The 144,179-nt window shown below is 41.3% G+C and overlaps 1 protein-coding gene across 4 annotated transcripts; it reads right to left on the reverse strand.

Annotated features, from left to right (window-relative positions):
• Nucleotides 1-13,267: 13,267 nt before the first annotated feature.
• ZNF608 (zinc finger protein 608) lies at nt 13,268-119,266 on the reverse strand. 4 transcript variants are annotated; one of them, XM_028526325.2, is made up of 10 exons: nt 118,998-119,266; nt 114,573-115,662; nt 70,713-70,968; nt 24,003-24,090; nt 21,015-23,469; nt 18,693-19,110; nt 17,957-18,129; nt 16,747-16,900; nt 14,815-14,896; nt 13,268-14,244 (listed from the first exon to the last, which is right to left on the reverse strand). In XM_028526325.2, the coding sequence occupies exons 2-10, from the start codon at nt 115,479-115,481 to the stop codon at nt 14,238-14,240; spliced, it is 4,542 nt and encodes a 1,513-aa protein (XP_028382126.1). In that variant the 5' UTR covers nt 115,482-115,662; nt 118,998-119,266; the 3' UTR covers nt 13,268-14,237. The 4 variants fall into 4 exon arrangements, with proteins under 4 accessions (XP_028382126.1, XP_028382123.1, XP_035876595.1 ...); XM_028526322.2 differs by lacking the exon at nt 118,998-119,266 and adding an exon at nt 116,676-117,340; XM_036020702.1 differs by lacking the exon at nt 114,573-115,662 and having other exon boundaries at nt 118,998-119,264.
• Nucleotides 119,267-144,179: the final 24,913 nt, after the last annotated feature.

The following is a 144,179-nucleotide window of genomic DNA, read 5'->3' on the forward strand; positions in this document are numbered from 1 at the left end:
TTCTAACAGTGCCGTACCTTAACCCAAAACCTCATCCTCACTTAACCTTTGTCGCACCGATAGGTAAAAAAACCCCATTGTCATATGACCATCTTTTCATATTTCTATCATTGTGGTTTTTTCCTGTTAACTAGTTCTTCACATTCTTTGTCTTTTCTGAGGGTGCTGGCTCAATGCTTTTAAAAAAAAATTTGAGTATAACAATTGGCCTTTGGCCTGAGGTGCCTTTTGAAAATATACACTCCAGTTTCTTGTTGTTTGACTTCATTTATGATGTTACTCCTCAGATGCAACTTTCAAATTTCTAGTGTAATCAAACTATTTATCTTTTTCCTTATGGCTTCTGAATTTGGTGCCATGGATCAATGCACCAGTTCCACTCTAAGAATATAAATAAATTATCAACATTTTCTTTCATTCTTCTAGAAATTACTTTGTTTTTAAGGATTTATGTAGGATTCCAGGTCATTTTTTTTCCATGTGGCTAACCAATGTGTCAAGGTATATTTACGACAATAAAATACTACATCTGCTGGTTAAGCAAAGTTTTATTACAAATAAAGATGAAATTACTTTTATGTCTTCATGTATTAATTTTACTTTTCAGAAATATGAATAATAAATTAATTTCATTTGTTATATATATATTGTAAGAACATACTCTATAGTTTAAAAGTAAACAAGCAATTGTGAGTTCTGCATTATAGGAACATGAGAAAGAAGTAATCCCCAGATTCTTTTTAACAAGAGAGACTCCTCAAAAAGTGAAACCAATTATATTCCACTGGATTGTTTTTAAATTATTTTCCCAGTGGAACCTAAATTAACTTTTGAGGATGATATACAATTGAAATTGCTATACCCTTTTGCTTTATAAACAAATACTACAACACTTTTATCAAAGTAGCAAATATGTTAGTATTCTGCCCCAGTTAACCCAAATTTCAGAAATGGGGTAATTAAGTATATAATACTGTATCACTTGAAATCTATTCTAATGGGCAAAAGGAAATACGTAAAGAATGACTGGAATAAGGTATTTTGGGAAGGCAAATCAAGCTGATCACAAAGACTGATTGATTAGTTAAAAGCAGGGGTGCCTCTCAATTTAAAGATAATGCTATGTCTCCCACCTTGCAAACTTCTATTAAACACCCTTGCAGAGTGGGCTACATCTATTCTCTAGACAGACTCCTGTGCATCGTCCCTTCTTCTCCTGGGGTGGCTGCCTCGTCCTGCCTGTCATTGTCCCCTTGCCACCATGATAAAAGCAAAATAGCCAGTAGGCAAACAAGTGAAATTAATATCTGTTATTCCCCTGAATAACCCACATTCCATATTCTCAGCACCTTTTAAATTATATGTCTCTACAAAGAATCTGTTGGCACCCGCTTTTATAATTTTTCTTACCTCCTGCCTTTCCTAAAATCTTTCATACGTGTGATGGAGTTTTAGGCTCATCTAAACAGACAGCTTCTTGTTCCCCTTCAGAGAAAAATAAAGTCCTAACAACAGCTTATAAGACCCTAATAATAAACCACCTCTCTATCCCAAAACACATATTCATCTCTTGAACTTCATGCAATGTGCATTTGACACATTGAGCTTATTCCATTCTAGCACAGAAGATAAGAAAATAAACAAGAGTGATGCAAATCATTAGATGTGTTAAGCACAAATAATTAAATTATTTACCTGGGAGATATGGTAGACAGATAAAGCAAGTAGAGCGTACATGTGTGAACCTAGATAGAAAGGAACGGGAGAACCAACTAAATACTAAATATTCATGATCACTAAATATACATAAGACACATGAAGCACTGAATATTCATTATCTACTAAATTTACATTAGGACATGAAGTACTCAATATCCATGAGGTCTTACTGCAGCCACTCACTGGTGATAATTATGCAAAGCCCCAACAGCCTCTGTCCTGGCCATGCAAATAAAGCCCACAGCTGCTCATCAAGCCAACACCACAGCTCTCGCTCAGGCTCTCCAACAGAGTGAGCACGAGCTGACACCAGGCACCTTCCATCTTCCTCACCCTCATCTCTGGCCCTCATAACCTCACCATCAGTAGGAAAGGCTGATGTACCACAGAGACATACAAGATGAATGAACATGTGTAACAGAGTTCAAGTAGTGTGGCCCTTCCATTTGCCTGTACCCCAGCCTAAGTGTATTAATCCACTCCATGTCTTTCCACCGGCTTCTAACTCTATGCTTTAGTTTAAATTGCTTCAGTAAACCGTGTGATTTGTGCACCTGAAATCTGTGAGCTTTCTGTCTTCACTTTGGGATAGCTTGCCTGGCTGTGAGCTTGGAGGCTACCATTGCCAGGCTGTGTTCACACTCACCTTATCTACCATTCTGCTCCTTACTTGTGTTCCAGCCACATTGTCCCCCTTGATCTCCCTTAAATACTCAAGCACATTAATACCTCAGGACCTTTGCACTGTTCTTCCCTCTGTCTGAAGTGTTATTCCTCCAGACATCTACATGATTTGTGCCTCCATTTCATTTAGGTGACTCTTCCCTGAGCCTCCTGTAAAAAATTATGTAATTTTCCATCAACAATTCTCCAATACCCACTGGGTGTCGCACAATTCAATTCAAATCTGATACTACCTGGAGTTAGCGCAGACCCCATAGGTTAAGGGTTCAGTCCCACAAAACTGCCCCAAATTCAGATGCCAGCCACATGTGGGGCCCTCAGGCTGCCTGAGGCTGCCTGTACTTCTTTCAGTCAACTACAGATCTGGAGGGGCCCACAATCCCCCTCAGATTTGATAATGTGCTAGAATGATTCATAGAAATTAGGGAAGTATTATACATGTGATTGTATTTTGATCCTAAGGATACAACTCAGGAACAACCAAATGGAAGAGATGCACAGGACATGCTATGGGGGAGGCCTGGTCCAGGGCACTCATGCCCTCTCCAGGCACGCCATCTTCCCAGCACACTGATGTGCTCACCAACCTGGAAGCCACCTGTTGTTGAAAAGTTATCAAAGTTTCATTCATATTCATGATTTGTTAAATCATTGGCCACTGGCAATTGAACTTCATCTCCAGTCCTTCTTCCCAAGTTCTAACCCTCTAATCCCATGGTTGGCTTCTATGGAGAGTGGCCTCATCCTGAAGTTACCTAGGAGCCTTTCAAGAGTCTCTTCGTCAGTATAATTCAGGTTTGGGCAAAGGGGACTCGTTAGGAATAACCAAAGACACTGCTATCACTTAGACAATTCCAAGGTTTAGGGGCTTTATGGCAGAAACCTAGACAAAAAACAAATACATATATTCATATATTTCTGTATTTATTTATTTACCACAGAAATGGAAATTTCCCTTTCTCCCTAGCTATATCCTCTTTGCTGTACTTTAATTTGTCTCTAGAACTTGATGTTATACATTTGTGGGTGTATCTGTTTATGGTCATTTCCAACCAGTAGAATATAAACTCCACGAGGGCAGGATTTGATCTCTTTTCTTTACTCTTCTATCCCTGGCATCTAGAACAGCTTTTAGTCTAAAACAGGCACTCGATATTTGTCCAACGAGTGAGTGAATGTCATGTCAGGACACAGTAGGGATACCATTGACTCACCTCCTGTCTTTGAGAATCTGTCTCTAGAGGGGACAGTCCTGGGTTCTAGCTATCTGACTCTACCCCACCTCTCCCAAGTCCGGCCAGCCACATTCCATTGTAGAGACAGAAATCCATGGCACTTAGCATAGATATTTGGAATGGAAATCAAAATGTCAATTAAATGATGGTGGAAAATGAAACAGTGACCTCCATAGTAATCCCAAACCATCTTTAATGAAAGGAGCAGGGGAACCATTAAGATGTAGAAACAGTCTGTCAACAGAAGCAAGAGAATGGGGCACTTGCACCAAAAGAAACAGGAGTAAGAGATTATGTGACACTCAGAAGAGATTTAGGGGTTTTCCAGATACCATCGCCATGATCTGCCAATGCCCTTCCTCTCCTTGGATGTTATAAGACTGACTCATAAGCTATCAATAAATCCTCTTTGTAACTAAGTTGATTTCACTGCACTTCTGTTCCTGTTAGATGGCAGTGATGTAGGGCTGGCCAAAAAGAGCCAAACCTAGGACGTAATTTAGCAGTCTGTTCCCATTCCTCAGCTCCAAGCTCATTCTAAACTGCAGTACGCTACTGGCTCACCAGACCCAAGCTAAGCCAATTTGATCTTTTCTCTCGGGAATTTGGAATTAGAAATGCCAGACAGTACTGCCAGTCAAGGCTATCCATGTGCTTCTAGAATCAGAGAGAGCCAGCGGAAAGAGAAGAGAAAGATGAGGCAGAAGAGGAGAAAGCAGAGAGAAGAGGCTGCGATGAGGGGCAGAGAGAGAGAGAGAGAGAGAGAGAGAGAGAGAGAGAGAGAGAGGGAGAGAGAGCGCGCACCTGAAAACCTCACAGGTCCCAAAGCCAGCTGTCCTGAAGCTTGTATGCACTTCCCACCCTTGCTCCCTTAAGTTCTCTCTGCCTTGCATTAAATCTTCCTATTTTGCTGAGGTTAGTTTGAACAGGTTTCTAAGTTATTTACAACTTAGAACTCCTTGATTAAGGCCTGGTGACATTTGCTAGCAGGAAGCATACAGCTGAGCTTGCTAAGTATCCAGAGGAAGCCTCAGAGGTCCGTGGAATTGCTTACATGGAGCAGGACAAAGTTAGAGATACTTGACCTTCCAGGAGGATATCACATTCATATTTAAGCACCAATTCTTCAGTTTCCAACACCAGATGTGAAAAGGAAGTCTCTTTATCTGATCTTGGGGACGCTGCTTGGCCACCTCCGTGCCCTCAGCATGCTTCACATGCCAGAGTCAGTCACAAGAATGTATCTGGGCCCCCTAGACTGTCACATGGGGTTTCCAGAAGCTGCACTGCTCAGCGTGAGGGCTCTCAGGATAGAAATCACGTACAGGCTGGCCATGAAGAGGCCCCGGGGCTTCTTTTCTCTGCTACGTGGCAATTTCTGCCTCTGACTCTGCTGCTTACTGAGACGCTTGACAGAATCCAAGCAGGGGGCTGAAATGAGTCACCAAAGCTTTCTGTCTCTGGGCACAACTGCCACTCCCCAGTGGCCTGAGCTCACAGTGCTGCGGTCAGAGGGCCTCCTGGAGCTGCCACTGGGGGCCTCTCCATGACTCATCCCTCTTCGGCCCCTGCTTGGAGGCAGCCCTGATGGGAGACAGTCTAGTCACCAACCTGTTGTCATAAAACACATCTTTTATTGTCTGACTTTGCATATCTTGTCACCAAAAGGAAGGGTAGGGGTTTAGAGGAGGCCGACACACAGGCACCTGGGGATTTCGGAGGCTGAGAACCTCAGGCCTGGAGGTTTATGAGCTGTGGTCACAGAGTCCCCAAAGTGAGTGCTTGTCTGTACATCAGATCTTTCCCATCAACACAGGTCTGCAGGGCTCGGCTTTGCCCAGCTCTGCAGAGACACGCAGCTGAGCCACAGAGGGCAGGGCCACCCACTCTGTCTAGAAGGGCTGTGAGTGCATGGTCTAAGCACTCTGACCCCAGAAACACCTGGCCCTTAGTAGGCACTCAGGGAGTTTTTGCTGAGTGAATTCAGAATCCCTTCTTTCAAAGGAGTTTAATCCCACCGGAAGTGTTTTTCACTAGACCAGGTAGGTGGGGCACTAGCCCACCCCTCTCCAAGCAGGGACCATTACACAGGGCCACCGAATTTTCCATCCTCCCCTGGCGTACTAGTCCTGTGCAGGAACCTAGGAAAGGTTGATGGGGAGGCAGGACATGGGGCCACTCCTTTATCTTCTTCCCTACCCACTGCTCTGCCCCCACTGCCCTGCCCCCACTGCCCCGCACTGCCCCGAACGCCATGGGAATCACCTCTTCTCTCCCCCACCCACTTAAGTAGTCTGGTCAATGCCCTTCCTCAACTTAAAGCTTTCTTTTCTTTTCAAAGATTTTATTTATTTTTAGAGAGAGGGGGGAGGGAAATAGAGAAGGAGAGAAACATCAGAGTAAGAAACATCAATTGGTTGCCTCTTGCATGTCCCCAACCAGGGACCTGGCCTACAACCCAGGCATGTGATCAGGAATCGAACCAGGCAACCCCTTGGTTTGCAGGCCAGGGCTCAATCCACTGAGCCATAGCAGCCTGGGGTCAACTTAAAGAAAGCTCTCTGTAACTTTAAGTCAATGACCCTGGGCTAAAGTGTGGTTTCTCTGTCTTCTCAAGGAGAGTACCTTCCCACCCTAATTCTGCCAATCACCATATTCTCTAGGGGAGAGTCAGTTACTGTGGAGGGGCTCTCTGAGTTTTAAGAGCAAACAACTGCCTGCTTCCCACACCCCAGCCGATATGCAGACTTATACCTCAGGAGAAGTTGAGAGTACACTGAGAGAATTTCCCAAGTCTCATTGACCTCAAGGTTTATTCTCAAGCCATCAAAACATCATCCTACCCCTTCTTTCTCCCTAACAGAATGCATGATCCACCACCCCTCTCATGTGTGGCCCAGGGACAGTCTCATCTCTGTTAGCAGGGGCAGTCCCAGCCATCTCCTCCTCTTGCCCATGATGGTTCAGGAGTGTCCTGGTTCTGGCCTAGGAGATAGGAGGGGGTGTCTGTTGAGGTGTTCAAGAAAGGTTTCTTCCCTCCTGAGAGAGAGACATGAAAACACTCAGCCCTGTCCCGTGGACATCTGTGTCTCTGGATGGGGCTCCTGGAACTCCTGTGGCCATAACATGAGGGAACAGGAGGAGGACAAAGCCAAGAGTGTCACCTTTTAGAGAAGCAGAACCAGCAACATAGAAGGACTGTCCCTGGAAGTCACACTGTTCTTGGCTTCATGTAATGGAATACATTTCCTTGTGGTTAAAGGCAGTTTAAGTCATGGTGTCTGTTATATGCAGCTGAAAACACCTAACTTTGCAACAACCCTGCTAGAGAGGCTGCCCCTCTCCACGATCATCACACCGAGAGGCCATCCCTGTGATGCTGGGAATTGTGCCCCTCTTCCCCCCACCTGCTGATCACCTCCCGAGACAGAGAGACAGACCCTGGAAGATGGGAATCTGACCCAGGAGGTTGGGGTGGGCAGCTGAACCACCTTCTCTGGAGAGTGACAGGGAGATGGGACCACCTTCTGTTTTCAACCTAGGTTCTTTAATGGATTGCACAAGGCTCAGGGGGCCTTGAGCCACTGCCCGCTGAAGCCTGTATTAGGAAGAATTTTTTAATCAAATAGCATACCTTGTTGCTAGCACATATTATCTGGAATAAAGTCCTCTCAGAGGCAAAATAAACAAACAAACAAATCTAGGTTACTTTTTTTGGCTTTCTTTATATTAAAATAAAAATGTAATTCTAACACAAAGTCACAGGAATTGGAGTATAGTTTAAATGTTTACATTTTGCAAATAAATGTTTCACACATCTTTCCCCACCCCCTTCAGTGCACATAAAATGAACTAGAAAAGGATCTGGTCATAAAAAGTGAATTTAACGTCGTGGCTTGAACGTCATCTTCTGGTACTGTAACACCATGCAGAGATAACCCAATCCAAACTTGAGACCCTGTCACAGAACACAAGAACGATGCTTCGTTGGACTCCGTGGTAGTCTCTTCCAGAATCACAAGAGCACCCAGTTTCCTTGTTAGTCCCTGACACCCACGCACCAGTTCCCATCAAGCCCAGCTCTTGTGCTCTAAGCTTCTAGTTGTCAGATGTATGCGGTAGAGGTGGCAATGACTACTATGACAACCTCTTACAAGTAAATCTTCCAGCAACTTCTGCCAGCAATATGCTGAGGACCCTCCAGGCTGTTTCCTGGGTCTGGATTGATGTCCAATTCCAGGAGAGGCTACATGGGGGTTTTGTTTCATAAAACCTAGGGATATAAACTATATTTCCCTCATTTGCCCCTCCTCAGTAATAAATACTTTAGCAAAGGAAAGCCGGCTAGGTCTTGTTACCCAGGCAGTTTACAGTCTCTTTCTGAAGCAGGGTAGCACCGGGCTTATGCAGCCTGCCCGTCACCTAGAGCGGGGTAAGTGCAGGAACACAGGTCATTTTCCTAACTACTTCACTGCTTCAGCTTTGTCAGTTCTAAAATAGGAATAGTAATCCCGTTGTTATGAGAATTAAATGAGTTGTTATATGCAGTGTTTAGTAACAGTGTCTAGTGCATAATAAATACCATATAAATGCTAGCTGCTATTACTATTATTGTGTGATTACTACTGCCCAGGCGGAAAGGAAATTGAATCAGGTGGTGTGCTAGGTAGAATAACAACCCCCCAAAGATGTCCATTTCCTAATCCCTAGAACCTGTGAATATGCTAGGGTACCTGGCAAAGGGAAATTGAGGTTGCAGATGGAACTGATTGCTAGTCAGCTGACCCTGAAATGAGGAGATTATCCTGGTTTATGTGGGTGGGGCCGATTCTATCCAGGATCCCCATAAGAGGGAGGCAGAATGTAAAAGGGGCTGTAATCAAAGAAGTGAAAAAAGAAGGAAGTAAACACCTCCATAAATTAATAGAAAGATGAGTCAATAAATAATGATTCTGGTTCCCCAATTTTCTTGACTAAAGGAATAACTGTTGTTTGTGAAACGCTGAAGGTAAGTAAAATAACATCTAAATTTTCTAACAGTGGGAAGAATGGTGCCATGTTAAGTCTCCTGACTTGAAGGTGAAGGGATTCTGATACCCTTGAAAAAGAAATATAAGGTTGTGATTCCATTCCTCAAGAAGTGTTTCCTTCAAGGCTGTCGAACAGGCTTCATTTTGCATGTCAACTTTGATCTATTTTTAGTACCCACCTGGAGAGCTGGGCTTAGCTGGAGAGAGCTGCAGTGATTAGCCATTTCTGTTACACACTCAGGTGTGGACTGCAAAAAGGGAAAGTAACTTCACAGGGTGATCTGATCATAAATTCCTAACGGGACAGGTCAGTGGTGGGTAGTCACTGCCCCAGGCATATAACTTTTTAGTAAAAGGTTTATCTTTGCCTTAAGCCCTGTCTGTGGTTTCTGTGCATTTAGGTTACCACACTTTTGAAATGCCTCTTTTCGGAAGTAACAACCCTCAGGAGAGCACACAGTCTTAACTATCCTGTAATCCAGTCCCTACCTTGCTTTCTCCCACCTCCATGTAATACTCCTTATGTTCCCTTTTTAATCTCAAATGCATAAAAGAAGCTGCAAACTTCTCCAGAGCATGAGATCTGGCATGCCAGCACATGCCATCGGTGTGGTTTAAACAAACTCCTACATTCTCTACAGGTTTGGATGTTTCTTAAGTTTACACAGGTAGGTTTTGTTCCGCCTCCACCTACTTACCAATTCCAGGTAGAGGATGACAAGAGGCAGGCCAGGGCCTGGCCAGTCTGACCAGACCATGAACCTGGACTCTGAACCTGCTCATGCCCATGAGCTTTGTCAGTGCCTTGTGTTCATGACGGCCCCAGAAATCTACGTGCTGTGAGTCTCCAAGTTTGTTGTGCTTCCTGTCATTTTATTTTCAAATGTCTAATGGAAATACAGAGTGCATCTGAGAAGCTCCCAAGTTTACTCCTGTACATGAATCAAATGGCACACCCTGCTAGAAGAAAGTCTAAATTCAATCCCAGTGGCTCACTTATTCTAAGGAATGACCTTGTTCCAGGTTTTCCAACTTGAAAGCCTTCATTCCAAAGAAAAATAAAATGCATTTTCAAGAGCTAGTGTGAGGATTTTTAACAAAACATACAAAGCATATTGTACTAATTGACACATTGTGAGGTAAATTTGCCCCACAACATGGTTTTTAGATTCGAATTTTCTTTTAAGATTTTATTTATTTATTTCCAGAGAAAGGCCAGGGAGGGAGAGAGGGAAACATCAATGTGTGGTTCCTCTCGAGCACCCCCCACTGAGGACTCGCCGGCAACCCCTCAGTTTGCAGGCTGGCACTCGATCCACTGAGCCACACCAGCCAGGGCAGATTGAATTCATTTTCAATCTGCAAAAACTACTAATTATTATGTTAAAATCTGGTCCATCCAATTCTTTTTAAAAAGCTAGATTCTGTTCAACTTTATCCATGTTGGTCAAATGAGCATCTCCATTATATTTTATTTCCATGGGGTTACCAGGAGCCATTGCTGGCCTACTTATCTTCTGAAGCAACAAAAAGAACAAGGGAAATCAGCCATTCCTTGTGGGACACAGGCCAGGCAGGAGATCTGAATTTCATGACCAGTTGGCGGGCGCCACTTGGAGTGGGGGCTGTGGTCAGAAGCTGTTATTGGCGTCTGCTGGGTGGAGACTGGCTATAACATCCCACAGTGCACAGGACAGGCCTCCTCCTCACCCCAGCCAGGAATTTACTGCTCCAATATGTCAATAGAGCAGAGGTCGGGAACCTCTGCTTTAGATAGGGATTTTGTTAAGAAATAAAAAAAAAAAAATCCATCACAAAAGCAGTGCTGATGAAGGGCCACACTGTTTTCTCTCCGAAAGTTAACTGAAAGCAAACAACACTCGTGACCCAGTCTTCTGCAGGGAGCAGGGAATGGGTGACTGTGGTTAGTGACCAAACAATAATAAATGGCTTTGCCTGTCTCCTCTTTTTTCAGAGTCAGGGAGGGAATGAAATGATCAGTAGTGATCATTTAGACTGCCGTTTTATCCTGTATCAATCAGAGCTATTCATTCTAGTTACTCCCAGACTCTTGAGCTGAAACCACACTGAATCAGGGTCATAGCCAGTGAATACATAAGGCCTGCATTTTCACCCTGCAGTTGTTAATGACCTGGGCAGACCAGCAACGGCAAGTTTCCATGAAGAAGCCATCAGAGATCCTAATCTAGGAACAAATGGTTCTATATGGCACCTATTACCTTGTTTTAATGTTCTGTATTCAATGGGACTACAGCTGTAAACAACTCTTCAGTCTCGGGTCTCCATGAAGTTAATTTGCACTGTATCATCACTACAGGCTCTTTGCATATGTTCAGGATACGCTGATAGGAGCAGGCCTGGAATGAATAATGTTTAGTAAAATCAATAAACCCTATTATTAGTCGCTAAGGGGACTGATTTTATGTCTATAAAAGTAAAACAATTAGAACTGTATTAATGACAGATTCATCATAGTAATATAATGGAGGCAAGCATGCTTGTCTTTTGGGAATCCTTAATTTACTATTCAGTACTATGTACTCAGCTACAGAAATGGCACACATAACATAAACACACTATGGCCTTTGGCAATTCATGTTGTCATCAGCAAAAACACCGTAACAGTAAGGGGGAGAAAAAAAACTTCCTTTAGTGATTAATGTAAACCAGTCGGGAATAATGTTCCAGTAAAGCCTTGGGGAAGCCAGTATTTAAACTGCATCGTCCTTTTGGTCATATATCTCTCTATATTTATCAGCACTCTTGTTTATTATAGTAGCAGGGTTAAGCATGGTTTAATGCCCTTGTTCATACCCTATCTATTTAGGCACACACTGGAAGTGATTACAAGTCTGGTATGTAATAAGCATACAAGCAGTCATTTTGCAGCTGAAAGGCAAGATTGGCTCCTACATGATTTTTCAAAATACTTATTACTAAAAGTAGGAAAGGCATCAAGAATCCACAGTATTGCCGAGCCACCAACAGAAACACAGTAACTCAGTTGGTGGAGATGGAAATTGACCTTAGTTCTTTCTGCTCCTGTGTTTCAACAATTGAATTGTTGGGTCAGCATGTAGGACACCGACAGACACACTTGAAACCGTATTCTGAACAGAAGAAACATACTTGTTTAACTGGTATATGAGCAATTAGATCAAGTCTTCAAGGACACATCTGGATATGATGTAAGAACTGAAAAAATCTGATAACAAAAAAATGATGAAAGTATGTGAAATACTCTTATGTGTAACAAGAACTACCATAAGCAATATTTTTATAAATGACAACATGGATGAAATTCAAAAGAAAACACACTGAGAACTGGGAGAAAGATCACCCTGCTGAAATGCATTAAGAACACGGACTGGACCCACAAGGCAGGCCGCAAAAGCAAACACTTCACGGTGGTTTTCCAAAACCAGAGGAAGCATTTCTTTCTGATTGCAGAGATCTATTCCTTTGTAAGGCATAGTCCTCTCAGTAGGGGAGCTAAGCAAATTATACCAAGGTAAATTTTGTCAACTTAAAGAACTTTTTAGAAAGCCAAGCGGTAAGGCTGTCATTAGCAATTATAGTAAACTCCTAAAAACTTACAGCTGGAATGAAGCACTGAAATCAATCAGTCCAAACACAGGAAGCACACTCCTTTAAGGCTTGGGCTCTTGCTTTCCATCTCACTAACATGCTTTGCCCCTAGACGTGTACACCTACGGCTTCCTCGTCTCCTTCAGTGAGGCCTCCCACACCACTCCGTTCAGTTACAAACTCCCACCGGTTACCAGGGCCCACACCCATGCTTTGTTCTTCCCCATGGCATTTACCAACCATCTAATGTGCAATTAAGAAGTGCTCACTTAACATCCACAATAGGTTCTGTGACTTTAAGTGAAACAATGTATAGGAAAATCAATTTTGCCACAGGCTAATTAAGTAAGAGTTTATCTAATCAACATTATAACGAAAAGAAGTTCAACAAAACGTTATTCAGGGACCTGCTGTACTCTGCTTATTACTAATATATTTCATGTCGACCCCACCTACTAGAAAATGAAAACTCTGAGAAAGGAAATTTTGTCTGCTTTGCTCACCGCTATACCCTGGCATCTTACAAGGCCTGAGATAAAGGAGGTGTTCAAGAAGTATTTATTAGAAGGAAAGGTTGGAGGAAGAAAGCAAGTGAGGAATCAGTTAATTCTGTACATTTTGTATAAAATACTCTAGTAAAACAATTTAATGACATGTCAAATAAATGGCTAGCTGACACTTTTTACACATCTTATCTACTGCCCATGTGGCACAAGACTTACACCCGTGGAATATCATTCCATACCATAGAAACCTGTATCTACCTATTTCAGGTAACATTATATTCCATGTTTGAGTAAATGCTCAGCAAATATGCATATATCTGCTTAATTAAATATACTATTTGGTTGTCATACCTGTGTACCATATAAGAAAAGTTATCTGTGTACTGTATTTTATGCACTGAAAATGCGTAATATTAGGAAATCCTTCTTGGAAGATTAGAATCGCTATCAGACAGCTGGCAATAACATGAGACAGACAAGAAGCCATTATAAAAAAAACTTTTTAATTCTGATTGCCAAATTATTTAAGGCAGGTATAAAAAAGGAAAGCATTCAATATACATTTTACATAAAATAAACTAGATTACAGCATAAAACAAGTAACCAGGCAATGGCATTAAAGTCTCTCTCTTCTAAAACTGGATAATTGTAAACATTAAAAAAAAAAAAAAAAGGACTGCAGGACTATTCAAGTAATAGAACAATCACAGATGTCTCTGGTATGCAGGCTATTGGGTTATTTGCCATTCAAGATTATCAAAAAATGACACCTCATTATTCACAGATGCTCACTATTTCCCCATTTTAATCTTTACATTATGTACAACACAGTTTTTTTTGTGGTACTGGCAACCCCATGCCTTCCAAAAGTATTTTTCCACAATACACAAGTACAAACAGTGACTACAGAAACATTTTTACACTGATGCGTCTTTAACAGGAGCCACCAAATAGACATCTAAATTGTACCAAGTGTCATCATCACAGTTAGCCTTTCTGAGGGGCTTACGGGAAATATATGAAGGATATGCAAGGTTCAGGCACACTGATACATAACATTATTTATTTACAATTTAAAAGGAAAAGGAAAAGAAAGTAAGCAGCCTTTTGCGGCTAACACTTTTCAACATGACAAATACATTTTTTATTTCCTTTACTGAGTGGTTTGCAACTTGGCAGCAGACCCTGTGTGTGCGAGCCTGGTTACTGATACAAAAAGTAAAGAATATATATATGTATATATACATATATGTATACGTATATATATATATAAAACAGAAGTTTAATTACAGCAACATTTGTTACTCTGTGATAAAATCTGTAATTTACAAAAATGAAATGACTGGTTTTTGCCTGCCATTAAGGCATTTCAAATTAACACCATGGAACTGATGTCTGTATAAAGCGCTTCCTCATGTGATCCAGTCACATGACAACGTACATTTCCAATCTTGTTATTCTCTGCAAAAGAAAAGACAACCTTAGCATAGGGTTCCATCCACATTTGACACTGCAAATCTGAAAACCATAAGACCAATAGACTTATTTTAGTTCTACTCAATTCATGTAATTGAATTCCATAAGAAAGTGAATGAACACAAGGGTAATGATATACATTGTGAAAATATATTATTTTCCTTTTCAAAAATACTTGAGGGATAATTAAAATGAAGAACCAATATTACCTTTAGCATTATGAAAATAAACTTCCCTATTTGCAAGTTTATTTTTAAACATAATAACACAAAGGGAGCCTTAGTGAATTATTTTAACAGAGCTATGAGGAAAACCTAAGAAACTTTCCAACTGTTTAAAAATCTTATCAATTAAATACTAATCTACAGTACAGCTACAGAATGTGGTTTATGGAATAGAAGTCGCATGTAAAGCATAGTGTGGAATAAAAGCGTATTCATAACACTAATATAAAATCCTAAGTTTTTGGTCTAAAATGCCTGTACTTGCCTCCTCCCACCCACTTTGAGATGTCTTTATCTAAAAAAACTGATTCAAAATGTAAAGAATGTTTACCTTCTTTGTGCAGGAAACATTCCTGATGCAGATGCCTGGGCAGCCACCTGCTGAGAGGCAACGAGGGCAGCAGAGGTCAAGCCTAATGGGGGAAAAAAAAGCAGGGTTTCTGTGACACTCGGGAAGATAAGAGTAGAGACAGGCCCAGTGGTGAAAGGCTGCGGACCTGATAGTGATATGTCCTTTCCTGAACACACACAAAATATTTCATGCAGCAAGGGCAGAGTACAAAACCCCTTGGCCCAACCAATATCTATCCCTGTATCAAATACTCTGTGGTCTTCTTAACGGCTATTCAAAGAGAATACAGCATTCCATCTGTCTAGCTCTGCATGGTGCTAAATGGTTTCCATGCATTCCTGAATAGGAAGCTCAGGAGAAATAATAGGTACCAGGTAACAACAGGAATCAAAAGTCACAGTGAATTATAGAAGCAACATGCTATTTGCTTAGAATACAATACTTTGGTAATAACTTTGATCACTTTAACACTTTCCCCAGGGATGGAACACAATCCCAAACTCAGAAATAGCCTTAACCTTTACCATGCAAGAGAAAGGTAACAGTCAGAGAATGTGGCAGCTCCAAATGTTATGAGGTTGCCAATAGAAAATTCTTTTTAATTCTATGGAAAACAATTCTGGAAAAAATAGAGGAAACAAACCTAGGAAAGATCATTCCCTCCCACTATGTCCTTTATGTTCTCTCTTTAACACTCTAGTTGACACCAAGTTAGGTGAGTTGAATAAATGAAAATGACCTTTTCCCATCTGGATAGCATTTCCCACTTCTGCAAGCACCTTCGAACATATCGTCTTGTATTCATGCAAGCGGAGTAAGAGGAAACTTGGCAAGCACTACGGACTGAACTGTGTCCTTTCAATATTCCTGGTTGGAAGCCATAACCCCCAATGTGACTGTATTTGGAGATAGGACTAATATGGAAGTAATTAAGATTAAATGAGGTCATAAAGGTGGGTCCCTGATCCAACAGAGTTTGTGTCCTTATAAGAGGAGACATCAAAGAGTAACTCCCCCCTCCTCACTCGGCCCAGATGTAGAGAAGAGGTCAGATGAGCGCCCAGCACGGTGGCTGCTGCCTACAAGCCAGGAAGAGCTTCCACCAGAAACCGACCCTGCTGGCACCTTGACCGAGACTCCCAGCCTCCAGAACGATGAGAAGGTACATTCCTGTTGTTTATAGCTATAGAGACAGACTGTGGCACTTCATTATGACAGCCTGAGCTAAGACAGCAAGATCCCAGCAGGTGATCCCTTGGTAGAGGTGGTACTATGGCCCACTTGTGGTGAGGTGACAGTGTTATGACAGAATGGTACATGGTCAACTGAAACACCATGAACTGAAGGCCCCTGCATGTCAATTGTATTGAATTTTAAAAGATGTTCCTCCATCTTTCCTGAAAGAGTCAAAGCAGCAAAGGGCTGTGAAGAGTCCCTGAATGGGGTTATAAAAAGTGTTGAGCCTGATCACAGTTTCTTCTGTTACCTCCATAGGAAAACAGCAACTTAAAAGGCCTACAGAAATTCAGGACAAGGAGTTTCACCAAGACCTCCCACCCAGCCTCCCTCCTCCTCACAATTTCCCTCAAGTAGTTATCTGATCTTCTGATTGTTACAGTTAGTGCCCCAGACACCAGCAGCCACCCTCAGTCTCTGAGATAACAGTAAGCCACTGATAACATCAACAAGTGACAATTATTAAGTGGTAGCAATTTTGTGTCTCAATAGAATACAAAGATGTAGGATAGCCTTAGTTTTGCCACTAGGAAATACTAGGAAGTACGAGTTAAAAGTCCTGCCCAGGGCTAATGTTAACTAAAGCTCAGTTATCTTTTAAGACATGAGAGGCAATTTGGGCAACTGTTTTCCAAAGCAGAATGAAGAAAGGCACCATAACGATAGACTGCTGACCTTGGAAAGGGTCATATTGACCAGGGATTAGTGGGTAACCCATGCCAACATGGGTGTGGTGATGCGTGTGCAGGTGCCGCTGGCCGAACGGGGAGTGGCGATCCCTCTCCCTTTCTGCTTCCCGTTCCCGCTCAGCCGTAGCCTTCTCCACCGGCTGGAATAGAAAACAGCGATTTCCCCATTAATTCTCTGAAAAAAAGTAGTAAGAGTACCACCTTTGCCCCTTCCCCAATATGTGTTAATGATTAAAAAGTAAACACTGATGCTTCAAATTATTTGGCAGTTGAAGATCAACTCAAAAAATGCTTCAGTTTCCGCTGGAATTAAGTCAACACTAAAGAACTGGTCCACCCAAAAGCAGCATCAGTATTTTCCTCAAGTGACTGAAAAGGACTTCTCTCTCTATTCACTCATAATTGTAGGGTTAGAACCTACCCCAACTTCTCCCCAGAAACAACCTTAAAATATGGATCAAGGAAGAGAAGTAGTTGTAGAAATTTCTTCAAGTCTTCTGATTACTCTTCTATTTCACGCACATTTTGGGAGGAGAATCTATCCCATAAGTTAAACCATCTTTGTCTGTTTTGTTCCATTGAAAACATATACGATTCTTATCACAGACCCTATATTTTATTTTAGTCCAAACTTCTCTTTCTTGCCAAGAACCACAGCCTTTCTTTTGTCTCTCTTCACAACAGTCCTTCTGGTGGCCAGGGATGAAAGGTGGGCAGTGGTGTCACTAGAGCATGTTTCACAAAGACACACATTTGCGTTACTTAGCGGAGGTACAGGGACAGGATGGCGAGCCAAGGCAGAAAGAGAGCAGGTGCAGCCACCACTCCTTAGCCACGTGACTCACTGTGCCATGCCAGTGCATCAAAATGTCTTGCATCAGAAATATTTTGCACCAAAAGCTGCTTCCTATGAATTTAAATATCAACGTAAGTGAGCATCCTCCTGGGAAGGCAAGATACGGATTTTGCAACAGAAAAAAACCTTGTGATACTATACATGCTTTAACAATTTTATTTCCTCACGTGTGAAACCATCTTACTTGTGAACATTCCACTCTTTATGTATTAGGATAAACCAGCATCCAGAAACCACAGCTGGGTTCCAAAACCATTTATATTTTAAGACTGTTCTCTAGTGTGCCCCCAGGCCCCCCCCAAAACATAGTACTTTTAAATGACAACAAAAGGAGGCTTACAGCAGGAGACTTGCTGCGATACTGGTTGGCGTGCTGCTGGAGCAAATCCAGTGCTTTAGATTCAGTGGTGGTTTTCGTGTTGATGCTAGGGCTGGTATTGACTTTCTCTGCCTCTTCTCTCCCTGACATCTTCCCATAAACAGGATAATGAAATCCTGGAGAGAGATAGGCCCCTGCAGATAAACAACAAATGCCACATCAAGTTATGAGCTACATCTTCAAAAAAAAATCATTTGTATTACAGGAATTTGGGATAAGAATCATAGATCTTAACAGAGGGGATTACATTAAGAATGGGCTCCATCATCGTTAAACTGTATCTAGGTTCCCCAATTTCTTCCCCCAGTTAATTCATCCTGATGAAGGGAGGTTATAAACAGAGATGAGCTTATAGCCATTTCATACATTTATGTGCCTGCTTAAGTTAAAGGAATAGTAACTATAATGATTATGACAGTAAGTACTTAGAATGTTTTCATAGGCAATAAAGTATCCGTCAGTCTAACAGTACAGTGGCCTATCAGAGGCCATGGAGACACCAGCTGAGGACTCTTGACATTTCATCTTAAAGAACTCTTACATTAAATCAGTTTCGTTTTAGGGACTTTAAGCAGCATAAAAACAAGCAAAACAAATGGCACTCTTGAAGTGTCTAATCATGTATTCTGAGTTTTTAATAGCTAAGATTCGAACACAGCCTCTTCCCTCCAATACAGTTAAAACCCACAACACGTACCAGGGTAACTGTGCATTAGGACCGGAGAAACAGCCCGGTAGGCAGGGTGGCTGGGGTCATACATCTGTGGGTAAGGATAAGCATGCAAGTACTGAATGTAGGACTGATGCTGACTCATGGGTGAGGACACAGCCACTCTTGTTCCCCGAGAGTCCTTCCAGTTCACAGGAGTCTTTCGATCATCATTTTTTAGCTTGCTCTCCTCCATGGATTGAGAGTCAGGACGCTTGGCCTCTTTGGGCTCCTCTTTAATGCTGGTTAACGACACAGGAAGGCCGGGCACACCACTCTCTTTATTGGGAGTTTTCCTGGGACTATCCTCTTTTAATTTCTTTTCTCTGTCAAGGTCTTCTGACTTTTGCTGATCCAGGTATTTGGGCTGGTAAACGTAATGATGCCATGTTCTTGAATCTGGATCCTGTTTTTTTTTTAGAAAAATACTTGTTTTAAAATTTTGATTTTTAAGAAAAACCCATCAATCACTATGACAGCACTACTACTATTACTCTCATACTAAGTTAACATCTATCCACATGCTAGCACTGCACAGCGCTTTACCTCCCACACAGAACACTGCATTTTGCCATGTATAATGTGCACCCACGTGTTGGGCCCAAACTTTCAGGAAAAAATCTTGTTTTAATATTTCAATTCAATTTTGTATTTCTTTACATTTAGACATTTGTTTTTGTATTATAAAGGAATTTTAGCATTTATTTTTGAACATATTATGGTACAAGAAATTTTATGTAACAATAATTACAAAGCACTAGAACAGATACAAGGTATATCAGGTACTACCCTTGTATACTGCATGTCCTTATTTTTCCCTCAAAAATTTGGGCAAAAAAGTATGCATTATACACAGCAAAATACAGCAATAGATAGGCATTATTATCAATCACTTTTAATAAGGCAAAACCAAATCTTTTATTAAAGTTCCAAATAACCCCACGGTCATACTGCTGCCCATGTGTGGGGGTGGGCTTCACACTTAGGTCCATGGGAATTCAGAGGTGGGCCCTTAATGTCACTTCTCCACATTATGTAACATCCTCAGATGTATTTAATCTGACTCTCATTTCCCTTTTAGTAACTTACACAGGTAAAAAGAGTTTTGAAAACTACAACTCAGGTTAGTAATAGTAAATTTTAGAAATTACTACAGCAATTAATATCACTTAGGGGGAAAAGTCTTGATTTTCTAATACATTTTCTTGGTTTCATCTGTAGCTGAGGCTCAGTGTATCCGCTCACGTCTCATTGCATGCTAATATCTCAATCAAAACAAAGTTTCAAATTAATAGCACACCTTATGCCTTTTCTATTAGAAAACATAGCCATCTATAAACCCCCTTCTCAAACTTGTGCAGTTCTAACACAGCCCCGTGAAGCCACAGCCTGAGTCAGGCCACAAGGAGGCCCTTTGTGACCCCCATCCCATTCATGATCGGAACCCCTGGGCATTCAGATCTTAAGTGAACATTTAAAATTGGGCCTAAGGTCTGAGTTTTGGCCAGAAATGACATGAAAAAAAGGATTTTGTTGCTCTGCTTCACCGAGGACATCTAAGCCTGGGAGTGGGGTGGGAGCTCTGGGAAATTCCAGAATTGACGCTCACAGGACCGCAGTGAGTCAGGACGCTGGAACTGTGACAGAAAGCGCTAGCACATGTGTGATTTCATGGGGACCGAGTTCCAGGTGTGTGCACGTGTAAGCTCAGGTTGGTGGGGCTCTGGGATGACTGCCCGAGGCCCATCTACCCGGCATTGAGCTCTGCTTGGGGCACTTTACACAGGTGTACAACCGAAATCCAGGCATCTCAGACGTCATGGGCAAGACATCTGGATCCCAAATTTTACTGCAAAGTTCAGTGGGAAATGTGAATGTAGGAACCCAGTTTTAATATTCCTAAAAAATGCCTGTAGAAATTTGTAAATGCAGAACAAATATTTTAGAGATCAACTCAGACTCTCAGCGTTAATTAAGTCAGAAGGAAACTCCGGGGCCATGTTGCAGGACTCCCTTGCTCTGGACTCAATAACAAATCGAGGGCCCATGTCAGATTCAGTTAGAGAACAGCATCACGGAACACAAAAAGCACCTGTCCACAGTTCTTTTTAGGAAACTGTGAGTAATGTACATTTCAGAGGTACACAGTAACTCCTGAGACAGTCTTTTAAACTATTTTTCAAGAGAAGAGGAATAAACCCTAATGAACCCTTGGCTTATTTCCTGTGAAGACGTGCTAACCGCCAAGCCCAGACATGTACAAGTCTCAGACGGCTCTCTCCCTGTGGGGGCCATGCTCCACAATCTTACTTGTTTAAATCTCGAGGTTGGGTCTACACCTGTCTGCTTCATAGAGTCCATGACAGATTTCATTTCTACAGCCTCCTTAATAAGCTGGTGGTTTTCCATCTGCTTAGCTTTGAAGCTGTCGGCCTGAAGCTGCTGCTGGTGATTGGAGAGAAGCTGTGATTTACCTGTCTCCTCAGTTTTACTAGGCACTGAGGGCCCTAGTTTAGAATGGTTTTTGCTAGGCTCTGGAGTAGAGGGAGCTTTTGAGATTGTGGCCGATGGCATGTTTTTCTGTTTACTGTCCTCCTTGCCCAGCTCTTTCAAGGGCAGCTCATTTTTCCTTTCACAGTCTCCTCTCCCAGTTTGGGCCATTTTCTGCTCTGCCAGCCTCTGGTCCTCATAGTATTTCTCATACTGCTGTCTGTAGGCAGGGCTGGTGGCCATCAGAGACTTCTGGTCCATATAGAGTCCATAGGCATACTGGCCATAATAAAGTGACTGAGCCAGAGCAGGGTGTCTCTGTGTGATCACCGACTGGTGCTGAGGCTGCAGGGATGCCGAAGTATGGTCCACTCTCTTGGCATCCAACTGCTCTGTCTTGTCTTTCTTTTCTGCATCTTCTTCGGACTCCTTCTTGATTTTCATGCTCTGTGTGCTCCCGCCATTCCCAGCTGCAGGGACACCGACCTGCCCAGGGTGCAAGTAACTTGGAGAATAATAAGGATCATAGCCATGGTAATAGGGAGAGTGGGACTCTTTCATTTGAGATGATTGTGCTGTAGCTGCAGAATGCCCTTTCACAACACCATCCTTACTAGAAATGATATCTGATGGGGAACTGGCTTTTGACCTCATGCCTTCTGACCTGCTGTCAGAACCACCATCGTCGGCAGCATCGGATATGTCCGAATACGCAGGACTGCTCGTCTTGGCTGCAGAACTTTCGGACCCATTTTGTGTCAGCACGTGCAGTGGGGCCATCGGCACCTGCCCGTTCACCAAAGTGTTGCACTCCATTCTCGAGGCGCTCCCTATGGAAGGGCTGGGAGCGTTGTCTGTGAATGTGTAAACCTTATCAGCCTCGGCTTTGATACTGGCCATTCGGCTCTCTTGAGACTCCGACAGTCCATTAGCCAGCCCTTCATTCTTGTTGAGATGGTCCTTTAAAAAATGCCCAGATAAATCTTTCCCAGCTCCCTTGGCGTCCTCTAGTTTACCCAGCTTTGCATCCATTTTGGGGCTTCCTGTCTCTTTCCCTTCTTTGTCCTTGAGCTTTCGCTTTTCTTTTTTCTTTTTGTCTTTTAGGGACACAAGAGCTGGGTTCACGGTGATGGGCTCCCCCATAATTGTGGGCTTTGGTTGAATGGGTTTTAACGGAGGACTCTTTGGTGTGGCCTGAACGACAGTCGTGGTGAGGGAGGGCAGTCCGGGTATTGTCCCCGTGGTGGTGCTTGTAAAGGCCGCAGTGGGAATAGCAATTAGTTGTGGGGGAGTGGGGGCCGGGGCTGGGGCAATGGGCCGTGCAGTCTTCAGTTTGGAGAGGTTTTTGTCCATTTTGCAATTGTTGGCTTTTTTGCCCTTTTCTTTATCTCCCAAATTTTTCTTGTCGATTAATCCTTCTGCTTCCAGTTTGGGCATTTCAGCAGCCAAACTTCCGTCTGCTGCTGAGCAACTGTCTAATGTGGCCGTCATGTTGGAGATGACCGGGAGGTTGTTCAATTCATTGTTAAGGCCCTTCTTTTTGCCAGAATTCTTCCCAGCTTTAGATCCAATAACAGAACCTGGGCCATTGCTCATCAGCTCCCTCTTCCCCTTGGGGGTCCCAGGGGCGTTCCCCGAGCCAGGGGAAGCTGGCGCCTTCACCTGGTCATAAGCTGCTACGCTTGTGCTTTGCTCACCACACTCCAGTGCCACGTTACTCAGGGCCTCCTCGCAGTCTGAGATCTTGTCCTCACTGTCAGGTTCAAACTCCAGCTTGTTTTCCGGGTCTAAATGTGCGTGAGCCTGGTGGTATCTCAGGCCATTAATGTGCTTGTATTTTTTGTTGCAGTTTGGGTGGGGACAATCGATTAGCACTGGAGAGGAGCAGCCTTGGTCCAAAAAAGTAGTATCTGGTTTCCCTTGAGGGGTGGTGGGAGTACTTCTAGAATTTGTGCGGACACGCTTCCCAGGCTTATTATCCTCAGAGCTGGAGTTCAGGTCTAGCTCCATTGGAGGCTTGTTTTTCCTTTTGTTGGTGGAGGAGGGGCTGGCTTTGATGTCCTCAGTGGCACAATTTGGGGGCGTCCTTCGCCCACTCGCATTGAGGCTGCCCCGCCTCCCTTTCCCATTGGCCCCTCCTCTGTTCTTGTTCTGCAACCCTCTGGACTCAGTGAAGCTGGCCTCTGAGCCTGGGGCAGCTGCAGCAGACCTGGCTCTCTTCCCTCGGCCCCGGCCCCCTCTCATCTCCAGGTCGCTTGTCGGTGACTCACAGAACCTAGGGAAGCAAGTAACAGACATCAAAATGAGCAGCCTCCAAAGAGCCATGTGAAAACACAAGACACACACTGCCACAAAGAGCAGTCACCACCCCAACAGCTTGAGCGCTGGGCCCAGATAAGGAAAAGACACCCTATTCTTCCACTGACAATTTCAACACCTGCAAAAGAACAGGCTACCAAAGGCTTATAGTCTTCCTCAGAAAAACCAAAGAAAAACAGCTCAGGTAGCCAGGTTCAAATCTAGTTCAAATTCCCATTTTGAGAAAGGAAGAAAACAAAGAAGAGAGAAGGGGGCAGGGAGCAACGATCTCCTGACAGAAAAGAAATCCAGCATCTGCATTTTACTGTGTTCAATCCTGAATTGCTCATTTCCCTTATGCTTGGTTTCAATTACAGGCAGACTTTTATGTATTATTCATCTCTCTATATAGTTTCCTTGCAAAGAGAGGATAGAGGAGAGGGGAAGGAGAGGGGGAGGAGAGGAAGGAGGAGGAAAAACAGAGCCTGAAATAAAAGGCCTTGTGCATACCTGGGAGGGGCCCAGTCGTGCTTGGTGCAGTCCAGGAGGGTCCCTACGTAAGTTTTGTTCCTCCACGTGACATTGACCACTAGGACACCTGTAGGTGTGGGGAATGAAGGAGGAGCATCGTTAGCACCCATTACTCTTTTTGCAGTTTGCTATTTATTAATTATTATTATTATTATTTTACCAGCAAAGTTTTATTCTCATTTGCTTTCAAAAGCTGTGGTTTGCATTCTTCCTCTTTCTGGTTTCAGTGACCTCAAATGAAAACCCACAGGAAACGTGTGTGAGTACTCATGTGCACACAGTACAAAGGGGTAAGGCTGTGTGTGAGAGTGTAATCAAGATACTGCTGACAGGAGGAAATGGTTTTTGCCATGTCCTGCTGTAAAATAGCAACACTCACCTCTTAATTTTTCTATTATTACACATAATTGCTTTCGCTTGGCAAGCAGCCAACAAAAACTAAATGCCAGTTACCGGTGCTTAAACCAGAAGGTGACTGAAAGGAATTAGTTTTGTTTCTAATTCAACAATATAAAATAATGGTGATTTTTACTTAGAAAAAATGATGTTGGTGCACAAATACACATATAGCGTAGGGAAGCGAGGGCTTGGAGTCCAGGCAGTAGACAATTAGCTTTGATTTCTCATTTCTAATCCTTCCCTCTCTGGCTTCGTGAGACAAGAATCAGCCTTGGTACAGTATCTGGTTTGCTGTTTGGTTTTGCTTCATTTTAACGACTCCTAAAATAGCCCTCTTAAGAAAATGAATGTGCACAATAGGTTCGCTCTGGGGGTTATCTTTAGAATCAACTTTAGTAAGCATTTGCCATAGAAGATTAGAAAAAAAACCCTCAAACCAGCACACTTGTTTCCTGAAAGCCATTCTGCTTTTCCTTACTGCTTTGCAGACAGACAATTTAATTTAGCACTGCATCTGTGAATTACGAAACTTAAGTGCACTTAGTATACCAAATGTCACAGGGAAATAAAATATAACATCCTCTTTATTTCACTAGAGGACAAGAGCCATATTTTTTAAAATCACTCCTTTAAAGCATATTTTTACAATGACCTAGATTTTGAGGCATACATAAAATATTAAAGAAATGCAATATTTAAGTGAGCCTGTTTTCTTTTCTGCACCTATCCCCTCTCCTCCCATTCTTTCTTGGAAACACCAAGAGACAGCACCTCAAAGTCTATTTCCAGCTGGTTTCCTCACTTGCTCACTGCCATTTTGAGTCTTCCAGAAAACCCATATTGGATTCCTTTACGGTGAGGGACACCTCACAAGGTAAGACTCATTTCCTTGGGAGCATTTTAAGAGCAGGTAAAATGTTTGAAGGGTTGGGACTTAAGTAGTGGGAAAGGATTTCTTTCAGAGGTCTCAAAAAGAGATTTAAAAATTGTTTCCCATATGGTCTATGTTGCTATTACTTAGGTGACAGCTGAATTTACTCACTAGTAATAGTGTAGCAGGAGAGGGAAAAGCTAGCACGAGCAAAGCAAGCATTTCCTGATAGCTGGTGATTTCATTCTAATTCTCTCAGAAAATTTTAAAAAACCCACTGAGTATAAAAATTCACATTGGGATGAAAATCAATGGTAATTAGGCATTTGGTCAAAATTTGCACATGACAACAATTGGAGGAAAGGATTCTTTATGAGCACATCCCTTCAGGAAAAGGGAGGGGGTGGGAGAGGAGACAAAGGGGAAGACAAAGCTGGTTTTCTCATCATCTGCTCTCTGGGGCACTGTGTGTGGTGTCAAAGACCTTTGCAGCTGCTTAAAATTCTTTAGCATGTCAGCTATATTTACAGTGCAGGAATATATCTGTATTGCCAGAAGGTTACTGCATTTCAGCTTTCGATGCAATAGGCTGAATCACTGCGTTCCAGAGTCCCTGATGTAGCACAAATGTATAATTAAAATTGCTTGAAAGGAAACATGAAAGAAACAACAAACCCTCCATTCTTGCAGTAATAAAATTAAAAACAGGAAAAGTCTGCACAGACACTTAACATTTGTCTGCAGTGAAAGGCTTTTGTTATTGCTTTTCCCCTAAGGGTTTCGCGGTTCCAGCAAACGCTGGCCACCGATTGGCCAGCGCCTGCTGGGAATGCTCGCGTCTGATTGGCTGGGCCCAGGGCTCCTTCAGGGAGCGGCAAGGCAGCGGCAGAGGATAAAGGAGACTGGCAAAGGGAGGAGACTGCGGCCAGCAGTGGCGGGCTGGCCGGCCAGGCGGGACCTGCGTGCCAAGTGAGCTTCCCAGAGCTGGCTGCCCACACGGCCACGCTGGGTACATCACCGCAGCCTGGTCTGTGTGATGAAAGCTACGTCTTTGTGATTGTGCTAACTTACCACTACGACCCACACCGCGCAGTTCCATGCAGCCCACCAGCCCGCTCCAAACCCGCAGAACCCAATTCCTGGTCTCCAAAACGGACAAAGGGAAACTGGGGGCCAGGGAGAAGGCAGGGACCCCAAACAAGCGAATCCTTGGTTATCACAGGCTTCTATTTAAAGCTGTCACAAAGACTTAACTCCAGTTGCAACTTCCACTATAAAACCGTAAAACTATTCACATCGCCTGACACTATTTCTAGAAGCCACACAAGCAGACCTCTAAGTACAAGCAATATTATTAGTAGTGGTAGTACTCGATGGAAAAATCCTTAAAGTACTTTTTCAATTTCAAAGGGCCTCAATAGGTCAAGCTTTATTTTTCTAGAAGTTCTCTGTATTTAAAATGCTCAAGGTAAATGCTCTACTCCCGGGGAGATTCTGAACTGTCTCTTCTCCATGGTGCAGGGCTAGTTAAATATGTGTGTTTGTGTCTATTTTTCTTTAGATGTACAAGCCACATCACAATGCCACAGAGTATTTACATCCACCTAGAATTCACATGAGACCATACACATGCCCATGTTCACACAGCCAAATCTGCTGCTCCAGGTTGGAATGCAGGCTTCCTAAATGCTTCTCACAATCTACACAGTGTATCGTTTCTTTGTAAGGAAGTCTATGAGTTGTTTAGACAACATCCTATTGTGAGAGGCCAAGTATAAAGGTGGTGTTTCAGCTCTAAAAGATGTACATGGTTTATTATTTTGCTGAACATCTTGAACACTTTGTAACCTATGGTCAGAGAAAACAAACTCTACTTTTTTTAAAGGCATAAATGCCCCAAGTGAAAACCAGTCCTTTAAAAGTACAAATGTGAATTTTGTAAACCTGGGCATAGTTATATTTCTGCCTTAATTTTTATGTACATTGCAAATATGTGTACATTTATTCCAAAGGATTTAATATTTCTTTTAATGCACACTTATTCTTTCAAATATCCATCCTATGGGCCAGCTAGCTGCTGGGGACAACCTACACAAGTCCTTATCATCTTCATGTTCTCAAGTGTCCCAACAGTTTATTATCCTCCCTTTCCACTCATGGACTGGGCATGGTCTTTCCCAAATTCTAATAATGCCTGCCCTGTAACATTTTATATCTGAAAAATATGTGAAGATTACTACCAATAAAGAAAGGATATAGCTGAAGAGAACAATGGATGGTTTGTGAGTGTGCTCAACAAATACGATTTTCTTCTTTGTATTAAGGCTTTGTCTTAGATACTGCTATAGACTCTCAGCTGCTGCCCCCATAAGTGATAGGACACTTAATAAGAATGTGGTCTGTTTTCTATAACCCAAGCCCCTTCCCTCTACAAGGCAAAAGAGCCCAGAGCTCTCATAAGGATTCCATAGTCACAGTGTTCTGTTATTTCCTCTTGTCAATACTTAGCAGTTAAGTGGTCCCAGAGAGATGGCCCATTAAGTGTTTATTATGCATCTACAGGGTATATGGTAGATACTTATTTGGTGTTGTGGAATCAAATTATGTTCTGGCTGGAACTCCATCCAAATTCTGTACTTCAAGAGTCTGCAAACTTGTAACAACCAACACAGGAATACCGTGTCATCCAGAAGTGGAAGGATAGTTTGCATATTACCCATACTTAGGGAGTAGACTCCTTAATCCATCACAGCAACTAGATCCTGGATGTGATTTTCACAGTGCCTGCCCTGCCCACAGTCCACACTCAGACGGCAATCTCAGGGGAGCAGGCTCCTAGACCAGTAATGCTAACCCTCACCTGCCTGCTCTGGTGGTGGGTACCAGAGGCAGAGGCAACTAAACAGGGATTTACTTTGGGAATCTGAAAATAGTAACATGGAAGGCAAAATTAATGATAAGAGTAGAAACCTAAAGGTCACCAGGGACTGAAGGCTGAGAGGACTGTCGCGGGTCAAAGTTCCGACGATGCAACAGCTGTGAGATGAGAAAGCCAACACCTGTGTGTGTGTGTCCCCTTTCTCCACCACTAATGGCACCCAGGATTGCCCTTGTGTTTCCAGCTGTCTTGTTTAAAAGTTGTTCCTGGTCCTGAACTAAAATCTGTCTGACCACTGTGGTCCTCACTGTGCCTTCTCCATCTCACAGTCCACCATCATCCACTGGACAGCCTTTGACCCAGAAAGGATAATGGCCATGTTGACACTTTCTTACCTCCAGTTCACACTTTTTCCCATCTAGCTTAAACAAGTTTCCTCAACCATTCTTCACGTCACTTTGCATTCCCATGATGACAACTTTAAAGCTATCCTAGTCCAAATTCCCAAGAAAAGTTCAGGTTCCTATTGAATTAGGACCAAACAAAGATAAAATCATCTCTAGTCACACACAGACCATGCACACCACCCATAAACAGCCTTCCTGGGTCCTCACTGCACTCCGTACAGTCCTCCCACCAATGAATGCCCACCAGAATCCATGTTTGCCCTCAGCTGGCCACTTCTCAGCCTCCCTACCAGTTATATGTGGCCCTGTGCCTCAGTTCCAAGAAAGGAAAATGAGTCAACTAACAGTGCCACTTCCAGGCCTGGCCTGGCCGGTGAGAATTTCCCATGCGTGTTCTTTTAATCTCTTCCCCTTTCTGGATGACTGGGGCGGAGACTATGGCAACCCCAGGGGGCATAGAAGATGGCAGGGTCTCCTTCACCTGGAACCTGAATGACAACGAGGGTCCTCCAGACAGGAACACTGACTTAGTTTATTAGGTGAGCAGCAAATAAACTCTTCCCCATTTAAGCAATATTGAGGCTGTCTTACCTAGTACAAGGTCCCTTTAACATTTTCACCACTTACACACAGTATATCTCTTGTCAACTAAACTCCTGTTCCCTGAAACAGGAGCAATGTCTACACCCACTGCCCCTGTGAGCACACTGCCCAGCACCCAAGGAGAGTTCATTCAACACTTAGGACCCACCAGGCAGTGGCTGAAGAGAATCCAGATTTGAACCTTACTCAGTCACTTCTTTTCACTGTTCCCATACTTTTTCAATAAGCATAATCTTCCACTAGCATATAGATGACAGAAATTCTCTGCAGGGAGATTTGGCTCCAAATGTCATAAATATGGTTTATGAATTACTCTTTCTGGTATTTGTGACGATGTTTCTTCAAGAACTGGGCAAATGGCTGATTTCCCAGTGGATCAGCATTCTGTTTGTATTACAGTTTAAAGACCGTTTCAGAGTCTTTCAAGTACCTCATCCCTGGGACAGAAATTCTCTGCCAGGCACTGCAGATGCTGAACGTGGAGTCAGACACAGTTGATTTTGAACTCTCATTCAGACCACCACATCTGGATGGACTTGGCGTGAGCTCATGCAGAAAACAGAAACCCCGTTCTAATGACGATGAAATAAAACCCACTTAGGCCACAGCCCTTTTTTTTAAAGTTTACACGTTTCTTTCCTTTTATACATTTTCTAGTAGAAACATTAGTAACAATAAAAATGCCACAATATGGTGGTTTCGTGAGTACAACATAAAGTTCATATATTTAAGGTATCACATTACCTTATATTTTTATACAATGTGACTATTGTACAACATGTGATTTATCACTGCTCCTTTGTACTGAACTCCCTCCAACGGTCTGTTCTGCGGTTCTGTTGTGTCCAATGCCGGCGCTGTTTAAAAAGCTGAGTCTTGTGTAGTGCACTTGTTCATTTTTCTGGCTTCAGACCTTCCAGTCTTCAGATTGGTCTCTCTTCATAGGACAAGGCTGAGTTTATAATTATTTGGGGAAATTCTAAATTTACAACTAAGGCTGCCAGTGAAATAACAGACAGTCAAAAAACGGAGGGACTTTCCTAGTACCTATGCCAAGTACACATGGAGCACCAGGACAAGAAAAGTGCTGTCACGTGACTAGAACAACGCAGTACTTTTTTAAAGAGCCCTACTGCTGGGCCGAATGTTTGAGGAGTCACTTTAACCACATCCTGTAATCAAACCATCTGGAACACAGCGCTGCGATTAGTCACCCTGAACACTGGGCTTCATCTGAACAAACAGTGCACGGCAATGGAGCTTGGGAGATAGGGCAGCACTAACAAAGGGAAGTGTAATGAAACACTTTATGCCCTAGTGTGCCGCCACCCCAGCCATTAACCCCAGAGACACACTGCTCTGGTGTTAATGTACTACTTTATGAAAGCACAGTGAGCTTAAAGATTAAAGGACTGAAGGGCTAAAAATTGCTGGTTTGGATAGATGTTCTCTGTCGGCGGCTGGAATATGTTGGCACCACTCTATCTGCGTTAATTATAACCTTTCAGATGACAGTTCAGCATTCCTATTAGGGTTTGGTGTTATTTTTCAGGACATTAGGAACACGGTCCGTTTATGGGAGGAGAGTTATGATTCTTTATTTTCCAGGGGTTAATCTGGACACCGAGGCATTTCTTTTTGGTTCATCTAATTCCTACCCAAAAATAACAAGAAAAAAATTAAAGCAAGGCAAAATGCTGTTCTAATCTACGTGTTAAAAGATGGTATTCTTTCTTACTTGACTGGGCTTATTTCTTTGAAAAGTACATCTGATATCAGATACAATCTCTGGAAATGGTTTTTTAAAACTCTGAAAGGATTTCCCCCTCTAAATATACCAAATAAGCCCTAAAGGAAAAAAAAAGGGGGGAAAAAACCCATGGCTAAAGAAACCTTGTTTCCCCATGGGCCTTACGGTTTAATACACAAAAGAACACAGAGCCACTTCCATCACTGTCACCTCCCCTGCAGCCTTTGTTCTGAGGCCTGATGAGCTGTATTGATTTGGGAAAATCATTGAGCTTCTTGGAAAACTAGACTCTCGCTTATTCACTGCCATCTATTTCTTTCCCATGAAGACAGGTGGTCAATATCCAGTTGACTGGTCAGCGAAAAGAAGCTCTTGCTGCTTTTCTTTTCTTGCTTCCCTAGTAACATTATCCTTTCCCACTTCTAGCAAATACAATAGCCTGTTAAGAAGTCTTGTGGGTAAGAAGAGGGGACAGAAATCAGGCTTTTGTAAGGCACCCCTGGGAACACTACGATGCTGTCCAATACATTTGCATGGGAGCCTGTGCCACGTATGTGCCTGGTGACAGCATTTTCACAGCCAACTATTACACAAGTTCAAACATGAACAAGAATATTGATAGCTTAAGACATAACTTTTTAAAAAATCAAATCAAAACAAATCATTAGAGCTCAATGTTTACTGCAAAAAGAGATGCTTTACTTCTTTTAGATAATCAGTACATATGTTTTAGTAAGTTTCATAGTTATAAGATGTCACAGATGTCAGTATAGACATTTTAGGGAACAAAGAGCATAATGACAAAACATCACACAGATCTTCAGAAAGTAATTTTAAACATGATCAATAACAAAAAACATATGCTTTTAAGTTAAGCAGATATATACACTAAAGCAACATTGTCCTTGATGGCTTGAAACTAGTTTTGAAAAAAATATATACCACAATCTCGGAGCCCTTAGTGCTTCACCAGTTCCTCTGATAGTTCCTGCTAAGGTGCCCAGGGTGCCCCCTTGGTGATAAGGAGGACAGGTTTAAGGTGCTAGTGTTGGGAGGGTGGGCACAGGGAAGAAGACAAGGCTCCTGAGTTGGATTCAACAAGAGCAGCAAGTCACAAACACTTAGCCCAGGCTGCAGCAAAGCCACTGCCAGCACCTCCAAGGGGATGCGTTTCAGGCTGTGGTCCATCAATGCTCAGCCAACACACAGCATGAGGAGGCAATATAAAAGGTGAAGGAGGAGAAAAAGTAGAAGGGAGACAGAGGGACAAGCGGAGACAAAACAGAAAAAACATACGTCTTCTGAGACAGACATCTGGAGTGAATTAAATGCATGAACTAAATGGGTATATGTATAGAATACATGTATATATGTTTATGTTTGTATACAGAGGTTTCATTTCTTGCCTTTGATTAAACTTTCCTTGAGGCTTGGTGGCACAGAGACAAGCAACAGCACCCACTGATTCCTGGTGCAGAGCTGTAAACCTGAATTTTCTCTGCTCCTTTGCAGGCACCTAGTAGTTTATTTGAAATATGATGCGTTGGATGATTGATTTCTAGTGCCAACAGGTTCCTCAAGCCCTCTCTTTTTTAAGGTTCAATTTCCTCATTAGAGTAGCAGAATGATTTCTCCTTCCCCTTCTTTTCCCTTTCTTCATGGGCAAACCAGAGTTCAATGCCAACGATAACAGAATTGACTCAGCTCCCCCAGTCCGGTCTTATGAGCTTTAATTATTAGCTCATTAGAGGTCATTTCTTTGCCCTTTAAATAAAAACATTAAAAAGTTTGGGGAAGGTATTGGGTAAGTATTCACTCAACTAGGACTCCTATGGAGCCATGATAACGACATAGTTATTATATCCTACCACATCATTCCTTTAAGAGTGTCATTTTTTTTAAAGATTTTATTTATTTATATTTAGAGAAGGAAGGGAGGGAGAAAGAGAGAGAGAAACATCAATGTGCAGTTGCTGGGGGCCGTGGCCTGCAACCCAGGCATGTGCCCTGACTGGGAATCGAACCTGCGACACTTTGGTTCACAGCCCACGCTCAATCCACTGAGCTATGCCAGCCAGGGCAAGAGTGTCATTTTTGGAGAAACCTCAGTACATGAGGCCCAGGCACGAAGCACACAGCCAGGATCCCCCAGAAGAGGGGGAAATAGCCTCTGTGCACTTTCAGACTCGTATGCCGCTAAGGATGCAGCTGAGAGAATGCAGCCTTCACATCATCAGACCCTGTCATGTCCTGCACTTGATATTAATAACGAGAGCTAACAACTTCTATAGTCAGTATCTCCATAAGGCTGTCACTTTCAACTTGAGAAGTGGGTGAAGAGAACAGCAAAACCCTGGGGGGGGCAATTATCCTTAGGTCAAAATCTCCTCCTCTATACCACTCCTCCTACATGAGAGTACTCTAGGGCTAAAAGGGGGAGGAAGGGTGTAAGATACTGTACATTTGCAAAGTCATTTAACCACTACCTGCCCCCTCCCTACTTCCTGGTTCAGGCAGCAATCTGCTGCTTGCCCAACACTCCCCCCATGGCAGGACTAAGGGAGGAGGAAGCAGGCAGGAAGCAAAGTAATTACTGAGATGAATGAAAATAAAAGATGCAAAGGAAGCCTGGACCACGTGGCTCAGTTCGTAGCAGTGTCATCCCTAAACAAAAGAGCACAGGTTCTATTCCCTGTCAGGGCACATATCCCGGTTGTGGGTTTGATTGTCGGTTACTCAAAAAGGTAACCAGTCAATGTTTCTTTCCTGCATCAATGTGTGTGTGTGTGTGTGTGTGTGTGTGTGTGTCTGTCTGTCTGTCTCTCTTCGCCCCCTTCCTCTCTCCCTCCTTCCCTGTCTATCTAAAAGCAGTGAAAAATGTCCAGGCAAGGTGGGCAGGCTCTGAAAACATCGAGGAGGCATCAGTCCTCCCTACACCTCCATCACTAGTCTTCCTCACAGACCTAGAGCAATCTAGATGGGAGACCAGCAGAGTTTCAGGTTTCAATGCTAGCAAATTGCTTGTCAAAACATGTGTAGTGTAACTCTAGATTATAGGACTGTGTTTTAAAGTAATTTCTCATCATCCCCAGTCCTTGAGATACAAGGGGACAGTGGGAATGAATTGACAATTAAGCTCACATCAAAAAGCTGCTACTGATGCATGTATCTCGCTGGGACCGAAGAATCGGGATTCATATAAATTATGATGATTTATTTAAAGCGAGAGCGCTTATTTGCTTTTGTGCCAGCTCTGGGCCCTTTTCATCTCTAGCTCTACCGGGCCCAGGAGAACACACGTTCACTCCTACAGCTCTGCTGGCCACCAGCTGTGTCCCTGTAAATCATAAAGCCTCTGAACAAGCCATTCTTTACAAAGGCCAACAGCATTTACTAGAGATGATCACTCTGCTATTATTCCACTTGCTGAAATTTAAAATAGCAATTTATGACAGCACCTGAAAAACATGGAACAGCCTCTCTCAACTCTGTGTGTGTGGGCGCATGGGAAGGCTCTGCATGTATATGGCACACACAGAGGGGTGTATTTTGTGTGCCACCTAAAAGCCTCAATCTCTGCAAATCTAAAGAGGCAAGAAGGAAGGTAGGAGTCAGAGAAACCGGAGTCAGTGCCCTTGCAATAAAAAGCAATGGGGCGAGTGAGGTTTCTGCCCTTGGTAAAGCTCTGTTCTCACCTGGAGTGGCCCAGCCCTGCAGCAGTGTGAGAGGTAGTTCACACACTCTGGCAGTGAAGCCACATAATTACGGCTCTGGTTCAGAACGTAATAAGGAAAGCTGCAGGAATTAACTCTAATCAAGCTCAGTCTGCAGTCAATTTTACTTTCAGGACTAGGGAGGAAGAAATAATAAAAGAGTGATTGGTAATCAAAAGGAGCCCCCCAAGTGCCTGAAAAGATGGCTCTGGAGATACACTCACCTGGCTCACAGCCGGCTTTACTGCTGCTTCACCTTGAACTAAACCTCTCTTAGCCCCAGTTTCCTCATCGATAAACAGGGACAGTATCACTATCTAATAAGGTGTGATTTGTGTAAGACATTTAACACAGGCACTGGCACAAGAGAGTCACTCAGCAAATAAACTTCAGCTTCCTCATCTTTGAGAGGCCCCTCGCATAGAGGTCACAAGCTGAGGAATGGAGGGAGGTGCCAAAATACCAAGAATTCCCCACTCCCAAATACAGCCAGCAGCGAGCCCCTGCATTCCTTCTAGATAGAGCGCCCACAGGTATGGGCACCTACACTAATCGTCCTGTATTCCTGGTCACCAGGCTCACTGTGTATTTGGCATATCTATCTTTGAGTGTCTTCAGGGCTGGAAATTCCAACAGTAGGGACTTTTATCATTTCTACACCCAACACCAATTTCAGCCAATATAAAGCTGTCCTTCCCAACCCACCCATTGTTTAAAGCAAACATTCCCTCATGCCACCACTCAATAACAAAGCCACCTGAGAGATACAATTCCAAATCACTGAAGCCTCCTCTCTGGAGACTTGGGCTAAGGAAAACTCCAGTCAAGATTTCAGGAACAGTAAACTGACCTGAACACCTGACATCTGTCTAAAAAGCAATATGAAAGGCCCCCAGTACCTGGGCAACAGAAATGAGACCCTGAAGCAAGGCTCTGGGGTCGCAGATGAGGTTAAATGCAAACTCATCTTTGCAATTCCCATCTGAACAGACCAGTTTTCTTAACAATGGTCAGAGGCTGCCTTCCCACCCTCCCCCACCCCACATTCCAAAGTTCTTATCTTTCAGGGAAGAAAAAAAGCCCAACAGAGTTACAAGTATTTCAATAACTGCTTAGAAACCAGCTCTTTTCTGTAAACAAGCCTAATGAAGCATGACTAATAGTGCTCTCCAGAGCAGGGCAGAGGGAAAAGAGGCTTTGTTAGCACTTACTGGAGCAAGTCCTGGTTTTGCTGGAGCAGAACAAAACTTCACTAGTTATTGATTGACCAGCCTTGCTGGGTGCAACTGCTCTGCTGTCTATTTCTGTACACTATGTGTATAAATACATGTGCTTATTTAGACACAGAGATGTTCTATATACACACTCCCACATACGGTGGCACATAGCCACCTAAGCTGACTTTGGTTGCATTTCTCTGCAAACCTGACGATGAAGGGTTGTTCCAAGTATCTAAGTGAAACCTACCTCCTCCTCTCTGATACCTGTATCCCTTCCAGTCCTTCATATTACCTAACATCTCTCTCCATGTTGTCAGTGGAGCAAACCTCCATTTCAGAACTTGTAACGGGACGCACCCCATGGACACTTCATAGTTTCCAAAGTCACTATGATTTAACCTGATCTGGTTCTTACATTCCAGAGGAGATTTACTTTGTTTTTTAATAAATTCAAAATCGCTGATGTTTCCTTTCCCCATTTCACCTATCAATTCTGAAACTCCTCAAATTTGTTTCCACATGATAACCGCTACATAAATATTCCATGATGATTTCAAAGTTTGTCTTAAGTGCTACTAACATACACCACAACGTAAGAGGGAAGATCTGAGGTTGACCCAGATCTCTTTTTTGGACAGACTGAAATTCAAGTCAAAACTTGCTTTTCTTGTGACTCTAAGCACAAATTTCTGTATAAATTATTGACTACACTTTGGCCTTGTCCAAAACATCAGCCCCACAGGCTGATACGTCCTGACCCCAGGTGGCACGGCAACTCTCTCAGAAGAGGCTGGAACATTAGTGCTTTGCACTGGGGACTAAGGCGTGAGAGCCAATCAATCAAGCTCTCTGACAGCTTTTACGGCCTCTGAGCATTAGGCCCAAGTCAACCTCCAAGACTCCTATTGTTCGCTTTATTCTCTTCGTCTCTAGTCTGATGAAGTTAGGGTTAAGTCCAAGGCTTCAGCCAGAGAGAAAGGCTATTGTTAGTAACTCAGTCTTTATTGACTCTGACCTGCAGGGCAGCCAGCTTGAAGTCTTTTCCAGAAAGTAATGCACTGTTAATTGCAGCTCGTCATCAGGGTGTGTTTTATACACCGGCTTTTCATTGAGGGAAGAGCTAACTCAACATTTCAACATCTTTCCAGGTTGCCTTGTAACACTCTCAAGAGTTCACACACACGCACAAACATTGTGGATAAAAATCTGATTTGTACCAATCAGTCTCTGAATTGCTAAATCTAATACTAATGCAAACACAGAATGTTTAGCTGGCCAATGCTAACACTTTGGCAGTTGGCAAATACCTGTGGGGGTTAGTACATAGGGCAGGAAAACGTCTGATAGAGAAATGAGGTAGGAACCTATTATTTCCTTCTGCTGTCCTTTGCTTAAAATAACTGAAGATTTTCTCAGCGGAAACTAGTAGCTGTGTTTGTGAGCAGCCAACAACCAATGAGACGGCCCCAGGGTGAAGAGTACAAAGTTCCACTTGGGCTCTGTTTGAAGAATTCTGCACTCTAAAAATGTTGCAAAATTATTGGCCCAAAGACTTTCTGGTTCCTTTGAAAGAAAAACTGGGCAAACCATTGTCTATTCTTACCCAAACAGGTCTCTCAAAAAAAAAAAAAAAGAAAGAAAGGGAGGGGCCAGGAAGTGGCCTGGTACACCAGAGCACCCAGGGGTGTCCAGACCTGCCAGCCACTGAGCCCACCCTTACCTCCAAGTACACTTGTTCAAAGTGTGGAGCAACAGGCTAGGATCAGAATGATTCAAAGCAGAAATCACATGCTGCATTTCAGAAACTGAATTACTTGTGGGGGTGGGAGGGTATGGGGTTGGCTCAAAAAATAAATGGCTTTTTTTTTTTACTTAAGATTTTGATTTGAAAATTTTGAGCCACAAAATCCTTCACCATTTAGCCAAGAGATTATGCTATTTTATTTAGTGCATCCAAGTATATGAATTAGTATACTTCTCCAAATGCATAAATAGAAAGCCATTTTTCAATTAAATCCTGTTCCGTGTGTGTGTGTGTGTTTGATAGGGTACTGACCCCAAGATATGTGAACCTAGATGGATAAGCTTCCCATCAGGGTGGTGATCCTGAGAACAAACTGTGCTGTCAACCCAGGGAAATAAAGCCTCTTGGTACAGCACATGACATTTTCTGATGCCACTCAATACAACTCACCTTTAATATGAGAGAAAATTAGAACTTTCTAATTTAACCAAGAATGCATGGTCAAAGCACATTAAACTCATAAATATCATGGGCTTCCAGGGCCCAGATTTTTTTGTAAATTAGTTTTAAAAAAACTGAATGTGTAGCCTGTTCTTATATAAAAGGATTTCCTTGGGTAGGCCTATTTCTTGCAGTGCAGAAATAAGTTAGTAAAAGATTCAAAGAAAATCAACTAAAATATTTAAGTAGTTGTTTTATACAGAGACTACAAATTGTAAGACTTGAGCCAAAAAGACGGAAGCTGTAAGGGGCCAAAATAGGTATCACTAAAATGTTTATGACTGTGGACAAAGTGAACTCAAGATTTGCTCACTGAATCTTGGTATAATTGTTAAATTTGGGTTCTCCTCTTACTCTTCAAAGGCGGCAATTCAAAACGAATAAAATAAGCATTTCTTTACACAACAGGCAGCTAACCTGTGTTACTGTCCCCAGGGGGTGTAGACAGAAAATAAAAATAAGGATCATTAACTGAGTGCTTTACTTACTATGTGCAGGTGACAAGAAAAAGTGTGTTTACAAAGATGATTTCATTTCTCAGCACCTACATGCCAGGTTCTTTCATTATTTCTGTTTTACTGATGAGCAAATTAACTTGAAGAAAGCTTAACAGTGTGACTGACTTGCCCCAGGTTACAAAGTCAGAGATTTGAACACTGGCGGTCTGATTTCTGATGCCAGGCTCCTAAACGCATTATGTAAGTTTCCGTAGATTTAAGTTTATAAATAGCACAGTTTCGTGAAGAAGCTACACATACAGGGATGGGGGTCCACGAGCGTACGTAACGCTATTTAAGTGACGACCCAGATGGGCCTGGAGGCACGTGCTATAGATGTGCACATCTCTTCCCAACATCACGTCCAAGGACATCACATTGGAAGGTTGAAATTGACCATGGCGAGCATACTGTGTACACCTCAGAAAACAGCAAACACTAGGATTCAGGGTTCCCCTCCTCCCTGACCCCACAGCTCCACCTCAGAGCCGGTTGTTAACTATTTACCAGCATACCAATGGCTACACACCTAAATTTGTTGAATTAGTAGTCTCTCCTGTAACGTACCTTGTAGGAGAAAACAGTGGTCTGGAAAAAGCATGAAACCTGGAAATCTATATTTATATTTAATTGCTTAGAAGGTATCCACGGTATAAAACTGAGGGATGACGCTGGAATTCACTAGCCTACAGTCCCAACTTCCTATGACTTTAGTTGTTGTTTCAAAGAAGACACAATTCACAATTCCAGACCTCTTTTGTTTAAGCACTAACACCTAACCAGGCACAAAAAAATGCCCCTTTTGACTCCTTACTAAATTCCCAATCCCATTCCCCTGGTCTCCAAAAGTCAGGGCTTGATTATGCTTCTACTGTCATGGCTTAACTTTCACTTGCCTCACTCCTCAAGGTGCCTTTAAATGTCCAAGTTCAGGTGTGCTGAACCCCAGGAAGCCCTGAGAGTGCCTGAACTGCCCCTGTGGATATTTCTACCACAGGACTTACCATAACTTTCAGGACACCTGGATGCCTGATCTTACCTGCCAGTCTCTCACAGCAGACTAAGCACCATGCCTTTCGAAGTGTGTGGCAAAGAGCAGGTACTCAATAAATGCCTTTTTAGAGGCAAATGAAATATTAAAATGAATAAATAAGACTATAAAATAACTTCAGTATTACAATTATGTATACAGATCAAACTATACAAAGTAAAAACTGTGGAGCTGAGGGTTGTCACTTGATTTTGATACCTCCTAAGTAAAAGGTGACCATCTCAGTTGTTCTCTCCATTTTAAAAACAACTTGATAACAATATAGATGTAAGCAATTTGGTTTTCTGTATCTTCTATTTTTTATTAGAATTTTTACAAAATAAGTACTCTCACAAGTTACAAAAACCATGAATCTCCCTCTGGGATTGCAAAAGCCATCCACTTTTATGGGACTCTTACAAGAGCAATTGGGGAGGGACATTTGTCACTCACCTGATGCAGAAGCTCTAAACACAGACCATAACCTGCCCAGCCATAGCAGATCCGGACTGTTGGCCTCTCCTACCACTCTTTGCAATTTAATGAACAGTCATATCCAACAAATCTCCTCCCGACTGCCTGCCCATGGTTATTCTCCCAGACTCTGGGCCCCAAAGAGAGATTTGTCATTGCTTAAATAAATTTTACAGATGTAATAGATAAAAGCAATAAAGAAAACAGAGCTTTTATAAAACAAAGCTGACAGAGCAGAAAGCCATCTCTCCATAATGGCCACGTCCATTTGTGCATCCTAGGCTGCCTATGTGTACCAAAGGGAAATAGACGATGAAGGTTAGGAAGCATGAAATGACAGCCTTCTTTGCCTTTCAGGAAACATAAATTTTATTTGCTCAATGTCAATTTTAAAGCCATGGTTTTCAATCTGCATGTGTGATGACCAGAAATTGATTTCAGGGAGATATAAAATTATTCAACAGCGCTCAGCAATGCAAATCCTAGGTGACACATTTGTGAGTATTAACAGCGAAAAACTCAGCTGAAGTTTTGAGTGATGTTTTCCTGTGACCTTTGTTGGCACAGATTATTCCACCTGCCCTTTGGTTAATGTGCCCCTGGATGTGTGCTAAGGATGGAACTGGTACTGGTTAGTGGCACACTGACTGGAAGTCAGCGTTACTGGAAGTACGAATATTCATTGCTTGCCCTCAACAAGTAGCCTGTGACTTCTAATAGGCCTTTCTTGTTGCCAACTAAAATGCAGAAAGGTTTTTTTTCCTAGGGGGCTTTAGAATAGCTCATGCTCTCCCAATAATACAAATAGATTAGTTTTTGAAAAAATGTCAGGTCTTTAGGCTATGAAGGGCCATGTACCCTCCTAATTCAAGGGAAGGACACCATCTCAACATCCTGCCTTCGTCACGCAGTACAGGCACTGTTTTCCCCACGAGACTGGTAACTCACTTTGACTGGTCTCTTTACAACTTCGCTGATCAAAATATAGACTGTGTTGGCGGTGCGTGAGTGTTTTAATCTGTTTAACAAATTGTGGCATTTAATGTTTAATTCTGATGAATTAAGTTCATCTAATTTTATGTTATAGCATATTTTTAAATAGGAACATGGTAAATATGCATAAATCACACAGTGCAGGCAAATAGCCTAAAATGTATAAGAAAGAAATAGTAAACAGATTTTATAAAAATTCCCATTCTAAAAAAACATAGCCATAACAGCAACAAGGTAAATGCCAGTAATCAACATGTAAGGAAATATGGTTAATATAGATGCCAGGCGACTGCAGAGATGTCAACGTCCGTTTACTTAATATAAGTTAGCATTTCAGCTGAAAGTAAAAATGAGTTGCCTGAGTGCATGAGGAATTTAGGATCAATCATTCAAGAGTACTTCTACTTAGAACGCATTCCCAACCCCAGTCATTACATAAAAGAAATACTGGGTTGGCCAAAAAGTTTGTTTGTTTTTTCCCTAAAATGGCTCTAACTGCGCTTAGTTATCTTTAACTTCAGTCAAAACAATTTTGTTGGACTGTATTTTGGCAGCGGTCATATCAGTGTGCATTAAAAAAAACTTATCACAATTGGCAAATTTTTCTGTAGCCATTTTAACATTGAAGATCAAAGAAAATAAGTGACATTTTCAGCATATCATGCTTTATTAATTAAAGAAAGGTAAAAGTGCAACTGAAATGCCAAAAGAAAGATTTGTGCAGGGTATGGAGAAGGTGCTGTGACAGGTCAAACATGTCAAAAGTGGTTTTGTGAAGTTGTGTGCTGGAGATTTTCTCACTGGATGATGCTCCATGGGTGGGTAGACCAGCTGAGGTTGATAGCGATCAAACTGAGACATGAAGTGAAAACAATCATGTGGGGGATAGCATATGTTATATCATGTGGGGGATAGCACAGTATAACCAACATACTCAAAATATCCAAATCAACGAAGTTACTGGTTAAAAATGAAAAATGTGTCTTTTATTTTATGGAAAAAATTATATAGACCTTTTGGCCAACCCAATAAAAGAAAGAAATTTACCGGTATGGGTTTGGGGATCGTAGAGGGACCAATAAATACTTTTTACAAAGCATTTACACATGACACACTGTTCACAACTACACCTCTTCCTCCCATTTACTGTCCCTGTGACCTCAGAGGAAAGCTGCTTCTGACAAGCACTGCACTGGGCTCCTAGGACAGCATGTTCATTCATTGCAGATCCTGCGATGCATCCATTCCCCCTCCTCTCATGGGCACCTCGGTGGGAAGAACGTGCAGTCAGGACAGCCTAATGTGGCTTTCCGAAAGGACACAAACACAACTCGTAACTCTACAAGTATGAGCGTCTTCCTATCTGCTAGGCCGGTCTCCTGAATTATAGAGAACAGCCTGGCAAGCTAATGAAAAGCACTCCTGCTTTGCCTAGAACAAGTATTACAACACTGAGAATGGTGCTTCCATCACGTGTTAATGTAACAAGCACATTTAGTACTGACTATGTCTCAGGCAGTATTCAAAATGTCTTACAAACATTAACTAATTTAATCCTCCTAACAATCCAATCAATAGAGGGGTGGTACTATATTATCTCCATTTTACAAACAATGGGTTGAGGCATAAAAGCAGGCTGTAAGTTACTGCAGAAGGTCACATAGGCCATAGGCCACTGGGAATTGGAGCTTGGGGGTCCATGCCGGTTTGTGACAATCTCCCAGGATTCCCATGTAGACCAGACTAAGAGGGGAAGACACACATCTGGCCATCCATGCAAGGTGTTTGCCCTCTGCCCTAACATGTTAGGGTACTAAATCTAGACAACAAGGTCCATGATTTACACAATAAGCTTCATCATATCATATCCAGAATTCCTACAAAAAAGCACATAAAAAGGTCATGTAATTTTCAAGCACAAAAGGATTGTGGGGATCAGTTATTCTAAATTTGTTCTCTTTATCGAGAAGGATATCGAGGCCCAGAGAGATGAAATGACTCATCCCAGGCTCCGGGACTTCCAATTATCCTTTGTCCACACAGCAACATCCAGAAAGGGTGGTGACAAGGACAGCAGTCAACAGTCTCTCAGTGCTTCTCCAACGAGCAAGAAGTTCCTTACAGCCCACCACACAGCTGGGAGGCCTGGCCTACAGCCAGAAGCTGTGTGGCATTTTGCCCCAGTGAGACTCACACACGCCCAAGTGACCCAAGTTGCTATGGAGAAGAGGACCAAGAAAAGGCTTCTTTGCCATCTGGGTAAAACAAAAGCTCAGCACTGACAATAACCAAAGTCCTGTGGCAGATAACACAGGAACCAGGGCCTCCCCTTTCCTTCCTGCACTGAGAAGAACAAGAACAAAACAGTAACAACAAAAAAGTAGAATGAATCAGTACCTCTGATGGCCTTCAGTGTGAATGACCACAGACTCCCCAGGACAGCACCTTGGTAAGAGAGGTCCAGGTGATAAGAAAAAGAATTTGATGACTCCCCTTCTTCCCACCCCCAAGACATACCACCCGCATCTCTGCACTGTAAGAAATTGCATTACAAAATAGAGCTTATCTGATCTGGCACTGTAAACCTCTTGGTCTGCTAGCTTCATTTTATCACGAGGCTCAAAAAGTAGCTACCGCTGGCTGAAAAGCCAGGGCTGCATCCCCAGGCACTCACTGCATTTGCTTTGGAAAAGGCAATCAGCTATCGGGTCCTCCTGGCCGAACGGGATGGTACATGGCCAAGGGACCCGGCAGGAAGGTGTGAAAACGCACACTACCCAAGCCAAATGCAGTGACACTGACAGCAAATCCACAGGCCCTGAGGCTTCTGCTAAATGTTAAGAATTGGGGTTCCAATTGTGAAGGAAACAGAGGGCAGATTTTTGACCCTTGGTTCCTGGACGAACTACAGAGAAATCTGAAGCTCTTCTCTCAAACACATACATGTCCCTAAGAAGATGGTATATGTGGTTTTCAAACCAGGCCTATCCAACTCTTAGTGTTTCCCCACATTCGCTGGGAGATAAAAATCCCCTTGGTTGCTTATTAAGAATACTTACTGACTTTTAGCTCTACTCCAAGCACCTAAATGATTCTTAGAGCAACAAGGCTAACAGACTTTAAAGAAAAACACACATCTTATGAAATAAGACATACATGAACCATGTTGACTTTTTTCCAGGAAAGAAGTGGGGAATAAAGACTTTGATTAATTACTTTCCAACATTCTGGGGGACGGGACTGAGGGGGGTGGGTAGGAGGTATTATGTGATTCCTTTCGGAAGAATCACCACGGAGCCTGGAATGAGGCTGGGAACTTTTCATCTACCTGAGCCGTTTGACAGGAGTATTAATACAGCAGCTTAGCTTGGTTTAAAGAGAGAATTATTTCACCATCTGCACTAATCTCTTCTGGTAAGAGGCAGAATTCTGCTACGGCTACTCACAGAAGTAGAGGGGAATTAGGGGATTCTCCCAATATTAATATAAGCTCTCTTATTAAGATAAAATGATGGCTAAAGCACTGGAGATTCTCACACTGGAGTAGCTATTTTCTTTTTTCTTTTTAACAGAAAGGATCTAAAAATAAATGTATCCTTTTTTATGTCATGGCTTAAAATATTAACATCTTGATATATACATAATTGTGTGTACTTTCATCAAAAGTCAAATCATTGAACAGGTCACTCACAAGACAACATAAATTGTGGCTCTGAGACCAGATGAACAGCAAGGCCAGCTTCTGCAACGGGACAGGCAGGATTCCTCTGCCTGGGACACCAGCAAGTCGGGGAGAATGCCTACAGGTAGCTTCCAGCTCTACCTAATCACCGGGGCAGGGTTAACCAGTACCCTTTTCCTTAGTTTATCAAAGAGCTTTTCTTTCTTTTTTCTTTTTTGGGGGAGGAAAAGAAAAAGGAGATGGAGAAGGGGGAGGGGGTGGGCACAGGGAGGAGGGAGGGAGGGAGGAGGGAAAGAAGAAGGAAGAAAGGAAGAGAGAGAAGCAAATAAGCTTGCCTTTTCGACTCTGCTCCACCACAAAACCTCTGGTGAGGTCGTCAAAAAACAGTTCAGCAAAAAGTGGCAGCAGAGCGACCACTGAGTCAGCCCTGGTAAGTCGTTTTCAAAAAGCTGCTTTCAGTGAATCAATTTGCAGTGTTGTTTCAGTTATTCTTAGATAGAAAACTTTCTATCCCCTCCCCTTCTCCTTTGGAAATTCGGTAACCATAGTTTCTGTATCCTGCTGAGACTTGATATGCAGAGCCGTATTCTACCTGCTATTAAGCTGCTGATAGCAGTGTTTCTGTTGCAATTTATGAGCAATGTCAGTTGAAGGCAGAGAGTATTGTACACACTATATTTTCCCAGCTGGAGACCTCCGTGAATGGAAAGCAAAAACATGAATACACATGCACTGTGGGCTTGAGGGAATAAAAAGGCAGGAAAAAAGTCAGCAGGCTAAAATCAGGTGGGTGGTCTTGATTATAAACCAAGTAGATACAATAAAATATTCAAAGGAGGCTCTAACTAAATGGTCAGGAAATAGAGATACACAATATGAAGAGAAGCCCAGAAAAGTCTTTTTCAGGTTGTATGTCTCCCGCTCAATTATTAGGTCGGTGATATGCCAAGACACACCTTGCCACCTGGGGTTTTAAATAACTTGCGGTAACCAAAAGGTCATTTGAAACCACAAAAACAAATCCCATTCCACATTAAGCTTCTAATAACGACTACAGAACAGGTGAGGCCCACACATCCAATTCCCATCCTTCTCTCCCAATTGCCTCCACTCACACAGGACATAAATAGTCAAATTTATCTCTTTGCCCTTAACTGAAAGTATACGAAAATAGAAATTATGGATAAGAAACAGACACATTATATTGTCCTTTGGCTCTTTAATCAGAGTGCACAGAAAGGTAACAGTCCTTACATTGTAGAAGCCCAATTTTATAGGGAAAGGATCAAATAATGAATTAAGAAATTACTGAGCAAAATTATAAAAAAGCCAAAAGATTTTCTTTCTGTAAAAACTCCGAGAAATACAACATATTAACAGGCACCTAGTTAAATAAACTCGATGCAATTCTTCCTTGAAAAAATGAAATGCGGAATTGGTTTGACTGTAGCAGCGGCTGCCAGCGCTGTTACACATTAGAATTAAGGGAGGGGTTTATTTGAGGAGCCGTACAATGCTCTAGCCCCTAAATATTGTGACTTGGTTGATCTGCCTTCCAGGCCTCGCATTCTTTTCAAAACATGACTCTAATACTCTTCATGAAAATAATGAATCTCCAAAAAAATTAATCAAACCATACCCTCAATAATATCCATAGGCTATGTTAACTGGGAAAACCAAAACTATCTTCAATATCTCCAGACACTAAAGGAAAAATGTGTGCAAAATGGAAAAACAGAAATTGTGGCTAAGAAACTGACACATTGTATTCACTCTCCTCACTGGAACAGAGGCTAACTAAGATTTTAACTAACACTGGAACAGATCTCTCACCTAGGAGTTCAACTGTCTTCCTAACCAGAACTTTGTGGTTTTGATTCAAACTTCCACATCACAGTACCAGCAAGTGTAATGCAGTAATACTGAGCCTGTTAAATTTACCAAGCCCAGAGCTAAACCAGAAGAAAAGTAATTACCATTTAAATGGCAACATGAAGTTCTTTGAAGGAGCAGCCTTTTGATGTTAGCATCTCAAATGCTAAAAGGCAAATATCTCAGATGTTGACATTGTTCAGAGGAAACCCAGAGAAAACAAATATGTCTCCTAAAAGTTCTTTCATCAGAAAGAAGCAGGAACCCAAGTCGTTTATCATAGGCTCGTATTTAGTCCATGGTGACAACAGAAAGGTCCTACTAAATTAAGGTGACTATGAATACACCAGGACGAAAGGACGGATGCAGTGGACTGGCTTTTCAAATGGCAGAAGAAAAATACGACATGACAGACTGGCCACAGGCAGCTGATAACGTTCATGCAGCCCCTAATACCCAGTGAAGGTGGCCTGACTGTACTCTCCCAGACCACACGACTCCCCATCCTCTACCAGGACTGTGAGCACAGTCAGTGCATCCTTTCAAATGGATGCAGCACAAAGTTGGGAATGCTTGTCATTATTAAACATAGTCTCTTAACTGAGGTGGGGGTGGGGAAGATCTTTCTCCTGCAAATGATTGGGAGCCTCTTACAAATGATTAGAAACACCAGGCAGTATAATGTTATATATATCCCATTGCTTAATTACCGTGCAATTGACTAACCAATTAGCAGATAAAACTTCTACATTATTCAGACACTGCAAAACATTCACATCCATCCTCCAACCACGAAATGGATACTTTTCACTTCTAGTGGCTGACACAATGCTAGGCACATAATAGAATGTGGTCAATTCTATTGAATGCCTCAGCTTTTTACCTTTGCTTGTTCATTTCTTTATTTTTAATGTATTACTATATTTGATTATCTCCACAAGATCAAAATCATGAAAACAAAATAAAGTGAAACACAAACCAGAAATAGCTCCCCCCCCCCAAACACTTATTTTAAAAAGACTACATGGGGGTGGGACAGGGAGGAGAGAAAGAGACCTTCAAATACAACGAGACTTTTTCATAGGTTTTAGCTTTTAATTACAGGTGATATCCCTGCTCGTTATAATAAACAGCTGAGAATTTGTTTGAATGAACACATTTCTTGAATGAATGTTTATCTCTGAATAGGTTTTTTATGTCAAGATTAGTTCAGCATGTAGTTTATGATGATTTAACTACAGAAAGAGAGCAATTGTAACAGTTCTCTGAAAGGACATAATTGAGACCTTTTGCTGCTCATATACATTTTCCTAAATGTGAAAGACTTTTGTTTAAATTATTCATAAGACAGTGAGTGCCTACAAAGCAATTTTCTCTGCTCAGAGGCAGACCAGGTAAATTATGAGAAAATTCACCCACAGACATAATACAGAAAGAAGTGAGTATTTACTGGCCTAGGGCCGTGTCCCCCAAACTTGCCTGGTCACGAAAACAACCTACGGAGCTCCGGGTTCCTCTGGAGATTCTGGAGCGGGGTGTGCGTTTCAGTGAGCGTGCCAGGTAAACAGCAGCACCAGGCCGCACTGCACAGACATTTCTCTGTGTCCTGCTCTGTGTCCAAGGAGCCCACAGTTGTTCAAAACTGCTCCACATTAGAATCCCCTGAATGGTCTTTTAAAACCCCCGATGCCCAGTTTAAACTAGAACCCCTGAGAGTGGCACGGTACCATCAGGACGTTCTAGTTCCCCCAGATGATCCCAATGGACATTTGCGAACTATTCTCATGCACTGGTGCCTCAACCCTAACTGCTGAGCAGAATAACCTGTACGAAGTTATAAACGCTAACAAACAAACAAAATGTCTAGACTCCATCTTAAAACAGCTGAGTCAGAATATTTGGAAATACCAAGGCATTTCCCCAAAGTTCCTACCATTATTTTAACCTGCAGTCTGGCTTGAGAAAAACAGGTCTAGGAGATTCTAAGGTTAACAAAAATATTTATGCAATAAGATTTTATCCAAACAATCTTTCTCTGTCAAGCACATGGCTACGCTTGTCTAAAAGAATAACAAGTTAAAAACAAAAGTCTCTCCTTTGAAGAGTACAACCCAGCTGATCAGATATATAATAAAAGAGCAGGAGAATATTATTATAAGGTACCAGCAAGGGTAAATTTATAGATTCTGAATGTTTAACGGTTGAGCAGAAAATAAAAATGCTCTCAGGAAGTTCCCAGTTCATGTCAGCCAGGTGCAAACGTCATTCAAATGTGTACGGACCCTTCTGAAAATCACTGCGGCAAACTCGGAGTCCCGGGTGTGAGAGAGGAAGTCTTCTGGAGCCCCTTAATCCGGCTGGCACGTTTATGTTCGAAGGCAGGAAAACTCTAAGACACTTTCAATCCAAGTTCCCTTCAACAACATTAAGGGCAGTTTATATAATGTCAACAACACTTAAAAGCAATTTTATATCTATTAATGTTTTTATATTTACTACATCCATAATGCCATTTCCCAGATGAGAAAAATAAGGTCTATGGTGTTTGACGACTTGCTTGAAAGTCTGTCTCTACTAGGATACATACACAGGATTACAGCCATGCTTTACTTAGAAATATCCTTAATCTATCTGTTGTTTAAGGAAAATTCACTTACTCAACATATTTTTATGCCCCCCCCCATGTGTTAGGCACTACTTGGCATACAGCTGTGAACATGATGGACTCCACGATCACACACCGAGTGAGACGAGGCAGATAACGACCAAGCAAGCAACTACAATTTCAGATACTAAGTCCCTGAAGAAAATAAAGTAGTGTAAGGGTTTAGGAGGTGACAGGAAAGAAACTAGTGTGGGGGAATCAAGGAATTCTGGGGAGGTGATATTTGAGCCAAAGCCTGAAAGGTGTGACACTGCTGGCCATGCAGAAAATCTGGGGGGCACCGGGCAGAGGGGAAAAAGGAAGGTTCAGGGTGTGGGCAGCAAGATGAGGCTGCAGGAGACAGGTAGAGTTCTACTTATTCAACACGCATTCTCTTAGAAGACAGACTTCAAGAATGGTCCATATTTATGGAGAGTCTAGTGTGTTTTCAACTTACATGAAGTTAAAGAGGTGCCATCAAAGGCCTTCAGTGAACGCCACTGGAGAAACACAACCAGCACACCTCGTGGCGCGTGCACACAGTGAACAGTAAATGCTCTGTGCGCTCAGAAAGGGGAGGTGAATGAGCGCATATAAAGGAGGCAGGCATTTCAGGTTGGAGGTTTCCTTTTCTTAATATTTACCTTTTTGATCTTAAAATCCCATGTGACTCTTCAAGCTGTCGTTTTAACAAACATTAATGAAGTGCATTTTGCAGAAGCGATGACTTTTATCTGCACCACTATTAAGAGCAGAGAAACTAGGCTACTGTTCCTTCATATTGCTGTGTAAATACGGGCCTTTCTTTGAAGTGTGTAATAAGTGGTCATTTTATAATCTATAATTCCTGACATATTTTGTGGCATACCCTTTAGCAAAACAAATGTTAGAAAAAAAAAAGCAGCATACTGTTTAAAGTGGATTGGTTTGTTTGAGAACGGGCCTGGATACCAGGAGACATGTACAAGAATGTTCACAGGAACAAGGTTTAAAATAGCCAGGACTGGCCACAATCCAAAAGACCATAGGCACAAGGATGGATAAATAATAATGGTGATTCAAACAACCTGATACAGCAGTGAAAATGAACCAGAGCTTAATGCTGAGTGAAAATAGCAAGCTGAGAAAATATACTGTATATGATTCCATTTATAAGACGTTCAAAAACAGGCAAAACAAACAATGACTTATTTAAGAATTCAGAGAGATCCCATGTAGTAGAATATGGGGCTAAAACCTCCAAAATCCAGGATACTGGTTTCACAGAGGAGACTACAAAGCAGTGTGGGACGAAGAAAGGGTCCCCAGGGGTTTTCAAAGGTCTTGGTGTTTCTTCATTTGGGTGGTGGGGAATCTATGTCCACTTTCATGTTGTTCTTCACACCTTACATGTACATTTAACATAGCACTTTGCGCATACTTAATAAAACAAACCTTTAAAACTGACTTAGGGGGAATGTAGATCTTCACCCAAAAGCTGGTCTGTCTTATGTCACATTTGTATCTAAATGCTTTATTAAAAGCATAAATTTAACACCCTTTCTTCCATTTATCCAATATGTTGGTGAACACAGCCTGAAGAGAAGGAAACGACCTGAAAACACAAGGCACATTGTGAATGGAAACCGTTTTCCCTGCGAAGCCATGGGAGCCTGGAGCCGGTCCTCCAAGCTGACAGGCTGTGCATCTGTGGGACCCTCCCGCTCTCACCAGCACCAGGTAGGGTCTCAGAGGCATGCTACAGCTACCTGTGCTCACCAGGGTGCATTTTACGGATAACCAAGGATCCATCCTCCCAAGGTTCCTAGGCAAGAACTTCTCAAAGAGGGAAAAATAAAACCATTACATATCTGTGCAAATCAAAATTCATGTAACAGTGGCAGGCAGCCAACCCAACTATTTTAGGTCTGCTCTCCCATCTGCTTGGCCTGCTAACTGCCGGAAAATACAAGCAAATCACTTCTTCTGCAACTAATTCTCAATAGGGCTCCTAAAAACCAGACTCCATGATGCAACTTTAATAAGACCGAACAGCTTATTATGATCAATAAAGCAAAGCCTTCCAGCAGTTACTGAGCCAAAAGCTGGCTCAAATGCCTCTTCGATGGACATGGAGCGTGAACACCATCCTTCTCTAGCACTGCCGAAGGCCTGCGGCCAGGAAACCATCACATACCAGGAAGCAGCTCTGTCCTGGTTCCCCTCTGCAGAGGGACCCAAAGGCATTCTCATCCTGCTAGATTTTATTAGCCCCAATATATAGTAATTAATTTACTGCAGGCTCTTAATTCATAAATGGATCAAATAAAGCCTTGCCTGGCTTTTGGCAGCTAACCCTTACTAAATTATGGTGACTAGAAGTTTGTTCAAATGTTGCCCATAAGTCAGCCCCTTCAGCTTGTAAAGTTCAATTAGAGTTCTTAGCTTATTGTGTGCCTTAGAGCTTCAAAGAAGGCATTATTCATGCAGTTTCCATTGCCAAAAGGAGAAAAGCTGGCAATGAAGCAATTCCTAGAATGTAGATCCAGGCATTACCAGGAAATGTGAAAACTTCAACTCTCAGTACCTAAACGCCTCCACTTTGGGACAAAACTTATTGAACTATAAAAGACCAAAATGAATCTAATGAACTATGGAAATCTACATAATAATGAAAGTTCTGACCAAGAATGCACAAACATAACACCTACCAGAGTTTCTTTTTCTGCATTCCCCTTACACATGCCACTGGCAGGTTCCTGTAAATGCAGTCTAAACAGGCTGGGGGCTTAACCAGAGACCAGAAAGGATGCCTTGGAACTGCCACCCCCACCACAATGGGCTGTCGTTTCAGTTCTCATGCTCACATCTTGAACTGGCAGGACGGCCGTGAGTGCGGACCGGCCACAGGTTTGAATCTGACTGGCACTTTCTGAGGCTGCGCTTTCGCTGCCACATGCGTTTTCCTTGTATGCCGATTACTTCAGGCAGGGTCAGTGACAGCTCTGCCCGGGCAAGCAGGGCAGGAACTTTCACTCTGACGCTTCCCTTCCCGGCAGGTAGGTGAATGGACTCTGGTTTGCCTTCCCAAGGGAGGTTCTGTGGTTGCCCTCAGATATGAAAAAGAATTGGTGTGTTTTCCCAAGAGTGCACCATTAAGTCAGAAAAAGTCCCTGGCAAGAAAACTCCATGTGTGTCTGCAAAAGAACCTGGTGCTGCCAGTTCTGTAAACATCCAGCCTTTCCTATGCCGGGCAGGAGGCTTAGATGTAGGAGCAGGAAAACAATTCCACCGTGAGCTACTGCCAAGGAGGCCAAGGCTCTAAATCTCCTTGAAGCTGAAAACAAATTAGCAGCTTTTCCTGCATCAAGTTGGCCATCTGAAAGGAGGCTTCTTTTCATTCCAGCATTACTAACTGTGCTCCTCACAGGTAACGCTTTTAAGGATATAAGTCCCCTTCAACTTACTGCATGTCACCTTACTGATTTTATCAACAAAATTGCGTGAAACCCATACAACAAGCTCTCCCTGGGCACCGACATGGCCTTGAGCAACTTGGGGAGGCAGACAGGAGGGACAGTAGTTTTTAAAGTCATGGGCTAACAAACTTGATCTCCGTTCCCCTCACCATCCATCCATCTACCCCTCCATTCACCCATTCAGACAACACTTCTTTACTGGTAGCTGCCCAAGGGCTAGGCATGGGGGATACATGCATAAACCAAACAGGCAAGAATGCTTTAGAATAAGATATCAGTGTTATTATTTATAATTATCTCTTACAATCTTTATATTCAATAAGGAAGGTAAATATCCTCTATTAAGCTAAAGTATGTGGTCTAAAGTAAAAAGTACCCTTCTAGGCTGAGAAGAAAACCTTGAAAATAAAAGTATAGTAGACCCTCGAACAATACAGATTTGAACTGCGCAGGTCCACTTACATGCTGATTGTTATCAAGAAAAATACAGTTGGCCCTCTGTACCGCCTGGGTTTTGCATCCAAGGGTTCAACCAACTAAGGATCAAAAATAGATCCCCAGTTGTTAAACCCTGAGAGCAGCGTGCTTAGGGCCTTCATAAATTATGTGTCAGTGGCCAGCTTCCCTAACCCTGGTGTTGTTCAAGGGTCAACTGTAATTGCATGTACTTTGGTGAAGTGAGCCGAGTACTTCCAGATACACCCTGCCCTAGGGCCTGATTCTACCACAGAACAAGGTGAGGGGACCTTGGATTTAATGAAGTGTTGTCAATGCTTCTGTCCGTCCTTCCGTATTGTAGAAGAAAGTGTTTGTGAGACTTGTCTCAACTAACTTCTTAGAGATGCAGGCGTTAAAAGATGTGTCATCAACCAAGTGGATGAGCATTTTGCTTCAAACATTGAAAGGAATTTGTGAAAAACCAGCTTGGTGAACAACTCATGTTGCTAAGTAAAGATAAAAAGAAACAGAGTTCAAACCCAAAATAACGATCAGGCCAGGACCTATGAGGGAGGCAGGTAGAGCTGGAGGTATGGGAGTCTGTCCATTCCAAAAGCTACTAAATTTCTTCTGTTCAGATAACCAATATCCAAACAAAAAAAGGCAGTCTGTTGTTTCATTTATATGCCACTGTTTTAAATTCCCAAACTGACAGTATATCTGAAGACCAAGCATAACTAAAGCCAAATTTGGAAAGACAGAGGCTAAATAAGCTATGATAATAATAAATTAATGACTTGGTTTCTCTGTAGAAGTAAAGTGCCTATTCAAAATGAACTGAATTCATCTCAAATTCAGGTCATGAAATAAATGGTAGCTACCAAGAAAACTCAACAATGGAAATTAAGGCTCTCTAGGAGTTTTCTCATGTTGGAGATACTGTGGTTAACACACACACACAAAAAAGATTAAGTGTCTTTATAATACAATGGAGAGTGACACCTTTACCTATTTTTCCCTTAGTATTAAAATAAAAATGTTAGTGACCAGGAAATCAGAGAATGCTTTTCTGGGGAAACTAATTAAAGAAAGAGAAAAGGCATATGGAAATGCCCAGCTGGGGGACCCCCTAGAGAAATAATCCACTCAGATGGCCCTATACCATTAAAATGGTCCACCCAAGCATGTGGAACTTCAAACCAACATATTATCACTCTGATGCAGACAGCCAAGGATCATCAGGCATTTGAGGACAGTCTCCAACATCAAAGACAGGTGCCAAAACAAACACACAATAAAAAAAAAAGTAACTTAGAAACAATGCTGAGAGAAAAAGAAAGACAATGATAGAAAGTAAAGAGGGAGGCAGAGAGGAGGCAAGAGGAAATTAACGTTGTTGTGGAAATGAGACACTGTACTCATGAAACTAGTTTTTAAATTTGTTTATTTTTTAAGGTTTTCAATTTTACTTATTTTTCATCATGCCATTACAGTTATCCCAAATTTTTCCACTCTGCCCCCTCTACCTAGCACTCCCTACTCCCTCAAGTGATCATCCCCCTTTGTTCATGTCCGTGGGTCACGCATATTGGTTCTGTGGCTATTCCATTTCCTATACTGTCCTTAACATGCCCCTGCCTATCCTGTGACTACAAATTTGTATTTGTATTTGTGAATACAAATTTGTATTTCCCCTCATTCCCCCAGGCCCTGCTCCCCACTGGCCACCATCCCAATGGTACCTATGATTCTCTCTCTATTCTGCTTGTTTGCTTAGTTTGTTTTTAAGAAAACAATTCCAAAAACAAAAAGAGCTTTCAAAAATGAAAACTGTATGAGAACAGATGTTCTTCAATGAAAAAAACTGAATGATAAAAGTTGAGAAACTCTCTCCATATCAGAAAATGTATAAAAACTTGTAAGCCAGAGATTTAACAAGGGAAGGTGGGGGGGGCGCATAAGAAAAGTAGAAGATTAATATATGAGATTCAACTTCTAAAAATAAAAGGAACTCCAGAAAGAAAAACGATGGAAACAGAAATTACATCCTTCCAAAGAAATACATCTACAAACTTTCAACACCACAAGGCCTGAGTTTCCAACGGGAGGACCAAGCTCAGCACGAATGATTAAAGAAGACTACACCGAAGGGCGTCCCTGAGAAATAAATGTCCGAACGCTGGGGACAAGGAAAAGGTGAGGGCCTGGGAGACGGGGGAAGCACATAAGTAATGAACACAAGATCTCAAATCACGGTGGCGTTGGACTCATCAAAGCAATGGACACATCTTCAAAAGCCTGAGAGAATGCAATTTTAACCAGTTCTTGCATCTAGCCATTCTGTCAATCAAGTGTGAAGGTAGAAGGAAAACATGTTCAAACATCCAAGATTTCAAAATTTTTACTTCCCACACACCCTTTCTGAGGAAGCTACTGGAAGATACACCTCACCAAAATGAAGGGACAGAGAGAAACAAGAGACAGACCCAGGAAATAGGGTGTGTAACATAAGAGGCAAATGGAGGCTTTAGGGTGCCACAGAAGTGAGAGCTCAGATTTTTACAGCTCAGCATACAGCCTGAGCTATCAGTCCAGACGGGAGCAGATCGGAAGACCCCACAGAGACTACTTCGAAATATACAATCCATAGATTGCTTGATGCATTTCAACAAAATTTGTATTTCTGGCATGATAGTTTATGATCAACTAGTGATGAGTATATAGAACACTAAGCAAACCAGAAATAAAGGCCACTACTCACTCAGGGAGAAAGCTGAATGAGAAAGGAAAGGTATATGGATGAGCTGTGAGTAATACAGGGTGGGGCAAATGTGGGTATATAATTGTGCAAGACGGAGTTCATTTAGTTTTGTACTATGATTAATTCTTGTATTATTTTCCATACAAACAACAGAGTCATAATGTAAACACTGAATATTGATCAAACTAAAAATTACTTAGGGCCCTGACCCTAAGTAATACTCAGGTGGTCGGGCATTGTTCTGCAAAGAGAAAGGTCGCCAGTTCCATTCCAAGTCAGGGCACATGCCTGGGTTGCAGGTTTGGTCCCAGCTGGGGCGTGTATGAGAGGCAACCAATCAATGTTTCTCTTTTGCAACAATGCTTCCCTCACTTTTTTTCTCCCTCCATTCCCCTCCCCCCAAAATAAATAAATAAATAAAAATTTAAAAAGAAATAAAAATAAAAATTACTTATGGTAGGCAACCTCTGGGCTGGCCCCAAATGACCTCTGCTTCTTGGTATTCACACATTGGTGTGATGGCCTCCTGACTTTGAGTTTGGATTAGACATACTTCTAATGAATAGAATGAATGCAGAATAGATCATCATTTCTCACATTAAGTTATATACAAAGACTCTGGAGTACCTTGGGCTTTCTCTCTCTTAGATCTTGCTGGGAAAGCAAACCGCCAGGTCATAAGCAGCCCTATGAACAGACTCATGTGACACAGCAAGGAATTAGGGCCCATGAGAAATCAAAGCCTGTCAACAACCATGTTAGGTGAACTTAAATGTGAATCCTCAGCCTCCAGTCCAATCCTCAGCTACCTGTGGTACCAGGCCTGTAGCTTGACTGCAACCTCACTGGACAACTTGAGCCAGACGCACCAAGTTAAGCTGCTCTCAGCATCCTGACCCACAGAAATGCTGAGATGATATTGTTGTTTTCAGAAGCAACATTTTGGGGTGCTCTGTTACATAGCAATAGACAACCCCTAACTGTACTGGGAGAATGAGAGGCAGTGGAATACAAGTGTGTTGTACAGGGGAGTGATAGAGCTAAATCACCACTTTCCACAACAAGATGTTAACATAAAATACCTAAAACTGAAAATATACACAAAGAAATAGCCATATAAACACGTGTTTTCAAAATATAGAGGAAAAATAGCAGCTAAAAGACTTTAAAGAAGTTGGTTGCCTCTGGGGAGTAGGAACCGGGAGAAGGGAAAGGTGGAATAAGAAACTACTCTTTTTATTAGAACTTGTTGAACTCTGTGGTTTCTTAAACTATACTTATGTGTTAAGTTTCATGCAGCCAATTCTCTATTTCAGTCGTCTTTGGGCATTCTGAGAAATCTCAGTGAGTCTTTTTAAAGTAACTTTATTGGGGCGACATTGGTAAATAACATTGTACAAATTGTGAGTCTCAACACAAGGTAGAGACAGCAGCACTAGAAGTCATTGGAGCTTGTGCAGGGATTTTAGACCAAGGGTTTGAAAACCTGCTAGTGAAATTTGTGATTCTACGTTTTAGGAACCTTATCAGCTAATGTCTTCAATGGAGCCTTCTTCCTTGGAGAGATCAGAGGATAAAGTAAACGTCAGCCTACTAAGACAAGACTCCACTTCGCCTGCACAGCTGCTTCTAGGTCAGTAAGTGATTTGAGTAAACAAAGAGTTCCAAAAATTGACCCATTTTTTAGATATTCCAGTCACACCTACCTGCTGTTCAACAGGACTTGGCAGTACCCCAGAGGGTGATATAAAGGGGAACACCATCAAGTCTGACTTTAAGTCTTAAACGATGCTGGCAAGAACACCCTTATGATCATCAAACTTCTTTGCTCCGAGCAACTTGAGGTACATTCAAAAGGTTATGTGTTCCAAACCCCCACCCCTGTTTCACACATGAGGAAAATGAGGCCCAGAGCCAAGAAAGCACAGCTGGAGGGTGAGAACAGCAAGAAGACAACCTCCCTCTCTCTCTCAGTCTAGTGCTTTCTCCTAGGGTTCTTGTTTCCCTTGCACCTCATGAAACTTGACCATCATCCAAAGGCATTTCTGAACTATGTCATATCGTTAGCTTATGCAAAATACATTCGCTTTCACAGTGAACAAGGGACAATGACAGCAAAAGCAGAGGAAGCCGAAGATTCTGAAGAACTTCATTAGGTCATTATCTACACATATATTTTGAGAACAAGCGGGAATGACCAGGAGTGGGAGTTCGCAACAGAAGTTTAATAGTCACATATTTTTCCTTTTTCTTTCAACCAGTTTCCTCTTCCTCTGCTGTTACTGTCTGTACACAACAATAGCCACAAAGTTACAGCAGTCACATAAATTTGTTTTAAAATTTGGTTTTTCTCATGGTATAGCCACATGTCTTTTCTCAAAAAGTTTGTCAAGTAGCACTCACAACCAGAATACCAAGAACTCCTAGGGATTCCGTAACAATACATTTTTTAAAAAAACTGCTTGATGAATAAATATTAGAAAACTGTAACCAAAAGGATGAAGGATAATTTTTAATAAAAACATTACAGGTGCTTCTTGATTTATGCAAACATGCCCTTCTAGAACTTAACAAACGTAATATTTTGTAAGAAATATAAAATGCTTCCTTTGCTTAGTTACCATAGGGGATTACAAAGGTGCATGGCTCCTCACAGGCTTTTGCAGCCAGGGACTGTCATCCCAGATACTCTTCACTCTTCAAGTAACCAAAAAAGTTCACATGCAGGGGGGGAGAGCATCTGGCTGCCTTTGAGTAATTTTAATGTTTTTATTTTGGGGTCTAATCGGTCATATTATGCTTACCAACTGGCCTGGCACTCTCGCTATCCCTTTTCACATTTTATTAATGATCAGAGTGAAGTAAATGGCCCAATGATACCAAACACTGAACCATAAAGAAGTTGAAGCTCCCAGAATTTGTGAAGTGAAAGAACAACACATATTTAGGCTCTCTGACAGGCCCCTAACAGTCCTCTGTAAACACCAGACCACTATTTTCTAATTTTTGAAGTATGCAAACAATTTACGGTAAGTAAATGCACACAAGGGTGCATACCCCTTGGCTAAGTATACCCGCCTCCCTTCGGTAAAGTGCAGTGTAAACTCTGGCTCAATGTATCAGAATGACAGGGTGGGAGTTAAATCTGAGCAGAGGTGGGTGTGGGGGTGGAGACACCTATCAATAATCCGGAACCCAGACAGACCCTAGGGGATTTGGATTAGCTGCCAGGCCTGAGTGGCTCCTCAGAGGGGAGCCAGTACGGTCCAGCCCACCCTCTTCTGAAACCCTGAGGTGAACAAATGTGGACAAGACAACACGATCCCAACTAGATCCCTTCCAAACTTCACTAAAGCTACAAGAATTTTGTGGCATTTGATTTTCCTTTAGATTCTGCCTTGAATTCCACCTGAGTCATAAATTCCCCGTACTTCGCTTTCCCTGCTTAGAGAAAATAAGGTGAGTGATGTAAACCATAGTCTCAAATACTTAACAGTCACACTCAACATATGTCATGCTGTGTTGAAATTCCATCCTTGGAAATGTGCTACTGCAAGAAATTGTAAGCTCAGGAGGACTGGGATGAATGATGATGTTTATTTTAAGGAGATACTTAATTCAAAAGCCAGATATAAAGTGAGATGTCCTAGAGGGTGTACACTTCAGAGAGTCTCTGGTAACTGAGGACTTTGTGGTTAATGATCTCCTTCTGAATCTCTGAAGATTAATGTGCAGTCAATATGATTTTAAGTAGCTCACTACATTCTGGTTCTCTGAAAAGTGACCTGCTGTTCCCATAATCCCACTGGGTCATTTGTCCCACTGTCAAGTTAGAACTTCACATTTTTTTAGAACTCCCTGTGAAAGTGATAATGCCTTTCAGTCACCTTACCAAGCAGAGAGAGGTGTTATGGCAGAGACAAGTTCAATATGGTGCCAATGCTGAAGACTGCCAGTTCCAGTCTATGGCTTCCTAACTTGTCTGCCCTGAAGTGACTATTCAAAAGCTTACTAAACTCAAAGAGCCTCTCACACGCCTGCTTTCCACGGCCAACTTAGTTCCAGGTTCAGAATGCCACGCCAAGCCCCAAGCCCAGTCCTGGTTTCTCTGTGTTTCCAGTATCCACCCCTCTATGTTTGTTTAGACAAGAAATAATTTTATGTGTGTGTGCTCAAGGTGCTGGAAAGAAGCAGCTCACTGTGAGTGCAGTCTGGAACTGGCTGGCCTCTCATATTCTGAAAAGCTCCCAGGTCTTCTCACGAAGCTGAGGGAGGCGATGGAAAAACAGTCTTTGTTGGTTCTCTTTAAACAAGTTGGCCTGTGCTGCTGCTCAAGCGAAATAAGACACATTAAATGTCCTCAGTCAGCTCTTTCAACTTGACTTACTTCAAAAGTTGTCTGTCAACGTGGATATCGAGAAGACGCCTACACGACAACGTACAAACTGTGCAGATGTACATGGGAGTCCCCGAGGAGCCGGTGGGAGACAAGCTGCCCACTGAGCCAGAGGAGCCTGGGGCACTGCCTCAGACGCCTGGGAGCTGAGCGGTTGGCTGCCTTTTTTTTCTTGTTATGAAATACGTAGTTAAGAATATTTGGGGTATTTTTGTAAAAATATTTGGTGAATATTAAATTTAAAAAAACATTTCCCTCTAATAAGCTGAATTAAGTTCCCACATTTCAGTCAGAATTCCAAATTGACAAGCCAATGTTTATTTGCCCTTTATCATATTTTTAAAAGAATTGATTATATTCATACACACACACACACACACACACACACAGACTTAAAAACAGGAAAGGTTGATCATCTTAGGTAGAAATCAGATATCCACAAAGTACACACAGTCATTTTATGTATACTCCATAGAGTGATAGAGCTAGTTATAGGAATCTCCCACATAAATGAGAAGATGCTAATTAGATGGTATTGGCAGAGCAATGTCAAGTTTCCCAGGCGAACTGTTTAATTGTTCACACACACCAAATTGTGTCATGGGTTGTATAAAGGAAAGAGACACAGTTCTAATGCCCAAGGACTGAAATACTGAGACAGTATCTGAAATACATATATGGGCCAGAAGGCTTAACTATGAAATGAATATATATGGGTGTGGTGTCTATATAATTGCTCAATTTACTATTCAGTTATAAGCAATTAATGATCAAATGAGCAATAAGGGCCTTGCCTACTTCACACATCACTTTTTATCCAACCTCTTCTGGGTCTCCTGACAGTGTTATATCAGACTTGGCTGGATATTCTGCAATTGTGCCCCTGAGCCTAATTCCCCCAACTTTCTTTGCTGAGAATGGCTTTTTGCAACCTACGATATGCCTTCTCCCACTTTATAGCTTATTTTCTTTTTGCCAGGGAAATATTAGCCAATCTTATTTGAGAACATAAGGGCTGGGAAGGGTACATATGGGAATGCTTTGGTAGATATTACTTTTAAAAACTACCTGGATAGTTCCTCCTGCTGCAGCTACACAGAAGCAGCCCAGGGAAGAGGTCAGGAGAGGAAATAAATGTTGGGGGTGGGGTGGATGCAGGGCTGGGGGGCACCAGGGAAGAGGCTGCAAACTGCTTGAGTGTGTCAAGTGACAAATTACATATAGATCTCTTAACAACTTATGGGGAGTGAAGGTTTTCTGGGAAGATCCTGTCTTTGTCTGTCCCTATTCTGAAGGAGCAGAACCCAAAAGAAAGATGTTTGCAAAGACAGAAACGTGAGTGGCTTTGATTCTTCCCAGTTCAGAATGGATGCTTGACAGACGAATTTCCTCCCCTGGGTGTTTGAATTCCTCATATCTAAAAGTCTTTTTTAACTTCTTTGACTTGGGGGGGAAGCTGTAAAATGTCATTGTAGACACAAGCAGGAGAGAAATCTAAACCTTTCTATCATCCAGAGCAAAGTCCCCCACCAGGGCAGAGCCCCTGCCTCGTGCTCTCTCGAGAACATCACTTGCATACTGGCTTTCTCTGGCTGAACCATTCTGATTTATACTAAGGGGGAAATCTCATTCCCTCTCTATCTACCGTGGCTGTGAACATTTCAAGCTATGCATTCGACCTAGAATCTCATCCCCTTGGTCATCAAAATGTCAGTGAGTCCCATGTCAGGAAGGGTGAGAAGGGCGTTATATCCAGGGCAGTAGAAAATGGCATGACCATAGGGAGAGCAATTAAGTGGTATGTGCTCCAGTGCATTAAATGTGTGTGTCCTTTGACTCAGCAATTCTGTGTCTTGAAAACCGATCCTAGAATAACGATAGCAAATTTACAAACACTACACAAACTTCATGCACACAGATACACTGTGTAGTGCTTCTGTGTATCCATCATTAGAGGAATTTATTTTCAAGAGGGTATGGTGGGGAGAAAAAGAGGGAGAGAAACATCGATGTGAGAGAGAAAAATTAATCAGTTGCCTCTCGTACACATCCGACCAGGGACCAAACTCACAACCCAGGCATGTGCCCTGACCAAGAATTGAACCAGCAACCTTCAGTTTCGCAGGATGATGAGCAACCGAGTCACGCCAGTCAGGGTAGAGGAACTTAAATTAAATTGTGTCCATTCCATGGAATATTTATCAGTGAAATATGCTTCTTAGAAAGTGTTATAAACATCAGAGATGCTTATGTTTTAATGTTAAGATTAAATGAGAAAGTAATATTTTTCAAAAGTATATCTAACAAATGACCTCAACTAATTTTTTAAGATGAATACTGACAAAGCAGAGAAATAAGTAAACTAACAAATTAAAGTGACTGCCTATTCAGTGAAACTATAGATGATTTTTTTCCTTCTACTTGGGTCCCGCCTACCTCCACCACAAAATGTCCTAAAATGACCATACATCCTCTTTATAATCAGCAAATAAAAACCATATTGAAGATATGAATGACAAGGAAAAAAACATACTAAATATTTTGTTTCTCCCTTTTTTGTATGGTTTTTGGGCTAATAATAGCAAGACTGGAAGCTGAAATATAATAAATCAGATTTTATGAAGGCTTTTAAAAAAAATCAATGACAAAGTAGATTTCTAGAACTATATTTTCCATATTGTCTTGGCCAAACTTAATTTAAAAGTAACATATTCCTGACTAGAAAGCTACACTACTCAAACTTAAACAGGTATAAAACCATATCACTTTGTTCCATGAATTTATTCAACGTTCAACAAATATGTATGGCACCCTTAACTCTGCGCCAGGCGCTAGGGATCCAAAAGTGAATAAAACAGATGGGATTTGTGCACTTAGGAAGCTTACAGCAGAGTGGGCTGAAAGGGAGGGTTTGTATACATCAACCCAGCTGAAGCTGATTCAATTACTCCTGCCAAAATCAGATGCTAGAACTGTAAAGAATTTCCTATCATTCGGTACTTAAAAATAAAAACTCCAGTTATTATGCCACATCTTACTCCCTCTTTCCAAAGAACATTTTGTGAAATATACACAAACTTTTGAGCAGTGATAGACAGAAATACAGAACACTGGTTCGAATTCACTCCCCAGGTGTGCTACCTGCCTCACACAGATGAATCCCTTTCTGGGTCTTCCTTATTAAAACATAGATGATAATAATTTATGATGGATTTTTTATGAGGATTAAGAAAATCATTAGTTGGCGATCAAGCCCTGCACAATGCTGTCCAGAGAGTAAAGTGCTCGACTAGTTAATCCATCCTTTCTCTTGAAATATACATGTTTACACATGTTTACAAATCGTGAAGAATCAAGTAAGAAGATGTAAAAATCAATGAAATGTGGGGTGGAATTTTGTGACAGTGACTGCTAAATGGGGACAGGATTTCTTCTGGGGTGACAAAAATGTTCTAAAATTAATTGTGATGGCTGCTTATCTCTTACACATTAAGAAACCAATGAATTGTATACTTTAAATGGCTGGGTTGTGTATTATGTGAATTATATCTCAATAAAACTGCTCTAAAAGAAGTCAATGAAATACTTTAATCAATATGTTCAGGTGAGCCAACAGCTATTATTTGCAACCATAAGACCACTGGCATTTTGTAATTAGAAAATATATTATCAGTGCAAAGTATATTAAAAGTCTTTCAAGAAGAGTTTCTTACCAATTTCCTTACAGGGAAAAGAACAAGGAGATGTGACAATACCACACACACAACTCTTATAAGGGGACTTCTTAAATCTTCTAGTACACCTAAGTCCGAAGAAAAGTTTGGCTTTAAATGCCTTACATTTTTTTTTCAAAGATTTTATTTATTTATTTTTAAAGAGAGGGAAGGGAGGAGGAAAAAGACAGCAAGAAACATCCATCAGTTACCTCTCTAATGCTCCCCATTGAGGCTGAACACGCAACCCAGGCATGTGTCCTGACTGCAAATCACACTGGTTACCTTTCACTTTGAGGGAAGACGCCCAACCAACTCTGCCACACCAGTCAAGGCTAAATGTCTCATCAGTTTAGCTACAATATCAACCAACCAAACGGGGTAACAAAACACAGTGGGCTTAAAACTTACTGCTTCATCACTTAACACTTAATGCCACCACCAAAATATACACACAAGTGACACAAAAGAACAAATGTTTGACCTAAAAACAAGCTGAATCCTACCCAATAGCAGCTTATTTTTCAAACTGACAAGCGGTGAAGTGACTGTCCGTGTTCTTGTTTTCCAGTAGAGCACAGGGTCACTCATCACATCCGAATGTTGGCCATGTGACCTCATCATCAAGTTAACTGGTAGGTCTGAAAGTAAAGCAAAACCCTGGACACCGACACCCATGAGCCGTCCCCTGCTCCTTCCTCGCTCTGTCCTTCATCCAGGAAATCTTTTCTGAGTGTCCACTATGTGAATACCCATCCTCCAGTTGTACTTTCTGATTTTTCTGTGAGTTAGTAACATTAGTCTCAGTGATCTTAAAAAAGAAAATGCTTGCATGATATATAATTTTATAGTTATTTACAACATAAATCCTAAACCAACTTTATTTTTATTAAAAGAAATTTGGCTACTGTACACAGAATCATCAGAGGTAACAAGGACTGTGTATGGTCAGCAAAGTCTCAGATTTCATTTTCTGTGTGGGTTGCCCTTGCCATGTGAAAACGGGCAGCACCTGTGCAGTCTGGCCGGTACATCCTTTAGGCTGCCCTGCCACCAACGGTGATAAACCTCAAGGAAAAACCAATGGTGAGGAATCTCAAAAAACCATCCACTCTTTCATTGGCAACCACCACTGCAAGATGGTCCAGAAAGCTGAAGACAAAGTTCACGGCCAACACATGGAGTGGCACTAGCTACTGTTTATTTCAGTCCCTCAGAACCTCTGTGGAGTTCGTGTTGAGGATCAAGGGTGGACCCTTTCTTCTCATTAGCACAGTGATTAAACAACACGCTCACCTGCCACACTGGGGCTCACTGATCTCCGTTTAGCAAAGTCCTTACAGGTAGCTCATTTTCATTACTGCCCCCATATAGTCATCACTGGTGTGGCAGGTAATGAATGCAGAAGCAGAAGTGAGCATCTTACTCCCCTTTGTGAGTCAAAGCTGAATCTATACAATTACTGGGAAATACTTCAATAAGTTGTTAAGTCACTTAGTAAGCCTTGTGACAACTCAATGCTCAGCTACTAAAAATACCAAGTGAGCCTGGATAGATAATCTCTCCTCCAATCAAAATTTAAGAAGGAAAGTTCTATTCTAAGTAATAAGACTGGTAAGTAAATACTGCAGAATAGGAATAACAATACCATATGTTAGATTTATCATTGATTACACAGAACCATTTGTCAGTTAATGAATTAGCCTGAAGCCCCCAATCCTGCACATTCAAATGCTGATCCTCTATGGTTTTAGAGATGCAGGAGAAGCAAAAGTATTTAAGAACATCTCTGGTGGTTTAAAGATCGCTGCTTACTCTCCAATTAATTACTTTTAACACATTAATTCCCAAGAGCACTTTTCTTTCCCTGGAAAACACACAGAATATCAGGTGAAGGACCCCAGAAACAAACATTTCTCCTCTCACACCAGGTGTTAATAAGAAGTCTTCTCAAGAAAACCATACTTAACTATTATATCATAAGTTGCCATTTGTACTTCCATTGTCTCCTCTGAAAAACCCCAGTGATTCTCTAAATACAATCCTTTATTTGCTACCTCATTAACTCCTTGAATACTCCTGGTTTTTGAGCTATTTCAAAAATAATTCAGTGGAGACCACACAGAAACAAAGCTACTGTGACTGGCTCACTGGAGAAGCAAATAGTAAGGTCCACCTGACTACAGTGATAAATTAGGAAGTGAAACCACTTAGCTGTTCATTAAGCTCCCCCAAACCTCAGTGGAGTTCACATTCAGGATCAAAGCGGGACCCTCTTTCTCATTAGCACTGTGATTAAACACCCATGCTCGCCTACCACGCTGCAACATCTAGATAGGCTCTATGTACCTTCGAGGTAAGCAGGACAGGTGTCTCTGCCCATTGCATATACAAGAAAATGAGGCAATAACACACGTAACTTCCTTAAAGGGAGAAGACCAAGCAGCTTGCACAGGACCAGGACATCCCTTCTTTCCTCTGAGACAGTTGTTCTCAGCTTTGTTTGCATGCTAAAAGCCGCTAGGGGAGCTCTGAAAAACTACACCAATGTCAGGTCTCCAAACCAGGGCACGTTGCCCACCCAGACCCAGTAAATGCCTGGAAGTGGTGCCAAGGGCATCAGTATGTCTTGAAAACTCCCCAGGTAATTCAAAGGCACAGAGCTGAGACCCACTGTCCTACATCTGAGAGATGTTTTAAAAGTTGTCATTGGCAAATACTAGTTTTCTTTCTCTTACTTCCTTTTCTTCAGTGGCTTTGCTTAACCAATAGGAGACTGGAGGGCACGGGGATGACAGAGCGCCAGAGCAGTGGTAAATGACAGCCTTAACAGTGAACCATGGACACCGCCAAACCGAGTATATTCTCGGGAGACAAAAAACAAAAAAGCCCAATGAGAAACATGATTCAATAAAAATCAAAAGGAAAATACATTCACAAGAGCTAAAAAGCCAAGTTCAATACATATGTATTTACACACACTGCTGTATACACCATGTTTTGTCTGTTTTGTTTTATCCCCACCCCCCAGAGCAAATTTTCAAACAAATAACTATACATAGGCATGTGTGTCCCAAATGTCAGGAATGAAATGCTAAGGAAATTCTTTCCAACATCTGCGAGTAATTTTGTACAATACATCATTGCTCCTATGCATGCACCTTAAAGCAGAAAGATCAGAGTGGAATGACTAAACATCCAAATGCAGTAATAGTTTTTCTCTCCTATTAAGTATGATCTGAAACCCACTAATTATTTCCAGAGGAAACTTCTCTGGAACACGTTATTCCTGAGCACAGTTTGGCTCTCAGGCAACCAGACTTTGCGGACCAGCAGCACCACGAAGGGGAAAGTCTGTGACTAAAAGCCTCCTCCTCAAATGAGGAAGCCTAAGCACAATGAGGTGTTCAGTGGGGATTGCCTATTCCCGTCTGGCTGTTCCCCACCACCATCCAAAGAAATTGTAAGAACACTCAATATTCCCCAAAGACTGAAGATATGAGCTCTTAAAATTTCTAGGGTCTGGAAACACACACACACACATATACACAACCTCCGTATGCGTGAATGCACATAAATTAGGTTTGTGAAAAACACTACCAGTTATACAATACCCTCAAAATGAAAATAGCAGGAAAGAGATTTTTATTCAACTCAATCTACAGGACATTAGTCAAAGGCTACTGACAGTTTTATAACTGCTTGACTTGCTCTTTGTTCATGGAAGCTCATGCTAGAAAACTACTGCAGCTCACTTTCTCCTCCCCTGCTCCCAAATCCCGCTCTTCCAGCTCTCTAACTGTGTTTCTCCAAATGGGTTCTGTTTCTTTCTTTGTCCTCCCCAAAGGGAAAAATTAATGGTCAAGTGGGTTTAATTTTTAAATTGGTATAAGAACCTTAAAAACTCACTCTACTGAGAAAAAATGCAAATGGAATGTTCTTGAAAATGGTTGCACATTAAACACATCTTAGAGGAGTCAGGCCTTTACTGAGACGAGTTCTTCCACGGAGGTCAGAAGTTTAGTTTATTCAGCAAGAATGACTCTTAACAGCTCCAGCACCTCTTGTCACCACAGTAAACATCCACACATTCCAGTCCTGGAAAATGGGAGGCAGTTAAAATAAGGTGGGAGCTGCCCAAGGCTCTATTACTGAGTGTGAAAAGCTTCTTTCTGCGGCTCTCAGACTGCTGTGTGGATGTATGAAAGACATCCATGGGGTGGAGGGATGGGGTGCAGCATATAAAAAGCAGGTACATGAGACTCAGGAGGCTGATTTTCAGAGAAGAGGGTGAACATAGAGAGGCTTTACATATACAGCGACCTTATAACAACGACAGCAGCAATGATAATATTGTTAAGCTCTTCAAGCCCATGTGCAGAGTATCAGAATTCCATATCAACTTTATCAAATTTTTCAACACAGAATTTTTTCTAAATAATCTCATCTTTTATTAGAGGCTAAGGTTAAGAGTCAATACCAGCAGACTTCTAAGCAAAGTAGAAAATAACCCCAGCCTTACAGCTGTTGCAGAAAGTTTGTGGCTAATTTTACAACATCTACCACCTGGGGAGGTCACACGGCAGGAACTTCATCCCTCGCCCACACTGGAATAAATAAAATAATGACAAGCAGTAAACTGACCGGCACTAAGTCACAGCTAAGAAATGGAAGACAGTGCTTCATCCTAATCAGTAAATTATCCAAGTACAGGAAAATCTTACTTGCAAGTTTACAAAATTAACCCTTACTCTTTCCAAATCTTTTTCTGTTCCTGAAAATTGGCACCTAAACTAATTAACTATGACCTTATTATGTCTTAAGTCCTTTTCTATACATTTCACACCCAGATACGAGTTCGAAGCCCTTCCACGCCACTTCTGCTCAAGGGAAAACCTAAGGAAGGCAGACTGTGCGCAGTCCAGAGCGAGTCCAGGAGAGAGAGGCTTGGGCCCCACCCAGAACCCGCACGCTGGACGGCGTCTGAACGAGCAAGAGATCAGGGAAAATTTTAATTCTGGCTCCTCTCATATCCAGCCCTCCCAATGAGGTTGCCGAGTAGTGCCTGAGATGGCTTCTCAGTTAAAAGTACAGAGGGAAGATCCCCCAAACGGCCAACATTTCTGAAGACAAAAGTACATTTTAACCACAACTTCCACTTGAGCAAACCAGAGAGCCCCCGACATCTACTGCTTTCATTCCCTTTCTGGGGTTCCGTCTTTTAGAATGAAAGTTTACATTTCCTGACTGATACTATTTACAAGTGTTTTATCTAATTATGAAATACATCATGTAAGAGTTTATTTAATACAACATGTAAAGATAAACATTTCTAAGAATTTTTTTCTACCTTAACACAGCTTAAACTATTTTCTGCCTTCAGATAATGATGTTTGCACCTTCAGATAATTACGTTTACAGAAAATCATGTCACCTGATTTTCATTCTTTATTTGTACTCTCTCCTTTCATTCTCCAGTTTGTCACTATTCTTAACCATTTTCTCTCAATGACTTCTTTCCCAACAATCCCTGCCAATATAGTCAGTCCCCTTTCCCATCCACTCAGCCTCGTCTGTGCATATTTTATTTTCTCCCTCAACTTTTCTGCCTTGTTACAAAGAAACCTAAACAACGACTTTAAGTCTCAGACCCTTCTTGTTCCCCTAATCCTTGTCCTTTCTCCTCTCCCAAAAGACCATGATATTAACAACTGTCACCTCCTTTGTCCTTGACCAGTCTCGCTTAGAGGAAAAAAACTTTCCCCCGTGTTCTTCATTTTCTTTTGTTCTCCCAGTATACTCTGGGGCATGCTTCTTCCTTATCTTTTCTATTCTACCATCCTCAAAGGAGCACTGCAGCTTTCGCCTTTCTATTTAGTTTTCAATGATCTGTTGGCCTCCATGTAAGACACTGGTCATCCGAAATACATAGTACTTTATGATCACGTTCTATACATGTGGCCAGCCATGGTCTGGATACATTATCAGTAAACCATAGCCTGATCTATATCTCCAACAGCAATCACAGATCAATCTTAATCCATTTCTCTTGTACCTTGCTTCTCTTGCGACTAATGGATTGCACTTGCCAAAAGGCCTGCTGGCTTAAAGGGTCTCCACTCAGCCACAGAAGAGAACTGACTGGCTCCTGGGGCTAAAGCCTTTGAACTTGGCCTCCTTATCTCTGAGCACCGGAACAGCTAGAGCCACATCATGGTGATGACCCTCACTAAATGCAAGAGCCCTGGCTCAATTCAGAAGGTAATTATAAGCTTCGACAACACAAAAATCACCCCATCCAATGGACAGATTCCAATGACACACCAAGGAGAACTTGAGATCTATTACTTTTTGATTTCCATGATAGCTCTGAGAGGAAAGGATAACCCCTCACCGTGCTTCTCACAGTACTTCGTGTTAGCACTTAAAGTGGAAAACCACCTTTAGGGACACCTGATTCATTCTGAAAGTAAAAGCAGCCATGAACAAAAGACAAACAGTATTTCAACAAAAATCCAAAGAGCACGAAAACCACTTTTCTTTCCTCTCTGAGTACCACAAAGCAAATTCCCCACACAGGTGGACATAAATATATCATGGGGAAAGAGGGCACGAGGAAATATATAAAAAGTAAATTGTATTTACCTTCTTCTGTTTCATGCCACACGATCCCTTCCAAATTCACACTGGTCCCAGGTTCACAGGGCCCAAGACACTCAGGCTCTGTCACTACTCCAACTTCACAGGTATTGACACCCACGGAACGAGTCCGAACCAAAAGCTGTTCAACCGGTGCTGCAATATTGGATGAAGATGGGGAAAAGTAGGAGGGCAGAATCTGAGGCGTGAGACTGCTGGAAATCGGCGGTGGTGGTGCTGGCACTGTAAACAGGGGGTCAACCTGAAAGACAGACAGGCTTACTGCAGTGGTGCTGCATTCTGCGAGTTCTTTTTAATGCAATCTGTTTACATCACTCCTAGAATATATCACCACCCCACAATCCATTTGCAATTATAATATGCTTTGAGTGTTTCAATGGTGCCAAAATATAAAGCAGAATAGAAATGAGCATTTTATTTTTTCATGCTGAAAAAAGCAAATATTGGAGCTCTGGCTTCCTTAATTATAGCCAGGCCTTTAATGTCCTTCTAAATTCACCCATAGACAAACTCCAGCCTCAGTAGATGTAAATAAAAGATGCTTTGCAAAATTAGGACTATTTACCACTTGAAAATAAGATCTTATTTTCAAATTTACAGTATTTTCCAAAGGAGAAACTCAAATAAACACCATATATGCATCATTGGACATCTAAGCACAGGAGATGGACTAAAATTGTTTTCAAAGAACTTTATAAACCATAATGAATTAAAATCACTATTAAAATATATTAACGTATTCTGCTGAATAGATAAAATACATAAACTTGATTACACACACTGAAACCCATACACTGGATATTATTAGCATGTGTTTATTAAGTACCAACTCCTAATTAAGTGTTCTACTGTAAAGTTTAGCCGAATTCATATAAATGGAGAAATAAATGAATGTGCCCACCATCAACAGAATTTGAGTTTCTGCAATGCACAAGTCCTTAAGTGGTTGAACTTGTAAAGATCCCTCATGAGTTTAACCAAGACTCAACAGCCCTCTCTCTAAACCCAGGAAATGAAGTTGACAGCCAACACAAGACCTTGTGGTGCTATAATTCCTTCGCACCCCTATCCCGAAAAGAGCAGCAGAGGAGTCCTTCACTTAGAAAACTTTAGGAGTCTGGCCGTAATGAAACGAAAAGCTATGTACATACTAAATAGATAGATCATCAACCAACTCATTCACTCACTGGACCCATTTTAACAACTATTATGACAGCTACACAATAGCTTTGGCCCTGCTGACAGGTTATCAAATGTGAAAGAGCAAAATGCAAAAGCATGCCTGCACCAGGACTGCAGATCCCCATGTCCCTTCTGCACACCGACACCACCTACATATAAGGAACAACACCTTGCATGTTTTATCAGCTGGGCTAGCAAACTATAAAAAGACAAATAGAAGGTTGCTCTGGTAAAATGCCAGCCTAGTCTGTTGTGCACACAGCCCCAGTTAACCTTTGTAAGAAACCAACACTTGGCTACAGATGTAATATTAAATAGTCTTTGTTGTTTTTTTAAAAAATGCAAGAGTGCATTTCAAGATAAGTCACATGAGGAAGTGTGCTCCCTGGTTAAACAGCTGAAGCAGTCATCTGTGTGGGCTCCTTGTTCACATAACTGTAGGAACTATTTCTACAGTTTGCATTTCACTAAAATGATAAACTGACATTCCCTTGCCTGAGTGATTCAAGATGCAATATAACAGCCCTTCATCCAACTGCATGTTAAAGAAACTTAATTTCCTGCTCTCAAAGCTGCCATAAAACTTCTTTTGCTCCACAGTTTTTTATTGTTCTTCATTCTTGATCACAGAGCCCAAGAAAGTAAAGCACTTAACAGCCCCAAACCCTAGATCTGGTGATTTATGCTTTCGTGTAAATGCAGCTTAATGTGGATCAAAGTTCACACTGATAGTTCCTATTTTAAAACTGAGCTGACAAATGAAGAAAGAGGTTCTGAGGGAGAAAATTTAAGGGTGAGGGGAACCAGTGCTACTTTGTAGCCTTTATTACAACTAAAAGATTGTGTGTGATTGGAATTGCTTTCTAGAATTTTTTTTAAAGAAAAGTTATAAAAACCAGCTACTATACTTTTTTGTGCATGTGTCCCAACAACCCCTTAATTTATCTAGTTAGTTGTGAATTGACTGAAACTTGATGCTTTGCATATAAACTGTACAAAGTGTTCTTTGTATCTTTGTATTGTTCTTTGTATCACTAGATGGGCAGCCTACATTAATTCCAAGGGAAAGAAACATAGCTTCAATTGGATAAACAAGAAAATGAAACAGAAGAGGCGGGGAGTCTTAGCATCAGTTCCCTGATTGGGACTCAATGGGGCAAAGTGTGCTACAGAAGTTATAGGGACAGAGCATGTGACATTAGGGTTCTGGCCTCAACTATGACACGCTCATTAAGCTTATAACTTCAGAGAATCATTTAACCTCACTGAAGCCCATTTTCCTCAACTGAAAAATGTATTATTTAGTCTTCTCATATTGATGGCAAATCCTATCAAAAAGGGATCTGCAGACTAAATCCTTACTTATATGTTAACTCTGCTTATGAATATATTCTCATATGAATATTTGCACACACTCACCCACTATTGGGATATACATAGGTAACCCCAAAGATTACATTTCTACAGAATCTAGATGGTTTGAGAAGAGAGGCTACGGGTATCCTGGGCCTACCAGCGAGTTAACTATGTTTATTTCCATCCATACAATCCAAGTGCGATGAAAAAAGTTTAGTTGATGACATTTATAGAAGGGACACTGCAGCCTTGTCCTCACATGCTTCAAAATGAGAAAGCTACAGTTCAGAAAGTTTGACTACATATATGAGCTTAATCATAAACAGTCCTCCAATGTGATAACAGTCTAAAACTCTTGATAGGAAAATCCAGTATGTAATATAATTTTAAAGATTACTCTTTGTTACATAAGGGCATTTTTCTTAGGTTTTCCATTGCACTAGCTTCCTTACAGTAGCTCAAAATTCCCATTTCACAGGCACGGGACCGCCACAACCAGCGAGGGGGAAAAAAGGTGCTTTTCTCCACTGGGAGCTCTGGGATTGGGAGTGAGGAACAAAACCACCGAGTGGTCTACTGGAAGCCCCTCTTCCCCGAGGTGCCAGTGGGAGAGGGGTAAGTAATCACAGCCATCCCACAGGTGTTTTACCAAGCTGGTAGGCTACTTTTAAAAATTTGTCAACACAAAAAATTAGGAAAATGTCTGAATTTCTACCATCTCTTAATATAATACCCGAATAATGTGCTACGCTGGGCCCAGATTCCTTGGGGCATCAGCTGACAGGGCCGAGCCTCAGCTTCAGCCTGGGAGACCGGGCCAGGCATGGGCAGTGGGGTCTGGGCTCTCGGCTCCCCCCGAGACAACTGCAGACTGTGTTAGGGAGCAGGTCCTTTAGCCCCGTTTACTGATTCTAGAGAAAAACGTGGCCCCTGTTTGTACAAAGGCAATAAGCTATGGCAGCCCAGGTGAAAATGAAAGAGCAGCCTCCTACAAGCAGAAACTTGACGGTAGGGTTTCAACAGATACCCAGAAACCAAAAAAAGAGCGGGGGGGGGGGGGGGGGGGGGGATGGGAAATAATTCAGAGTGTGGCCGAGCCAACTCGAGCCAACTCTTTCTGCTGTGAATGCCCCCAGTGGGAGATATTCCCCCCGAAAGGTTTCAGTTCTGTTGTGTATCTCATGGTGTCTAACACAAAACCACATGTACCATATGTAAAGCAGGACTTTGGAGGGTTTTTAATAGTTATTTTTGCCTTATATAGAAGATCAGCTCCACTGTACCCTGACTTCTCAGGTCACTGATCCCCCTATAATGAACCATAAGTTCTTCAGCTAATAAAGTGAAGACAGAGGGTAGCAACAGTTCTCATAAGGACTCCCTCAGGAGTGGAGGCAGCGTACATTTGGACTTGGTAGTGGTGGACCTCAAGTTGTATTGAGTTCAACTCCTGACCCTATTGGTACTTGTGGGACCCTAAGCAAGTTACCTGGCTGCGCTGGGTCTGAGAAGTGGGAGTAAGAATAGCGTTACCCACACAGGGTCACAGTGAAGACTCCATGAGGTAATGCACACAACAGGAATGCTCAGTATAGTGCTTAGCTCAGTAAACAATGGCTTGGGGAGAAGAAATGTCCCGGGTCTAATATTACAGTTCCCTAACCCTTCATGCAAACTTACAAAGCTCCTTTTTATATCCTTGTATGTTTAACATAAATCTGTAATCCCCTCCAAATGCATGGTTAAGTGCACTTAAAGTGTGTTAAAAGTATGAGAAAAAGGACTTAACCCTAAGAAGCTCAGCCTCGGGAAGTGCTCCTTCCGTACACTGGCATCTGGCCGCTGGTCGGATGAGCCCTATAGTTTTACAAAATCCCACCCACTAATCTCTCGTTGCAACTCTTTCATACACTGCTGCCTCCAAAGTCTCCTTTTACTCACCTGAACGCAATCACACAGCCACCCAATAAATAATTTCCACACACCTGCTGTGTGCAAGGTACTGTGCGCTCTGCTAGCAAAACAAGAGTGGGCAAAACTTGGGCACTAATCAAATAAAATCATACCAAATACAGCAAAATTACAACTGTTACTACAGAAAATGCACCCAAGGGACTGTCCATGGTGGCCTGCCATTTGAGGACAAACAGCAACATGTAGTGGCAGACAGTGTGGTGCAGGGTCAGTCTCTGGAGCTGGAATCCAGTTCTACCTTCAGTTACATGGCCTTAGGAGAGTCACTCGATCTCTGTGGGACTCAGTGACTTCATCTGTAGAACGGAAGTGACACCTGGCTAACATAACTGCTACATGAGATCATCCAGACGATGTTAGCTCACGGCCTGGTACAGAGTAGCACTGGTAGCACTCAACAAACAAAAGCTACTATCATCAATATTCTCGTTATTATGAACATACTTGAGAACTGAACTAAAAGGTAATCAATAGGTGTTTTGGTCTTGTAAGGCCAAATGCTGAGCTTTGCTACATTTACAGGCAATTCAAGAGAGGCAGTTATATATGAATAACCCACGGCCATGGACGACAATGGTGTAGGCATGGACTGTGGGAGGGGGCACGAGGGATAGGAGCAGGAAGGGGGGCAGGGTGAAGGGGGTGAACTGGGACAAATATAATAGAATAACAATAAAAAAGAGGCAGTTTTAAATACCTTTTGGGGGCTACCTCAAAATAGCAATAATCAGATATTCTTTTAAGAAATCAGTGGGGAATTAGTAGTCAATTAACACTAATAACTGAAATAAAAGATCAGAACAGAGAACTGGACAGTTTTAGCAATGGTTCCTTGGTCAAAGCGCCTTTCTGTCATCTTGATGGGACACTGATGTAACTATTACAGCCCCAAAGAGGAAAGCAGGAAAGCAGCCATCTCCAACAGGGGGGAGAAAAAAAAAAAGACCCATAAGTCTCACAGCTGGTGGTGGCAGCCTGTCAAACTGAAGAAAGTTAATGTCAAGAACAGACTCGAGGCAGTCTCTCACTGTTATTTTTGCATGATTATTCCCAGGTGTTGGTGCATGCTGAGCAGTAGCCTAGCTATTTATCACTAGAGAGAGCCCAAGAGCATGGGAGTGGGGGTGCAGGAACAGGGGGAGAGAGGCGGGGAAGAAAAGGTTATTTACACAGATAGCGGCACTTAGTGTGTGTAATCAGAGGGCTGGGAGGGGGGGAAATCTGCAGAGACTCTGGCAATATTTTCTCTGTTCACCTTATTTCAAGGGTTTTCCAAGTGCTGATGAGCTAGGGAGGCTCCAAAGGTGGAGTGTTGGTGGCAGCAGCTTTGCATCACTTGAGCGGGGACTGTGCCTCAGCCAGTGATCTCTTACAGTACCCAGACATGGACAGCAAAGGAGGAAGAGTCACCAAAGCCAGGCTGGGGATCTCCAGTGGGCACTCCTGCTCTGCTCAGACCCAACAAAGGGACAGTCAGGTGGCTCAGGACGGCAAGTGCTGCCAGGCAAGGGAGAAGGGGAAGCTCTGGACCAGGAAGACAGGCAAGCCTAATGGAAGCTTCTTACCCATACCCCAAGGCAGGTCTGAACCCTGGTGGGGGCTTGCCCCAGGTTTCTTCCATCTGTGGCCACAAATCTCCACACACCTCTGGATTTTAACCCCTCAGTCCTGGGGTTCTCAGATCACCAAGAACCAGAATGGGAATGGCACTTTATTTTGCTAGTTAATATTTTTACATTCTATGAGCACATTGGGACATGATTACTTAATGCTCATGTTTTCTCTATATTCTGGTATTTGGCCGTTTTACGAGATTGCCCACAGTCACCTCTTTAATTCAAAAAGCATTAGACAGAGACTGCACTTCATGTAGGAGAAATCACAGCTCTTTAAAGGTGACCACTGCGGCAGTCTCTCACTTTGCATTTAACCACCCTTTCTGCCTAACATCACTGCCTCATTAGCAAAGCAAGGGAAGGTTTTGCCCTGACTAGTGTGGCTTGAAGGATTGAGCACTGGCCTGCGAACCAAAGGGTCCTGGTTCGATTCCCAGTCAGGGCACATGCCTTGGTTGCAGGCCAGGTCCCCAGCTGGGGGTGAGTGAGAGGAACCACACATTGATGTTTCTCTCCCTCCATCTACCTCTCTCTAAAGATAAATAAATAAAATCTTTTAAAATTTTTTCTTTAAAAACTCTTTCCTTAAGCACTGATCTTTTCTCCATCCCTGAAAAACAAACTTGGAACAACTGTATTTGGTCATTTCTAACTCTGTCTCTCCTACAGGGAGATCTTTCCCTTTAGAACCATGATCAAAGTGACTTGGGCTTTACAGCTCGCTTTGGAAACGACAGGGGCATACCCTTACGAAGGGTCATGTACCAGGCACCATACATTTTCTATGTCCTTTAACTCTCACAACATCCCCACATTTTATAGAGGCAGAAACTGTAAGATCTCAGAGGATGGTCAACCTATCTAAGGAGCTGAAATTGAAGGCCAAACCCCTTTGAGTCCAAAGTGCACGAGCTTTCTTACAAAAAGAATAACATCAGCAACTACTGTTCAACACATGTAACACAGCAGGGAGGGGTTAGGGTATACTTTGCATTCTTTCATTCAATCTGCACCACAAGATTGTGAGGAAAGTACTTTACAGATAAGAAATGAGAAACTTGGGAAAAGTAACTTTAAAAGGTCATTTAGGGTCCGTGGCTGAGCCAGAACTTGCACCCACAGTGATGTACAGCAAAAGCCAACTCTTCTAAATGTGAAACAGAACACGGGTTGGAAAGAAACCTTCCTGCCAAGGTAGTTTTTTGACCCTTTTCTGTATGTAAGCCACACACACCTTTTCTCACACATGGTTCAGAACCGTGCATCACAAGTATCCCAGCAAACACTGCAATCCCTTCAGAAGCCTCACCTAAAATCTTCGCTGAAACCAAAGCTCACATGTGTTTTGTTGTTATTGTTTTAAAGCATCCAATTCCAAAAGTTACAACTACTTACAATGACTGGGAATTATATGTTTTCTCATTCCCAGGTGTGAAGGCCAGAGACTGCCCTAAATAAAAGTAGCCATTCAAGTGCTTTTAAAAGGCTTAGCCTCTGACCTGGTAGAGCTTGGCCTGGGGATGCACCAGGGCTCTGGTCCCAAGGCCAGTGGGGCCAAGACAAATGCTTCCATTTCCAGCCAGGACTCCTGCCACCTTGAAATTCAGAAGGGCCAAACCAGGGGCTCTGTGGTGCTGCTTGGGCAGGCAGCCAAGGGGAGTCCCTGACTGTCAGTGTATTACTCCAGAAACGACCCTACACACAGGTCCCAAAGCAGAGGCACAGACAAGGCCAGCCACATGCGTAAAATGTGCTTTCAACTGCAGTGACTGTTTTTCATTTCACTCTCTACTAGTGACAGCTTTTCAAAGCAAAAGAAAACGTACCGAGTATATAAAGATCAGAGTATGATGAATCTGCTCAACTCAATGTCTTAATTTTTTTGTTTGTTTTGAAGCCAAACTAGTTCCCCCCAAGAAGGCCCTCAACTATGTAGAGCTCCACGGGAAAGGGGCACACGGAGGTGGAGGGGCATTTCCACCAGACCACATCAGTTATCACATACTTAGCCTCGTTTGTGTTCTTTGGAAAAAAAAGCCTGTCCTATTGCTGAGCCACAGACTCTTCATCTGTTTCAAAAGTGCTGCTGACATCCTCCAGGGCTCAGAGAGCTGGGTGTGCTTTAAATAGCAGCAGCAAATGATCGGTGTTTTCACATCTTGTTCATAAGAGTTGTCTGATTTCCTCTCATCCTACCTACTTCCAAAGACACTAAAATAAATAAGTAAGCCACAAATAAAGGAGACCATCATAAATGTACTAAAAATGTCTGTCTTTTTTAATTTAATCCTCTTCACGAGTCCCTGTACTTTGTAGAAAGGGGAATCCCTCAAGTTTCATACAAACCCCATTTCTATAGATCTGGTCCCCAAACCCTAAGAATGTAACTTTTAGAAAAGAAGCTAAATGGTAAAACTCTGCATTTTTAACTCTGGACTTGGCTTAACATGGGTGCAATGATACAAACAAATCAATTTCATAACCTCTGAGTACTGAGTACCTTTGTAGAGCCTGGCCATCAAAGCATTGTTGGTTCTTTCATGACCCTAAGTTTCTCCTGAAATTAGGGAAAGACTGGAGGCCTCTCATCCTCACTCTTCTGGACACAGGAATGATTTTAACAAGGGAGAAAGGAGGGCAGGGAAGGAAAGGAAAGCCTGTTTGGGGGTGGGGGGGTGGAGGCAACAGAATCACCTTATTGCCGATCTTCTCTACGAATAGAACTTCTTTACCTTATACTATGAAATCTTGCCACTACCTAAAAGGAGAAATATTTGTTTGTTTGTTTATTTTCAAATTATAAGAGAAAGTTTGTTTAGAAAGTTGCAGAGGTAGTAGAAGTGAGCCAGCGGGGCTGCTTAGGCTCAGGATACAAGTCACGGAGGCAGAAGAAGGGCCCTTGGAGCTTGAGAGAGAGAAAGGCAAAGGTTAGGCACCTGGGGGGGACGAAGTGAGGGACGGGAAAGGCGGCTTTAAGAGGAAGAGCCCGCTAAAAGGAGTATTTTAGACATCTGAATTATCAACACAACACATGCTGGCACCACAAATAACAAGAAGTACATGAGTTATGCTGTGTGGGAATGAAGGTGGTGTTGGAAAGGGGAAAAAACCTGCCTTCCCAAAGCACGGTGGGTCAGCCACAGAAGGGGGGCAACGTTGACTCCCCGCCCAGCACACTATCTTGCTACCATGATTCTCCCTGTGAAATCTAAACATTGCTCACATAAATGCATGTCTAAGAGGCTCCTAACTAATGTCTTGCCCCTCTTCCCTCCAGACCTCCCAAATGCTGATCCTAAATACCGATCGATCTCAACAAATTACAGAAAGCTTTGAAATTTTGATTTCATAACAAATCAAACTCAGTAAAGATCTCCATAGTTGATCACAAAGATAAAAGGTTACACAGAGAGAAAATCATAGAGGTCCTGCTCCTAGAGCTATCTACATACCTATTTTCAAGGACACCTTGGAGACACATTCATTTTTATCACAGCTCTGTGAAAGGCAAGGGTGAGTTTTCTCATCTGATTTTGTAAACCGATGAAACTACGGCCTCAAGAGATAAATCACTTCCCAGGGTCACAGGATACCCTAGCAGGGGCTGCCATGACCTCTACCAAGCTCTGCACCATAATTCAAACTTCTGAACGCTTCTTCTCGTATGCTGCCTCCCCCCCACACACCCCCAAAAAGCTGTTCACAGATCCAGAATTCTGTTTTCCCTCCTGAAAACAGAGCAGACTGCAAAAGCCAATACAGGTCATTCTCCAGGGAGAACCTCTCTTCTAACCGTTTCTTCTTACTCATCCTTCTAGGAATTTTATCCATAAAAAAACACTCAAGAGGGATCACTTCATTTTACAGCCTTCTTTGCTGCATGAGTTTTAACATGAACGTGCTACTTTCATCATTTTTAAACACTAATTTTTAATTAAAAGATACTAAGCCAGTCCACTTTAGAATAAAAGTAAACAAATGCTAATGCACAAAAGAGAAGACCTGTAATTAAGATTATTATCTCAGCTCCTCGGCTAAGGCCCTGAAATCAACGTGCCGAGGGAGCTGGAAGGACCAAGTTGGTGGGGGGAGGAGGACGGCGGACAGTGTCCCGATCCCATGTCCTCCCTTTTCTTAGGGCTGCTGCCTAATGACGCCTCACCATGGGAAGTTGGTTCATCATCCAACAGATTTCTGCCAGATGCCAAGAGGTGCCAAGCATTGCCTCCGGAGCAGCGGAGGGACCCTGAGGCGACGGAGTAGACTAGCTGCAGCGGGGGAGCAGCTGAGCTCAGGTCTGTGCCGGCAGTTGGGCCCGGGGCATTGTGGGAGCCTCGGTGGGCGGGGAGCCGGCCGGGGGTGCTGGGGACACGCAGATGAGCCCCGGGAAGGGCTGGGGGTTCGGGCAGAGCCATGCGGGGTCGGGGTCAGGGACAAGAGGGACAGCTGGGGCTAATGAATGCGGCCCTGGCCAGGGCCGGGTTCCTGGAGGGGGGGTTACTGTGGGGTCAGGAGAGAGCACTGGGGAGACTGGACGGGTCAGGGGGTGGGGAGCGCCCAAGCCCCTGCGGGGAGCGTGGGGGGGTGGGGCAGTGAGGAGGCAGTGGCAGGAGTCCTGGGAAGCAATGGGAGCGAGGGCAGGGCGGCGGGGTGGGGGCGGAGGGTGAGCTCAGGCCGAGGCCGGGTTCCATTTCCGTTGGTGAAGTGGCAGCCCCGTGCTGGGGACTGGGGGGGGGGGGGGGGGGGGGGAGCACCTGCGGGCAGGTGGGAATAACTGTGTGGAACTCAGTGATCTAGACCAGAGGGCCATCCTGGCATAGAGAAGTGAATGAGATGGCGCAGGGAAACGCAGAGGGTGTTAGGAGAAGACGCAGAACCCTGCAGCCCCAGCACTGATAGCGCGGGGCTGGCTGTTGAGGCCTCAGCAGAGCAGGAGAGAGTGCGGTTACCGCAGCCAGAGGAGAGGGGCCCTGAGACCACAGTGGTCTGCGAGGGCTGGTGGCCGACGCCAGAGAGAGGTCAGCAGCAAACAGTGCGGTGAAGAGCTCCAGCATACCCTCTACCCACCAGAAGAGCAGGTTTTTTTAAAGGCTAGTAATTCCTAATGCAACCTTTAATTTCACCCTAACAGCCGCTGGCAACCCCAGTGTGGCCCCTGGAATACTCTGCTTCCATTTAGGTGAAGAAGTAATGATTCGCCACGCTGGCTGTAGCCGCCTCTTTTTCATTAGCTGACTTGATCTTTGAGAATCCGGACTCCACCCCCACATGCCAGCAGCACCGTCCACCTTTCTATGTGATGGGCATCCAATAAGAAAATGAGGCCTTCGCTTCCGGAGGCTGTATTGCAAAACCAAGGGGCATCCTGAATGTGCTTTTTCAAACTGACCTTACCTGGTCCTGTTCACAACACCTCCCCTGGTGAATCACTGCAGACCTTGACCAGAGAAACTCCCTCCTTCCCTTCTCTCTTGCTACTGTTGTACCTTTAAAATTATGTTCCCTGGGCCCTGGCCAGTGTGGCTCAGTGGACTGAGTGCAGGGCTGCAAACCAAAGGGTCCTTAGTTCCATTCCCAATCAGAGCACAAGCCAGAGTTGCGGGCCAGGTCCCCAGTTGAGGGTGCAGGAGAGGCAACCACACACTGATGTTTCTCTCACTCTCCCCCCTTCCCCTCTCTCTAAAAATAAATAAAATATATTTTTTAAATATATGTTCCCTCATTCTCTATGTTCCTGTTCCCAGGGTACATATTCCATTTCCATCAAATATGAATACCTTCCCTTCCTAGTCTTGGAGCAATGAGCCTTTACTGAGGAAGAACATCAAGGGCAGCTTAACCTGCTTAGGATGTCTTTTAGCCCATGGTCTAGTTCAAGGGTTGGCAAACAATGGTGCTTGGGCCAAACCCAGCCCACTGCCAATTTTTTATACAACCCACAAGCTAAGAATGTTTCTTACAAATGAATCTTTACAATCAATTTAATAATAGCAACCACTAACTTCAAACCCATATTAAGTGAAATATCACCATCCCCCATAAAGAATTCCATTCATCTCATTAGAAGACCTATATTACAAATTGTACTCAATTTCTATCACTAGGTTTTAATTTTCATCAATTTTCATCAAAAGCTGTAGAAATTGTTTTCTCTCCCTCATCATATGAGTACCTACATAATATCCTTGTTGTATCTGGGCCCACAAAGCTTGAAATATTTACTATGGGATCTTCCAGAAAAAGTTCACTGACCCCTGGTCTAATTAATGGCAAATACCTATACAGTTGACCTTTGAACAACATTAGTTTGAACTGGGCAGGTCCACTTAAGGTTTTTCCTCCAATAAATAGTGTAAATGTATTCTCTCTTATGATTTTCTCCATTACTTTTTCTTTTCTCTAGCTTACCTTTGCGAGAATACAGTATATAATAAATATACCAAAGGTGTATTAACTGACTTTATCAGTAAGGCTTCAGCCAACAGTAGGCTATTAGTAGTTAAGTTTTAGGGCAGTCGAAGGTTATATGCAGATATCTGACTGCACAGAGGGGCTGGTACCCCAACCCCATGTTGTTCAAGGGGCAACTCTATTTTCAGTTGCTCATGTAGGTCCACCCCTGGACTCTAGTGGTGGAGATGGGGAGAAGGATGGGGGAGAAGGATGGGGGAGTGGTGTTGGAAGAGAGCAGGAAGAAAGGGGAGAAAGGAAGCAGAGAGAGGTGAGAAGTATAGGAAATAAGAAGTAAGCATACATATCCATCTCTGATTGAGGGAAGAGAAAAAAATTAACTACCCACTACTTTTTAGCTTTCCCAATAAAACCCAGGAGTGATAACCTGCAAAAGAGACACAAGGAGGCATATTTCAATTCTAACTTAAAACATTCAATAAATACTTATTGAATATCTCTTTATAATGCCAGCCATTGTGCTTTGCACTAATATAATGATAACCAAGATAGACAAGATCTCTGCCTTCACAGAGCTTACACACAAGCTTTTTTAAAAAATTTTTTTCAACAAATTACAACTCTACTCCTATGAGAATAGATGAAACTGAAGCATCCCTTGTAACTGCAAGGTGTTCTGGGTAACATGTTAACTTGAAAACCAGGATATTTTAATTCCCTTGTAAGTGAATCAAGCAATCCCAGACACCTGGAGTTCTTTCACCCAGAAGTCTAGTTAAAAAATGGGACAACTAAGATCATCAGTCCCAGAAGCTCATTCTCACAGAGAGTAATGACACACAGGTCAATGTCTCATGCCAAGTGTCCCAGTAATACTTTTGCACTGGGTAACAGTGTGTAAAAAAATAAGAAGGCAGTCTCTGTATTCGATCCCCAGATCATTAGTTTATTAGCTACATAATCTTAAATTTTTACAATTGTTCTAAGCCTCAGTTTCCTTACCCAAAGTAGGGATTGCTGATTTGTATTTAAGGTAATAGGTACATCAAATGAGATAATCCATATTAAAGCCCTTATTTTCCCAACCACATAACAGGTGCTCAACAAATGTTAGCCATGACTGTCATCTTCAGCATACACTATGTCACTATGTCCACCAACCTGAACAGCATATTTTCACAGGCCTTGTTGAACTTGTCACATAGCTAAATCAACACATTAAAATCATGCTAGTATGGTCTCTGAAAACCAAAGAATGGTTTTCAAATGAAATGGAAAACTTCAAAATATCCAGATCTAGAATTGCACATTTACAGTTATTTAGAATCAGTTATACAGCAAGATTTTATTTGGGGGAAACAATTTTTTTCCTCCTCCAGAAGCTGGTGTCCTGGGAGGAATCCTAACCTCAGAATGAGATGAGTTATCATCTAGTGTCAGTACCTGCACAATGGCATGAAGAATGCTAGCCTTAAAGAAACCATCATCAAAATGAAAGGGAACCAACTATATGGGAGAACATACTTGCCAATGATCCATTGGACAAGGGTTTAATCTCCAAAATATGTAAAGAACACATATGACTCAACACCAGGAAGACAAACGATCCAATTAAAAAATGGGCAAAGGACCTGGGCAGATACTTCTCCAAGGAGGACACACAGAGGGTCCAGAGAGATATGAAAAGATGCTCAATATTGCTAGCCATCAGAAAGATGCAAATTAAAACCACAATGAGATATCACCTCACACTGGTCAGAATGTCTGTCATTGATAAATCAACAAACAAGTGCTGGCAAGGATGTGGAAAAAAGGGAACCCTAGTGCAATGTTGGTGGGAATGTGCACTGGTGCAGCCACTGTGGACAACCATGTGAAATCTCCTCAAAAAACTTAAAAATGCAACTGCCTTTTGACCCAGCAATTCTTCTGCTGAGAATATACCCTAAGAATCCTGAAACACCAATCCAAAAGAACTTAGTGCACCCCACACCCGTATGTTTATAGCAGCACTATTTACAATAGCCAAGTGCTGGAAACAGCCTAAGTGCCCAGCAGTAAATGAGTGGATAAAAAAACTGTGGTACATTTACACAGTGGAACACTACACAGCAGAAAGAAAGAAAGGAACTCCTACCTTTTTTGCAACAGCATGGATGGAAATGGAGAGTATTATGCTAAGTGAAATAAGCCAGTCACAAATACCATATGATCTCACTTACAAGAAGAATCTAACGAACAAAATAAACTAATGGGCAAAACAAAACCAGAGACATGGAAACATAAAACAGACTGACAGTGACCGGAGGGAAGGGAAGAGGAGGATAATGGTGGAAAGAAGGTGAAGGGACTAGTCAAAGAACATACATGAAGGGCCCATGGACATGGACAATGGTGTGGGATGGACTGTGGCAGTGGAGGCGGGCTAGGCAGAGGAGGTTAAAGCAAGAAAATTGGGACAACTGTAATAGAATAACAATTAAAAAAACCTAAAAAGATAAAGTATGTTGTTTTATTTATAAAAAAAAACACCAGTCTTAGCTATTTCATAGGGATTACTTCAAGAATTTAAACACCGTGAAAATGGTGTCAAAAGGCAGCACAAAAGTAAATCAAAATGAATATGACTATTTTTACTATACAGTCATTAATCCATTTTAGTTATTCACTCTTTAGAGTCAAAAAGGAAGGAGAGCTGAGGGGGGTTGGTGAGACACAGGCCAGACTTTCTTAGCACCCCTATTTCCAGAATATTTAATTTAACTGTCTTGTTTAAGAATAGATTTTAGACAGCTATCACAAATTATTAAGACTGATATTAGGGAAAATTCACCCAATCCCATACTTATAAATAAAACCTGCTCTAAGGCTTGGTCACATAGAATGTAAGAGGCCAGCTCCAAAATAAATGAGTGGCTGCAACTTTTAAAATGGACACTATAACCTGTCCAAGTTTTCTTAACCAATAAATAAGAAATTTTCTATGAGTTAGCCCAAAAATTAAAAACTAAATAAAGCAGATGGTAGAGGAAATATTCTATATACTAATATCCAACTAAATGCATCCTGTAGGCAAAAGTTTCCACATTTATATGAATATGTATATTTTTACTATGCTTCCCTTAATATTACAGTAATTTCCCGTTAGTCAATGAACAACTGCAAACAGTTTTTGCATGAGGCTAAGCTAAATTTAAATTAACTTAATTTGTATCATGATTTAAATCATCAGTCAAGAACTGGTATCTTTTTAAAACTGAAGAATGCATACTTATTTTTGCCATGATGGTAATGTACTTCATAAAACTCAGGTATGCATATAGTACTTTTTTAAAGAAAACATTATTTAATGATGGCAAAAAAATCTTTTAAAGTATTCCAATTTTTTATTTCTAATAGTACCATCCAGCCTTTACATATGCACACATATTTTATAAAATCAAAACCATACTCAATCTTTTAATAGATTTTTTTCATATTTTACGGCTACATTATCAACTCTAATACAGTTGCTTTATGTATGAAAACTAAATGAAGATTCCATTTACATCACTTAAAGACTATCTTCTCTAAGTTAATCATGAATATTTTTCCACACTGCATTAAAATCCAATAACCATAACCAAAATAACTTACAATTAAATAGTTTTGTTTAATTAAAAAAGGCGGAGGGTATTTTCTGCAACCACAAATCATTTCAGATAAGCAGCTTAGTTAAGTACCTTTGGTCTTCAATGCTAATACTTATCAATAAATATTTATTACTTCATTACAGTGCTTATTTTAATTACAGCCCTAAAATTTACTAGGGGAAAAGAACACTCATGTCAAAGACACTATTAGGCAGTTAAGGAATAAATCTGGCACCTAGAAGTGACAATACAAGTAACAAGCTCAACTGGAAAAAAGAGTTTTATGAATGTAAAAGACCAATATTATAAAAAAGGCACATCTAGCAAGACTTGTTTTAACTAACAATTTTAAGTCTTTAATAAAGACTGGGAAGCACTCTGAGATCTCCTGTAACTTCTGTTTTGTCAGGTCGGGTGGAGCGGGCAGAGAAAGTTTGTTTCAGGTAACCCTGATGTTAACGCATTATCCTCATTCTTATATTCTAGAACTCTAGTAACTCATAATGACATCAGTTTCTTAACAAAACCCCAACTTCCAGTCTTTGCCATATAATTTTATTCTATATAAAAGTTGTATATTTTGACAAAATATTTAACCTCTGACATACCTTAAAATACATGAACATCTTATAAAAACAATATAATTTTTTTAAACCTAGTGAAAAAGACTCCATTTCTTTTTTTTTAAATCCTCACCTGAGGATAGTTTTTTATTATTATTATTATTATTATTATTATTACTGATTTAAGAGAGAGAAGGGAGAGAGAGAGAGAGAGGGAGAAAAACATCAGTGTGAGAAGAAAACACTGACTGGCTGCCCCTCACACATGCTCTGATTAGGGATTGAACCCACAGTCTAGGTTTGTGCCCCGACCAGGGATCGAACCTGCGACCTTTCGGTCTGGGACAACCCACCAACCAACTAAGCTGCACCCGGCCAGGGAAAAAACTTCCATTTCTTGAAATCAAATAATGTAACCACTTCTTTGACATCTACCGTTTGGCCTAGAAAAAAAACAATTGAAGATTATTAACTAATGTTAGCAAGAAGACAGAGGGGCTCTAGGACAACATACCCCAAGGACATGCAAAAGTGCACGTGGAGATCAGCAGAATGATTTTAGAAATCACTTTCTCTCTTTGTGTACATTTTATAGATGAGGAAAGTTAGCTCAAGGACTCAGCGTTTCGAGTAGAACAAAGGCCCCAGGCTCAGCAGTTCCCACTGAAAGCCCACCATGTAAATGCAATGTGCGACCTGGTTTCATCTCTGCAGTGCCCAGAATTCTGGGCAGATGGATGGATCTGTAGCCAGCGAAGTGTCCCCATGTGGGCATGGAAGTAGGACAACAGATATGATTTCTGGGGCTGTTACTTCCTCCTCATGTAAAACCTTCTTGCTTTCCCTTGCCCTTCCATAAAGTGGAGTCATACCCCGACACATGGGTTCAGCTCACACTGTGACTGAACATTTGCTGCAGTTTCACAGTTCTAGATGGCCTGTCCCAGTCATGTCACAATCTGAGTGCAGACCCACATTCTCAGAACTTCCTCCCAGGTGGCCTCCGCTCTTCTTTCAGAATGGTACATCTCCAAGTGGCCTGGCCTTACTGCATTCACCTCAGCATGAGCAGCAAAGGCCAAAATATGACCTGCCACCCCAATTGCACACCTGCCTGTGGAGAGCTGGTAATCTTTCTCTGCCTATCATTCTACAAGTGCCTTGTTAGAAGAACAAAAAAATTCTTTCACAAACATTAGAAAGTCTAATATTTTGTCAAAGAGAAATGAAAAATAAACCTAATCTAAGCTGTCACAGAATCATGAAATGCCTCTGGCAGTTCTATCAAAGTATGTAGACATGTACGGACTCTTTGAAGAAATGAAGCTGCACTTTATCAAGTGTGATTTATAAGCAACACTGATGTAGCTGGTAGATAACACTGCTGTCTAATCATTAGTAGTCAGACAACAGCCATGTGAACACATCAATTATGGGCCGCTGCCAAAAGCCCTTGAGATTGTGGAGATTAACAGCCAATCCTCTGTTTTACAAGCTCACATCAAAAAGAATATTAATAAGAGGAGGGGCGATGTGAAAGCTTGTCAGGGTAATTCAGCCACTAAAACAAGGCATTTTTTCCCTTTCCTTCTGTAGAATTGGCCCAAGGAAGAAGCTGGCATCAGCTACAAAGTGCAGTGCTGCCAACTTCTTGGAAAATGTTTTTCACTAACATATGGGAACTTGTAAGGGTCTGCAAAACTGCTATTTGGTGAAGAAAGACAGGCAAGCCTTCCTCATACCCCTTTTTTAATGCTGGAATGAAACAAATACAGTCATAGATTGAATTATTTTTTTAAATTACTATGCACTGGTTTTGTTTCTACCCTCAAAATCAGAAATTTTGTAAAACCTCACATATTTCTTATATTTCTACCACCCAGAAAAGTTTAATTAGCTAAAAGTAACTGAGTACTAACCTGCAACGTTAATGAGTTTTTTCAAATCAATATGGTTTGTGCCAATGTAGAACAAAAATCAAAATGTGTGATCTCTAACCTTAAGTACTTAAATGCCTTCTTTCCAACCATCTCAGAGCGATAGACATAAATCCCACTGATAGTTCTGCAATTAGAATTACACCAGCTCTCACAACCCACATATAGAAAGCATTTGCAAAAATATGTGCCACAGGCACAGCATTTATTTCATACATACCAGTGAGGACTGCTGTATTTTGGTAAATGATCCGACTAAACCAAACAGCTGGCACTAACGGTGTAGCAGGGTTCCAGCAGGTTCCCTAGGACACGAACATAAGCCACGCTGCACAGTGCACAGCCTGGGTTTCCCCTGCTAACACTTAGAGGCCTCTTTGTATTTTTATTTGTAGAACGCCATATTCAGAGGGTTTTCCTAATATCTCATTTGTTGTTCATCATTTCAAAATCAGCATGGGGTAGTGAGAAAAACATTAGGGGAGGGAAAAGAAGCACAGAGCTCCTGTTGCTTCTCAGTAGTCAAGCTGTTTGGCCCCTAAGTAAGTCACTTAATTCAAGGGCTTGCTGACAAGCAATTGTTAAATCAAAGATTCTTTACCAGAGTTCAAAGTCTTTGTGGAGTCTGAGAAACCATGTAATTGTAGAAGCAAAGCTTTATGTGTTTGTAACAGGCATATTCCTTTTCTTCTTTTCTTCTGAGAGAAAGAGTATGTAGATGCTCAATAAAATCCTAACCTGAAACAGAGTTAGGACGCACAGACCTGGTGTTAAAGTCAAGGGCAGGGTGCTGCCTCTCTTACATTGTGTAACATACTCTGTACATGTTTGTTAAGTGAAGGCACTGCATTAGTTCTACACCTCGTTTCCCCACCCGTAAAACCAGAGCAATAACATGCTCTCTGACAACCTTCCAAGGCTGAAGTGAAAATCAACAGGATATGGGGCTTTGGAAATACTTGCACATAATTTACAGCGTTAATGAATTCAACAAACATTCCCGGGCAGCTAGATGCTAGATTAGTAATTACTGACTACATTTTTGATATTAGAAAGGAAATAGCCTTTGGAGCAAATAATCTAGGAAACTTACTTTGGGGGGTGACCTCGAAAGGAAATGATTCCCAGGCTCTGTGGACGCTGTGCTAGCAGCGCCCTCCAAACAATGTTCGAGTTCTCATTAATGGGCACCGCCATCATCATCATTATTCACAATTCATCCAATTTTTAGATTTCTTTTCCCTATTTTTTTTCCAGCAAAAGCTCCCTCAATGTCAGAAAAGCACACAACTCACTAGAGCAGGGGTGTCAAACTCATTTTCACCCAGGAACCACATCAGCCTCACGGTTGCCTTCAAAGGGCAGAAGGTTACTGTAGGACTGTATAAATGTAACTACTCCTCAACAGTTAAGCAAGAGCTTGGAGCTGCCGCTGGGTAGAAACAAGATGCTGGGCCGGATAAAACAAGGTGGAGAGCCGGATTCGGCCCACGGGCCTTGTGTTTGACACCTGTGCACCAGAGACTCGAGAGGAACCACCATTGTGGCCCAGCCATCAAACATAGCAACCACCAGTTCGGGTGAAAAAGACTCACAATAAACACGTAGAGTTTCAATCTATTAAATGTATATTGGCAAGTGTATTTTTTTAAATGTATTTAATAACATGTTGAGTTTAATGGGCCACTTCAAGGTAAAAATCAAACCACTGTTGTGTTTAACAACAGTTATGACTATTAATGACATATGATTGCAATCAATGATTATAGACCAGAGCTGTCAGAATGGGCTGCACTCCAAATTCTTATACAAATTCCACCAAAGATGAAGGGGCCAAACTCCATCCCTGAGTTCCTAAGATCTCATTATACTCCAAACACCTGAGCTGGCTTTTTTTTTTTTTTTTAACAAATTAGATTGTTAACTTGGCTTAGACAATTTTCCCAAGGTCACACCTAAGCTGTAAGTTATAATAGGCACTTCTCTCTTACTTGGATAATAACTTTTTTTTCAAGACTAGCCTTCCACTTTAGCCCTGAGGGTTTTGTGGGTGGTAGAAAAATCATCAGCCAAAAATCAGGCCACAAACAGGATGCCATTACATTCTCTTATTCTGACACAGCAGAGAACCCTTCTGGGTAAATCATCTTTATCTTAATTCTTTAAAATTCAACAGACATGCTCCACCAGACCCAGGAAAGCAGGTGCAACATAACCAATTATACAGATGCTTTAAAGAATTTAAAATGCCACATAAATGTAAGATATGTGAAAATCCAGATAATTCCCAGCAATGCTTTTGCCTATGATCTCTACAGGGCAGAAAGGCAAAAGATGTGGGCCAGGAGCAGCCAGTCTTGAGGCGCTCCCTACCCTGCAACACAGCACCTAGTTACTGAGCATTACCTAGAATCAGGCACAGGGCTAAGTGCTAGGGAGATAAAAATAAGTAAGACAGCACCCATGCCCTGCAGGGTCTCTGTCTGACAGGGAAACATGCATTCACAGACGACAGCACAAAACCAGAGAGATGTAGACACAATATACTTGTCTCCAGTGCAATAAGTAGGAGTCGGGGAGAAATTGCAACTCTTTTTGAAACTGAAAGGACACTCAGAAAATGTAGTCCAAGAAGAAACTAAGGTGCAGACACAGTGGCTTCTGCCCAGGGTTGTAAAAGAAGTTAAAAGCCAAAACACCCACCCAATTCCCAGTTCCAGAGAGCTGCTTCCCCTGGACCACAACCAAGGCAGGAATACAAGTCAGGGGTCTGCTACAGGACAGCCAGTCTACCTGAAAGCCACATGTGACCAGCCCCAGCAGGACACACTGGCTCTGGTCTGCCGACTGAGAGGGCATGATTGCAAACTGGCGATTTTTCTGAAGTTCAGCTGACCAGAAGAGATGACCTCCGCAGTTCAGACCCATGGTAGTAACACTTAAAAACTTCATGCTGTATGCACTCCCAAACATTTCCACCTGCCTCCAAGAAAATTATCTACATGCTACTAAGCCAAATGGCTAGCTAAGCAAAGCCATTGCTCATCTTTACTACTTAAGCAGTTCACGGTGCAGGATGGCTCTGCTCTAGGATTCTGGGAAACACTAGTAAGGGCACTTATCTGGCTGTAAATATTCCTAGGGCTGGAGCTGCAAATCATTAGACCTTCCTGCTCCACCTCCCATTTGACCAAGTACACTAATTAACCACCTGTAAAACACTTAATGAAGTCATATTTAAAGCAATGTGGCGGTGATTGTTCTATAAAGCACCTTAGAAAAAAAACCAGGAAATTCTACTAACTACTCCTAACATCTGCCTTCGAACGAGAGAGAAAAAAAGGCATCATCAAATGAGCTATCTGAAGCCTTTCCAAACGCACACAAAGAAGGCCCCCTGAAGAGCAGAGAATCCTAACGGGGCAGGGAACCTGGGACTGGGTATTTGGAGAAAGGGAAAAAAAACATTAAGAACTCTTCAAGTGATCCAGATGCAGAGCTCTGATTAAGAAACAATGCTTTAATTTAAGGGTTCAAGGATTTTAGAGATTGGGTCAAAATTATTTATATTGAAATATAACTCCAAAGCCACTAAGATAAAAATCATACTCACCTTCAAGCTGAAAACTATACAAAGTCAACCACCATTAAACTGGTACAAGAAAAAAATGTTTAATAATCTTAAAGTCGTTCTATACCAATACAAAACCCAGAAGCCATAAAAATAAATAAATTGTAAACCTGACTACACAATTTAAGATGTTTACATAGGGGCAAAAGCTAGCATGAACAGAATCAAAAAATAAAAAGAGAGGAAAAAATCTGCAAGCACATGAAAAAAAACTACAAAACATGAAAAAGTGATTTAATTACATGCACTGAAATACTTTAAAATCAGTAAGAAATGGCCAACAACTCACTAGAAAATTCGAGGTTAGAAACTGTCAATATGTAGGACAATTAAGCAATACAGTGACTTAACACAAAATGGGAAAATTAAAATAATGGGCAACTCTCAGATTAGCCCAAATTAAAGCCAAAAATATTATAATCCACAGTATTAGACTGTAGACATACAGGAAATTCATGTCCTATTGTCTGGTGAGAATGCAATGGATGAAATCAAGGGACAATTAAATTCTGAAATGAATTCAAAATGATATTCACCAAAATATTTTGTTACTGGAAAACACCTAAATATGATTAGCAGAGGATCGGTTAAATAAATTATGGACTCAAAGGTAGAAAGGTAACATATAGTATCCAAGACATACAGTAGTAGGAAAAGAACAAGGTATAGATGTTTCTTTAACACGCTCTGATCTGTGAAACAATATGAGAAATATAAATATAAAGGCTTGAACATACGGAGACTATTTCAAGACATGCCAAACTGTTAAAAGTCATTGGCTCTGGGGAGCAGTTCTAAGGGGGAAGTAAAACTGACTTTCCATTATATAATATTTTAGTCTAATTTAAACTTTTATCAACTTATGTACTGCTTTAAAATTTTTTTTAAGTCAAATAAAAAGTATTCTGATCAATGCAACTAGTTTCTCAGGACTCCGGACCAGTCCCCAAAGCAGGGGACATGTTAAATGCCTGGGGATTGTGCAAGAGCTCCGCCGAGGTGCGAGAAAAGGGGAAGTTTCTATTTATGCTACCGCCCCATCATTTTACATTTCTGTTGTCCATAATTTTAATTATAATCGATATTAATACAACAGCACCCATGCACCCACATGTGTGTGTGTGTGTTGTATACACAATCAGAGACACCTGGAAAACATCATGCTGGGAAAGCAATAGCCTCTTTTTTGTTGGTTTCTGAGGAAGGTACCATTTTGTCTTTGAAATAAAACAGTATGTAGGATCTTGCACCTGAAATCGGTTGATATCATTCACCCAAGATAACACCCCCATCTCCCTTAACCACTCAGAAACTAGAATGAAATCAAAAGACCTGGGGAACAGAGCCAGAACTAAAGCCTAGCATAGGTTCCCCACAAGGAGACCTTTCTGTAACATCAGTCACAGCCTAGTGCTCCCCACTCAAAACCCCCCAAGCCCTCCCGCCACTTACTGTATTTGGTCCCTACGGGTTCCGAAGCCTGTCCTCATGTCCTCCTCGGACTTCATGTCCCAGACCTGTCCTGTCACCCTCTTTCAGCTTCGGCCACCCTGATGTCTTCTCAAACACACCAAGCACACACCCTCCTCCAGGGAACACAGGCTATTCCCTGGGTCTAGAAATGCCTCCTCCTTACCGTACAGTCAGGCATGCGTAACAGCATTCTGGTCAAGAACAAACCACCTATACGACAGCAGTCCCAAAAGAAAATTATAATGGAGCTGAAAAATTCCTGTCGCCTGGCAACATCATTGTACCCGTACTAACATCATAGCACAATGCGTTACTGCTGTGTTTGTGGTGGTGCTGGTGGAAACAAACCTACTGCACAGCCAGTCCTGTGAAAAAGTAAGGGTACATGCAATCACAGTGGCAGGCTATACCATCTAGGTTTGTGCAAGTGCACTCTGTGCTGCTCGCACAGCAGTGAAACTGCCTGACAGGGCTTTTCTCAGAACGCAGCCCTGACACACGGCTCATTACCAGGTTCCTACTCAAACATAAACAAATAAAAAACTCCCCTTTCCCACCATCTCTCTCTACCCTCTCCACCTGCTTGATTCTCCCTTACAGCACTTAACTGCAGTCAAAATATATTCATTTCTCCTGAATAAACTAAAATATAAGTGTCATGAGAGCAGAGACTTTGTTTCCTATTGTATTTCCAAGGCCCATACTGTGCTCAGCATTCAAAAACTATTTGCTAAGGGATGAATGAAGAATGAACTGAGACCTGCACCGACACCTACCCCTTTCTAATGTGTCTATCGGGAGACCACAAAGGAGTCAGAGCACCCTAAACTGCAGGAAGAGGCAGGGAATACACCAAGGAATGGATATTTAATTGTCCCCAAATATGTATTACAAAGAATCCCTTAACATAGCAACAATATCCTAAAAATGATAACATTGATAAAAGTGAAAACTTCTTCATTTTCCCACCACAAAACCTCCCACTGGCCCTGCATCTGCTCGTGTTTTCTGACTTTCCTGCGGTCCCGGCGGAGAGACCCCCAGGGTGGCCCCGCCCAACCCCGTGCTCATTCCAGGGCACCTGAGCCCCTCTCTCTGGTATGAACAGCTTTCCTATATCATTCCTATCAGCATATAAATAGGCTGCTATTAGAGTATCCTACTTTAAAAACTGATAATAGATACTCCCTGACCTTATGTTGTCTCTTACAGAAAATGTGTGTTATACATTATTTTCTGTTTTCCTCACCTCCCATGTAAAATCCAAGTACTCCAATCAGACTTTTATTGCCCCCCACCCCCACCTCTCACCCCAGAACCACTTATGTTAAGTAAGATCAACAACAACAGTCATCTTTCCAAAGTCAACAGTCTTCTGAGTCTGGTCTTAACCCAACTTTTGGAAGCACTTGACACATCTGATCACACCCTTCTTGCTAGAATTTCTTTGCGAGCTTGCCAGAAACACCAGACTGGCTGGGTTTCTTCCTCCACAGTGGACTCAATGCTGGCTCCCCCAGTGCCCTGCGGCTCAACCCTGGGTCCCCATCTTTTCCCACAATGCTCTCCAGGTGACCTCTGCCAAAGCTGTAAGCTGTAAGCTTTAAGGTAGCTATAAGGCCCACTTTCCCCAATCTACGTCTCCAGCACTGACCATCCACCTGGGCATCATCACCTGGCAGCCATGGACTACATCAAAAGTGTATTCCAAATGCTAATTCCACCCACTCCCAACCTGGAGATGTTATCGTTAACTCTCATTCTATCACAACGCCATACCCAAGTCCTGTCCTCATGACCTTAGACAATCTAAGCCCTTCTCACCAACTTCTTGACAACCTTTCACTGGGACTACTGAAAAAGTCTTGTAACTGACTTCCCTATTTCCCTTCCTGCCTCTCTATTATCAATTCTCCACACAGCAATCAAGAGCAAGTGCTCAGAAATAAACCAAATCACGTCATTCCCTTGCTCAAAATTCTGTAAAGATTTTTCATCATATTCAAACTACAATCCAAACTCTTTACCATGGCCTACAAAGGCCCTGCATGATCTGGCCTGCACCCAGCTCCCAATCCAATCTGCACACGGCCTGTCCAAAACACATTCCAAGTGAGTTACCTGGGTGGATGTAACAGCATGTGCAGTCAGCCGAGAGGGAGCCTAAGAAGCACGTCCAGAAAAAAAGCGCAAACATCCAATTGGATGGGGGTCCAGGCTTTGATTCCCCTCAAGTCAGCATCAGTTGCTCAATTTATTTTTTCCTCTTTCATCTCAGGTTTACACTTCACTCAGTACTCTATAATAGGGCGTCAAAACCGTAGCTACACGAGACCCTGTTTCAACCCTATCTGTTACACCCAGTTCCTAATGCCCAAGGTCTTAAAGAAAAGTCAACCAAAATTCACAAGTAGGCAAAATCTTCCACTCTGTTTTTCCAATGAGCTTCTTCTCCACTGTTACCTAACATGTGCCAAGATTTCCAAAACCAAGAATACACAACCGTGTGCTCTCTCAGCACCACAACCCTCTCCTTTGCTGAGGGGAACTCCAGCCTGCTGTGAACTGAGAGGAGGTGAGAAGCACACCAGTGGGTTTATCATACTCATTCTCATTCTGACTTGTGTCCTTGAAATTCCACCTTGAACTTGTACAGGTGCACTCACAAAATCACAGAATCTTCTCAGTTACACATATTGTTGTTATTATTTCTATTCTTCAAATCAAATTATCCAGGTATATTAAAAATGTGCAGTGGAAGAAAACACAACTCAGATAAATGTACATGTATATATCATATTATATAACATACATATACATTAATAAAGAAGGAAAATAGCAATTTATAACAAGAATACCGCTCTCAAGTCTGACTCATCCCATAACTTAATAGCAGCATCAATCTTCAGGGGCTCATTTGCCTATTTGGTCCCTACTGGAACCACGTTCCTTCTATTAGTTATAAAAGCCCCTTAAAATATCCACTGTAAAATCAGAAAGGGAAAAAAAAAAGCAATGTCAGACCCTGCTTCAACCTCATCACTTACACCTTATTGCCAACTTCAGATATCTTAGGAAACATCTACAGAGAAGGTTCTCTCCTAAACCAGCTTTACAAAGAAACAGACTTTGGTGCAGAACAGGTGTGATTAAAACACCATAAAAGTGCTCCTGCCTCTCCCCCAAGAGAGCCCCCACATTTGAGCTCCACTCCTTCAGCTTTCAAAAGTCCGCTCCCAGTGAGGCAGTGGCACCCTCTTAAAGTCACCATGAGGGTCATTCAACAAACTGCTAATGGAGGGCAAAGATCTTGATAAATGGATAAAAATTAGGGCCTAAGCAGACAGGGGCATATCAGAAGGTAAAAGAAAGATATTTATAAAAAGGAACTTAGCCAAGGGGATCAAAGCAAGGATCACCTCTGCTTTCGGGCAGCTGACCTTTAGTTTATCTCATCCTCCCTTGCTACTGACAACAACATCCTCCCAGAGCTACACTTACTGCTCCTTGGGAAGCACCTGCTCTTGGCCTAGATTACACCATCTGATTTCCATCATCTGAAAGTCACGAGCACAGTACAGCCGACCCGCTGCTCATCTTCCTTACCATGAGAGACAGCTTCAAGCTTGTTCCTTGTACCATTTTCTTTTTTTTAAATATTTTATTTATTTATTTTTAGAGAGAGGGTAAGGAAAGGAACTACAATGTGTAGTAGTTGCCTCTCACATGCCTCCCACTGGGGATCTGGCCTGCAACCCAGGCATGTGCCCTGACTGGGAATTGAACTGCAACCCTTTGGTTCTCAGCCTGCACTCAATCCACTGAGCTATGCCAGCCAGGGCTCCTTGTACCATTTTAAAATGTTGAGAACTCGATAATCAAATGTTAAAGCAATAGATACATGGTAAATACGATACACATAAATTTCAATCATTTCTCTACATTTTCTGAATATTATGAAATGTGCTTATATATAAATATTTGGGCATATTACCATCCCTGTGTAAGAAATGTATCCATTTGCTTGTCTTGTACATCACTATGCCATAAACCCCAGGCATTCCACTTGAATAAAGCAGATCTTCCTGACAGCCTCATGGTCTAACCTTCTCCTGTCCATGATACATTATTCTTCTCCCCTCCATTTCACTTAATAATTCTAGGTAGTACAAATAAAGTTCACTACAGATCCCCCATAGGCCACCACCTTCAAAGCCAATTTACTGGCCCAAGATTCAGGTCAGTGGTATCCCCACCTAAAAGAGCGGCCAATTTTTCTTTAAAAAAACAAAAATGATTTATTTATTTTTAGAGAAAGGGAAAAAGAAGGCAAAAGAGAGGGAGAGAAACATGGGCAAGAGAAGCATGGACCAGTGCCCTTCACGTACCCTGAACTGGGGACCTGGCCCACAACCCAGGCATGTGCTCCGACTGGGAATCAAACCTGTGACCTCCCAGGTCACAGGCCAGCACTCAATCCACTAAGTCACACCAGCCCGGGCGAGGGGCCAATTTCTATCAAGCAACCAGCAAACAGTCTTGAGTAGCTTTAAAAGCATCAGCTCAGATCATTGTACTCATTCCAGCATGGCCATCAAATCCAAGAACTGTGAAAAATAAACAGATGCCAAAAAGCAGGCTAGTGTTCCGAAAGCACTAATCACCATCTAACCGCCCCTCCTGCAAACTGACTCATTCTCTCTGAGCTTCACAGCTGCAGTGTCACAAGAACAGGCTGGCCCAGGCCTCAGAAAGTATCACAGACAGGGGACATGAGCCAAGGCCTGGGCAAGGGTGGTATTCCCTAAGGTCTGCTGAAGTAACTGCCAACGCTCTAACCAAGAAGAGAGTGAGTGACAGGAAGTGGCAAGTTCTTAACACACTTGAGAGGAGACCTATTTTGAGCCCAGGAAAGGCCAAATCACTTTAAACAGACATACTAAATCATTAAACATTAAAAATCACTTTCTTCTTGATCCTATCTGTTCATGTAAACCAGTAGAACAGTCTTCCAGCTTCCCTTTGACTTCTGCAGGTATCAGTGTGTTTCAGCCCACACCCCCCAAGGGGCACAGTGGTGTGCCACAAGTATGTTTAAGAGGTGCGATCCCCGACTGTACTCAGGGCACTGACCTCTCTTCCCTCAGATGGTCAAATTTTAAAAATAAAAAACTGACGACAGCTAACACAACGATAACCATCCAGTGTGAATGAATCAAAACTATACCTCTTTTTTTTGTCACCCTGGCAAAAAAGATAATATATCTTCTGGTGTGCTGCAGAATTTTAGTAATTAGTTTATGTGTGCTATGAGATGGAAAAGGTTGAAAATCGCTGGTATATATACATACATTAAGTGTCTATGTGTGTTTATAAACACATAACATATAAATATGCTATATTTAGTAACTTGTAGTTACTTTCCATTCTTTTTTGTTGTTTAGTTGGTATTTCCCGCACTCCCCCAAAAGGGTACTTTGAAATTTTTCCAGTTTTTACAATTAAACCTAACCATCTGGACTAAAATCTTCACATTCACCAAATTAGTCACAGACTTTGTGGGTAAGCTGAGAAAGTAAATGCCATGCTCAGTGCTAGAATTTAAACCACATCCACCACAGCCAAACCCTCTCTTTCCAATAATCTCCCCAATTATGCATGCACATTCAGGCTCAAATAGCATGGAGGCAACGTACCTCACTGCACAGAATATTTGTACAATTAATATCCCTGTAGATCCCAAAGTGAATTGCAACAGATTGAAAATGAAATTCTTCAAAAACCTTCAGAATTTATTTCATAGACAGAAGGTAAAACAGAACCTATTTTCCCACCACCATTTAACTTCTAGACTGTGCACACCAGATCCACCGGTGACTTGAAGAGATCTGTATCTATGAGTTGAACACCAGTACAAATGTCATTTGAATAAACTAGGCATTTTCTAGGATTTTAAGTACAAAAGTGTTCGAACATCTTCAAATTTCACCATAAGTGTCGGAAAAGGAAAATTCAACGTGTTTAAGATTCAATATGCTTCCAGAGCTGAAATCCAGCAAGGGCAAATGATTTCGTGTTGCCATCTAATCACCTGGAAATAACAGTAGCTATCACAGAACTGCCATCAATCTACAACTGGATGGGATTCTCTGCTGGAAGTCAACTTCGGAGCTGTACTAACTCTGGCTAAGTGGAAAACACTGGTTCTTACCAGGAAATAATGTACATGAATTTATAGCACGCTTATGGATTCATACGCTAGCCTTTGAAAGGAGAGTTTAACTAAGCCTTTAATACGGGCTAAGATAGAAAGTACTAGACTTGGGTGTAAGCAGGTTTATAAAAATCATTTTCAGAGCATCTTTAAAAGGTTAGCATTTTTCCCTTCACATTTTATGTGGGCAATAAAAAGCATCCCCTTAAATAGCACCCATAGAGGGGTTAGAGACGAGGAACCAGACACAAGTGGAACCCTTGTTAATATGCAGGAAGCTCAGCACCAATTCCCCTGTGCTTTATGTACATGTGAGCAAGGAAGGACTGAACTCACTCAAATATGGTATGTTTACATCGTTTTTTGAACCCTCAGAAACATTCACATTGTGGAAACACTGACAATTTGATAAAAACAAAACAAAAACTTCCTTTCCCAGAGGGATTAAAACTGTAAAAAGATTTCAAGCTTGCAAAGCCTCCAGGCTCTCCCAAATATTAACATGAGCTATGTTTTTTATCTAGGCACCTCTGTTTTGGTTTGCTAAGTAGACCTAGGTTGAGCACACACTAACAGTCAAACAACATTCAACAAAGTCAGATTTTGGTGAGCATTGGCAGGGATTTTCCTATTTGGTAAAACAATTTTTTGCATGATTTTATAAAGATGTACTTACAGAAATTTAGCCTACTTAATGACTATAAAAGTGCTAAATTTTATAAGATGTAAAAGTCTGAAATTTTAAAAATTATGTTGGATGCTCACAAATAAAATCCAGTCTCTTTCTTCACTGATGTAGAAAATATTAATAAAAAGGCATTGGAGGGAAAACAGCACATTAAAAAGTCACCAATTTGACAAGGCTGAATCCATTTAAACCTAAATCTTTACACCCTTTTTGCTTCCCCATTCCTTTTACCTTCCTCTTGCTCACCATCACAGCTCAAAAAAAATAAAACAAAATAAAAATTGGTCTATAAAATGAAGCTATCCACTGTGATTTAGGCTAAAAACTCAAGCCATTTCAAAAGGGCCATGATACCAAATAACAGTACCAGAATTTAGTAAGGAGAAAAACAAGATCATGTTAAGATAATTTAACATATTAAGACATTCTATTTATCTAATATGTACCAAGTGACAAACAAGTAATTTTAATGTTACAGAAGGAATGGGCTTTGCTTTCTTATGGCCAAACAGAATACAAAGACATGGAGAAACAACACTTGTAAGCATCCTGGGTTATCATTAGGGTGACAGTTTATACACAAAAGAGCACTTTGAGATAAAGGGTTTCATTCCCAAGATTAATGTAAAAATAAAAACCAAATTGGGGAGTGTTGAAAACAATGCTTCCAGAAAACAACACTTTACTAGTGATTTCCTTAAACCTGTTATTTATGAAAGGATTGGAAGGGCAGGCTGCAACCACAGCAGGAACAAATGCTATGACTTTTGGTCTTCTATTGTTAGATAGAATCTAGTTCTCAAAAAAAAAAGGCATCCTGAAATTTTGGATGCCTGGCAACTGCGCTCCCTTGTTTAGCACCCCCCCCACACACACACCGCCCCATGCTACATACCACTTCACTGCCCTTGTTGGAGAGTTCCTCTCTATTTAGTACCATGACCCCTAGCTAACAAAAATAGTGAGGAATTTCCATAAAGGGTGCCAGTTACGCAAGAGAAGTGCACTGTCTAGAGCCATTTTAACAAAGGCTCTCCCACCAACCACCCCCTTTGCCACACACCTTCTTTCTACTTTTTATTCCCTGCCCCCACCACCATCACTGCCACCACCACCATTCCCAGACATGTGAACAAACAGGAAAATTCAACAGCAGCCATTGTCCCTCTCTCAGTTAGAAGAACCTTCAATTTTTAGCATCCTGACAGGGCAGCAAAGAAATGACAACCCGCCTCCACCTTCCTCTTCCTCTCTTTTCACAGCTTAAGAAGTACACTTGGCCAGGCAGTTCTCATCATTAAACCATTCATTCCTTCTTCTTTTGTGGAAAATGGGTAAAACAGCTGAGCCTGATCACAAAACATAACACTGGGCATTCGATTCCTATACCTTACAGTTTCATTCTTCCACCTCCCAGTTCATAGGACTTGGTGACCGAATAAATCTTAATCTGTAAACAAATGGTTCGCCTTACAACTAAACCATTCATTCCTTTTTTTTTTTTTAACTGCTTGGCAGCTACCCAACACAGAGACTTCTAGGTTCTTCCATTATTTAGTGCTCCCAATGGTTAAAAGGCAATAAGCTCATTTGAGTTTATAAAGCTATGCACCATCAACAAAAGCACGGAATGCTTCCAAGATGCACAGTGGCTTCTACACACACAATGGGGAGCTGTGTGTAGGCTCCCCCAAAACAAAAATGCCCAGCCCCAATTAAGCACCCTGGGGACCTTCAAAGCAGTTATGCTAAGTTGCAAATACAGCAAGATCCACTTGAACTCCAACTGTCTTGTGTGATTTTCCTCCCAAGGTAGGGAAAAAGCCTAGGCAGACTGACCTCATTAAAGGATAATTAGTGAACCCCAGGACTTGTGGGGCTAGCACAATTGTGCCTATTGTAAGCCTTTCACTACAGGGCAACAAGCTCTTTTTTTTTTTTAAACCTAGGAGGTCTCTACAATCTTAAAGGCCCACATTTTAAATTTTTTAAGGGTTTCAGTCTGGCTATTTTTTCTACTACCCGCCACTGAGTAAGAAAGGAAGTGGTCCAAAGAGAACTCTTATGTCTTTTGTGGAATTTGGCATAGCTGAAAGTTTTCAAATAAAATAATTTAATTTATATACTAAATATAATAAATATAATGTAAAACACTTTGTTTTAAATGAAGTGACATAAATGCTCCACCTCTGAGTTACAGAGGTTGAAAATGGCATGTAAAAAAAGGACATAATAAACCAATCATTATAGAGTTTTTATGATGAAATGTGACAGTGATGTTGGGGGAAAAAAAAAAACAATTGATCTATTTACATGTGAAAGTGCTATTTAGAAACTAATACAAAGTAATGTGATCAACACTTGACCATCAATAAAATTCTTCACACCTCCTTCAAGTCCATTATGACTGTTGATGTGAATCTGCCCAGATGGTGGGACTGAATGCTACTACAAAATGCACCAGTAAATTTGAATGTTTCCAGTCCTTAATTTAAGAGTACCTCTCTCCTTTCTGCAAATACTGAGCCAGCGACCCACTGCCTTTGCACTAAAATTTGCCAACATATGAGAAGAGTTTTTAAGACAAGTAATAAATTCAACTAAACTTGACCTTCTCAGCAACCAAGATTTAAAGAACTCTAATATTTACATATAGTCAGGCAGATCAATATCTGTATTTTTTAATATTTTATTTATTTCTTTTTAGAGGAGGGAGGAAAAGAGGGAGAGAAACATCGATGTGCAAGAGATCGGTTGCCTCTCACATGCCTCCAACTGGCAACCTGGCCTGCAACACAGGCACATGCCCTGACTGGGAATCGAACCAGTGACCCTGTGGTTCACAGACGGGCACTCAACCTACTGAGCCACACCAGCCAAGGCTCCATATCTTTGTTTTTTTAAAAAAAAATCACTGCAAAGGAGGAAACAGAGTTGGGTAATGATCTCCCTAAAAGTTGAATGACCCCCAAAGCCCAGGACCCAGCACATTCTCCTAACAGGATTATGTAAAGTCACAGAAGGCCAGTCATTTTGCTAAGAGAATACAAGTCACCATAACTACTGCAGCCCAAACGTTCCAATAGCTTTGAAGGGCATGCTCTAAAGGATGTGGTCTGTAGCTAGGCACACTTAAAGCCCATCACGACATCTTTAATATTGTGCTGCCCTTGTATATGTTAAGCCAGTTAATCACCCAATTTGTTTATTTGGGTTTATAGCTTTTGAATATCCAATGAAAGAATTTACAAGTGGACAACCAGTATTTTGTGTTTTGGACAAATATACTTAAGCTATATTTATAAGTTAATTTGTGTACATTTGTGTTCTATTAAAACACTGCACCGGGACCCCTGTTCAAGTCAAACATCCTTGTTTTGTTTCAGAAATACTACAACACTTAACTTAAATGTGTGTAATACATTTTGAGAAATGCTGAAAAGATGGAAAAATCTTATTGAGAGATGGGGGAACCCCACCCTAGTTGTTGTGATGTATATTTATATGTATTCTGTCTGGAAAAAGTCCAGCCATTGTTAACATAGAATGGTTTGTGCAACAGCCGAGGGAGAGTGGACTAGAATGCACATGTGTGAACAATGACAACTTCACTGTCCTCATCAGTGGGGGAGGTAAATGCCATTGAGTGAGCCTGTGTGCTGTGTGGCTGTGGCATTCAAAATGACCAAGCAAGTAGAGCAACGAATCTATATCAGATTTTGTGTTAAACTTGAACACTCCTCCACAAAAATTATTCAGATGATTCAGGAGGCCACAGCTATGGGCAACTGGTGACTGGCAGCTTCATCACAACAACATGCAGCTCACGCATCATGTCCCCTGCAGAGTTTTTTGGTGAAACATCAAATCACCCAGGTGACTCAAAACCCCTACAGCCCAGATTTGGCACCCTGTGACTTCTGGCTTTTCCCAAAACTAAAATGACCTTTGAAAGGGAAGAGGTTTCAGATCACCGATGAGATTCAGAAAAATAGGATGGGACTGCTGCTGGCGATTAGGAGAACTGTGTGAGGTCTCAAGGTGTCTACTTGGAAGGGACTGAAGTGTCATTGTTCCATGTAGAATGTTTCTTGTATCTTATAATTTCTTCAATAAACGTCTCTTTTTCCACATTGTGTGGCTGGATACTTTAAGGACAGGCTTCCAGTATACAGGGGTTTGAGGGAAAAATACAAGTCCTGGAAGTCATTCCACAACAGTTGGAAACTCTTCCTCTTCAAGTAAATCCAACGGCTCAAAAAAATAAATATTCAAGAGCATTAATTTGTTTCTAGATGTGTGCGTGCAAGTAAAACAGCAGTCATAATGTGGAAATTTCAGTCACATTTTGCAACTAATTGGAAGCAGATTAGAATTCCGCCTCAGGGGAACGTTGTCAAACTAGAAGCTGGAGCAAATGAAGAAAGAGGTGAGGGCTGCGTGAAGAGCTGACAGATTTACAGCGCTCAGGGCTATAAACGGGTCCAGGGAGGGAAGAAGGGCGCGTCCAGGCTGCGGGCTGCGGGCCCCCAACGCCCCCCACAGGGAGCACACAGCCTGGGGGCCGCACCCCCGGGGCTCCGGGGGCTCCTTAGGCTCCCGCTGGGAAACAATAAACTAGGCCCTCAGACGAAACCAGGGGTCCAGATAAGATAAACCTGCAGACTGATAAACTGGAGCACACAAAAGTCAGAGGGAGAGGTTTCTTTATTTCAACAGTGGGGGAGGGGAGAGCAAAAGAAAGCAGATTGTGGAGGATAATACAGCAATGGAGTAATGGAAACAGCTGCTCGCTTTCTACTTCAGTGTCTGGCATCTGCTGCGGCATCACTGGAAAGGCTGGTGAAGGATTTGGGCAAGGAATGTAAATGCAATTGGCCAAATGGAGTTTGATGCGGAAAGGCTCCATTGCTCTGTTTTAAAATCATGCTGTTCCCTTTGGGGAGCAGAAGCAAACAATATTACTTACTCAGATTCCACCTTCAAAGCAGTTGCAGTGTTTGGGAATGTGAATTGCTTTTTTTCAATCAGTTACTTAAGATGTGAAAGAATATAAAGGGATAAAGCCTAGCTGTTGGAGTGGGCTCATCTTCCAGCGATCTTCACGGAAAAGTTAAATGAAGCACTTTTCTGTATGTTTCGCTTAACTTAAAAAAAAATGTTTCTTTAAATCACTACTGCTTACTTCTGAACTGGCTCTAGGGACAATTTCTATTTGCTGTGCCTATTTTCCCCTTGGCTGCAAAGATTCAGTTCTAATTTCATTTCCATCACAAAAGAATTGGCAAAAAAACTAAAACGCAGAAAGACATAACTCAAGTGCTGCTGTGCTAGGCATAAGCCTATAATAAAGCACAGATTTGATAGCATTATCCGTGTACTGTGGTGAACCACACACAAATAAACAGTTCTCCATGAGAATGAAAACCTGAGGCTTCAACCCTTCCAGTTCAAACATTATTGTTGCTTTTAACATGAGCCATCCATAAAATCAGCCAAGGAGGTGACAGGAAATCCAAAAGTAATCTGGTCTGGCTTATGCACACTTTGCAAAAAAATTAGGAGGTGCCTTCCAACTCATCCTAATGATGTTCTAAGGGAAGAATGGGTAAAACTGTAAAATGTAGGCATTAAAAACAAATGATACTTTTACACTAAGTGTATTCAAACTTGCGGTGCATGTAGCAACCAAAAAGACTACAGCCCTTCAGATTGAGGAAGGCTTGCTAACCTAACAACTTAGGAACAACTTAGACATGACCTCTGCACCTTCAGTGATTAATGTGAAAGACAAAAAGGTGTACCTAGAGGGCCAGATGTACTTTCCCAAGAAACCGACCAGGCGTTTTCTTTAATCAAAAGGACGCACAAACAGTGACTTCTAGGAGTTTATGAAAGTGTGACCAATTGTGACTTTGTCGTCTGTTGCTAATTGAAGCATATAAAAGAGTCCATTTCTTAAAACATACTACAAACACTTCTTTTTTTTAAATTCACTGCCACATGACAAAAACCAGAATCAAGTTGACTGGTAGAAGATCAGTGCAACCAAAGACCGAGCTATTATTTCAAACTGTCAGGGGAAGGCAGTAAAATTGCTACCAGGTCTCCTTAAGTTACCCTTCAATAAAAAGAAGCCATCAGGGAAATAAGAGGAAAAGAAAACACATCAAAACCTTAAAAGTCCCTTTAAGTAAAATTATACGTCTGTGGCAACATGCCATCTGCTCTCCGGTTAACATAATAAGCCAATTCCACAACCTAAATATCTGCTTTCTAAAATCATTACGTACAACACAAAATATAATCAATATATTTTTAAACTGTAAAAGCTACATTCATATGGCATTATTGGAATATGCCTAAATGTCCCTGTAGGCACATTTTTCTTAAGGTGCTAGCTGACAATGAGGATTCCCAGGAGGCAAAAAAAGAAAAATGCTCAGTGGCAGAGCTAGAATGTCACAGTGAATAACAATCAAATGGGGTGGGGGTGGGGAGGGGAAAGAAGAGAGTAAATTTGAAAAATCAGAAGTAGTATTTATTCATCCCTTCAAACCCATTTGCTATAACCAAAACACCCTTCACTTTTCTCTTTCACAACTATAATATATGTTTTTAAATTTTTATTTAGCTTCACTGAAGTGGTGGGCAGGTCTGGGAGAGAAGGCTTCTGATTATCAGATGAGTACCATGTAGTTCAAGGCCCACTGGCCTATCCAAATGTGAGAATTATTTGCTTTGAAACCACTTCAGGTTTTCAAGCAAAACCCAAAGGTAGTTCTAACCAAACCTTCGAAAATATACAGGTCTCAGCTTCAGAAGCAATGTGTCGGTCTCACCGTCTTAAATATCCTTAGACCTCTCAAAATAACATTACAAAGTCCAACTGCTGGTCAATTGACTGAATAATTTAACAATCTTTCATTCAGTTGCAAAAACTTTGTTACAGTTACCAAAACCTTTGTCTTAAATTAAAAAGAACCTGCAACACAGAATAGTAGTCACTAGTGGTACCTCAGGTGGGAGAGAGAATTTGACACAAATGGACTCATTTCCCACCCCCCACCCCCCACCCCAGCAGAATGAACATGAAATCAACAGGGATGTTTTGTTTAAAAAGAAGAAGAAAGCCTATAGTAACGCAATACTCTCAATCCACTCCCAACCCAGCAATCTATATATGCAATTATAACATTTATATACACACACCTACGAACTACCAGGGTTACATGGCACCAGTGTGATCCCTGTGTTAGTCTATAACAATGACTTAAGTCATTCTTCTTCTCTTGATCTACAACCTTAAATGTACAGATTAAGAGGGAATTATTATTTATTGACAACAATCCTAGCGAAGAAGGGTTATTTCCACCATAATGTTGTTATGAAGGACAGCCAGGTATCCCTTAGTTTTGGCTTCCATGTTCTACGAGAATGTTACACTACAAATATGTAATTTAGGAGTAAACTGTTTAGTATTCAAGCAAAACTCATAATGTTCAGATCCCTGGCAAGTTCAAGAGTGCTAGCAATCAAAACTACGTTGTGCTACAGTAATTACTATGAAAAACTTCCAGTGCTCAATATTAAAGAATAGAATAACATGATCCTTCCACCTCTTCTACACCTCTAGAGTGTGTTCAACATGGCAATTATCTCCGTTCAAGAAGCAGAGTTTAAACTGCACAGAAACTCAATTATACCCATGACTTTTTAAACATACACTTCAAAAGGCAGGTTTCATCAAATTCAAATCACTGAGCAAAATCTTTCCCCCCACTTACAAAAAAAGATTTTATCCCTTTCCTGTGAGACATCTTCAAGTATGAAAATGATTTCTTCTTAGCTTTTGGGCTCAATTTTTTTTTTTTTTTGCTTGCTTGCTTTATTAAAGCAGAGGGATGACTGAGCAATGATGAAAGACTAAAGAGAGATCCCATCTGATAAAGACAAGAACTCGGCTCTCCCAAATGTCACTACCACCCGGCCCACAAGTGCCACCATTTTAAAAAACACACTTGTTAACAAAAAACACATTACTTTACTACTTTTAAGAATGTAGAGGAACTAGGAGTAGTAGATTTATGATTTAAGTGCTTGTGGCTAAAATAGCTTTCCAATTATCAAGGGCCTCTTAGGAAGAGCAAGAATGCATTATGTGTTAATGACCACAACCAGGGGTCCCTTCTCCACTCTTTTGTCAGAACCCGAGCAGATCCTCCCCGCAGCTTCACCATTAACATGTCTGTTTCCTGTCAGCCCTCTCGGAGATAATGTCATTTATCTTGGGGAGACACAAGCCCAGTCATTAGCCTCTATAAAAGACCTCAAACAAAGGCCCGATAATGTTTTACCCAGGGCTCTTACTAAAACCAGAACCAAAAAGCTCAGCTTCTAAAAGTCAAGGACTCAAAAAGTTATCATCATTAAAAGACTATATTCCTCCTTATCAACAGTCCTAGACTACAGCTCTTAAAGAGAGTAAGGTTCTCCGTATAATAAACACCAGTCCACAGCCCGATCACCTACAATTAGATTAACCGATAAACGCTGACCAGAGTTCGCCTGTGAGGGCCTTTGCCCCCCTTTGCCTCCAGGGGGAAAATTGACAGAATAATGCAGGTACTGACTAAATGGTTAGATCTTTGAAGAACTGACCCCTCATTGTGATTGCCTGCAGGAACTGAATAACCATTAGAAAGTGTTCAATGGCTGGGCTTCTGGAAATCTTTTTAAATAAAAGTGGAACTGGTTAAAATAAATGTAGAAACATGTGTTTTCACAGTGTTGCTCATATTACAGCAATTTCAAGTTTCTATGAAGTACCAGGTGAACTTTTTTAAATTAAAAAAAAACTTGCACAGACACAGTCAAAATTGGGGCAAATCTCAGCCATTCAATCCTTGTTTTTCATGCTGAAAACGAAGAACAGATGGTACTTTCCATGTTGTTTGAATCTGGTTATTGAACACCTCTGTGGTTAGGGAGATTTCTGCTTAGCACTTTCGGCATACATTTCATTTACTAACTATAAAATGCTGCTTAGGAAAAATAAGTCTTTATAACACTCTAATTAAAACCATCTTGCAGCCAAGCAATTTCACTTGAAGAGCATTCTTAACCTTGTGACATCTGGACAATCAATTCCTCCCCACCCCTTTTTTACAGACTATTTGCAAAGTTATTAAAAGTTGCTAAATGTTCTTTATCTTCTTTTAGCTCAATCGTGATCAGTTGCGTGGATTTTTTAAATCTCTCCAGCAAACCTAGCAGGTTTCAAATACTCTGCTCAGAACTCAGTGATGTGCCTACATCATATACATTCTCCAAGCTGCATGGGTTCTCGCAGAAAACTTCCTTGGGGAAAGGGCAGCCCCGCTGCACCCACCTCAAAAGTCACATCGCCCTCAGAGGAAGCCCATAGAAAAGGAGCCAGATCAATGCTGATTGGGAGCTACCCTTAGTTACCAACATTTTTAACAGCCAAATCCCTTGTGAAGCTTTCAAAACAGTTTGTTGTCCAACAACAATGGACTTTGTTCTTTAATTATAGCAAGTGACCTTTCTGCCCCTTTATTTCACATTAGATAAACTGCACTCCCTAAGCAGAATTTGTAGGGGGCACAATTTTGGGGGGAAAGGCATATCGTCCACAAAACTCATTCATCAAAATATGTTCTTAAACTGCTCACACTCACTCAGAAAATGTGCCAGAATTCCCTAGTGAAGTGTTAAAAGGCCTCTACGAGAGAATAAAATACAATGAATGATATCCTTTATAGACAGATCCATTTGCAGACACCACCTTTAGGCTGTTAAGGACCAGCTTAGTGAAAGCAGTATGATATTGGAGAAACAATTCTCCTTTCTGGACATGTACTGAGTAGTCAGAACCCTAAGACACAACTGTAAGATCTCCTTTGCCTTTCATGCCTAAATACCCACTGTTTTTAAGAAGTCGCCTATGTGTTTTTGAATGTCCCAGCAATCAAATAAACCTATGTAACGCTAACCATTTAGCCCAGCTAAATGCCTAGGTCTAATAAGTCAAAACTGTTAAGACAGCTAAGGAGGATCCATACAGAAGAGCCTCAACACAGGCTATTACGCTTCAAAAGAAAGGAGGGGGAAGGTGGAGAAGCAGGTTTTAACAACCAAAAGCCAACCCGTCAAATCTACTTATTCAGACATGTCACTGGTGGCTTAACCACAAAATGGGCTATAGAAATAGAGCTCAAACATCTTAGAATTATGGCATGTTTTGATTTTGTTCACGTATTAAGGGAGTGGCGACTTTTACAACATACTTGTGGTTTCCACATAAAGGAGTAGAACACTCATTGATTTAATTAGGTTTCATGAGGTCCAATTTATCATGTTTTACATGACTTTGTGTAGTGAAGAAACAGAATAAACACACCAAAAATAGACATTTAAGCATGCTGTGAAAATTAACCAGTGACAGCCAGTTTTATGAATCTCCTGTGAACCAGGAAGAGAAAAAAAGTGCACACACACACACCCTTTGGTTTTCATATGTGGCCCATCATGAGCCACATCTGATTGCTGTAAATTAATCATCTTCACTTTTGAGGCACTAGCCCTTCACAAACTCAGATAATCAAGCAAGGCCAAAATTAAAACACTGTACACCAAATGTCAACAAACCTGTCTCCACGATGCCTCAGTGTTGAAATATCTTTGTCAGGTGACACTCATCCTACTAAGTCTTTACCTCCTAACCTCCTAGATAGGTATCCCTCCTACCATTAGTAAGTATTTTCTAAATTGAAGTCTAATTTACACAACCACAAGTTAGGGGAATTAAGTGTCCGTTCCCTGGGTGGCATCTGTGTGGGGAGTGCCATACCTGAGTGCCAAGGATGAGAGAGCATTCTTAAGAAAAGCCTTTCTGGGCTAGGCTGGGGTGGGGTGGGGGTGGGGAGGAGAGCCTAATGGAACGGTGTTCCAGAGCCAACAACCCAGCTCGACAGAGAATGGCCAAAACTGCAGGATTCGAGCCCCTGGGACCTATCCCTGAAGTGCCCCTCGCCCACACCAGAGGCTTCAGTTGCCAGTGGAGTGAACTGAATGCACCGAGCTCTCTCTCCTCCTCCATCGCAGGCCCATCGTGACTTGTTTGCTCTTCATTTATGTAATTCATATTATCACATTTATACTGCGCTGACTGAAGATGAGTTACATGGATATGAATAATTTAATTCTTCCATTCTTCATCCAGTTTCCTCTGTGACTGGAAAGTAAAAAGAACACAAAACACTGGAGAACCGACACCACGCTCTAATCTCAGTTGCCATGACAGCAGGCTTTGAGATACTGAAATGTTCCGATTGCCAGCTAAACAAAATTGTTGAATGTGAACATTTGGCTGGAAGATTAAAAGGCTAAGGGGAATGCAAAAGGGCAGTACCTCCCACATTCCACGCAGCAGTGAATCCAATCAAATGGCTCTGACTCCTTAACCACAGCCATTGTGAGCACTGGATTAGGGCAATTCATCTAGATAGTTAGAGCAGATTAGAACTGCAATTTGAAGACTATTGGCAACAAAAGTAAATGCCCTACTGTACTAAATAATAATAAGATTTCAGAACGCCTTTTAGCAGAAATTCAGTGAAACTACACATTTAAACATAAGAATTAAAACCTGGGATTTAAAAAATTCCATTGAAATTCATCAATGTAATAATGTTGTCTGATCAAGGGGACATGAATAAAAAGAAGCATTCAGAGCATTTTTGCGATTCTGGCATTATCTACACTTCAATGTACCTTCATCAACTTCTAAAATCATCAAATCAAAACTTCATTCCTGTACTCCAACTTAAATCTTGAATACACACGTGAACACAAGTATCATGGTTTAAGCAGAAAGCAGCAAATAACTGTACACAAAACATTTACCCAAAGACATCTTACACTTCTGATCAAGTGAGAAATATAGCAAAAATCAAATTACTTAATAAGCATATTTCCAAACCACGCCACAAACACATGATAGGAATTTTGCTTCAGCACAACCTGCAGAATTAATCTGAAGATAAGTTTTTTAGAAACATCACTCACACCCAGAGCTCACTCCCAACCTACCCAGTGGACAGAACACCTTCAGTTTTGGGACTTCACTCAACACACAACAATCACCAGAGCAGGAAGTCACAGACGTCCAGCACCAAGCACAGAATGGGGGGCGTGGGGGGGGCGGATTTCCCAAGGCAGTGCCTAACTGGACTTGAATACAATGACAAAGATGGGAGGAAGGGTCCAAATCGCCTAAGTCCACAATCCCCACTGCTTAAATGCAACATATAACTCTAGTATCCTCTGGCTCTCTGGGCACATTTCAGGAACACCAATCTGCCAAGTCTACTTCATTTTTTTTTTTTAAGCAGCCTTTCAGCTCTCAGTCAAGCTAGAAATCCAAATGATAACACTCTTAAATCTCCAGCTAAAAACTGGGCGAGGGAACAAGGGTTGAAGTCTTACCTAGCAGCCACCAAAAAACCATTCCAGTCTTTCTACAGTTATGAAACCAATGACCCAGGAACACCAACGTGGGTGTTTAATTCAGGACCAATAAAAGCAACCCATCTGAGAATGAGATCCTTAAAAAAATAAATGATTGAGAGTGGATTGTACGTGAGCATCCTTGACATAGCTCACCAGGGAGGGACAGTGAACCCTGCACTTAAGGACACATTACAGAAATACTAGGACGTGTAAATTAAAACAGAAAACAGTTCTCCTTAGGGGAGAAACCAGGACAAGAGTCAAGTGGGTACAGGCACAGGTTTTCTATTAAAAGCACACTAGCAACTGGCTGACTGGCCAGGAGCCCTTCTGCAGGGCAAAAGGTACTTAGCACACCCAGGCCCTCCCCCCCTGGGGACCCAAACACTAGCAGCAGGAGCAGCAGCACCAGCAACAGCACCAGCAGCAGGAAAAGCAAGAGCTCAACCCTGCACCCAAGTAAGCTCCCCGACCACACCTTCAGGGAAAGGATGCATGTAACAGAAATATCTCAAGGAATCAGAAAACACAACTAAGAAGTGTAAAAGTCACACAAAGGCACAACCCCTCACACACCCACACAAATGCACACAAAGAGGAAAGTGGGAGATCTAGGAAGGCGACTTTATCCTACCTTCTCCGTTTTCAGTTTCTTGATTCGCCTGTGGCTCTCCTCCTCCTCCTCTTCCTTCTTTACCAACATACAGTTTCCCATGAGCCCTGAATCCGGGGCACTTTTGCTAACTTCCCCTGCAGCCACGCCGCTGCCACTCCCAGTGCCCCCGCAGTGGAAGGGGCTCGCGCCACCTCCATTGCTCTTGGCCCCAAAGCCATAGAGGTGCCCCCCAGAAGGGGCCTGGCCGCCACTGCCATTCGGGTGGCCCGGAAGCAGGTCGTGCTTGTCCTTCCTGGATTTCCCTGCATCCTTATCCCGCTTGGCGCCTCGGCTGCTCTGGCTTTTACCTGGCTTCTCCTCTTTGCTTTTCCCGCAGGAGGCCGCCCCTGCGGTGACAGCGGAGGTGCCGGTGCTGGTGCTATTGCTGTTTGGGTTGCCGCCGACGCTGCCGCTGCTCACACTTTGACCCAGCGCTGAATTCATGCCAGTTGCCTCTCCAGGGCGCCCTTGGACTTCCTGCCTCTTGCCAGTGCTGCTGATCTCGGGAATCCCATACAAGGCAGCAGAAGGCAGAGATTTATTAGCATCTTTAGAAGTTTTACTCCTTTTCACTTTTGATTTGCTGGTCTCTTTGTGTGAATTCCCCTGGGGAGCAGAAGGCTGAACAGAAGCAAATTTTAGGCCATCAGCTAAGGCTGTGGTAGCACCGGCCCCACTGGAGGCCAGACCTCCACAATCCTTAGAGTTGCTGCTGCTAGTGGTATTGGTGGAATTATTCATCTCAAATTTCTGTCTGTCCTTCTCCAAATCAGCGTCCAAATCAATTATTAAATTTCCAACCCCGATTTCCCAATCATCGCCACTGTCATAAGTATCAACTGTATTTGGATCCACACCTTTTCCTGCAGTAGAAATGTTCACTGACATCCTGAAGATGAGCTCTCTAGAATAAAAATCCGATGAACTTTCCTTTGGAGATGAGGGGACATTCGTTTAGCTCCGCTGGGCTTTCTCTTAGGGAAAAAAAATCTTCTAATCTTCCTCTTCTTTTTCCTGCCCAGGAATGTGTCCAGGGATTTTACACCCTTCAGTCCAGGTCCACCTTTTCCTGTGAAGGGGGGAAAAGTCGAATATTTCTTGTCTGGGTGTTACCAGAATAAAAAACGATTAATATTGGGGAGTCAGTAAAGGGTACAGGGAAGGATGGAGAGTAAGGTGCCTCATGTATTGTCTCCACAGTCCGATATCAAGTATAAAGGAAAATAACCAACCCCCCAAAACATACCCACACCAGTTAGCATCTTACAGTAGCTAAAAAAGAAAAGTCCCTTTAGCAACAACACAGAGATAATCACTTTTTTAAGGCATTAAAATATCTTAAGGATCTGAGTCAGTTCCAGAAAGGTTTAAAAAAAGAGGAAAGAAAAGAGCTTAAGATTTTTTTTTTCTAACACATACAAGTGATATCTCAGCCCCGGATACACAGCTTGAACACTCAGGCGAGAGGGAGAACACAGCTTTAAACATCCCTGAACATGTCCTAGATCTTACAGTTTAAAAAAACAGACCGTGGAAGTTCTCTGAGGTTAGTTTAAGAATGATGTTGCTAAATTTTCCTTATTTCTAATTTTATTACTTCTTTTTACAAATTATCTGGGCAATCTGGTTTTTGTTCCTAGTAAGGAACAGAAAAAACAACCAATAATTCCCCCCCATACACATCACCTCTCCTCCTATCTTTTCTTCCCCAACAGTTTACACAATTTTGTTTTTGAAATACATACATGTCTTTAAAAGCATTTCTCTATAGAAAAGACAGTGTTAAATAAAAGTGAAATATCTGCCTTTCGATTAAAAAAAAATACATCTAAACAACTCTACCACAGTCCTAGGTCACAGACTTGCTCCATCTGTTAAATACGGAGCCACTGACTGCACAGGGAGGCTGATTAAGACATACACTTTAAGTGATCTGCGCCAAGGTGGCCTCAATGACCGCAAATGAGTGTGTGTTTGACAAAGATCAGTTAAAACGGTTTTTAAAGGGATCAGCCCCTTTTTAACAGTTGATTGTCAAGAAAAATAAATAAATATACATACACACACACAGACATTGCTTACCTTTAATCCTTTATCATTTTTTAATTAGGCCAGCAAATCAAAATGCCTTTCCCACTCCACTCGGCAAACAAGCCTGTGCCTCATTTTACTTAAACACCAAATGATCAAGAAGGAAGAAACCAAACAACACATCTCAGCCAGAATAATCACTCGATAACATTATTCCACCTCCCCACCCCCCTTTTGGCAAACGGATCAGGAGTCCTTTTCTCCTTAAAAAAAAATGTGTCACTGTACAGCTGGAAGATAATGTTTCACATTCACAACAGAAGCACCAAAGGTTTTTTTTTTCCTCTTAACAAGCATCGAGAATAATAGTTTTTTTTTTAAAGAGCGAGTTTAGAGAAAAAAGTTTTCCCAACTTCTCATTCCGCCTTCAGTTCCAGACTTCAGAGTCACCGTGATCAGTAAGTAATGATCCCATGTAGCAAACCTACAGGCGTCCGCTAGTAACAAGACAGAATGTGCTAACATCGGGATAAATTAGTGAAAGGGAAGAAAGAATAAGAAGAAAGGACTGAAAATCTGGGCTGGATTCCGCCTGTTAGTCGGGAAGTGGCATTTTTCCGCCCGTCCTGACAGATTTGATTTCTTGAACTAACTTAAGAGGAAAGGAGGGGGGAAGAAGAGGAGAGGAGGAGGAGGAGGAAGAAAGAAAGGGACGAGAAGCGGAGCCAGAGGAAAAAAGAAAGGTGTGGAGGGGGAGGGGAGCAGATGATTCGGTGAGCTGATAAACCAGTTATAACAGCTTTCGCTCCGGGCGGGGGGAGGGGAAAGGAAAATAACGGCGTTTAAAATTGGTTCAGCCTTCGAAACCTAAAGGATGTGATGTTTTCCTGTTTTATGTTGTTTTAAGAAAAAGGAACCGAGTTCCTAGTATAGTCCCCGAGGGGGGAAAATCCGCTGTCGCTCAAGCCAATCAGTCAGGCGGTAATTCGATAATTAGAGTCAAAAAAAGATTTTTTTTTAAGGCGACCTTTTCCAGGACAGTTTTCCCGGTTTACAGTCGCAGCAAACGGTGCGTCTCCTTTTTATTTATTTTTCTCTCCTCCTCTTTCACCCACCCCCTCCCGTGTTTAGTCAGATGGCCCCAGAGCTTGGCTTAGTATTTTTAATTAGCTGGCGTTTTGGAAGCTAAAAGCAGTAATGAATTGTTGATGGATTGGAAGTGGAGAGTCGCTTTGCTGGAAATGTCGGGGCTGGGAGAGGGGGGGATGGGCGAGTTAGCAACAACCAACCATCTAAAAGGAGCGATTTTGTTACAGTGCTAGCCTTTCACATCACGTGAGGATCAAGGGCTCAATTGGTTGTCGTGAGAACAAAAATGGTGACAAGCGTATCTAGAAAATACTGATCTGGTCTTTAAAAAAAAAAAAAAAGCTGAAGGTCTCTCCCCTCCCCCTGCACACACTCTCCCCACCGCCGCCGACCCACCCACCCCCCTGCAGTGGGCGCAGCTACAAGTTATGAATGTGAAACATTTCTCCCAGATCTAGGCTCTCGGAAGTTCGAAAAGAGTGAAATGTAATGAGCACAAGAGCAAGCAGATGTTTTAAAGAAACACCTTATAAACCTTTCCTCAACTTATCTCCAATTTGTAGGCTTTCCCAAGGGGCCAGGGATAGGGACGCATAGTCGAAGGTGGAGGGCACTTTTTAAGCTACTTTGGTTTTAGGGGACCCCTCCTGTCTTAAACAAAGAAAAATATTTTACTAGCTCCCAAGCCAGGTCCTGTAATAAACACACCATTGTTACTATTTGTGGGTTTATTTGGGTTGGGTGGGGCTTTTTCTTAATGGTGTTTTTAATGTTTGTCTTTTTTTTTTTTAAGGAGGTGGAAAATGATCATTATAAGCATTAGATGTAATGGGTGACTATTTCCTTGTTTAATATTAAATTATTGGGCACTAGATGTGACAGGAGACTGAAATCGTCTTGTTTTGCCCTTGCCCCCATTTTCCTGGCTCGGTTTGGAAGAAGGTCTTGCCCAGCTAGAACAGGAGAGGGAGGAGGTGAGGTGAGTCCGGAATGGACACTGCAGATCAGGATATGGAACTGTGTCACTTTTATTCTCCTTGGGTTAGAGCCCAAAAGGTAATTTACTCTAAGTTACCCCGAGTGCCCAGTCAAGCTTAATTTGTGTGAAGTTACAAATGCTTCACCCTCCACTAGCTAAAATTCACCGTTCTTGGGTTGTTGTTCTCAATGCAAAAGCCAAACCCTGTAACTAGTTCCTCATTTCAATGCATAAAACTCGCACATTCCCCTGCATGAAGTCCCCGCTAAGTGCTATATAGAGACACACCACGCAACCGTACTTACGGTCTGTATTGGATCGAGTTGACCTTTTCCTTCTAACTGCATTGAATGTGTTTGGTTGCAGCCGCTTTATTTTGGAAATTATAATCTCTTCAACAAATTTATTATTAAAGAAGATGGACCATCAAATGTCACAGACTGTCCTGTGTATTTTTTTGTAAAAGCAAAAATTAAAATAAAAAGAAAGCAAAAATCCCCCTGGTGCACACACACACAAGCTTGTTCTGCAACACTGAAATCAGGACTGAAACACAACACACACAGGGGGAGTGGAGCAAAAGAAGCTCTCAGCCTCTATACCTGAAAGGGACTTTTCTTTGTTCCCATTGCCCTTTCGCATCGGGCCAATCAGAGAGCAGCTTTTATGAAACTGGGCTCTCTCATTGGCTAGCTGCTTTCTCTTGGCTACTGTAGGGGGTTGAGAAATACACACGTATAAAACACACACTGAGAGCGGGTGGGGGTGCGGTGGGGGGTGGTTGTGGAGACAAAGCGTTTTATTTTCCATCCAGATTGGGGTAGAGGAGCCTCCTGCAGTAAGAAGGGGGAAAAATGGTGCGCCCGTTTCAATTACTACATCATTCACGTAAAACACTTATTTATTAAAACAAATCTCAAACAGGCTGAGAGGAGAGGATGTCGGTAAATACTAGTTTGATTGTGTTATCTTGGGGGAAATAATGTATGTGATCTCTCGATGGCAGAGGGAAGCCAAATGAGCCACTAGCGCGTAGCGAGGAGAAAAGGGGGGCTGGCTGTGTAGAGATGACTGCGAGCGTTTTGTTGGCTTCCCTTCCTTGTTGCAAGGACTCGGCAGCGTGAACTCCCAAGACTTATTTTTCTGTATAGCAGCTTCTGGCTTTCAACCCTCCCCCACAACTTTGCCCTTCTTCCATTTTTTTTTCCTCCCTGTGTCTCTCTTTTTACTCGCTGATTAAATAAGAAAAATCGATCTGGGGGTAAAGGCGGTGGTGGGGAAACAAGTAACCCTTTTGTCTCCAGTCTTCTGCTCCACCGGCACTGGAGTACGAAAGCTGGCAACCATTTAACCACCACTAAGTGAATGGTTCTTCCCTGGAATTAGTAACAAATCTTTCCCACCTGGCCCTAGGCAGCTCCCAAAAAATACAAAATAAAATAAGGACTGAGCCAACCATATTCACACCTCGGGCCAGCCTCATTTTTTTAAATCGATTTGTGGGAGATAAAATATGCTAGGAAGATTAACCCATTAAACAGTTCCAGTCGGCATTTTTAACTCCACGGATTGTCAGCGTGTGCCTCCCCCAAATCTTTAACCCTACCTTGGGAAGTGGGAATATCAGAATCTTCTGACTACTGTAGAGGGCAATCCACCAAGAATAGAGAAATATTTTAGAATTTATTGTGGGACAAATGCCAGCAACCAAGTTAATAGGACTCTGAGGTCACAGGATAAGAGAGGTTAGTATGAAATAAGTTCAGTATTGTAACAGCTAATATACTTAAGCTAATATATTTATATATATTAAGCCTTTAGAATACTTACATTCTATTTTTATTTTTATTGTTATTTTCCAGTACTTAAGGAGCCATAATATGAAAATTCTAAAGTCAAACGGAGCTCTGGATTTAATTGAAAGCATCAGGATTCCAAGCCTTGAAGATCTAGAGCTACTGGGATTGTATATTTCCACATGACAATTACAATTTAAGAGAGTTGTCTTAACGAGTCAAATGGACCTATAGAGTGAATTATTGCTAGCAGAAGATAGTCTATGATGTAAATATTCAGTGATAACTTTGTGGATCAATAAAAATATTTGTCATGTTTTAAGTAATGTCTATTGACTCCTGTTTTACCTTTCAGTACATTTAGTTACACACACACAAATGCCAATTAATTGTTTCACAACCCAACATGAACTAGATTTGATGCTGCAAACAATAATAAAAATCAGTTTCCACTCTTTTCTGGGGTACATTAACTAGAAGAATGCAAACCATAATAGTCCCTAGATCTCCCTAAATAGATTTGTATTCAAATCAAAGCTGTATATTAACAAATAAAATGGAGCAAATTAGAGATCTGATATCCACTTACCTTCCACTTTAGCTTTGATGTTGTTTCATATTTTTTAAAGTACAGCTTTTACAATTTGTGTAGGTCCTGTTGACAGTAAGACAGGACCATATGCTGGTTTCTAACTTTTCTTCTTTCGGAACCGTGGTTCCTCAAAGGACTAGATCACTCTTGAACACTTTCTGTGTCCCTAGAATATCATCTACCTTTCAGCCTTGGAAGTCCATGGCTACCCCATATGTTATATCAGCTTGGAAAAACCAATAGCTCTTAAAACACATGGACTTCAAAAGGCATAGAAAATAAGACCTGGTAAAGTTGGAAAAGGGTGAAAACACTCCTCCAACATACTCCCTTGGGAAGAACAACACGTAGGCTTCCTAATACTCAAATGATCTTGACCTAACCCCTTTGGATAAACCCAACTGGTTCAAGATTAATGCTTACACCCAGCTCAGTCACATATTTAACCGACCATTTCAATAATTCATGCATTTTCCTCCCAGTACATCTCCACACTCCATTTGCACCCACCCATACCTCCTGCCCTCCAAGTTCTTCCAAGAGACTTGAATAAACTATGGTTGTTACACTAGCTTTGCATGTGTTTGTTTTGTGTTATTTGACAAAAGGGCCAATCAAGAGACATCAGAGGGCTATCAGCTAATTGATGGCTGACCCTAAGATAATCAGCAGTTTAGAAAATCGAAGCCACCCCTTCCACAAAATTGGTAAGCTCCATTATATTTTAAAAAAGACAATTTTATGTTTATCTCTTATCGAGATAACAGAATACACCTGTCTCCCTACTAATATCCATATGCACATAGTTGATAATACCTACTACACTGTTCTGTAACATGTGCACTTGGTAACATTAGATTTTAGTGTTTGTTGACACAGGATGTGCTCAAGGGCAGGACCTGTCTGCAAATGAGTCTAGGAGGGTTAGGAGGAGTATGAGCAGGTAAAGAGTGTTATTTCATCTCCAGTAACTACCACCACCAGCTCTGCCCCTGTACCTACTACATTGATTAACAGGTGACCAGGAGGTCCTGACACAAGATTTTTATTCCTCTTTAAGGGCAGAATTATATAATGCTGAGGAGGCCTTTGCTTTGAGCAGTAACACAGGAAAACCCTGTTGTCGTGTGTGTGTGTGTTTGTGTGTGTGTCTATTTCCTCTGATTCTTGGTATATTATTAAGGATAAGAAATAATGTCTGGGATTTTTATTTTTGTCTATACCTGGGCCCAACTCTTCTAAATCTATGCTAACATCAACATGAGATTTACTCAAGGTCAAGGAGAAAAAGTGGAAAGTAAAGTTACATATAAAACCTACCTGGATATGGGCTTAATTCATGGGGAGAGGAACTTTAATTCAGACAAAATGAGAAACTTTCTGACTGCTCAACAAAGATTATGGAGAAAAAATTCTTACCTGGCTAGGGTTGTTTATGAAGAGACCTGCTTCAAGGCATCAGGCAGGCAACCCTCCCTGGTTTCTAGGGAATATCAAATTGGGGATTTATTAAACACCCACACAAATACCAGAAGATCTTCATTGGTTTTAGCTACAGGTACCATCCCAACTTCCTGCCAGTGAAAGGCCCTTTGAAGAAAACTCTCTGCCTTCTCAAATTGCTTATTAATTCCAATTCAAGTTTCTGTGGAGTAGTTGTAACAATATCCACCTCTAGACAAGTGTCACCAAAAAGAGGTGAGCAGTGCTCTTGATCAAACATTGGACATTTTTGCAGTATCTTGAAATATCACTGGACCAAAATAAAGTGCCAAGAAAGTGTCCAGTGAAGAGAGAGAACCCTGCACATGGAAACATTTCCGGTTGGGGATGGGAGGAGCATGTTAGAGAAGAAAGACACCCATAGTGTTCATTCACCCTGCCATAGAAGACTCACAGGCATTCGAATATACATTTTGTGAATATGGACATTTGCATGCACTGTATAACACAGTTGTGTTGACTTTTCAGGTCATGTCTATGCCCTATTAGCTCACCTTCGATTTAAATTCAGTAGAGTATAACAAAGGGACCAGACAGCCAAGGGAAGGAAAATAATGAATGTCTTCACAAATCTTTATAACATGATTTTACCTAAACAAATTGAAATGACATAAAGCAACTTTTCCATGTTCTGATTTAAGGCTACAATGAATTTTACTAGTAAAAAACTATAAAGTGAAAGGAGGTACTTCTCCCTCTCTCCCAGTCCTCAATGTTAAAATAATCAAGAAGGGTAAGCAGCATATCTTGTCCTTTTTATGCCCTGCAGTTCTAGAGAACCTAGCAAAATATTGCAAACCAGCACATTCTTCTAAAGGAAAACATTTGTATACTGCTCACATTGAGAGAACTGTAATGTAGGTCAGTGTTAAGTGTCTGAAATCTTACCTCCACTTGGCCCGGGCCCTTGTGGTGTGGTGTGGGCTACTACATCTGAACGGGTGCCCAAGCGAGGTCTGCAAATTGGTTAGCGAAATAAGGTAATTTACATCGCCTCTAATGAAACCATTTCAGGAAAAGGATTTTTCTTTTATGCCAGTGGAGACTGGGTGCATAAAGAAGATCAAAACACAAGCTACATTTTTTTTTGAAACTACTTATTGGAGATTGCTATTGCTGGTTTTATTACAATATGTATTTTACAGATTTAGGTAATAGCCCTGATTTTTCAAATCGACCTCTGTTTAGACATGTTTCACTTTGGGCTGTTTCTTGTCTGCGAAATTACAGTCATTTGCACGTTATTACAGTGAGTAGGAGACAGATTGTATTTAGCGTTGGGTGGGGGGAAGGGTTATTATGGGAAGTGATCTGCTACGGTCAGCACATAATTTCAGCCTGAAGAAAATTGCTTCTGAATGGCTGGTCTGTTAGCTAGCCAAGGAATGGTCACTGGGAGAGACTGAAAAATACTTCTACTTAATCTGCATCACAGAATTATTCTCATTTCCAGAAAGATGGTCTGTGGAAAGAATGGTTGTAAAATAAATTTTAAAACTTGTAGGTGTAATATTGTCACTGCCCTGGGTGGCATTAAAACAACCACAACAAAATACAACCACCAAGCAGCAGTGAGCCAAACGGCTGCAGGACACAGACGTTCTGTTCTGCTCTTTCTTCCTTCCTTGCTTTCTCTGCTCCCCCTTTTGTGATTTTTTGAAATTTCTATGACTTAATGATAGTGAATTTATGTAAGTTTAAAAATTGTGAGAGTAATACCAAATGCATGGATAAATGGATCTAGCTTTCACATATATATGGCTGTAAGAAAAAAAATCCCTAATATAGCTTTTTCTTTGGAAGAGTGGAAGAGTAGCAGAACACCCTTAATTGTGGAAGTACCTGAATACTCTTAGTGCTAGAATTTAAGGATTTCAGTGCACTGTACAAGCTTCATTCTATTTATGCATATTTCACACAGCCAACACATTAATAAAGCAAAGTGGCTTATCAGAAATAGTAATCCCTGTCTAATTTGCAACTTAAATCAACCCTTATAAATCTCCTAGTTAGTCTTAACACACTTAGTTGGAAAAAATCAGGAGACTAAACTTTATTTTAAAGAAAAATAAAGGAGTACCATTACATTCAGCTCCTTTGGCCGCTGAATATCACTTTTGTTGTGAACAACTGTGCTTCTTTTGTTTTCAAAACAAATTTTCCTAAAGGATGAATCACGACAATCATTTGGAAAATATGCCATAAACAACAGAAAGCCCAAAAGTTGTTTTGCTGTTTTCTCAGCCTAGCATTTCCTCCCCATCCGCTTAGCTCAACTGAGCTTCCCACCCACCAGCCAATCACCATTGTGGAAATGTGGTTCTCAGGGTCCTGATTGGCTGACTCCTAGGCCAGTATATTAAGGTTTCTACAGCTTAACTACACTTCATGCGAGCCTGCTTTGTGACCCTCTACTTCCAAAATTAGTTTAATCGCTTTGGAAGGTGCGGGGGAGTGTTGTTTTTTCTTTTTTTTTTCTTCTCTTTTCCTTCATTTTTCTCTTCTCTTTCCTTCTGTCTTCCCTTTTTAAGATTTTTGAAATCAGCCAAAGAAGCACCTTGTATTTTTTTTAAAAACACCTTTACATGAGCATGTTGGGGATCTGCTAAGACTGGAATGCAATACATGGGAGATATTTCTTCTTTTTAAAAAGAAAAAGAATTATTTAGAGAGGAAGGGTGAAGGAGGGAGGAGGAAGGGAGGGAGGGAGGGAGGGGGAGAGAGAAAGATAGATTTGTTGTTGCACTTATTCATGTATTCATTGGTTGATTCCTGTGTGTGCCTGGATGGAGGGATCAAACCCACAACCTTGGCATGTGGAGATGATTCTGTAATCTACTGAGCTACTCGGCCATGGCTGGGGACTCTTCTTCTGACCATACTTTAACTTTTTTGTTTATTTGGGTTCTCATGGTATTTCCTTGGATTTTAGAAGAATCCCACAGAAGTTAAAATGAATGAACTGCTCTAACATATGCTTTAATTTTCATATTCTTTTTTTTAAATTTTTTTAAGATTTTATTTATTTACTTTTAGGGAGGGAAGGGAGGGAGAGAGAGAGAAAGAGAGAGAGAGAGAGAGAGAGAAACATCAATGTGCGGTTGCTGGGGGTTATGGCCTGCAACCCAGGAATGTACCCTGGCTGGGAATCGAACCTGGGACACTTTGGTTCCCAGCCCACGCTCAATCCACTGAGCTACGCCAGCCAGGCAATTTTCATATTCTTAACATTACCTGTCCCGACTAGAATTTTTCTCTGAGATTTTAAAAATTAAGACATTAAATTAGAATACTTTTAATTTAATCCTAAAAAGTAGTCGTGTAAGACTATATTTCAGGAACAAAAGAGACAAAGTATTATTCTTTATAATTAAGATGTTACAGCCTATCTATTATTTTAAAAGATGTTTTAAAATTTTCTATCATCTTCCAGCCCTGGATGGCGTAGCTCAGTGGATTGACCGCGGGCTGGGAACCAAAGTGTCCCAGCTTCGATTCCCAGCCAGGGTACATTCCTGGGTTGCAGGCCATAACCCCCAGCAACCGCACATTGATGTCTCCCTCTCTCTCTGTTTCTCTCTCTCTCTCTCTCTCTCCCCCCCCTTCCTTCCCTCCCTAAAAATAAATAAATAAAATCTTTAAAAAAATTTAAAAAAAAAAAGGAGAGTTATCTTTAAAAAAAAAAATTTCTATCATCTTCCTTAAAGACACCTGCCTTAAGGATGCACAACTCTTTCAAACTTAGAAGAGGCTTTTAATGCAAGAAAGTGAATAATAATGGGAAATATAGGTGTGGCTTACCATGTTCCAGAAACTTTTTTATTTTTTCATACATATTAACTCATTTAATCTTTATAGCACACCCATGAGATAAGTAAGTACTATTATCATCAGAGGAGGAAACTGAGGCTCAGAAAAGACAAGTAGTTTGATCAAGCATTATGGCCAAATCTTGGTGGGGCCACAGTTTAATATAGAAAATCTACCTTGTGCTTGGATGCTTGACCACTGCACTAGACTGACAACTTTTCTTCCCCAAAGAATAATGAACTTAAATGCTTTTCAATCAAAGAAAAGCTATGTGGCCACTTTTCAATGCAGATCAATATTATGCCAAGCAGGGAAGTAGCACCTAAGACTCAGGATTTTTTCAAAAACAAGTTTTCATTATTATTCAATTGGAAACTTTTCAACGTTAAAAAAATACCATAATGGGTGGCAGAGTGAAGTTAAAAGTGACATATGACTGGTCATTTTTTAAAACTGGTAGTATGTACATTGGGATCATAATATTATCCTTCATGTAACATACATATATTTGGAAATATCTATATTAAAAATGGAAAGAAAAAGCTATTAGGTCTTAGACAAGGAAGGAGCTATTCAGAAACACAGTGTACCCCTTGGCATTGCAGTGTTTTGGGCATTAACCCAGCAGGGTGAAGCTGTCCCCATTGACATCGCTGGGCATGCCAAACAAGGAGCAGACTCTGCTTGCTTCCTGCCATGTTTGTTTATTTGTTTGAGTTAAAATTCATTTGCTAGGTCATATATGGTGAAAATCTATAAGGTTCTATTTATATTTTCAACATGCACTTAGGAGACTCAATTGAACACTTTGTAAATTTCTTATATAAACTATATTTCAATCAAGAAAGGAAAAAATCCCATGTAGAAGTTAGGGAATGAAGATTTGATATTTTTTACAGGTATATTATACACTGGAAGAAAACATTAGGTGATTTAGATTTCTTCAGTGCATGTTTTCTATCTTATTCAAAAAAAGAGTTGTAGAAATGAAACCAACATTTCAGACACAGACTTAAATTTTTATATAAAATAGTAACATACACCAAAAGATACTATATGACATACACAACATTGAATAGAATTAAGCTAACTGAAGGGAAGAAATATTTAATCTTTTCACAAAAAGGCTATGACATTGAGACTAAAAAGAGCATTTGAAGAAGATGAAATCATGGTAATAGTCACTATTCTTAACAAATAGGATATAATTTTGTGAAATAATGAGATTATAGCACAAGGAGTCACTGATAGAACTGTTATAGCAGAAAATGGATAAATCATTAAATATAATGAGATTTAACTATCACTGTGAGAGAAATGTTATATAATTAGAAAAACGAATAGAATATAAAAAGAAAGCAATGTTTCTATCCATGGATTCACATTACTAAAAGTCTAGTGATAAAAGAGGAAAGTATTTCTGAGTGTATTAATAAATTATGAACTCAATTATCATTTATTATAATAACAATAGTCCTCTCAAACCAAAACTCATGTCCTGTCAACCTTTCATTTTATTTAACAAACATTTGTATAGCACTTACTCTGTGAAAGTTACTATGCTAAGCATTTTACAAATATTAACTCATTTCCTGTGATTAAGTTTGAGATATTCATTCAACAAAACTCTACTGTGTTTACATGTTCACAGAAGATACAAAAAAGGAAGAAAACATCATCTCTGCTCTTGAGATGCTTCAAGTTTTGTAGTTGACATAAAATACTTGACAAACTCAAAAAGGATTTGTGATAATACATACAGAAAATATTACTTTTTGAAAGAAGACCAGCTAGCTTTATGTAGGGAATCAGTATAGGCTCTAAGAAAAAAACAGGTTAAATTGTTGTGCCACATTAGGATGAAGACGGACAGTCATGCCAATTAGGAGACACAACGAACACAGGTATAGAGGCAAAACAAAAATAGGAGAGAAGCGTTAGTTCAGCTTAGCTAGATCATAGGGACCCTGGAGGGGAGGAGTGGCAGCTGTGGGTGGAAGATTTATTTCAGGTAGGGCCATCATGAGCCCTCACAAAGGTGTTTTGATAAGGGAACAATGGAAGCTGGCATCCAGCTTATTCTCTGCTCTCCAAGCTATGTGCCCTGTCTCTGCTGTATCAGCCTAAGAAAGGGTAGTCTTTTATAATGGATAAATAGGTGCACTTAGCCAGACTGGACTGAAGGAATGCCTTTATTCCCTATAATGAGGAGTTTGAATTTATCACAAGACAATGAATGCACTAGGTCTAGCAGATTCAGTGGAAAACTCTTGAATCTTTTATAAGTTAGTTTACAGGTCATACATATATGAGTAAAGGTCCAGGAAGAAGTAAGTAAATTATATCATGCATACCTGTCTGAGTTCTTAGAAATTGTAATGATCAAAATTTTCATAGAGTTACTGAACTTATATCGAACCTCTACATGTGAGAATAGAAGAAAGAATTTCCCCAAAATGCAGGGGATAATAGTGGTTAATGGGCAGCTCAAGGTGTACTGAGATAATATTCAAGCCACCAAATATATCGGAAGTGAACAAACAATAATAGTAAGCGTGGAATAAACCAACTCTGAACTTAGAAACCCTCTATTTAGAAAGTAAAAATTCTACAAGAACAGTCTAAACCAAATTAAATAAACTATCCAGAGCAGGAAGAGGTCTTTATGAATGAAAACCTGTTGAAAGATAGGTCTTTATGAACAAAAACATGTTGATTGAAGCAAAAGTTAATGTCAACAAATAGAACATAGGGTCAAAAATGGGATCCCTGGGGAACACCAACATCTAAGTTTGGAACAGAAAATATAACTGTTTGAATGATGAATGACTGAGCAGAGAGATTAAAAGACAAACACTAAAAAACAACTAGGTAAGTGGTACCTCTGAAAAGAAGAGAGTGATCAACAATTCCAGTTGCACTAGGGAATCATAAGACTGAAAGCCTCCATTAGTTTTTATTTGGAGAAAAACTCATTGATCATAGAGGGGAAAATGTTAAGTAAAAAGGTAGCAAAAATGAGTCTGCTCAAAACTGAAATGTTGGGGAGCAAACAGATTAAATAAAGCTCCTTTTCTTTAGAAGTTTGTTGTTGAAAGGAAATAGAGAAGGGTAATTTGAAGAAAGAGGCTTGTTGTTTTGTATTTCTCTAATATGAAACAGCCTTCAACATACCTGTTGAGAGAAAGGAGTCAGTAGAGAGAGTAGTTGAAGTTTAAGAGGGTCATTGACAAACGAAGACCCTAGCTGAACATGTTGGGAAAGGGCCAGAGACCATTCAGTCACTTCTAGCACAGAAAATGCAAACTGGAGAGAGTGAATGGAGACTTAGGGAGCTGCTTCAGCCAGGTGACTGACTGCCCCTCAAGCAGCAGCAGCAGGGGAAGGACATCAGTGAAACGCAGGGCAGTCTCAGCAGGCCATAGAAGTGAGAGAGCTAACACGAATAGAGGCTGAGATAATTGGAATTTTTTATTCAAACACCTACAGCTCTTAATAATTCTGTATATCCAGTAACTTTCTGGGAAGCTGATGAGTTAAGGAGAAAGAAACTTGATTTGGGATATTAGAACAGGTTTATCTTGTCGAAGTATGAAAATTAATGGGTGTATTGATGTAAATTAGTCTCTCCTTTTCTCAATAGGGTTTAGATGACAAAAATAAGGAGGAACTGTAGGGCTTTTCTTTACTTTCCAACTTTACATCCCATTGGGTTATATTTGTCTAAAGTAAAGGTTTGTGTTTTACCCCAATAGCTACGTGTAAACCAAAAGTGCCATATTTTTAGGACTTTAAGATGTACCTAGGTTTTAGAGGAGGAAAATAGGAAAAAAATTTGAAGCAAAAATTGTGGTAAAATATTTAATAACTTGTGACCCCACTCCACTGCCCCCTGCCATAGCGAGCCAGGTAAGCTACATTCGGACTATAAGACGCACCCTCATTTTCCTCCCAAATTTGGGGGGGAGTGCATCTTATAGTCTGAAAAATATGGTAAATGTTTGTCATTGATCCATATTTGAGGCAAAGTAGAGCTGTTCACATTAAAATCTCACTACTTTATTTTGTATTATTATTTTATCAATTCACTTAAATACCATGTAATAGACACCAACTATATTCCAGACACTGTGCTAGTCTTGATAATACAAAAAAATTGTTGGTTAAATCTTGAAAAGGACTCATTTTTATATTTTACTTTCAAATATATATTTCAAAGTTGGACAGTCACTTAAGATGAACATAATTCTACAAAGTCATTAACCTTTTACTCTATCAACAAGAAATGAATTAATAGATTTCTGGTATCCCCTTCAAGGGTATCCAGCCTTTTGGAGTCTCTGGACCACACTGGAAGAAGAAGAGTTGTCTTGGGCCACACATTAAATCCACAAACACTAACAAAAGCAAAAATGTCTCATAATGTTTAAAGTAAATTTCCGATTTTGTGTTGGGCCACATTCATAGCCATCCAGAGCCACAGGCGGCCCACAGGCCCTGGGCTGGACTCCCCTGCAGGCTCAGCTGAGGCGTAAGTCGGTACTGGAAAACAGAGTCCAGGATGTCCGGTTCCAGGACTCAGGTTATCAAAACCTCAGGTAACTCCAGGTCACAGATAACTTCCAGGATAAGACTGTTTTAAGAAGAAAACAAAATAAAAATAATCTGTAACCTCAGTGGCACTGTCAAAAAGTTTATTTCAGTTCAAAAGAATAAATAATTAGAACAGTTCCTAGGATGATAAATAACGTTTTGCTGCCAACAGTATCAAACTATATATTAAAGACGATTATACAAATATTCTAAAAATCTGTCCTAAAATATTCAGATATGTTAATGGAAAAAATAATTGGGAGTGGTGTATTATTCTCAAGAGGGATCAGAAAAGATTTATGGAAGTCATGATATATTGTAGCTGTGGAAAAATATACAAGGGAAAAAACGTAGGGAATGGGTATGCATGTAGTATGTGAAAACAGTATGAAAACTATTAAATGAATTAGTGGTGGAAAAACAGGTACCTGGTGTTTTTTTCAGACCTGTAAATATATATCCATTTTCCCATTTGAAAAGTTTGTTATATAATTAGTGTCTGATTTTAAGAAAAATTTTATCAGGGTATAATTTCTATACCATGAGATTTACCCATTTTAAGAGTCCAATTTAATGAACTTTAGTATATTTACAGAATTTTAGTGTATTTACAGAATTTTGCAACTGTCATCACATCTAACTTTATAATATTTCTATCATTCTAAAGTGTAAGAAGTAGCTTTGTGCCTATGTATAGTCACTAATGGGGTTTTTAATAATTTTAGGAGCAACATTTAATGATTTGATACACATAAAAATTATGATCAGAAAATCAGTTTGATATTTAAACATATGACTGTTACCATCGAAAATATTCACCCTTTGGAAACATCTGGTTAATCCTTTACAGAACCTGATGTGAGAAGACTAATATGTTAAAGTAAAATCCTGATGTATGTAGTTAATAATTATGACAGGTTTATTTGTTCCTTTGTTTGTTTTGCCATTCAACTCTGATCCTGCCCTTTTTGCCTGCTTTGTAAAAGTGGATCTGAGCCTGTTAAGTACTTTTCCTTGCCAACTGGCACAATGTTATACACTTTGTTCGTAGAGAGCACTAGAGAGACGTTGCGGAAGGAGAGGGTCTTGAGTCCTGGTTCCAGCAGAGTCACTTGCTGGGCTCCCGCAGCACGGGTGGCCTTTCAGCACTGAGCTCCTGCAACAGCCCCAGGGTCCTCGGGCCGTGTGTGGCCCAGGCTGGCTGTGAATGTGACCCAACACAAAACCATACATTTACTTAAAACATTATGAGATTTTTTTGTGATTACATGTCGCAGTGTATTTAATGTATAGCCCAAGACAACTCTTCTTCCAGGGTGACCCAAATATGCCAAAGGGTTGGCACACCTGTCACAGCACAACACTGTTCCTGTGGAGTAGAGTGACCAGCAGCTGCTTTTGGCCATATTGCAGCTTCACACCTCTCTGAGACACGTCCCTGGGTACAGCCTTCTCCAACATGGGTGGAGAAAATTCACTCATGGGTGAATTTTCTGCAGTTTTCCGAGGGGCCGTTTCTTACAAGCTCTGCTGGCAGGGCCCCCCAGTGGCTTCGTTGCTGTCCAGTGAGCCAAGGTTCCAGTGAGCCAAGGTTGTGTCGTCTCCATCTAGGGCTGCATCCGAGATCTGAGTGAGTCGGGGGGGACTCTTCCTGGAAGCTTCACCTCCACACCAGGGATAGTGGCTACACTATATTGTTATTTCTGTTACATGCGTATCCGCTATTCCTGTTTTCTTTAAAACCCTTTCACCTTCTTACCAGTCAGTCTCTGATTACTACAGTCTCCTGTTATACTTAATAATTATTTATGTTAAACTTTCCTTGTTCAACTTACTATCTGGTTTCTTTCCCTGATTAGATGTAGACTCTCATAAAAATATACTCTGAGCCAGAAATACCTGCTTTTAAAAAAAATCTTTATAATCATTTCCTAAACAAAAGACAGTTTAATATTGACTTACTATATAGACCAATAATTGTATCTAATCCCTAGAAAGCTATGGCTCAATTTAGGAAGAGAATGCACACTAATTTTGGAAGGAAAAACAATCACAAGATCTATGGCAGACCAATCCCTGGATCAGAACTGAAGACACCTGAGGATCCCGGTCTTTTCAGTCAGTCTTCTAATTATTGCTATGCAGCAAGCAGCCCCTCAAATTTAGTGGCTTAAAATAACAACCAATTTCATATATTTCATGACTCTGAAGGTCAGTAGTAAGATCAGGCCCTGCTGGTGAATCCTTCTGTCCCACGAGGTGTCAACACAGGCCCCATGGTGGCACGCAGCTGGTGTGTGGTCTGGGGTGCAGTGTGGATGACATCTTTAGGCACATTTCTGGCACCTTGGGGAGAGGCTTGCAGGGCTGAGCTCCCCAGGGACTACCAACTAAAGTACCTACACAAGGCCAGTCCATCCCAGTAGCTGCACAACAGACTCCGTATGTGAGCGTTCCCCTAAACAGAGTGATAACTGCCTGGCCTGTTATGATCCAACATTGGAAGGCATGTAAGTCACCTCTCTGGTGGCCTGCTATCCTGGTTTGTCCAGTTCTGAGTTGTTTCCTTGGGGATTTTCAGTGCCAAATCCAGGCAGTCCTGGGAACACCAGAACAGTAGTAAACATTGTGGAAGTGGTCACAGGCCCACCCAGATTCAAGGGGAGGGAGCACAGGTCCCACCCCCGAGGGGGTCTGTGGGAGGGCATCGAAGAACTTGAAATTATATTTTAGCATATGTGCTGCCAAAGGGAGCACTTGAAACTATTTTTCAAAAAACACCCAGATAGTTAATCTCTCTGAGACTCAATTTCCTTATTTCAAAGAAACAAGAGATTTTTAGAAAATAGCTTCTAGACTCTGATCCATTTCTAAACTTCTGGTCTTCAAGGGGAGTCCGTAGAGGCATCAAGAATGATTGCTGGGCTGTGGCATTCCTTGTGCATTTAACTTACAAATAGATTACTGTATACAGGAAAGCTCACATACCACTTTTTTTTTCTGATTTGTTTATTAAATTTCAAAATGTGTGTCATCATGGGTCTTCTTTTCATGTATTTTCCTCAGCAAACTTGCAAGTCTTTTAATTAGCAAGCTCTTATTTGTCTTCAGTTCTGGGAATTCTTCTACTTCTTTTTTAAAAGATTTTATTTCTTTATTGTTTAGCAAAAGAGAAGGACAGAAACATCAACAGGTAAGACAAACATCCGTCGGCTGCCTCTCACAGGCGCCCCAGCTGGGGACTAGGCCCACAACCCAGGCATGTGCCCTGACAGGAGTCAGCCGGTGACCCTTTCACTTTGTGGGGTAACGCCCAACCCACTGAGCCACACCTGGCCAGGGCTGGGAATCACTGTTGATTGTATTCTTTCTTCCATTACCCCTGTTCTACCTATCTAGAAATCTTATTGAATAAATGTGTACAATTCTGGATATATCTTAGCTATTTTCTCATACTTTCTAGACTTTTGTCCATATTATTTTGCTAGGGCTATCCTAATAAAATAACACAGACTAAGTGGTTTAAACAACAGAAATATTTTTGTACTTCTGGAGACTAGATGTCCAAGATCAAGGCCTCTCCCCTCGTCTTGCAGGTAGCTGCCTTCTTGATGTGTCCTCACATGGCCTTTCCCCTGTGGGCATGCTTCCCTGCTATCTCTTTTTGTGTGTCCAAATTTCCTCTTGTTATAAGGACACTCTTCAGATTTCATTAGGGCTTAACCACATGACCTAGTTTAAATTTAATTGCCTCTTTAAAGACCTTATCTCCAAATATAGCCACATTTTGAGGTGTGGAGGGCTGGGGCTTCAACACATGAATTTTGGGGGAACACAATTCAGCCATTACATTGTCCTTTTGACTTACATTCTGGTAGAAACACCAGGTTCAATTTTCCTGCTCATTAATTGGATCACAGCATATCCATTTTGCTCTTTCTCCTATTAAAGATTTTCATTTCGATATAGTCATACATTTTAATTCCAAATGTTAATGTTTCTTTTTTAATATCAGCCATTTTTTGTATATACAATATTCTTGATTTTTTTCATGTATTTTTAGAGAGAGGGAAAGGAGGGAGGAAGAGAGGAAGAGAAACATCAATGTGTGGTTGTCTCTCACGTGACCTCTGCTGGGGACCTGGCCTACAACCAAGGCATGTGCCCTGACTGGGAACTGAACCAGTGACCCTTTGGTTCACAGGCCAGCACTCAATCCACTAAGCCACACCAGCCAGGACAAATCTTTCAAAATAATATATTTCTTTCTAGTTTAAATACATGATTCCATAATTTATATCTTTTCTGTTAGGCCTTAGTTCTTCTGCATCCTAAATTTTGAGCCTCTTTTTCAAAGTGTTTTCTTCAAATATTTGGTGATATCTCACCATCTGGGAAGGAAGAATGGATTTGCAGCTTATCTTCTAGGTTGGAAGCTCCTCGTAGCATTTGTAAGTTCCTTGGGGGGCTGCCTCCAGCACACACCTATAAGAACTAACGCTTCAGAGGCCCCTGTTCAAGGTTTAATCCTAGGAGCAAATGCTACATAAAAGGAAAGGAGGGAAACTGAATTCAGTATATATTCCCTCCCTTCAGTAGACCTTGTTACACAGGATTTCTCTTCAACTTGAACGTAGCCATTTCTTATTATGTTTCAAAAGCCGTTGGGGTAATAATCTGAAAGTAGAAAACTTTTCTTTCTGAGCCCTGGCTGGCGTAGCTCAGTGGATTGAGTGTGGGCTGTGAACCAAAGTGTTGCAGGTTCGATTCCCAGTCAGGGTACATGCCTGGGTTGCAGACCATGACCCCCAGCAACTGTACATTGATGTTTCTCTCTCTCTCTCTCTCTCTTTCTCCTTCCCTTCCCTCTCCAAAAATAAATAAATAAAATCTAAAAAAAAAAACCCTTTTCTTTCTGGATGTTCAGATGATGTGGCAAAAGAATAAGGTAATGAGCCCTACTAGCAAAACATTTTCAAATGTGGTTTTTCAGGTGTGTTGAGCATTACACTGGGACCCTCGTTGCATTTTGTACACATAAGCCATTTTTGAGATTACCAATCTCACCTTTGTAGTAGCTTTCATCCTGGTTCCTATCTCTACTGGTTTCTGTCTTCCAGGAATTTGTCAAAATATATGGTAACCCATGTTTTGTAGCATTCTTAAAGGTGATTTTCTGTCATTTCAATGAAATTTTGGGAGGAAGGGAGATAAAGAATTATTCTTTTTAAAAAACATTTTACTTATTTATTTCTAGAGAGTGGGGAGGGGAGCAGAAAGGAAGAAAGAGAAACATCATGTGTGAGAGAAACATTGATCAGTTGCCTCTCGAATGCCCCTAACTGGGAGCTGGCCAGCAACCCAGGCACATGCCCCAACTGGGAATCAAACTTGCAACCTTTTGGTTCGCCAGCTGGCATTCAACCCACTGAGCCACACCAACCAGGACAAGAATTATTCTTCTTTATATTCTTTATATAGGTATGCTTAGGACATTATATTGATATAATCTCTATTGAATTTTAAATGAAAGAAATAAAAAATAATCATGATCATTTCAAAAAGTTTTTAAGGATAAAATACATAAGTACCTAAAGCAAAAAGCCATAAGCTTTCTGTCAACCTCCTCTTAACCATGTTCCCTTCCCCAGTAGAATTTTCTCCAATAATTTACCATGTATCTTTCCACACATTTTTTCCATGAATTTACAATCATATACATGATATGCAGAGGGTTTTTTTTTTCCTTGCTACAACTGGAATTGCCCTATTGTAACTTTTCTGCAATTAGTCAATACTTTTTCACTTAAAAATAAGTGAAAAAGATCTACCAAGTTCAGTACATATAAATGATCTCATTATTTTTGTGGTTGCATAATATATTTAGGATGGAAATATTATATTATTGTGTCAATTCTCCAACCGATGGATACTGTGGACTGAATATTTATGTCCCCCCACCCCCAATTCATGTGTTGAAATTCTATTGCTCATTGTGATGGTGTTTGGAGATGGGATCACTGGGAGGGGCTTGGGTTATAGGTGGAGCCCTCGTGAATGAGATTAGTGCCCTTGTAAAAGAGACTGCAGAGAGCTGGCTTGCCCTGCTCACCATGTGAGGTTACAGTGAGAAGACAGCCACCAATGAGGAAGAGTCTCAGTGAGGAAGTGGGTTTTCATCAGGCAATAAATCCGGTGGCTTGGACTTCTAGCCCCCAGAACTGTAGAAAATAAATTCCTCCTGCTTATAAGATACCCAGAGCATAGTATTTTGTTATAGCAGCCTGAACAGACTAACATTGGATATGTAGATTGTTTACAAAATGCTTATTTTTTTTTATTTCAACACCTTAAAGAGTTATTAACATATTCTATGAATTGGAAGTATCAAATAACACGTTATATCACTATAGGAAATATTCTTAAATCACAAATATGGAAAATGGAGACCCTTCCAGGAAAAGTCATTCAATTGTCTCTCTTACGCTTAAGGTTAAATTTATTAGGCAGAAAAAACTAAGTAACAATGGCCATGGCTGAGCATGAAAGCAAACATCTTATCAAATATTTGCTTTACATGGGTCATTTGAAATTCTATCAACTTTGAACACATTGCCTTAAACTGTTGAAAAGCCAAAAATAGTTGTGCAACTACCCTCCTTATTGTTCCTCATTTAGCCCGTATCAGTTTACTTCGGTGAGATATTTTGTCCTAATATTTACTTAAGCACTCTCTGTGTGCCAGGCATTGTACTCAGCCTTCTGCCAGAGTATTTCATTTAACCCATGACCAACCCAGGAGAGTACCTATCCCCATTATTAAATTAGACAGGTTTTGTTCAAGTCCCAGTTTTATTCTGTTAGCTGTGTGCCTTAGTGCAAGTAATATAACTTTTTTGAGCCTTTGTTTCCTTTTAAATAAGATAAGGACAATGCTCTTGTATTAGGTAATTTAACAAACATTCATTGAGCTCTTCTTGCTATGTGCCAGGCGTTCTCTCGGGCACTGAGAGTAGCAAGGTTGCTTGCAGGATTAAATGAAATAATGCATGTAACATAAAGCCTGGCACAAAATAGACATTCGAATGGTCATTTATTTCTATTACCAAGGCTAGAATGATATCAAGCCTGAATTTGAACCCAGGTCTACATGAGTCCAAAGCCCCTCCTCCTGCCTTTTTTCTTTTTTTAAGGATTCCAAGTTGTCTTCTGAAAATCAGCATCCTATAACTACCTAAAATTCACTATTCCTTTCACTGGTTTCCTCAATCCAAATCATACAATTCTTTCAAGGTTAAAAGGTAAGCCTAAACACACCATAGCTTCTAGCCCAAATGAATTTTTACATCTCTGATTTCATTATTTCTTTGCACCGTGTACTGCATGATCTAGTGCTCCATAGATTTTCACATATGTTTTCTCTGGTGCTTCCTTCCATGTACCGGCCTTTCAAGACTTCAGGTGGACAGATGGTACTTTGTACTCTTATGTTTCTTTCACAGGGCTTAAGCTGTGACTAGATGTGTATGTATAGATAGATTTATATATATGTATATGAATATATGTATGCTTTTCTATTTTTATATAATAATTCCTTGACTAACTCTGCACAAACAAAGCAACGTGGTTAGTGGGTAACAGATCTCTCACAGCAGTAGAGGAGTTTGTGATTTGCCCTTGCACTTAGTGGAATGAGCAAGCTGGGTGAGAACAGGGCCGGGCACCATGGAAAGAACCCTAGATTCAGAGTTAGAATCCTGAGTTCTTGTCCTAGATGTCACTAATCAACTGTGGCACCTAGGGCAAGCCACTTAAGTGTTCTGCTGTGCCCTAGTTTTTCTTGTTATAAATTGGGACAATAAGGCTTGCTCTACTTACCTCATTAGTTTCTGGAGAGGGTCATAGGAGCTAATGTGTATGAATATACTTACAAATTCTAAAGCCATCTGTAAATCTGATACATTTTTACTTTGTAGCTTGACTAGTGAAACTATCAAATAAACCTGTAGCTGGATGATATTTCATCTTGACTGTTGTGGATTTTATAAGTGGGTGTAATCAGCGTGCCAATGCTACACACTAAAATTTTAGTTCCAGGATGAATTGGTAGAGGAGTCAAAACAGTTCTATACATATGAGTCTAAGAAACTGATCTATTAGAAACTGATAGCTATAGGGACATGTTGAGATAAAGACATAATAGTGAATATGCCATCTAGATCAGTTAGTTTAACATTCGATAAAGTGAAGTTGAACATTTTGCTACAGTAAATTTTAACTGAGCAGGTATGGGAGTAAATTTAACCTGAGCAGGTATGGGAGTAAAGAAAATATTACATAAATAGAATCAAATATTTTTTAATGGAAAAGATCTCAGAGACTATTTTAATCCAACTCCCTTAATTTTGAAACTGAAAACATGGAAACTCAGCTTGCGTGTGTCTTGTCCAAGACCACACATCTGAGACAGTGGCATGATTACTCAGGGGGATTCTTGACACCATTTCTCAACATCAGAGTGAGAGGCTGGCTCAAGGTGGTGGCTGGCGTAAGAATCTGGGATTCCAGAGATGGGCAAACTGGATGATGCTGATGATAATGGCAAAGCTAGGAGGCTAAATGAAGCTCCTGGACAACCATGACTGAAGACACATTTGCTGACTAATCCATTCCAATAAAAGAGCAAAAGAGGGCCAGACAAATTCCAAAGGAAAGAGCAGGCTATTTGAAGGGAGACCTTGAGATGGAGATGAATGTAGACATAGAGTAGATTCTAGAACAACGATTTTCAACTGGTGCACCACAATAATTTTTAAAACAGGCAATACCTGACTATTAATCAGGGGTGCTGACCTCTTTTTCTTATATTGCCAAGTAAAGAAATGACAATAGCTAACACAACAATAGCCATACGGTATGAATGAATCAAAATTATACCTATTTTTTGTGGTCAGATTAGCAAAAAAAAATAACACATTTTTTTTGGTGGGCTGCAGAATTTTAGTAATTAGTTTATGTGTTCCTTGAAATGAAAAAGATTGAAAATTGTTGTGGAAGTTAAGACTGGCTAACCAAAATGTGCTTGGGAATAAGCAATAAGATAATAATGACTATACCACTACCACTACTACTACTACTACTACTACTATTTATAGTTAACTTTTATGGAGTACTATGTGCCAGGTACAATGCTAGGTATTGTACATAGTTCTCTTTTAAAAATCTTTCTCCCTCACATATATGCATACATACACATTATTGCAATTGGAACTATCACCCCACTGTGGGGGGTAGGAAACAGAGGCATAGTGGGAGAGCTGGGGCTTGGCCTGCGTAAGTCCCAAGTCCACATGCTCAACTGTTATGGTCCATGACCTACAAAGAAGGGAAGGGACAGTACGAGGACACGTGTTGGCTTTAGCAACACCAGTCCCTCATTCATAGGCTAGTTGAAAGAGGCTCAGTGTATGGATTCCGCACACAAAAAAATCAACAAATTTGAATACTGTAACCTACCAAGAATCTACATCTAAAGTTTGTTTCAGAATTATAACTTCACATTAGCATCATGCACTGATTTGGTGCCATTCATATTCATATTATTTTTCATTGTTAGTATGGACATGATAAAGTGGATATAGAGAATTAATGGACATTAGCTTATAATTAATTCTAGTGGATTGATATTTACAAGAAAACAATCAAAATAAAGGTCATTTCTATACTACTAAATATTAATGGAATTAAAAAATTAGAAATCTATCAAATGTTGATCTATACGTTTAGCAGAATCTATTTTTAGATATTCACCATATTACCAATATTCATTCATTGATTAATTCCTTCAACAAATACTTATTGGGCATCCATTGTGTTCTAAGCTCTGTTGTAGGCACCCAGGTATATCTGTTATATTTACAAATTCACTGTTATATATATAAAGTCATAGAGTTCATATTCTAGTGAAGTTTAAAAATAAGTAAACAAGTAGATAAATATGACCTCAGGTAATAAGAAATGCTATAGGGAGCAGACTTCAGCCAAGATGAAGGCATAGGTAGATACACTTCACTTCCTCACACAACCAAAAGAAGGATAACAAGCAATTTAAAAACAAAAAACATCTAGAACTGCCAGACAATCTAACTGTATGGAAGTCCAACAACCAAAGAGTTAAAGAAGAAACATTCATCCTGACTGGTAGGAGCAGCAGAGATGGGCAGCTGGGGCAGAGAGGATGTGTGGCAAGGTGGTGGTTGGCAGACCAGGTGATCCCCACAGTCATGGGTAAATAAACCAGGAAGGATAACTGGGGAGTGACACAGACCACACAACCCAGGGTTCCACTGTAGGAAAATAAAGCTAAAAAACCTCCAACTGTAAGAACCTGTGGGGATTGTAGCAGTGGGAGAAACTCCCAGTCTCACAGGAGAATCCATTGGAGGGGCCCACAGGGTCCTAGAATATACACAAGCCCACTCACCCAGGACTCAGCACCGGGGTAGCACCTCAGAGGGCATAATTTGCTTGAGGGTAGTGGGGGAAGTGACTGAAAGTGCGTCAAGAGCCGACCAAGTGGCATGTTCTCTCTCTAACACCTCCTCCACATATAGCACCACAGGTGCAGTGAGGTGGGTTGCCCTGCCCTGGTGAATACCTAAGGCTCTAGTCCTTACACAGTAACAGGTATGCTGAGACAAAGAAATATGGCCCAAATGAAAGAATAGATCAAAACTTCAGAAAAAGAACTAAGTGATGAGGAGATAGCCAACCTATCAGATGTAGAGTTCGAAACACTGGTAATCAGGATGCTCACAGAATGATTGAGTATAGACGCAAAATAAAGGAAGAAGTAAAGGTTTCACAAAGTGAAAAAAAGGAAAATATACTGGGAACCAACAGTGAAGGGAAGGAAACCAGAACTCAAATCAACAATTTGGAACAGAAGAAAGAAATAAACATTCAACTGGAACAGAATGAAGAAACAAGAATTCAAAAAAATTAGGAGAGGCTTAGGAACCTCTGGGACAACTTTAAAAGTTCCAACATCCAAACCATAGAAGTGTCAGAAGGAGAAGAGAAAAAGCAAGAAATTGAAAACTTATTTGAAAAAATAATGAAGGTAAACTTCCCCAATATGGCAAAGGAAATAGATATGTAAGTCCAGGAAACTCACAGAGTCCCAAACAAGTTGGACCCAAAGAGGAACACACCAAGACACATCATAATTAAATTACCTAAGATTAAAGATAAGGGAAGAATCTTAAAAGCAGCAAGAGAAAAGGAGATAGTTACTTACAAATGAGTTCCTATTAGACTGTCAGCTGACTTCTCAAAAGAAAACTTGCAGGCAAGAAGGAACTGGAAAGAAGTATTCAAAGTAATGAAAAGCAAGGACCTACATCCTAGATTGCTCTATCCAGCAAAGCTTTCATTTAGAATGGAAGGGCAGATAAAGTGCTCCCCAGAAAGGTCAAGTTAAAGGAGTTCATCATCACCAAGCCCTTATTATATGAAATGTTAAAGGGACTTATCTAAGAAAAAGAAGATGACAAAAACTATGAACGGTAAAACGACAACAAACTCACAACTATCAATAACCGAACCTAAAACAAAGACAAACTAAGCAAATGACTGGAACAGGAACAGAATCACAGAAATGGAGATCACATGGAGGGTTATCAGTGGGGAGGGGGAGGAGGGAGAATGAGGGAAAAGGTACGGGGAATAAGAAGCATAATTGGTAGGTACAAATAGACAGGGAAGGTTAAGAATAGTATAGGAAATGGAGAAACCAAAGAACTTATATGTATTACCCATGGACATGAACTAAAGGAGGGTAATGCTAGAGGGAAGGTGGGGTACAGGGTGGAGGGGGAGAAAGGGGAGAAAAAGAATAAGACAAATATACTAGCATACTCAATAAAATATACTTTAAAACATAAATAAATAGCTACAGTAATTTGAAACTAAAAAACTCCTAAGGAGAAAATAGAAAAGGATGACATTAGAGAAGTTCATGGGGGCAGGAGAAATTTTAATACTGACTGTCCTCACTCCTTCATTAAAAACTGATAAAACTTCCATTCCTAAATGTAGAATATTCCTCTAAATTTTATTGAAAATAATCACAAAACAGGCTTGCATTAAAGGGAAAAATAACTAAGCACTGCCCTTGGAAACAGAGCCATTCCCAGAAACATCCTCTCTTGGTTCTCTGTGACCACGGAACCCACGGGAGTGGGGCTCACAGGTGCACTTCACTCCCCTCAGCCACTGGCTGCAGCCTCTTTCATGTAACACAAGGCTGGGTTTCTAGCCAGCTATTAACGATGGATGAAACACCTAATTTCTGGGTTTGCTTAGCTCACTAATGAAGGTCCAGGATACATATTTCCTTTGGTGTACCATATCTGTTGATAAAATTAGGCTAAGCTGATCCTATAAATGGGCATTCTGAAGTTATCAAGAATCTCCTGATATTGGCTGAATCATTTTCCTCATGCTGCCATTTCATTTTCATCAGCAAAGAGGCTCCAGTTGGGAAATAATGCCTGTTACACTTTATTGAACCCAGGAGACCCCGTTTATCCACGAGGGATACCCGAAACTGCAAACAGCACCCCACCCTATATATAGTACATTTTTCCCTATACATACATACATACCTATGATAACATTTAATTTATAAATTAGGGTCAGTAAGCAATTAACAACAAGAACTGATGATAAAGTAGAACAATAACAACATACCGTAATAAAATTTATGTGAATGTGGTTTTTTTCTTTTGAAATATCTTATTGTACCATGGTCACCCTTCCTGTGATACTATGAGATGATGTGAGATGATACAGTGCCCATGTGATGAGAGGAAGTGAGGTGAGAGACATTGACACTGTGATGCAGCCCGAACACAGGCATTGCGATACCACTACAGTCGGTCTGATAACTAAGTGCCTCCTGTGCAGGGCGTGTATACAGCGTGGGCATGCTGGAAAAGCATATGATTCACATCATGGGTGGGGACAGCCTGGGATGATGTGAAATTTCCTCACGCTACTCAGAACTGCATGCAATATGAGACAAAATTTGTTTATTTCTGTAATTTTCCACTTAATATTTTTGGATTGTTTTTAACTGAAACTGTGGAATGTGAACCCGCAGACAAGGGAGGGCTACGGTAAATGCACAC

Source organism: Phyllostomus discolor, chromosome 3 (genome assembly GCF_004126475.2).
Source record: "Phyllostomus discolor isolate MPI-MPIP mPhyDis1 chromosome 3, mPhyDis1.pri.v3, whole genome shotgun sequence".
In the NCBI taxonomy this organism is placed as follows: Eukaryota; Metazoa; Chordata; class Mammalia; order Chiroptera; family Phyllostomidae; genus Phyllostomus; species Phyllostomus discolor.

Bases quoted from the DNA above. Each gene is read 5' to 3' on its own strand.
- ZNF608 (XM_028526325.2), bottom strand. From the start codon at position 115,481: ATGTCAGTGAACATTTCTACTGCAGGAAAAGGTGTGGATCCAAATACA. The intron at 16,901-17,956 runs GTAAGCCTCCTT...TTTCTATTCCAG, and splicing joins ATCGCAGCAAGTCTCCTGCT to CCGGTGGAGAAGGCTACGGC. The intron at 14,897-16,746 runs GTCAGCAGTCTA...TTCCCCCATTAG, and splicing joins TCAATATGACCCTTTCCAAG to GCTTGACCTCTGCTGCCCTC.